Source organism: Rhamphochromis longiceps, linkage group LG16 (genome assembly GCF_057381845.1).
Source record: "Rhamphochromis longiceps isolate RC_006_pf linkage group LG16, R_longiceps_female_GT1.1, whole genome shotgun sequence".
NCBI lineage: Eukaryota > Metazoa > Chordata > Actinopteri > Cichliformes > Cichlidae > Rhamphochromis > Rhamphochromis longiceps.
The window spans coordinates 37675028-37810862 of NC_140572.1; the positions used below are offsets into that span (position 1 = coordinate 37675028).

The window sequence follows — 135835 nt, forward strand, 5'->3', positions numbered from 1 at the left end:
CCTCTCCCTCCTTTTTTTTTTACTCTTTCCGTTAAATATTCCCCATCGTTTCTCCCCCTCTGTATCTCTGTGTCACATTTCAGTCTCTATTTCCGTCCAAAAGCATCTCCATCTCCCTCCGTCTATCCTCCCACCACCTACGCAGGGCGTCGTCCTCTGTAGTAAATCTTGTTCCCCGTTCTCTGAGGCTGATGCTGCCTGCAGCCCTATGCAGAGTGATAGATGATACAATATTGAGCCACTGTAAAGCTGCGACTGAGATCTAGGGTTCTCATAAGAGAAAGGCTCGCGTAGCCTGTAGGGAGAGAAATACAGGGAGGAGGGAGAGCAGACAGATGTATGTGAGAGCAAAAGAGAAAGAGGAGCAGAAATGAGGAAGAGACGAGCAAGACTGAAATAATATATACAGAGCAAGAGAGAGTAAAAAAGCAAGGGTGACTGGCACAAATACAGCGCACTGGTAACTGTGGTCGTGAATGATTTAGGTGCCCTGGCTAATGAAAGAGGTATAGTCTATTCTACAATGCAAAATCAGTTATTACTTACATATATACAGAAACGCTTAGGGCAGAAAAATTGAAGAGCATGAAACACCTAAAGTGAACATTTCATGTGCTCCTTCTTACAGAGCAGGACTCCTCTATGATAAACACTTTTAATTTTATCAAGCTGACGGTTAAAGACGGGGTTTCACTTTGCAACATGAAGTGTCTCAATAAATATAGTTTCATGACTCTGCTCATAAGAAGTGGTTTAAATTGAGGTTTCCCACCTTTCATGCATGTCTCTCAATGCATCTTATTGAGTACAGCTCTATTTTTCCATTAGTCCTTGGAAGTCCTGTTGTACTCGTCGCTTGTGACGGGAACGGGGTCGCTGGCTGTGACTGAAAGACCAAAGAGCAGTTCAAAGTCAAAGAATCTGCAGGCTCCAAGATAAAGGTGCCACATGAGGAAAGGACAAGGTCAGGAGGATGCTTCTTCTCAGCTTTCACTCTGAAATGATCACTCAGGGTCAGATAGTAAATGCACTGCTCTACTGTAGCTTCCTGAGACATCAGAGGGAGACCTTCGTCTTCTCCTCCAGAATGAAACTCATGTTGAAGGTAGAGATGGCACGATACCACTTTTTTATGTCCGATACCGATACCGATATCATAAATTTGGATATCTGCCGATACCGATATGAATCCGATATAGTGTTTTTTAATCAACAAAACTGTTTTTTTAAAAATATCTTGCTGCATTTTGTATAAGTTCATACTCAAGTTTAAAACAACAACTACACTAAAGCTATTCTGTTATACCTATATGCAAAAAAAAAAAAATTTCATAGTTCAGCAATACTGATCAATCTAATAAACTTAAACCTGCACCATCCTCCCTATTCTGGTATTTTAAAGAGTACTTAGCGTAAATATTAAGCAACCTAACTAATAGGGTTCCAACTCCCAGCAACAACAAAAATAAATAAAAAATAGGGAACCACCCCTCACGCGCCACCTCATGATGCTTAATCAACATAATCAACCTTAATTTGATGCAGTGTGAAAAAAAAATGCACAGAAATCAATTATTTTTCAAGAAATATTAAATAGATTCAACATCTTTCTTCAACAAAATTGCAGACTGCACAGATGGTACCTTCCCAAAGGAAAAAGTACTATAGCTTACTAGGGTGTATATATTAGACTTAATAGTCACTATATACAGTAATGGACTTCTATTCATTTTACATCAAATTAAAACTTTGGGTGTAAGATTCGGATAATTATTTATTAAACGCTAGACATTTTAAATGAGAATAAGAAAGAAAAGTATGTCTTTGTGCCCCCTTTTCCCTGTTAATGCCCTATCGGCCCCCCTGGCTAAACTTTGCTAGATCCGCCCCTGCACAGTTACCAGCCGTCAGCTACGTAGAAATAGATCCTGGAGTAGAAAGTAATATTAAATACATTGTAACAACAGCTGATCAAGCTTAAACGTGCTGCTGTTGTTCAGCCGCTGGTTTCCTCTTTCTGGTGCAAAGTGGGCCAAAAGCAAACTAGAGACACGGACTCCCGACAGAAAAGCCGATCAGCTGATCGTTAAGCAGTTTCATGATTGAAGTAGCAGCAGGAGAGCGAGAGGCAGTCGCTTGTTAAGCTTAACGCAGGAATGCTTTACAAACATTCAGAGATGGACTTACACACTTGCTTTACTTCTCTCGGGGATAACTTTGTCGGAGATGAAATGCCGGGTTGCTAGCGAAGCTCCACATGCTATCCAGACCACCGACAGGTCCTGCATGCCACAGCCGCTCTATCACGTGATGCATACTGCTCCGACGTGCTAACGTTCTGAGGTGAGTTACGGCGTGTTGCAAGTTTTGTGAGGTGCTTTCGTGATATTTAATGGATCGGATTACATTTTTTATTTTTCTCCGATATCCGATCCAGTAATTTAGGTCAGTATCGGACCGATACGTAATATCGGATCGGTCCATCTCTAGTTGAAGGGTGGCCATATTGCTATGCTGGTGGAGATCAAGCACACTGCAGATGCTAGGGCAATTAATCAGAACAAGACAGGAGAAGATGCCCAAGCATCCATCTTTGTAGAGGACAAATCAGGCACGAGTACCTGCCTCATCAACATTACCTCCACCGTGCTTGATAGATGGCGTGGTGTTCTTCGGATCACGAGCTGTTTCTCTCCTCCGATCATTCTGCTGCAACTTCATGTTGGTTTCATCTGCACAAACATCTTTTTCAGACTAATGCACACATATTTAGAAGCCTTCTGCCAATCAAAGTGTAACCAGTGGTTTGTGCTTGTTGTATTTGCACTCATAAAGGCATCTTTTGTGTGGCATATTGATTGTTGGAAATCCACAGTGAGAAAACTGCAGAAGTCTTTGTCAGATAATTTAAAGACTTACCTATATGTGTTCATGCAGCACCTTGCGAGAGAGTAAAGGAAGAGTACTCTTCTTATAGAGTATTCTTATACTGTAGTATATTTTCCTAAACTATACTTGGGGAATAACGGAATACATGTACCGGTGTTGCATATTTAAGATACAAAATATAAGTAACTGTATTCCGTTACAGTTACTGCTTAAATAGGTGATAATTAGAATACAGTTACTTTGTTGAAATAAATGGATTACATGGCAGTCTTTTCCTGTTTCATATGTTAGGCTATGCTCTCTCTGTTTTTGGTAATTCCACGCATTGCTGGAAACCCAAACAAAACACGCATTAAGAGGCTCTAATGCAGGGGTGTCGAACTCCAGGCCTCGAGGGCCGGTGTCCTGCAGGTTTTAAATCTCACCCTGGGTCAACACACCTGAATCAAGTGATCAGTTCATTACCAGGCCTCTGGAGAACTTCAAGACATGTTGAGGAGGTAATTTAGACATTTAAATCAGCTGTGTTGGATCAAGGACACATCTAAAACCTGCAGGACACCGGCCCTCGAGGCCTGGAGTTCGACACCTGTGCTCTAATGTAAGCATCCTGTTAATGTTGGTGGTGTCAGTTACACAATGGACCCAGAGCCAGCACAACCGAGCCAGCAGTGCACGGGCAGCAATGCATTTCTTACCTGGAAGAAGAAGAAAGGGGCGAAATCTGATCGTGCAATGCAAACACCTGTTTGCAACCAACCAAGCTGCTCTCAGCATCAAAAGACTCCCCCCTAAAGAAACATCTGGAAATAAGTTCTTTAAAAGAAAAAAACTAACGTTAGCCTACTGCGGGTACCTTGTTTTAGTTGTAGTAGCTACCTGGGTTAGGTGTCACTTCAGTATCTTTGATGGAGTATTGCAGTGTGATTCATCACGATTACTGAAGGCTGCATTACGAATAATCATGTACAGTTGAAAGCAGAGAGAAAGAAAACATATTACTGTTACAGAAATAGTTTTCTACACGAAATCACTGCAAAAAGTGCAGCCTGACCTAATGTGCACCCTACTGTTACTCATTTTATATTAAGATTTAATAATCTAGTTGGTATTGCCTTCAGAACTGCACATGATTATTTGCAGCTAGCAGGTTGTTAATGCTATACATCAAGTCTAACAGAACTAACCTCAGCTAACGCCAGCTAATAATGTTAGCTCAGTGGCGAGTAGCCTTCAGTAATAATAATAAATCACACAGTAATACTACATTCACGTAGCTGTAAAAAGCATGACAATATATCAAGTAATCCAAAGTGTTCAGAATACGTTACAAACTACTACAGTTTGGGGCACGTATTCTGTAATCTGTAGTGGAATACATTTTAAAACTAACCTTCCCAACACTCCTTTATACTACAACACAACATTAAGGTCTAATTTTGAGATATAATGAAATTCTTATCAGAAATTATGAACAAAAACAACATAAAGAGTCAGGATCACCAAAACAAACCAAACCTGTGATTCCTCTTTTTAAAAGCCTTTTGTTCTTCAGGTGGGTGAAAGTATTCAACATATAGAGAGAATAAAACATGAAAAGAGAACAACAACAAAGGACAATAAAGGTTTGATCTGAGACAGAACAAATCAAATTAGAAAGAAATTAGTGGGATCGGTGTCTTCCCTTTGATCCGGGAGGATAAGAGAATTTTGGAGGTTTTATTGGTTCAAGGAGGAAGTGGCTTTAGCGATAAGATGTGAGGGAAACAAAAAACGTTCATCGTCTTTGAACCATCAGCAAACACCAAGTTAAAGAAACAGACGTACGTGACCTGTGTGCTCTGTGTGTGTGTGTCCGATTCTTTGCCTCTTCATTACACACACACACACACACACACACACACACACACACACACACACACACACACACACACACACACACACACACACACACACAGTGTTAGCTGCAGTGTCCAGACTACTTAGCAGAGCCACCTGTGTTTCCCTTTCACCAGTAATGACACGCACACACAGATCCCCACAGGGGTTCACGGTCATCCAAAAGCATTTAGATGAGGAACGATGTCCATTTCCTGAAAGAACGCAGCCCATGTCGTTATGCATGCTGGAGTGTAAAGATGCCGTTTTTGCATTAAGCTTCTGTCTCCTGCACACTGACTTATCTTTTGCACATCCTCTGATTTTAGTCTTTTTGTCGAGTTGGAAAGAGTTTGCTGACTTTGGTGAAAAATCAAAGCTTTCATGTAGTTTGTCAGTTTGCATTAGATGCCTAACACAAAAAATGAAACAAAGAGGAAAATCTGAGACTGCTCTGTGTTAGATGTTGGCGAGACTGGAAATGTAGAAGTGGAGCACAACACCAGTGAACAGAATATAAAGTGGAAGATGGAACGTTTCAAAAACACGAGTGTTTGGAAGGTTTATCCTGGTCCGTCTAGTTACATTTAGGTGTTAGCAGCTCTGGTAACATTCAGCAGTTTGCATGAATGTGTGCAGGTTTGCTGGTCTAAGATGCAACATAAAAGCCAACATTTCTTTTAAATCCACAGATCAGACCACCTGAGTGACATGCTGCATGTTCAGCAGCTCGGGTTGTTGCTAAACTTTGTCTGTTGTTTGGTGCTGGGCAGGTAGCACACAGTGGGCTTATCAAAGCTTCCTCACTAAAAACATATGCCTGCAGAGCATGACACAAGGTATTAGGAAGCCGCTGCTTAAATCAGGAACGAGCACTTATTTACAGCTTCACGCCGGGGTTTCTCGGGTCTGAGCGGTTGTTGCTCAAAATCACCAGCTGTCACTCACAACACGCTGAGAGGAGACCAGGGAAGGACACACAAAGGCACACAAGTGAAAGCACACAAATTGCATTATTTGTCACACATGTACTCATGCACCATGCTGTGCAGGGGTTGTTCTGGGTCTGGTAACCTTCTCTTAACTCAGCAGGAAGCAGAAGAACCTCTTCCATTCTTGCTCTCTTTCTTCACTTTAGCAAGTTGATAAATGGCTCAAACTGGTCTTATGTGGAGAACAACCTGTGCAAGGATCAATACTGTAAATGTATTAGGAGCTACCCAGATTACTGCCTCTACTCTGCTGTGTTTGATTTCTTTCTAATGGCATTTCACAATTTTTTATGTACTCGTGCAGGGTGACTTTGACTCAGGAGGTAGAGTGAATTGTGCACCAAGGTTCTGGATACTCCAGTGTCCACATGTTGAAGAGTCCTCGGGGAAGGTACTGAATCCCAAACTGCCCCAAGTGCATCCGTCAGAGTGTGAGTGTGTGCTGATTAGAAAAGTGCTTTAAGGGATAGAAAACAGTGCTGTATGATTGAGTGAATGAGGGCTGTGGCTGAGTGCTAGAAAGGAGCTGTACCATTACCATCTGTGCAACATGCTTGTGCCTTTATGGCCTTCAGTACTTCTCATTTCCAGCCACATCGGGAGCTCTCGGTTGTTTCAAATAAACAACAAATAGGTAGGGTAATTTCCAACAAACAATGTGAAAAAAGGAGGAGGAAGAAATATCTTCCACTTGCATTATGACTGAAGATTTATTTCTCTTATACAAACTAAAGCAGTAACAATGAATCCCATGTAAACATACCGTATTTTCCGCACTATAAGGCGCACTTAAAATCCTTTAATTTTCTCAAAAATCGACAGTGCGTCTTATGTATGAATTCTGGTTGTGCTTACTGACCTCGAACCGATTTTATGTGGTACACGACCCTGTCAAAAATGCTTTAGTCCGACTTTGGTAAGCTACGAAGCTGCACCGCTTGATGGATTGTCAGAGAGTTGTCAGGCCCCTTGACTACGGCAACTGTAGTCAAGGGGCCTGGCGGAGTAATCTGGGTCCTAAACTCCGTCTGATTCAGGTCCCAAAGTCAAACAAACACTGCGGCATCACTGAGAGTTAAAAACTGTCTAAAGTCTTTCATCTTTAATAAAATGATCAGTGTTGCTGCTTTACCAGGTGTAACAATTAAGTTTAACATCCAGGCATCCATGAAAACAGAATTTATTACATTTAACGGAGTTAGAAGTTAGCAGGAAGTTAGCAGGAAATTAGCTCGCTAGTTTCCACCTAAACATGATATAGCATGTTCTGACTGAGAGATTTGTTAAAAATTCAAACGTACAGCTCTGCTATCACTTCCACCATAAATGAAGACAGAAAACTAGACAGAAGTGACGTTTGTAGGGTTACTGAAGTTGGACTAGCTGGTATATGATGATGATATGATCATCATTATATACCAAAGAGTGATCGCCAGCAACACAGCTTGTTAGCATAACATAAACATAGTGAAGCTGGAGGATGAACGCTAACTTTTTTCCACTTAATAAAAGTTAACTTGAGGGTTCCTGATGGTCAGGGACAAATGCAATCGCATGGCAGGATGCTGTAAACAGACCAAACTTCAGTCAGAAGAACAACTGAGATAATCCATCCACAATATGAAGCTAGTCATTAATATACTGCAACAACATGGGAATAGAGCAGCTGTGAGAGAATTCAACAGTAATGAATCAATGGTACGGAAGTGGAGGAAGCAAGAAGAACGAGTTGAGTAAAGTTTGACCTATCTAACTGTTTTGTTTCGCTTAATGCGCCTTATAATCTGGTGCACCTTATGGTCCGAAAAATACAGTAAGCACGAACATTTCAAAATAAGACATTGTGAAGAATGGACTTGTCCCCCAACTCCCTGAATCGCAGAGGTTCTCATCCTCTCAAGCCTGATCTCACACAGTGCAGCATCATCACCTGAGGTGGTTCACCTTAACACAAATGTTAAAATTATGGAAATCTTAAACCTCTATGCATTATTAATCAGGCATGAAATTAATTTTAAACCAAAAGTGGACATCTGAAGTTTTCCGATCTCATGCACCGGCACGGTCTCGCTCCTTGCTCCATCGGATACCGATGTTTGGTCGGGATCTAGAGCCCCATGAGTGCCATTTTCAAGAAAGTAGTCTAATAAAGTTCAGCATGAGTCTCTTAACATCTGACATAGACGCTGTGGGACTGAGTGTCACAGTGCTCTGTGGTAAAAGGGTGAATTTTAACCAAAACCATGTATTTCCCGAAATTTTAGTGATTAAACCTAAACAAGTAGTTTTGTTGTCTAAGGCTAACCGTGCAGTTTTGGTGTAAAAATAATCTCATTACTCAGACTTGTCTGGTTGGCAGTCATGTGAATGTGCCATCAGGCGCTCCATCTGTCTCATAGTGCAGACTTTAGTTGGTTGTTGTGTTCACATCAGAGAAAATGCTCCTCAGCCTGTGTGACAAGGCACCCGAGAGGACCAATCATCAACAATCAGTGCTCATCGCCGGGTCAGCTCTAGGCAAAGAAAATGTTTTCAGTTAAATAAGTACTTTGATAAGGTGAGGGAGGTTTGTTGTCATGGTTACGCTAATTAACACATGGTTAAGGTTTACAAAACAATTATCGTCATGATTGAAAAAAACTTACTTACTAACTTTTATTTTCTGGAAATAAAAAGCAGACAGTTGCCTTCTTTTATAACCTGATCCTCCAACACGCCATCCTGTAAAAATCCCCAGATTTTTCTCCAAGCAAAAGAAAACGTGAGTGAAAAAGATAAAGTAACTACAGCCTCCTGGATTTAAAAAAAGACCTCACGATCAGTCGTCTGTTTAACATTTAAAAGACATCATTAAACTCCGGTGGCTGCCTCTGGCTTTGGAGAAAATGGCAGTATTTGACTCCCTGCGATGAAAAGGCACGGGTAGCACCGTGACCCCAAACACCGGTGTTTGCATCCAGGTTCTGATCTGTGGACGGGTGTGAAAATAAAGGTGCTTTGAGTAAAGACTGAGAAAAGATCAAGCTTTGATTAAAACTTTAATAAAGTCTTTGACTTTTTTTTTTTTTTAATATTTAACCAAGGTTATGATCTTCTTCTAACCTTAAACAGAAAAAGTTCATCTTGCTTCAGTTTCTAAGACCAGCCGTTAGCAGGAATACAGATAAAATAGACTGCCTATCAACATTTTCCTTATGTGGCTCACTGGATATCTTACTTATATCAACACAGATGATGTTGTTGCATTTTTATGGATTAACAGTCACATATATTAAGGCACATTTTTAGTCTCTTTTGCATTGGAGCTCCTTTCACTCAACCACAGTAACATCCTCTGTTTTTGTACCTTGTACAAATGCACACAGGCGCACAAAGGTACCACAAAATAAAATAAAACCACACATCCAAACATGTCGATACACATACATGCGCTCTTAAAGGCATTCATCTGTCACTCTCCATCAAGCAGTGAATAATACACCCATCGTTCAGCAGTCCAATAAGCACACGCTTCCCTGAGCTGCTGATAAATGCACAACACAGTGAAACACAAAAACTTTCTCAAACACACAAAGAAAACCACACAAGAACAAATAACCCTGCATCACACACATAGACAAAACCCCACATACTGTACACACACACTGTGAGTCATGATTGATGCTTCGAGGCTCTGTATACATGTGAAGCCATGGGGGCATTATTATGAAATTATTGATAGTGGACTTTCATCCCCTTGAGAGGTAAAAGGAAACACGCACACAAAGGAAGCCTGGTGAAGACAGAACTGGCCTACATCATACATCATTATTTTTCTTTCCTTTGGCATCATTATGTGACATTTTTCATTAAAAAACATCACAGAGCACCGGAAGCCTCTTTTCCCTCTAAAGAATGACATGAAATGCTGCAAAGAGAACAAAGGCAGCTATTAAATCACATTGTTGCTGGCAGGTGGTAACAGTAGTTTCAGGCCTGTATGCAAATTGATCACAATAACTTGCAGAGTCCATCAGGAACACATTTGTAGATCTTCCTGTAATATGTCTGTAATCATTCCAGCTGAACAAATTGTCCCTGACCCGACTTATATTGGTTTTATTTCCTCTTGGACAACATTCAAGCTTCCTTAATCCCTACTATCATTTACTAATAATCATACCATTCAAACTGCGTACCACAGGGATGAGTGTGTAGTAACTGGATACATTAAATGCCTTTTTTAAAAACCCTTTGTTAGAAAGTCCTTTGCAAGCAACAAACATCTAAAGCCTGAAACTGATGGATGTGAGTAAAGAATGGGTTTCCTCCTTTGGCAAGCCTCCACTGCAGCTGTGTTCAGCTGTTTGTTTTCCCCTTTAGCTTTCTCTTTAGGAAGTGAAATTTCTGTGAACAGTTGCAAAATATTTGACAAATGCCCAGGTTTCCCCTCTCACTGTGTCTCTTTGGGTTATTCTCCATCTGTACTGGAAACTGAATGAAGAGCTCTAAATCTGACAGAAAATGAAAGAATGAGTGAAAGCTCACACATAATCTCTGTGTATTTTCTTAATGGTGTTATTGAATTTAAAATCCTGCTCCTCACATACAAGGTCTTAAATAATCAGGCCCCATCTCATCTTAATGACCTTGTAGTACCATATCACCCTATTAGAGCACTTCGCTCTCGCTCTGCAGGCCTACTTGTTGTTCCTAGAGTATTTAAAAGTAGAATGGGAGGCAGAGCCTTCAGTTTTCAGGCCCCTCTTCTGTGGAACCAGCTTCCAGTTTGGATTCAGGAGACAGACACTATCTCTACTTTCAAGATTAGGCTTCAAACTTTCCTTTTTGCTAAAGCATATAGTTAGGGCTGGACCAGGTGACCCTGAATCCTCCCTTAGTTATGCTGCAATAGGTGTAGGCTGCTGGGGGACTCCCATGATGCACTGAGTCTTTCTTCTTCAGTCACTGTGTGTTAATAGACCTCTCTGCACTTAACCATTAATTATTATTAACCTCTGTCTCTCTTCCACAGCATGTCTTTATCGCATCTTCCTTCTCTCACCCCAACCGGTCGCAGCAGATGGCCCCGCCCCTCCCTGGTTCTGCTGGAGGTTTCTTCCTGTTAAAAGGGAGTTTTTCATGTGATTGTTGGGTTGGTCTCTGTATGTATTATTGTAGGGTCTACCTTACAATATAAAGCACCTTGAGGAAACTGTTGTTGTGATTTGGCGCTGTATAAATAAAATTGAATTGAATTATTATTTAGCGATAAAATTTGGTGTAATTTTGCATCTTTGTGGTGTTAACTGCAGATCAGTTTGTCAAGTGTTTAATTTTGAATAAACAATAAGTTACATTTTAAAATCCAAACACGTCATTCAGTGTAAAACGTTTTTATTGCAGTTAAAGTGAACTTACTGAACCTGAATATTAGGAACCTGATAAAAATGCTGGACTGAGGTTTTTGTATCTAAGCTCCTCATACATTCAGTCTGTTATTGACACTGATGATTGGCTGGACCTTGTTGTAATGAATTATATGTCTGCCTCATGGAGAGTGCTCTTCATGTGACTGGATGTTGTGAAGTGGTCTTCTTTATGATGCTGTGATCACATATCATCGTGTTTCAGACACGTTTGTGTTTGTGCTGCAGAACTCCCCGGTGCAGTAATTGTTTGAATATTTTTGGCCACCCTTAATGTTCCCTGTTATCTCACCAAATTATTGTTTTGTTTCTGCAGCCTAAGGATGGCCTGCCTTTCCTGTTTTTTGGTGTTTTTTGTGTGCTGGGATCTTATTTGACCACACGTTGTGACAGCAACAGCTTCCAAATGCAGATGCCAAACTTGGAATGGTTTCGAGACAGTTTAGCTGCTTTATTGATGAATAAATAGCCCACACCTGTCCATGAAGCAGCTTTTGATCACTGTCCAATTACATTTGGTGCCTTGAAAACAGGTCGCTACATTTCCTGCAAACTCTGTCTCCGGTTTATATGTCGATACTCTAGAATTAAAGCTTTGTAGGATAAGTTATGTCTAAAGGCAGAGAATGGTTTGTGTTTTTTCTGTACATCATTTTAAATCTGAGCATGAAAGCTCAATAACAGATTTAATGGATGACATACTTAAACATCCGTCTCTGCACATTACTTAAGCATAACCTCGAGAGCTTTTTGCCTCACATCAGTGAAATTATATACTGTTTCTATGCAGTTTTCCATACATAGAGCTGTGCAGACTTCCTCCAAGTGTTTATTTTAACAAACATAATCAGAGACAAACAGGTGAGTGTCCAGTGGGGGCACCCTTCCCCACGATACTGAGAGCCAGAGCTAAACCGGAGTCTAATTTTGTGCAACATTGAAGCGAACACGCAGTGCGAGGCTGCTCAGTAGGCAGATCGAGTTTGATCCAACACATATTGACAGGTATGTGTGGGTACGAGCCTTTGCAGTGAGGTAAAGTTGGTTGTGTGGGTTAGGAGAGGAAGTACAAAACACAGGCTGCTGGTGCCAACAACACCCCCTGAAACGCACACACAGAAACACAGACACACACACGTGTGCGCTCACACTTGTGCCACCTACCCAGATGAAAGAGTTGGCTCTGTGGCAGACCACTGCGCGGCCCTCTTGAGGGTTACTGCTGCTATTTCTGGGATAAGGAGTCAGCAGGCAGGCCTGTGTGCATTGTACAGCATGTTATTTCGCAGGCATTGGAGTATGTTCCATATCTGAAGAGAATGTGTGCGAGTGACTCCTGCTGCAATCATACTGAGGCTTGAGCTTCATTATTAAGTAAACACACACACAGACACACACACAGTCCTCCGAGGGGAGAAACCACAGCCTCGGATTGCTGAAGAGTCTTAATGTCAACAACTGCCTCTAAAAGCACAAGTGTTTGTGGCTGAGCAGCAGTTTAAGATAAGCCGAAGGCTACTGAACGGAAAGACTGATATCATCGCAGCAGAATGTGCTTGCTGTAATGGTGACTGATGGCACGTTCACGAATTAATCAAGAGGGGTAAAAAATGAAATATGGAAGCAGCAGGTGAAGAAGACACTTGTGATAAAATGTTTCATAAGAGAAGCGATGCAGGAACGAGGGAGGCATGTTTGAGATGATTTACAGTAAGAGAGAAGACATGTTGGGGAAAAAGCACAGGTGGTAAAGGAAGAAGAAGAATGATGCAATGAATGATGCGATCTGCAGTCACGGAGACAAGAAATTACACAAAGAGCAGAGGCTTCATTTTAACAGCGAATCATGGTGTTAGTCATGATTTGGGCTTCTAAGTATTTTAGTTTTAGTTGACTAAATATCATGAGATCATAGTAGACTAAATATAAACTCAGACTGTCGTGTTTTTACCAGTGTGGCGCTCCACACAGTCTGCAAAGTTTTCTTGAGAGCATTTATGAAATGTGTCAATGTGTCTGCTCTTTCTTTCTCCCAAGCACTGACGCTCTGTCATGCTGTCGTGAGAAACGGGGATCTAATTCATCGAATGTGCGCATCTGACTTTTCTGCACAAGGAGGCTACTTCTGATTGGACTTATCGCTCCAGAGTATTTTCATCTCATTTTCATTTGTTAATGAAAGTGTGTGCACATTTCATCATAGTTTTCTGTCCTCGTGCGTTAGTTTTTGTTTAGTTATCATCTTGTTTTGATGAAACAGTTTATTGGTCAACTGGAAGCCCTTCTAAACAAGTTCAGTCTTTTTTTTACTTGTGCTGTCTTTGACCTTTAACATGCTAACTGAGGTCTGTAGAGTCTGAGATGGAGCTCTGGGGTTTTTTCTCAGTTTCTCTGAGCAGTGCACGGTGTGACTTCCGGCTGAATTGGATGGGACGTCCAATCCTGGGATCTTTAAGTCTGACGTCATTAGCTGTTTCCGGGACCAAACTCCGCTTCAGGTCCCAAAGTCAAACAAACACTGTGGCATCACTGAGAGTTAAAAACTGTCTAAATTCTTTCATCTTTAATAAAATGATCAGCGTTGCTGCTTTACTAGGTTTAACTATTAAGTTTAACATCCATGAAAACAGAATTTATGAAGTTTAACAGAGTTAGAAGTTAGCAGGAAGTTAGCTCGCTAGCTTCCACCTAAACATGATATAGCATGTTTTGACTGAGAGATTTCTGAAAAATTCAAACGTACAGCTCTGCTATCACTTCCAACATAGATGAAGACAGAAAACTAAACAGCAGTGACGTTTGTAGGGTTACTGAGGTTGGGCTAGCTGGTATATAATTATGTGCTACGTGGTGGCTAGCTACACAGCTATGTTAGCATAGCATAAACACAGTGAAGCTGGAGGACGAATGCTAACTTTTTTCCACTTGATAAAAGTTAACGTGAGGGTTCCCAATGGTTAGGGACAAATGCAGTTGCATGGCAGGATGCTGTAAACCAGCGGTCACCAACACCCGGGCAGGTCCGTGAGTCATTTTGTGAGTGGGTTTATTTTTTTGTATTCATCCGCGACACCTTAAAGGCCGGTCTGTGAAAATATTGTCGGACATATGGCGCAAAAAAGGTTGGGGACCGCTGCTGTAAACGTACCAAACTTCAGTCAGGAGAACACTGAGATAATCCATCCACAATACAAGGTTAGTCATTAATATACTGCTGCATGGGCTGGGCTGTAGTTTCATTGTAAGGGTTTAAAAACTGAGCTTTAAAATGAACAGTGGTAATAAAAACTGAGAGAGGCCGACAGTGATCACTGACTGTTTTTAGGGGCTTGTTCAGATTAAACACAAAACATTAAAACATGTTAAAAACACAACAGCCTTGTAGTTTGGACCTAGGGTTGCCAACTCCCTGAAAAATAAATAAGGGACACCTCGTGGCCAGGGCCGGGCAACCTAGTTGTCTTCACCCTTCCCAGTGTGGTAGCTCTTTTTTGTGTGTGTGAAATTATTTTTTAACCATTTGACTTGAATTTGATTTAAGCAGATGCATATTCTTTGTGATATGACCATATAGGAAACAAATGATCATTTAGCCATTTATTTTTAGCTCAAAATGACAACATTAACACAGTAAAACAGGTCTCTTTCTTAAACAGAAGCCTGTCATGCTTAACTTTTGAGAATATAAGTAAATCTTTCTTTAAAAGAACTCTGTCCTGCTTAACTTAAAATTATATAAATTAATAGAAAGCAATAGAACGAAAAATATTCTTGTAACTGTGCACATTTAGTGCATTTAGTACAACTGGCTTCAGTTGAGGTATTATTTCAGCTTTTCTAATGCTAATCAGCTGCTCCTGTTTGTAAACCCGCTTGTTCCCATGATTATGCATCATAACTCATCATCATTATTCATCTATGTATTACTTTTATGTATTAGTCATCTATTTGTTGTAATCATCTATCCTTGCAGTTGTTTATTACACAAAATAAATGATATTATCACACTTCTGGCCACATAGCGCTGATATTCACTGCACATGCCCATATTAACCTTAACCAGAGGGTTTAAAAAACAAACCAGTGTTTACATACCATATCTGCTTCTGCCGTGGCCTGGTGGACAAGAAATTGGTTAAGGGTTCCCTGAGCTTTCACGCCCCTCATGTTCTTCATGTGCCCACCATTAGAAGCATGCCTATGGAAAAAGTGCGCCGGCACACAGTGCAGTGCGCTTTATAGGTGTTATGGTGACCTTTTCCAGCCAGGTGTTTCCCTTTTCCCAGTCCTCCCTGTGCTTTTGCAGCCTTTTTTTCTTTCTCTGAGCGAACAAACATTGCTGCTCTAATGCTGGGCTTACACTGTGCGATTTCTGGCCCATTTTGAGACGATTTTTGAGTCGTGCGACCGATTTGGTGATCGGCCCAATTTTGGCCTTCATCGTGCGTCGTGTAGTATACGTGGGGTAATGAGAAGCGATTAACACCTCGAGCAGCTCCCGATCATCAATCGCTCGTGAGCCGCTCACACTGCTCGCGCGCAAACACGTAAACGTCGGTGAAAAAGATGGAGCAGCTCGGCTGTGCAGCGTGTGATCTGGACACAAGCGATGGAGGCACTTGTAGAACTTTGGAAAGCTCATCCGAGCCTTTTCGATGTGGCATCACAAAATTATCACGACCACAACAACCGTGAAAACAGTTGGATCTACATCGCTGCTCAATCACAGCTGCCTGATCAATGTTTTTCATTAGCAATTTAGCAAAGTTGATGGTGGTGGTGTGTCTGTGTGAGTGAAAGACAGAGAGAGCGAGCGACAGATTTTCTGTTATAACCTTCATTTTATGGAGGCACAGTGTGAGCACTCAGGTCGCATCAGAGCATCGGGCGGTATAGTGTGAGACCTGCATCGTGACCTATGAACTTCTAACCCCTGTGAGTCAATCGTGCAGTTTGAGCAGGAGCTGAATAACGTGACTGAAAAAATCGCACAGTGTCTGCCCAGCTTTAGGTGTACTGTCGTCCGAGACTTGCACCGCAGTGTCGGCGTTTGTTTCCCTGTTGGCCATGCTTCTTGTTGTGGTCATCTGTTGTCTTCCGGTATTTTCTCCGCAAGCGACCTTTCCTCGACCAATGAGATGAGCGGTAATCTGAATTGTCATACTCGAATTGTCATAAGTGTGCTGTCAGCTCATTGGTCACAAAGCAGGAGAGGGGCTGGGAGTTATGCTTTCAAACAAAGCGTTAATTCCATTAACATTTATAGACTACTTTTGATTCTCACTGTATTACGGGACAAAGTGCGTCGCTTATTAGCTCAACACGGGACGTGTACTTTTGTTTCGAAATACGGGACGATTCCGTTTTTTAAGGGACGGTTGGCAACCCTATTTGGACCAGAAAGCAGAGTTCACACGTCATCACTTAAAGACCGGATTAGCAGCTGTTTTGAATGGTTTCCACTTGGCAATAATCTTTCTTACTGCACAACGATGGACTTTAACGGTTTATAAATGACCTTATAACCCTGATAAGCTTGATGAACAGCAACAGTTGCTTCTCTCAGATGTCTTTCCAAACTGCCAAAACATCTGCTTTCATCCAGGTGCCCACACTTACTGATGATGATTAATTAGTGCATGTGAATAGCATCACCTGGTTGCAGTCCAGGTGTACTTTGTTTTTGACTCGCTGCTTCTGCAATTTGGCTTAGTTTTTGTTATCAAAGAGACATAAAGACAAAAACCATTTTATTTCACACAACAATTCACTCAGGTGAGTCCCTCAGTTTACTGCAACTTTTTAATTTGGCTACTTTTTCAGGCACACTTGCCAGCACCTGGCAGGAGGCCAAACAAATAAAAAGCCAGAAATCAGAAAGCAATAAACCTTATGCTGTGATTAGATTTACAGCAATCTTATTTGGACATGTGTAGCGAGGAAAAAAAAGAAAAGCTTTTGTCTGATGAAACATAATTTGATTTAGCAGCGTGCAGCCAGTGAGTTTGGGACATTAGCAGAGCAGGGTGCTGGAAGCTGCCAAGACCGTCTCACCAGGCGCCCACCCAGGTGGGGAGGAATTGATTTTATATGGTAAAGAAAATATTTTGCACTTAACTTCCTTTCTGTCCACTACAAAATGCCAAAATCTGATTTAGCAAGAGAGACTAAAGCATGCAAATCAGATTTCTACTGCATTGTTTTAAATATCCTTTTCTGTTCTGTCCACTCCTCTAAAATATCATTGCAGCTTTATTCAGTCGATATGATAATCATATAAAGTGCAATGGAAATGATTATGTCTATAAATGAGAAGTTATTGTAGGCTATTAAGGGAACAGTTATAATACATGTTTTTATCTACACTTCCAACAAAGCTGAAAAGGATAAATGTCCTTCTGCACAGTGCACATCGCTGCTCTGCACACACATAAGAATGCAAGCTCACGGGGTGATGTGTGAGGTCGTAATACGGCCAAAAATTGAACTATTTAATGCACCTTCCTTTTACTGATATGATTTTGTTTATTGGGGTTGTTGCTGCCGTGTTGGGTTAAAGAAAAATGTTCCCAAAGCCGCTGGATTTCTGCTCGTCCATTTGATCCTTGAGTATGGATTTATGCACGTAAGCAACCCGAGCCAACAGCTGGAACAGTTTTATGCAATGCAGAGTCGGTTCACCTAGCAGCTCGGTTTTACTGTCTTCTAGTAAAAACACAGACTTACTGTATGCACAGGGCTGCCAGTTGCTGATGCACGCTATTCAGCACAGAGGAGAAAAAAGTAGAAGTTAGGTACCAGTTGTGGGGCATCTGCCTCCATGATATCTAAATGCAAACTTATCAAAGCCAGAGAAGGACATCCAGACTGAGCTTTACTCGGTAATAGCACCAAACTTTAAAAAAGCATCTATTGTAAAGGTCCAATTAGTCCAAGACAAATTGGCTTTTTCTTTATTTTTTAGAAAACAATTTCAGCACTATCAAACAATATCATATGAACATATTATTACTATTTAAAACATTCTTTGTTCCCCATTTCTTTGTCTGATTTATTGCCTTGCTATCAATCACCAGAACAGCTCCAGTTCCATCCAGAAACTTTTGGTTTTGATCAAGAGAAACAAAACGATGAAACATGGAATATGTCCTGTGTGTGTGATCAGTGATTCGTGCTTCTGAGCAGAGTTAAAATCTGTGTTAGTAGGTTACACTCTCAGCAAATGCCAACCACAAGAGACACGCCTGAAGTGTGAGTACAAAGTGTGTGTGTGTGAATCTACAGGCTTGCAGACGTTCACACTGGTACACTTGAGTTTGCATGAGCCTCTGTTCAAGAGCGTTGGCTCAGTGCTCGTGCAGAAACTTTGACTTGTGTTCATGCGTGTGCTGTTGTGTGTTTTTATGTCAGCAGAAAGCGTGAGAACCAGGTCGGTCTCCCGAGAAGAAGAAAAACAGTGAAATGATGGAGTGATGAATAAATGAGGGCAGGAGCGATGAGAAGAAAGAAGAGAAAGAAATGCTGATGCCGACAGGTCAGTGGTAACGGCTCTCTGAGCTAATTACACGAGGCTAAGAGCAAACTTCAGTCGTACTGCACAGAGTTACAGCCAATTAAAAACAGTATAAAGGGGAGCAGATGGTCAGGGATGTTGGGCAGTGCAGGAGAAATGGTTTTCCTATATTGGACCTTCTCTCACTGTGGTTTCATATAAACTGCTGGTGTGCTGCCTCCGTCTTAAATCTGGTGCTTTATGATGCACACACACACACACTCTTGTAATTGCACACAATGCATGCCGTGCCCAACTGTAAGGCAGTTATCCAAAACTGTTGTCACTTTGGGCCCATCAGTACTCTCACTGTTAAGATAAATTATTTGAGTGGGTGACAAATTTCCTGCTGTGATCTTCCAGCTAGTCTCCATCAGGCGTGTGTGCTTTGGTGTGTTTTCATGGGTGCGTGTTAATTAGGAGCAAGCTTTCACGACTCGATTAAATGAAGAGAATCTTTGATCGTTCCTTCTTTGCCCTCTCACGGGTACAAACTCCAAAACAGCCTTAGGACACAAAGTGTGAGGGTGGAGGAGCGAGTGGAGGTGAAGGAGAGAGGGAGCGTAGGAACCAGGAGAGGCAGCGCTGGTTTCTCTGTCTGCTGGCTCGTTCACGTGCTCACAGACGTCTGTGGTTCATAACACCTTCTGACCTCTGCGTCCTCTTCACTTCTCAGCAGCTCAGTTACATTTGGTGAAGCTCAGCCCTGCTTTTGTTCCACTCATCCTGCTGCAGCACATGTCCAACAAGTGGAGGTGTTCATACAGCCAGCATAGCTCTGATCTGTTCATGGAGACCCCTCAGTGATGTAATACCCAATAATAAAATGCATGTGAGCTAGTGAACGTCCTATCAGCTGCAGCTGGGCCTAATAACAATGAACAAATGTTAGCATAATATGCAAAATTAAGCTTTAATAATGTCAAAATAGAGACATTATTATTATTGTTTTTACACCAGGAGTAACTACATTTGGAGAGAAGGATGGAGAGCCAGGCCGTCAGCTGCAATGCTAATAATCTAAAAACTGAACTAGTTGAGTTCAGTTTTTGTGTAACTTGGCTTCTTGACAGCTGCCTTTCCGCTCAGATGATTTCTGATGAGGCTTCAGTGAACAGCAGATGGATCAGCTGAAGGTCCAAATGCAGATCTCAGGTCCTTGCTGGTTTTTTCCTGCTTCTTAAGGACGTGACTTTTAGGTTTTTAGGTGCCTGAAAATATGATTTCAAATTTGTTCTTTGCTAAGATTTCTGGGTTTTATGTGTAGACAAAACACCAGTTCATCCCATCTCGTAGGTGTGTTTTTTAAATCCCTGAATGATTCATAGTCCAGAGTTAATTGTCTTAACAAGCAAGTAGACATTCTTTTGAAAATGCTCAGGCAGGAGGACTAGACTAAACATGAGTGGGGGGAAAGCCAGTGCCCACAGAAAAACTTTAACAGCCCTCCAGAGAGCCTGGACCATCAAGACCAGTTTAAATGAGTCTGCATCCTTGGAAAAAGCAAAATACAGAGAATATAGAGACGCTGGCTCAAGACTTTTGCACATGTGATGGAAATTTCTTTTATGTATGTATGTATATATGAATGTATACATATGAATATAAATAAACACAAAACACCAGACTACATGTTGTTTAGCCTTTATTAAATAATAATAATAATAATCATAATAATAATAATAACATTAAAAAAAGAAATTTTTCTGTACAAAGTCTACAAACAACAGTTTGAATAATCTGGCCAGTGCCGTAGGTTTGTGTTGATGTAGTGTACATATGTGTGTCTGTCATTAGTGTGTGTGTGTGTCCATCGAGACAGAAGAGGTAATACTATGTGGACTTCCAGAAGGAATGAGTGAGTAAAGTCACGCAGGAGGAGAGACAACTTCATGAGTGTGTGTGTCTCATTGTTTCTATAGAACTGTTGCAATATATTCTCTAGTCATGTTTACAGTGTGTGTGTGTGTGTGTGAGACAGAGAGTGTAAGATATCAGTTGGGAGAGAGAAAGAGTGAGAGAGAGCAAGCAAGAGAGACATAATGAGAGAGCTCCAAGGCACTTGGAAAACAGTCCAATGAAAACACAGTTAGATGGACAGAAAACTCTCCGTCTCCCTCCATTGTTCCCTTCCTTCATCTCTCTTTCAACACCTTTTACTATTCCCTTCATCTTCTTTGTTTCCTTAATAGGCCTCCTGGCTATATCGATGCGTGCCCTTGAAAGAGGAGAGAGGAAGACAGAGAGAAAGAACGGGGGCTGCAGGCAAAGATGCACCGAGCGCGACACGTTCTCCTCCAAATTCCCCCCGTTTCCTCTGCTCTTTGAGTTTACACCGTAGAAGATAACAACGTGATATTTCACAGGTTCAAAATAAAATCAAAACCTACTTCCTAGGATTAAGGTTTCATCTGTAAAAGAAAGAGGCGGAGTTCAACGTTTAGTCCTCCAGTCTGAAGTCGTGTGTGTCTCTCATCGTCCACCTGTCCTCCTCACGCTCATCTTCTATCTTTTATTTTGTTTGCTCTTTACTTTCGCAGTCTTTGGATACGCTCACATGCACAGAATAACTGGATTGGATATTAATTTGATCAAAGTTGATTTAATGTTCCCAGTTGAAACTTTTTGGATGGATTTTCTTCTATTAAAAAATATTAATTATGCTCAGTAATTTCTTAAATAACACAAGTGAAGTTTGCATTAGAAAAATCTATATTTCCCCAAACTTTTCTCTGTCAGAACACAAGGTTTGCAGATATTTTTAACATCAGTGTTTTTTTGTTAGAGCACTTCGGGGAATATTAAAGCCGACCTCGAGTCGGCAGGACTCCAACCAAACATGGTTTCTTTTTAGAAATGTCAAACAAATTACTGGGCGTTGATTCGGTTAGATATTCATTTGCAGCACTTTCATAAATGATTAAACCTGTGATAGAAGCTGCATCTTTATCCTGCTTTTCACGTGTTGCATCACAAAGTAAAACCTGTGTTTTTTGTCAAATTTGCACGTTTACCTGCTTTTTCTTTTGCAGTCTCACTAAATGTTTTGCCACCAATAACATTTCTTTATTTTGTGACTCAATTGCGTGCATGAAATACAAACAAAATAGAAACACAACAGCAGAAACACACCTGGGATGCTATCAGCTGTCGAAGATACCTTTAAGAAAGGTAAGAAAGGCTCAGTTTAGGCTAAATGATCGATTGCTTGGTATTTTTTTTGAATAACACATTTGGCACTTGCATGTAAACACAACCATTTATTTGTCTTTGCCTCTGTCTTCCTCTCTACCTGTGTGTGTGTGTGTGTGTGTGTGTGTGTGTGTGTGTGTGTGTGTGTGCCTCCTCCTGTTTATCAGTCTCTCCAGCAGCACTGGCCCTCCTCGATGGCTGTCCTCCGATACAGCGTATACTGTAGTTAGCTTAAGGCTCGATTGTGTGTCCAAAAAAGTCGACAGTGCGATTTCCGTTCTCCTCCTGTAGTCTTTCTTTCGCCTTTCATCTTTGAGCGGCCTTTGTTTAGAAGGGTAAAGTGGTGGATAAGCGGCGTGACGACTCATCGCTCTTAATCCCCGCAGCCCTACCGTGCACATACAAGGCTCTTTGGCAATCCATAGGTTGCAATAAAACAATCACTGACATTTTCTTCACACAGTGTCTGTCCATCATTTGGGCATCGTACAGTTTGGAAAGCAAAAAAATAGAGATATATACCAAAAACAAACTCTAGAATACTGAATCTAAAGCACGACTCCATAACAGCATGTTAGATTTTGATAAACCTCTGATTTTCTGCCTTACTTTATCTTTCCTCTACTCTTTGTAAAGACTCATAATCTGTAATGGAAAATAGGCCAAAATAGCTAGTAAAGGACTGAAAGAACACGTAAGACCGTGGAGTCCAACACAATGCTAAAATAAAAGGCTAAAAAAATGGCATAAGAGCTCTACAGGGCGGCTACGAACTGAAGCTGGCTTTTCTTTACCTTTTTTTCCCAAAGAGACACAAGTCTAAAACAGAACAAAAACAGTCACCATTACTCTTCTATGCCACTGGTTTCACGAAGCGCAGACCGGGGCAGACAAAGGAGCGAGCGAGCGCCACATGGCAGGCTAATGGACGTTAAAAACTCACAGAACTCATATCCAACACTTTCAGAAACAAACCAAAAAAAAGAAAATGTCCTTTTTCATACTCCTTTCCTTCTTTGCCATTAGAAATCTAGATCATTTGAGTTGTGTGGTTCAATATCTTTTTTAACTTTTTTTGGAGGGGGGGGGGGGGTTAGGCATTCACTTGATATGTGTTGATTTCAGTCAAAAATGACCCACTGAACCCACCCACTGGTGCCCTGTGGAACATGCTTCTGCTGTTCGCGCTGAAGTTTCACGTCTGCATCAGTCACGAGGGCGGATCATCAAATTCCTTTCTTCATCAAGAATCCCAACATTTTAGCCCAGACTGTGCTGCCATTTGTAGTCCAAATGTCCAGACTGTCACAGGTGCTGTAGTCCATTCTTCTCGATGTCATCCCAGTGGCTCGTGGGTAATATTCAATGGTAGATCAATCATTAATACTCTTTTTTTTTCATTCCTTCATTCAATCACAGGCTTTTAGAATCGAGCAGGCTGTCTCCTGCAGGCAGAGGAGAAAATGGACTATAGGCGGGGGGAGACGGGGGTCACATGTTCCCCTAGTTTAGGCCTCGTAGCATGTAGGGGAGATAAAGATCACAAGTTCCCACTGGCACATAGACAATCGGGGAAACTCCGGGTTCACCCCGTTAGACATCAGAGCAAGGGGTTAGCGGGGCATTAGGTAGGGGACACGGGGGTCGAGATTACAGATAGTGCTTCGTTTTCAAATTGTCTGAGAACAAGATGACTTGCGGGGGCTCGCGTCTTCCCCCACCATCACTCTCCAGAGTTCCCCTCTGAGTTCTCATGCCTCTGAGCAGCACCTCTGCTGGTTCATCTTAACTTTATGCTTGATCCCGTCGTACAGCTCAAAGTTGTAGTTCTCCAGTGTCGTGGAGGAGCGCGAGGAGAGCCCGCTGTAGGAGCACGTGCAGTAGAGGAGGAATCCCGCGCACACCGCTCCCAGCAGGACGCCTAACGAGCTCATCACGATGATGGTGAGGAGGATCGGGTCGAGCGTGTACAGCCAGGCGTTGTCCTTGTCCTTCTCTGACACCAAGGTGACGGAGGGGGGGTCCATGTTGGAGGAGGGGGTGGAGAAGGAGGATGGCCACCCTGGGAACACATAGTCTGGAGAGAAAATAGGAAATCTTAGCAAGCTGATGTATTCAAGACCACAGTTGTTATTGATTAGCAACTTTGGAAAACGTAATGCAATTAATTACTCTAAAGGTACGATCTGGTGCATGTGGTGAGGGCTGAAGTGTGCACTCCTACTTAGTAAGGCAATCGGGCTAATCCGAATAATGAATGTGTACACATGAACGAGCCAATCCACAATTAAGTGCTGCATTTGGAGTGTTTTATGGAAGCACACACTGCAGACAAGCAGGAAAGCTGTAAACAGACAGTAAACAGACTTGTTTAGCGAGCTAAAAGCTGAGTACTCTCGTCTTGTTTCTGTCAAGGGGCTGAAAGAAACAAGGAGCAGTGGGCACACACACACATGTAATCTGTGATTGTTACAGACAGATGTTTTTCTCGGTGCCCAGAAGGAAGCTGTCTGTCTCACTTTGTCTGCCGTGGAACATGAAAGAGGAGGAGGACGAGGAAGAACGCACACCGTATGCACACGCAGACATGCGCTTTTGCCAGCTCGCTCACACTCGTCTCCTTTCTTTGCACACAGCAGAGATTGTCTGTCACCGTTGCCACGGGCTCTTTTCTGGAGGAGCCATAGGCACGCCTGTCCTTAAAGAGCAATTTCACTTGTCTTTGGGTGAGACTTGTAAAACAGCCAGTATAGCCCGAGGCTGCGAGGAGAGAGGAGGATAACCTCACCTTCGTTGATGGGGGGCTTGTGGTTGAAAACAGGATCTTTTTCAAAATCTATTGGCCTGGGATCTGTTAAAGAGACAGAAAGAATAACAGTATTAATCTAAACCGTCTGGAGCTACTCGAGAGTCCCGCCGCGATAACGTCGCTCCGTGTCTACGCTGCATTTGTAGATGGGTATCAAACAGCTCAAAGAGTTTAAACTTTCTGAAGAGATCAGGGAAGAAAGCTCCTCCAAACTGTTTTGTTCCGCGCTCGGTCTATCGGCGAAAAACAACATCCAGTCTTACTGAACTCTTCTCCCAGACTACCTGCGTAAAGCCAGCAACTTCCATTATGTGATAAGCATCAGTGCTCTTTTTTTATTTGCTTAGAAATGAAAAGAAAGACGCGAGTGGAGGCTGAATTTTAAAAAATGAAAGCACACAAAACAGTTTCATAGAAAAATATTACCTTTATTACCTTCACATTCACCACAGTTTATTTTCTTTTTATTCCAAGACCGTGAAATTCAACAAGCTAAAATACCACTTTAAATGTTCGAGGCAGGCCAGAGTGCAAGGCTTTGGAGGTTTTGAGGGCTCGATTCTTCTTCAGTTTTATTCAAGGAAATTGACGTTACAGTCCCCAGAAATAAATGGAGCAATATCTGAGCAGCTGATAATCATTTACTGCCAGAGCAGAGGAATCAAAAACACATTATGAAGTGAAACTGTAATAGATATTCAGAAGATAAAAGGTGAAAAACTCATTTAGAACATATGAAAAAAGCTTCATTTCCTCAATTAGATAAAGTTGTTCGTCTGTGAGACAGTTTTGGCATCTTGCGATTACACCTTCAATAAACTGCATTTACAAACTTTGCATATTTTCTTCAAAGCTTACAGATGAATTCCTTTAAATGACACCTGCTGCACTATTCGCTCATGAATGTCGTAGAACTGAGTTTAAATGAAAGACTGTTTTCTAAAAATTGATTTTCAAACCCAATTAGAGAACAAACTAAAGGAATTAACCAAATTTTAATTTCATTTCAAATATTAAAACGACAAACAAATCCTATGCTAATTGAGTGCATTCAATTAAGCAAACAGTGGAGCGTTTCTAAATGTAGTTATTTGACTGACATCAATATTTAATGTCCTCAAAGTGCATGACATTGAAAGACAACCATCAAATCTTGACAGAGGCAGAGAAAGTGCACAAAAGCAATATAACAGCAATGTGGCTTAGGCCGGGGATGAAGAAGTTTACAGCCTCAAGGCTGATTTTACTCAGGCGGAGCGAGTGAACTAAACTCAGCTTCATCTGAGGCCGTGTTTCAAAATCATCAAGCCTCTCTGCTTCCAACAGATTTACAGAAGAAACATTTAATTCATTAAGAAATAAAAAACAAAGCTATACACTAAAGTAAGATAAAATCTCAACGCGTGGTTGTATCTAAATTTACAATCAAGCTGAAAGCATGAAAGGTTGCAAAACTAAAAAGTGATTAAAGAGAGCGTCAGCAGCAGACTTTAATGAATTAATACTCTCGTGTAATTAGATGTAAAAACAGTGCAGTTATTCAGAAGTTAATGAACCTGGTAGCCGTGCTGTGATTATGTTTTAAAGGTTCCTACTGAAATGCAAAAGACGACACGTCTGTAAATCTGCTGCCTGACTACAGACCCTCCACGCTCTAAATTCTCCTTTTTCACTGCAAGCATTGACAAAACATTAAATCACTTAAAGAAAGATAAGAAGAAAAAATCAGGATAAAAACCAGAGGTTTGGACGCTCTTTGGATGACTGCTGAACGCTTTCTAATGATCCTGGCTGAAAGCCCTCGGGCGAGGATCCTGAGAAGAATCATCGCATGGATCTGAAAGGAGATTAAAACTCCCCGTAGCCCCATTTTATCTCCCTTCTCCAATTAGTAAAGAGAAAAATAAAAAAGGATCTTTTTTATTCAGGAAGAGACAGGGATGGCTCTTTGGCACCATTCGCTGTTCCAGAGGGGCCCGAGGACCTGTTAGAGTGCTTGTACGATAATATTTCCACAGGAGGAGGAGGAAAGAGAGAAAAAATAGAGATGGCCTCAGGGCTAGAAATGCTTACCGCAGGGCTTTATGAATGCAATCAGCTCCATTATCTAATTAGAATTATTAAAAGGCTTCAAAGTAGTCTGTGATGGAGAAGGGAGAGGGAGGGAGGGAGGCTGATTTATAAGGGCCGCATGAAAAGACGCCAGAAACTTGCAAAAGTTCGATAGAGAGTGAGAGAGAGTGCAGGGGAAAAGTGCACGGGTAGCACAACATAAATACACCCGTATATCACTCCTCTATTTGAATCCAGCCCCACATTGATTGGGTTATGGCACAAGGCTGCTAGAATGAGTCATATAATGTGTAAATCATACGCGAGTCGATTGATATGGAAGGGAGAGGGGCTCGGCACACTGAAAATGGATATGCAAGCACAAAATAACTAAAATACTTGTTGACTAAGGCACAAAACAGCATTTTATAAGATGCAGCATGATGAAATAAGCCAATATGGGGAATATCTGCAGTGTGGAAAAAATGCCTGAAACAATGATTTTGATAACGGTGTTTTGAGAGCTTGCTGCAAATCTGGGTTCTTGGCTAATAGAGGTCTGCGGTGGTTAGATGGCGTTTGCTCGTCTGTGTGTGTGTGCAGTGCAGTGAGGCTTCATCACGCTGTCTATTCTGCCAAAAGACTTCTTTCATCTGCTTTTGTGTTTGAAACAACCTGCCCTCCTCCATCTATTCTCTCTTTCCTTCAATCCAAACCACAACCTGCCTCCCTGTTAGCCTCCCTCTTAGAGTAAAAGAAAGATCTATCTTTAGAAAGTATAGAGAGCATTTTTTTCCTTTTACTTCTTTCATCTCCCTCCATCTCTGGGCACATTCATTGGAGAAAAAGGGGGCTCGCTTAATGGGCCCTTCTCCTCTGAGAGATTTTGCTCCCCTCCATTTCTGCCTCTCATTTTCTCTCCTGTGTTTTTCACTGGGAGGATTTGCAATGAAGGGAAGGAGAAGAACAGGAACAAGTGGGTTTTGATAAAAAGGCTCAGGGATTTGGGCATGAACAAAATGATGTAGGGGGTAGAGATGCTGTGAAGTCCACTCTGATACACCGTCAGCTTCACAATCTAGATAGATTTTTTCTGACATCATGTGAGCATTCTTCATAAAACACGTTAACACTTTAGATTTGCTTTATTATGAGCTCCTATCTTATTCAAACTAGAAGCTTTAAAAGAGCTTTCAAAGCTTTCAAAACACTAAATGACACCGAATAGTTTTTTTCATCCCAGTGTGCAGAATCAATATAATTTTTAGTCAGCAAGTATAAAAACAACTATAGTGTGACTAGTGTGCACCAGCAACACAGAAAGACAGAAAGAACATTAATCAATTTATGAAAAGATTCACAGTAGATGTAAGTAAATTAAGAAGAAAAGTGCTCATGTTCTCTACACTGCAAAAATATGAACCCGCTAATCAGAAATGCATCATGTTACACTTGCTGATTAAATACACAATCAAACTTATGAAAGCAGTCCTGTTAAAATGCCAAGTAAGACCAAGACGAAACATTCAATTCATTTCAATGTTGTTAGTATTCAAACAATAGTCACATCAAGGTCTTTATAGTCAAAAATAAAGACCTACAGAGAAAACCCCAACAATCAGACACCCCTTATAACCAAGCACCTGGCGACAATGGGAAGGAAAAACTCCCTTTTAACAGGAAGTTACCTCCGGCAGAACCAGGCTCGGGGAGGGGCGGGGCCATCTGCCGTGACCGGTTGGGGGGTGAGAGCTTTCTTTAATATGACTTGTAACTTGTATAGTTCAATTTAAAAACAAACTGTTAACGTTTCGGAGGGAATAAATAAATAATGAAATAATGAAATAATGTGGTTGCACGTCCTTTTATAACTGGTTTGCATAGAAAATTAACCAATGACATTCAAAATCATGCCAAACAGTAGTCAGCACACACCTGCCATCGGTTAAAGAGATTCTGACTACAATCAAATAAAGTTCAGCTGGTCTAACACGACTTTTCTGACACTTGCTTAGTTAACACTTTGTTACTGACTAAAAGAGACCGGGTGCCCCTCCAAAGTGGTCAGGGAGGTTGCCAAGAGGCTGACCGCGACGTTAACCACACGTGACAACAATTTCTGCATCCTTCACTTCTTTCATAAGCATGTGGGAAAATGTTCTACGGTCTGAATTCTGTGGCCACAGTCCAGAAAGTGCCCATCACCAAAACACCACCAGACCCACTGTGAAGCACGGTGATGGCAGCATCATGGTTTGGAGCTGTTTTTCTTCAGCTGGCACTGGGGAACTTAAATAAATAGTAGTCAAGGTGCAGGGAACAAGTCTCAAATACCAACCAACGTTGGTGCAAAACCTTCAGGTGTCTGCTAGAAAGTTCTAGATCGATATGAATTTCACCAAGTCATCAAAAATATCATCACCAGAAAAGCTGAACCCAAAAGAAAACCTGTGGGGTGACCTGAGGAGGGCTGTGCACAGGCGACACCCTCACAACCAGTTTGGAGAGGGTCACTAATGTTAATTTACGATGTGCCATGCTGACAGAGTACTACCTCCAAAATGCTGTGTAATGCAACCAGCTTACTTTAAATGTGAGATTTCCCTCCTTTTAAGGATTTTAGTTTGTTTTCCATGTGAACTGTACAGGATAAACTGTCGGTCACATTAAAGATGGAAAATGTTGGAAATGATTTATCTCGGTCTCAATAAAACCTGACATTTTAACAGGTGTGTCGACTTTTTCTATCCACTACACAGACCATCATTGCAGTGAGTGACAGATGCCGATTAGGGGTGTAACAGTTCAGAAGCAGACACTAAATTTGCGATACATCCACGGCCTCGTTCGTTAGACCTCACCGCCGCTGCGCTCTCATCTTGTTATTGATACGATATGGAGATGATGTAAAAGTTAAGTGCATCAACTCAGTGCAAGACTGTAAATACAGACAGACCATACGTGACAGCCATGGCAGACTAACTGCAGGGTCACGTCTGGTACATTAGCCAAGCTTTGCTGTAAAATCCAGTTTAAATGAGCGTCTGTTTACTGGAGCATTTTTGTGTTAGTATAAACAGCATACGTTTGCAAATATGGGATGAATATTAGCAGCTGACAGACAGATTTTGCGTCCTGTAATGATGTGCTAAATAGACATGACTTTGTATTGCTTATGATAGCTGGTCATGTGGAGCTGATTAAAGGCAGCTGTTGCCTACAGGAGAGGATTAGGGCCACTGAAGATGAAAAAGTGACGACTCAAAAATATTTTCCTCAGTGGCCCTAATCCTCCCGTCCAGTGATGTCCTGTGAAGGTAGGTAATCGTGTCAAAAACCTGTTTGCTGCTTTTTCTCGTTAATTCAAAAGAAACATGAACTGTACCGTGGATCTGGAGAATCGTTACACCCCTAACAGAAAATACATAAAGAAAAAGTTACATTGTTGCTGCTCTAGAATCAGTCGGCAGTCTTTAAGCAGATAAATGATTTTCCAAAAGGCTTCAGTTGTAAAATGCTCTTTATCAAAGCAAGTTTGGTCTCATTTATCGGACTGGATACCAGTGTTGGATGTGTTAGAAACAAAAAAGGCCTTGGCAATTATGTGCAGAAAGTAAAGACTGTTTGTAGATTGTTGTATTTGCAGAGATTTAAGAAAAACAATATTCCACATTCAAATGATGCACGATAGTACTTCTTTTCTTTTTGTTTCATTCACCCAACCTAATGTGTGCAAGACATACACGGGTGTTTAGTTTGAACATTGACAGACACAGGCATCAGATTATCCACAAGATCCAGGCAACAAACTGTAGAGTCAAACTGCATCCATTCAGACTCTTACTGGACACAGAGGCACTACCTCATATCGGAGGTTATAGGTTTAAAGCACGTTTTTTAAAAAGGCATATCCAGAATGTAATGAAAAACACTCAAAGTAACATGTGAGACTTGAAAATCTCAGAAGTGTCCGTGCATATATTGGTGCGCGTGTTTCAGCTGATGTGATGCGACGTGAGCCGTCTCAGAGCTGCAGGGTGCATGTGCAGCTGTCTATCTGTCACAGCTGGACCGGCAACACTAATTCTTCCTGTTTTTTTGTTATTAATCTGTCTCTGTCACTATCTCAGTCTCGCAAACACACGTGGGCAAATAAAATTGGGCTTCATTCAGTCCCGGAGAAGCAGCCATCACTCTTAATGCTGCACACAAACACAGCGTGTCTTTTCTACCTGTGTGTAAATCCTTCCTCTGTCTGACGGGTATCTGGAGACAGGCAATGTCCAAGCTGCAGATCAGAGCGGGGCAGACAGACAGATCCTGCTCTGACATTTACTGAAGGTGGGGGATATGCTGTTACAACCCTGACATTGTACGCTGCATGTAAATGCAGTGTGTGTCATCCACAGCCTGTTATTCATACTACCTTTACTGTGATTTACTGTGGTCATAATCCAGCTCGCTTTCAGGGTTCAGGTATAGAAGCCAGTCTACGCTCGACATAAAAAAAATTGCCCCACAGTGTCGTTATCAGGCCCTCTTCAGCCATCAGAAATACAACCGAAGCTCTGTCATCTGCTCTTCAGGGGTACAGTTTAATGTCAGGACTTCTTTCTACCAGTTTAGTGTACGCCGATCAGTTAATTAGATCAGCCGTCAGCAACGTGCACTGGAGTGCCTCTGTGCAGATCCTCATCAGTGAAGAGCAGTGATTATGCTGAATACGGCTTCTTTTCACACCCCTTGATCGCTTCATTTAAAAAACATACTATTAAATCAGATGGGCCTTTTCAACACTGGGAATCGTAGCTGTCCTCTTTCTCCAGTGATATGGTGAGCATGGGTTCCAGACTCGGCCCGGTGCTTGGGTTCAGGTTGTTTTGGTTAGGGCTATGGATCAGATTACAGCCTGGGTTTTGGCTCTGGTACCAGTTTTGGCGACCTTGCTGATATGGCAGTTGGTTGTTTCGGTACGTCACCGAATGATGATGACTACTGCTGGTCTTCTTGGTCGCCCAGTGGTACCGGTGGCAGCACAGTATCACCAGCACGGTTATACTGACCAGCACCAAGAGGGCACCGCCTCCCGCCAACACATAGTACCAGAAGGCAGGGACTGGCTGCACCACCACTGTGTCTACTGTGGGCTCCATTCCAGATATGGCACCCCCTGGAGGGCAGGAGGACACATTACTGGTTGGCTCAGTAGATGAGCAAGGCAGGCATGCAGACTGCATTAAAGAGTTCAGATTTAGAGATCTATGTTCACTTCACCCCTGTCAGAGTGTGAGTGAGCATGGCAGGTCTGTCAAACTCTGAGCATCTCCACACACTGAAGCATGCTGCTGCAGTAAAAGTGACACTTTTTCAAACATTATAACTTCAAACTGCAACACTAACATGCTTGGCTAACTTTCCTATTAATAATAATGAGTTTTATTTAAGGCAAACACACTTTGTTCTGGTAATAAACTAAATATATTAGTTTGGCTATCAGCTCACGTATGCTAATAGTCGTTTATGTTAGAAAAGCCTCCTTATCATAATTAACAATATTAAAACTAGAATGACTGTTTAGTTGGACTCTAATTTGTGGTTTCGTTCCTAATTCTACTTGGACAGAATTTTTCACCTGGAGCCTGAAAAGGCTTCTGAATGTGGCCGAAATACCTTCTTAAAAAAGATGGCAGCATTTGATATCTTCTTTATTTGCACATCTTTCACATCTATAATTAAGGTGTGAGAATCCAGACTGTTTGTAAGGGGAAATTTAGCTTATTATATCCATATTTAAAATGTGTTTTGCAGCACTTTAAAAGAATTCATTACGAAAACTAGGAGCGTTCAAAGTCTTCTGAGGACAGAAGCAGAACATTTTTGCTTATTCAGCTTTAATTAGAGCTAATTTATTATAGCGTTTGCCTAAAATCATTGTAAACTTGGAGAGAACAAAGAGCTTGACAGACCTAACAACAGAAGCAGGGGTCATTTACTCTACAGGGCAGTGTGCCGAAACTCTCGTGCTCGCCGCTATTTAAAGGTAAGAAAATAAATCAGGCAAAAACCACTTTAGCTTTAACATTTTGCTGTGTGTTAATATTTAAACAACCAATTAAAGGCTTCATTTCTTATAAAATATTTAACTTACTGTAACTCTTCTCTCTCTTTTTTTGATTTATGCAAACATCACAAGCATTAGCTGCACATTGACACGCAAAGGCCCATGCCATGCGTTCAGATTGGATCAGAGAATGCAAAGCCTTGATTATGCAGTGCTTGGGCGACTTGAACAAAGGGCGGGGAGTGTTAAGTGGGTGTATTTGCTGGGATGCGGCATTTTTATCGGGGCAAGATCAGACCGAAGTTGAGTGCGGAGAGAAAGAGATGGAGAGGGAGAGGGGGAAATTACAGGGGCAGAGAAAGGATAAGAAAGAAGGCATTATTGGAGGAAAGAATGGAGTGAAATAGAGAGGGGTGGTAGAAAGTGAAAGGAGAGAGGGTGCAAGGGTGGGGAAGAGAAGGCAGGGCGCTAATCCTGCCATGATATCTTTAATCCTGCATTAAAGGGTTTGTCTGAAAGTTCAATACTCTGTCAACTCGCAGTGAAAGAAACCCGCTGAGAGAGAGGTTATAGAAGAGAGAGAGAGAGAAAGGAAAGGGGGAGAATAAAGGAAAGACGGTGCATGAGCAAGAAAGACAGGAAGGAAAAAAGAGGAAATAGAACTGAGGCGAGCGAGGACTAGATGGGATGAGAGAGAAGGAGAAAAAAAGAGCTGAAATAAGAGATGGAGGAGAGTTGCAAAGCAGGATACAAAACCTCATGGAACCAGTAAGCTTAATTTAGTCTTTTTTTGAAGTTCAGACGCACTCTTTAAGGGTTTAAAATTGGCTGTGATTGTAAAGCTGCGCTGCACGGAGAGTCTTCCCACCGGTGGATTAACTGACAAATAATTTCCAGGGCTGAAAAAGTTGACCGTTACTTTGCTTTTTGAGGTAGCAAAGGGGAACGGCTGCTAAAGCTAAAACGTGTAGCTTTCAAGGGATGCTTGGTAACTACAGCTTCTGAATCACTTAATTAGCATCAAAGCCGGCCTCTCACTTCACAAACAAAACAGAAAACCAGAGTAAGCCCCTTTTCTCTGTGTAGACGCACGAGTGTGTGTGCAATAATCAACCGATAGCTTCCAACAGACACTTTCAAATGTTTCTGCGAGCGTCTTCTTAACATCAAACTTTTTCTAAATATATGTATGTATATTTTTACTGTACATTTTAATCCACCGGGAAGATTTTATAGTAAAAAACTTGCCGTCTGTCTGGACTATAATGTGTAGTGAACGCTCTACGAATTAAATATGAGTGCTGCCAAATCAGCGTCTGACCAAATGCGATTTGTCACCATCTCCCCTTCTGTTCCTGAGTTATGGTTGCCATGTAATGACCACAAAAGTGTTTTTGCACAACATTATGATGTCGCAGTGAAGCTGACCTTTGTCCTTTTGGATATAAAGTATCGCCACTTTGTCATTTTATCCCATTAGACCTTTGTGTGACATTTTGTAATAATTAGCGTGTGACCTCTGAAGTCATGGCCAAAAGCTTGGTTTGTAAGGTGATCTTGACCTTTGACCACCAACATATAATCAGTTAACCTTTGAGTTCAAGACACAAATTTGAGGTATCAAATCACCGGACTGGCACAGATGGACAACCTGACAGCGCCTGACAGCGCCTGACAGCGCCTGACACCGCGGCGTCGCCTTCACGGAGCTGACTGAGGCGTTTAGGAAAATGGCTGGTTGCTTATGAGTGCACTGAGTGTTTTTGCATCTGGCGACTGCTTGCAGCAGTACCCACAGGTCACCTGGCAGGGGGCAACCAATCAAACAATCACTGACTTGTAGCGACTGCAGTCACTCTGCGAATGACTGGTAAATGTTTGCTGATATTTGCTGTCTTATTTATGAGTGCAGACATATTGCCAACACATTGCAATCCAGGTCAGCCTCCACTGATGAGCACAAGTTGTCTGCAGTTTGTGTCTTTGCATTAGGGACTCGACTCCACTGGCTGCCATCTGGTTTTATTCTACTTGTATATCTTTTTAAAAGGTTGCCGATGCCGCCCTGCAGCAACTACGCCACTGCGCATGGAGGAATTTCTGTTTTTGAGTTTCTGTCTGGATGCTGTATATGTAAACAACAACAGCTTATGTCGTCACAGGTAATCACTGTGATCATCTGTATTATCACAAACAGCTTTAATGTAATTGCCGACTCAGTCTTATTATCGTTTTTTCACCATCTCCATGCACCAAAGTTTCTTTGAAGATGGCATCTGACTGCTGGTGGTCTCAGAGCTGCAACAGTTTCGAAGGTAACAAGACTGTAAGTTCATATAGTGCAATCATTTTGGTTGTGCCGGGGTTTCCTGTTTTCCTTAAAATCAATTTAGAAATTCAGATTAAGCCTTCGTCACTGCTTCCTTTTAACAGAAGCTTTCTGTGACAGCATGAATATTTCTCACGGTCAACTTTAAAACTGTCAAAAACAACTACGCTTTGTTTGTCTCACATCGAGACACTAAGAAGAATAAACAACACCTGAGGTGTAACTTTATCTGCTCACCCAGAGAGAAACCCTAAAGGGGCTGAGATCACTTCTTAAAAGGAGAAATTTAATCCTTCTTTCTGGGGGTCAGGATCAAGAAATATGGTGTTTGTCAGAACCAGCAGCGTTGTCGTGCTGGGAGTCACATGACAGTTTAAGATAAAGCGAGGATTAGGTCAAATACTCGGGGTATTAGTCAGGTGATGTGAGTTTTCTGAACTTGTCTCCTGGGTTTCACTGGTGCTTGGATGGCTTTGTGTTTTCATTCAGCTTAATGTGCTGGACAATAAGAAGTGCTTCTGAGAGTTCACACTATGTGTTCATAGTTTTCACACACGCACACGCACGCACACACAAACAGAAATATTTGAGGAAACTAGCAAAATAAAAGCAGAGTCCTCTGGTTTAAGCCTCAGCCTTCCATGAACCAAATCACCAAAAAGCCTTTATATTCTCCAAGTGGTCAAAAGTTTTGTTAGCATGAGGTAGAATCTGAAGTCCAGTTTCTATATGCAAGTCTTCAAAGAGACCAGTATGTGTATTTTGTGGGCGTCTAAACAAAAGCACAAACAGCTCGTGGTTTAGGTCCCAACCCAGACTTCGAAAACAAGAGATCCAGTAGCACAATCGCTCTAAGACTTTTTATCGTTTTTCAGACTAGCCTATTTCTGGATGAATGAGAGAGAAAAAAGGAAAGTTGGGTGTGATGTGCTCTGCATTTCATGTAAGGGGAATCAGGGACCAGAGGAGAGGGGACGGCAGGGAAAGGAGAAGGAAAGACAAAATGAGGCGTAAATGAGTGTGGACCAGGAGCAGCTGGATGTGCAGGGAAAGAGGATGCTAAGCTGTTGAAATTGAATCAGGATAAAGGAAACTATGATGGGAAAGACTGATTATAAAGACAAATATGGATGGACTGATAAAAAGCTCTGCAATTTCACTGACACCAAAGAAACAGACCAGAAGCAGCAATTTAACCCTGAGCCTGTGATTTAACCTTCATCCCTACATCATCTGAGAAATTGTTTATGGTATAAAATGAAACACAACCTGAGTAAGAATTAAAAACTGTAACAAATATGGTTCAGTGCACTGCTCATATTTGAAACACCCTCTGTTACAGCTGCACATTGTTGCTAGTCAAGTGTTACTGTTGCAGTATGTATTCATGTGCGTGTTTGTTTGTGTGAAGGCAAAAAAATCTATTTTTACTCAAAAAAAACTACAAAATCAAGTGTTTCAGCCCAGCATGCAAGGAGTCGTGCCAGAAAAATGCAGTGGATCCATCCTGCAAACCTGTCCCCTCACAAAGCCCACTCCACTCTGGTTTTGTACATGTGCTACTACAAGAAGTACTGCACATGTGCAGTGATGCACAGTAATACCTTTACCCCCTATCTAGTTAACAGTGTGTGTTGTGGAAGCCTGTATGGTAATAAGGCACTAACAGGGTTTGCAGTGCTGCAAGCTGAGCTAAGCAACAAAGCAGGAAGCACAGACATGTTGGCACAGGAAGTACAAATGCACGTGAAGTAGAACTTACTTTTCAGGCCAGGAAGTAAAGCATGCAAAGGCTCTGGAAAAGAAAGGAAAAACAAATGTTAGTGAAGCTAAGTTAGACGAGGAGCAAGAGTAAATGTGAAAGGATATGTGTCGCCCATGGCGTTGGAAGCTTCCTTCACAATATGAAATGCAATAAAATAACAACAGATGTCCTCAGCTTATGTTATAGATGATTACATTTATATGGTGCTGATAGTTTTAATGAATGTCAACACAAATGTTTTTTAATAGAGTTGCAAAATTGCACCGCAGTCCTGGTTAAGGCGTTTGTAACTCAATAAAGCTTTGTCGAGTTCAGAGGTAGTTTAAGACTCCAAAGGCCCATATATCCTCCAGGATGACAGTTATTTTTACAAAATGGAAAGAAAATAAAGAGAGCCAGACAAGAGGGAGGGAAGAGGGAAAGTGGCTCTTGTTATGTCTGTCATTTCTCACCTTCTCTTTGCTTTGTCATTCTCCCTCTCTCCCCGATTGCGCTTTTTTTAAAAGTTTTTTTCTACAGCGTTTTCATCCTCTTTCTTTCCTTTGGGATTTTAACGGCAGAAGAAAAAGACAGACGGAAAACAGGGTGAAAAGGGTGAGGGGCAGAGTGACGAGAAGGGAAATTGAGGAATGAAGAGGAAGGGTGGAGGTAAGTTAAGGGGTCGTGGGAAGACGGACTGAATTTTACTACTGTTTATTATTTGCTGGAGGACGTGGCATCTTTTATGGAAGTGAGAAAGAGTGACAGAACAGAAAAAAGAAGGGAAAACTAGTTACAGCACAGATAAAGAAGCGGTAGTGAGAAAACTAGCGTCTTTGACTCACAGAAACATTTGACTTAAAGGTGTACTAATGCACTACAGCACTAAAGGCAAATATATTCTGACTGGTCCTAAAGTCCATAATACGACTCATTTCTGCCTTTAAATCTTTTTACAATAAAAACAAAGTTGTTTCTGAACCAAGACTCACATACATTTTTGTGAAATCAGGAAATATGAAGGACTTCAAACTTAACCCAGCGTGTGGAGTGCATGGAAATTTGCCCTTTTTTCTCTGCAAAGCAAATTGTTACAAGTGAGCCGACAGCAGTCGCTGATAGCAGCCTCATTGGTTAACTACTGTCTCTCTGCTCCAGAGTAGAGAGTCTCTCCAGTAATCAAGCACAAGCACGCACGTTATTTTCAGTGCTCGACTGCAGAGACTGAATGGAAGATAATGCTGGAGATGGATAAACGAGAGCAAATAAGGAAACAGCAGGATGGGGTGGTACAGGGAAAGACTAGGAGATAGTGGGAGATATAATAAAAGATAGTGAAGGATCCATGCCCAAAGGGCAGTTGTGACCTACTTTCTTTTTTTTGCGCTTCACTTTTTTGATGTGTGTGTGTGTAAATGAGAAATATTATGATTTTTTTTTCTCCCCCATCACTCTCGCTCTCTGGCGAAAACACAGAATAAATGTTCCGGTGTGAAGCAGGGAGAGAGTGATAGCTGACAGACGGAAACACTGACCAGCATATTAATGAAGGTGCCAACAGGTGAATGGGACTTACGTGCACACTGCTCCAGGTCAGCGCTGCTGCTCATGTGGATGTTGTCTATTCTGATATGTCCTCTTGTCGGGTGTTCAAAAAACCCCTCAAACACCACCTACACCAGAGAAAGTGACATACAGGTGATTACAGCTCAGCTTATGTGTTAGCTTCTTAATTCAGGGATTCATAAACACGCTAACACTCAGCGGTTATCTACCTGATATTCTCTGGGGCTTCGAGGAAGGATGGTGCGCCCCTCTTTCCAGTGACTGCCTTGGTCACCTTTTAATGCCCATAACAGGGTCTCTCCCTGGTCGCTGTCCCTCAGCAGGACCCTCAGGCTGCCCTGTGCCTCTCCCTGGAGCTGGTAGTAGAACTGGAGGCAGAGCGGGCCTTGCTCTGGCCCCACTTCGGGGCTCAGCAGCCGGGCTTTCTTGCGCAGGGTGTGGCTTCCGGCATCGAGATGAAGGTAGTTCCCTGAAAAATCTGAAAGAGGCCAAAAAGTTGTGCTGGTTATGATACCGATGTAAACTCTGTGATTCATTTCACACTAATGGGTTGTAATAAAAGATAAATTAGCAGCCTTTAAACTGACACATCATTACTCTTCTTACCACAACATGACACCACATGTATGGCTTTCTGCGTGCTATTTGCATTTTATTCATTAACTGGATCCCAGTTTAATGTATTTTATGATTTGTGACAGTGCTGTGTAGTAATGCAGCAGGATGTGGTTGTTTACAGTTTAAGGCATTACTGCCATCATTCTGTGGTATGGGGCTTAACTGCAAATGAGACTGCCATTTCATCATGGCTGCTAATGGCTATGGATACAAATGAACACACACACACATGCACACAGCTCTAGACTAAACAGCCCTAATCATTCTGAATGCTGACACCTCATTCTGCTGCTCTCCATGTTTTTGCTACACTTAGTCAGCACAGCCATCGTACCGACGCCGTCACGATGCCTGTGTGACTGCTTCCTCTACACACAATCACTCACTCAGGGTTTGTTTTTTTTCAAATTCACCTTCTTTCTCTGCACTCGACCCAAAGACGGGATAGAAAGACGAGGAGAAAGCAAAGAGGCTGAAGGGAAGAGAGAATAAGAAAATAACAAAGAGTGAGAGAAAAAAGGCTGCACTACAGTGTTTTCCTCCCATTCTGAACACAAGCATAATCATTAGCTTGCTGCTGTGTTTGGCTGTTTGTCTACTATGGCTGGAGAGTAAAAGCTTCGGTGGAGCTGCAAATAGCCTTTTTATCGACAGCCCGACACTGTGTGTGACACTTCTCGAGGAGAGACGGAGAAGAAAAAAGGGTAAAACCCCTAAAATAATATCTATCTATCTGCCCATCTATCCATCCATCTGTCCATCCATCTGTCCATCCATCTGTCCATCTGTCCATCCATCCATCATCCATCTATCTGTCCATCTATCCATCCATCTATCCGTCCATCTGTCCATCTATCCATCCATCATCCATCTATCTGTCCATCTATCCATCCATCTAGCCATCCATCTGTCCATCCATCCATCCATCCATCATCCATCTATCTGTCCATCTATCCATCCATCTAGCCGTCCATCTGTCCATCTATCCATCCATCTATCCATCCATCTGTCCATCTGTCCATCTATCCATCTGTCCATCCATCCATCCGTCCGTCCGTCCATCCATCCGTCCATCCGTCCATCCATCGTTGGCTAAGACAGGAAGAAAAACATTTGACAGCTTTTGCCGTTCATCGTAATGAATAATGGATTTGTAACTCAGTTCCTCACTTGGAGGCAATGCAAAAAAAGAGCTAAATTACCGTTGCTCATTAAGTACAGTTAGAGAAAAGTTGAAGTGTTTTTCTGTCGTTCTGCGTTTGATCTTGGCGAACGTACAAGGGGAGGGAATTAATTAACAACTCTCCATGGGAGGGATAGACAGGGATGTAGAATTGGCTCTGAGGGAGGGAGGGAAGTGTGTGTGTGTGTGCGTGTGTGTGTGTGTGTGTGTGTGTGTGTGTGTGTGTGTGTGCGTGTGTGTGTGTGTGTGTTGCAGTCTGTTTACAAGAGTGTTTGTTCACTTTTAGGTATCTTTGTTTATATCTGTGTGTTGAGTCTTTGTGCTCGTGTGTGCATGAGTTCTTGTGGTGGTGTTTCTTCATGTGCCATCCTCACACTTGTACAATAGGCCTGTATGTGTGTGATTAGGTTTCACGGGACACAGACAGCTGATCAATATATTTCCCATCACATTTAAACACCAAGATAATTGGATGCAGCGCTATGAAGAGAACGAAAGCGAGACAGCGCTTGTCAGTTATCTCTTTTTGTCTCCATTCAGCCCTTCCTTATCAATAACTGTTCCATCTCCAACAACAACTCTTTCGATGAAAATCTCCAGGGTGAAGAATTTCAGTCGTGTCATATCTGAGATCAAAAGAATAACTTATGAGCTCTGTTCTGGTTGGATTTTCCTCTCTTAAAAAAACCTTAATGGGCTCTTAATGACAAGGGCTGGGGATTTGATTTGCATATCGAGACAGCTTCCAGACAGGGTGCCACGCTAATGTTGCTGTAGAACAAGACTTAATGTCATGTTGCTGTCAAACATGGAGACAGGGACGCTGCTAAGTCAATTACATACACTCACAGGCGCACACCCATAAGGGTGCATACATATACGTGCGCACATTCACGAGATCCTAGTGAGCTGTAGAGTTTTGCCTTATGTCACGGCCCTGTCTGTTTATAAAGCTGCTGCTCGTTCAACCATGAACTGGATGGTTTCAGCAGATTCAAAGAAAGCGTTGGTGGATGGCAAGGTCATATATATATGTGTGTGTGTATGTGTGTGTGTATGTGTGTGTGTATGTGTGTGTTGGGGGGGGCTTATGCCTTGGGTGTTTAATATACAGACAGTTCCACCTTGAGTTGTGGGTGTAAGTGTGTGTGTGGAGCCCCGGGGAGAGCTGAAGAGCTAAGGCAGCACTTCTGTCAAAGCCATCATCTGACTTATCTGACCGCTCTGGGCCGTGTGTGTGCACCTTATGGGTGTGTAGGTACAGTAAGTGTGTGTGCGATTGATAAAACAGTCCTCCTGCTCTCTTGTTAAAAATGGACGGAAAATTGCAAGTACCACTGAGGGAAACGGAGGTGAAGCCAGCGAGAATATATGATATATCAGTATGAATCAACCTCAAAAGGAAATGAATGACTTTTAATAAAAGAATAATTCAGCTGTATGTTGAAGACGAAAACACGAGATAATAAGGATTGAGAACAAAAAGACATTTGTAAAGAAAGATTAAAGGAAAAGAAATTAGAAAAAGAAGAAACACGAAGCCCGAAGTCAGATAATTACAGCATTCAAAGACGCTTCAAGCACAAAATAAAAGAGATAAGCGAAGAAGAACTGTCGTGGATTAGATCTGAAAACGAGAAAAAATAGAAAAGACCCGACAAACAGGATGAGAAAGTAACAAACTAGGGTAAGGAAAGTGAAACTGTTAAACCTAACGGTTTTTTTAAAACTCCAATTAAGACGTTGTGCACACTTTTTACAGATAAGAGTGAAATCCTTGCATCATGGTTGCTGTCAGTGGTTCCTCCCAACACTGGGATGCATCATATTCCACCACAGGACGACCGCTTTGCTCTTAATTAGCTCAAGAAGTCTTTGTGCTGAGGAAGGTCAGACATTTCAGCGTGACGATGCTTTCTTTTATGTCTTTAAAAAAACAGAGATATTGTGAAATGAGAAATGCCCAGATAATAAGTAATGTTTTTCTGCTGGGCCTGTGGAGTTTTCAGAAAGTTTGAGTGTTTAATTAGAGGAGGAGGCCCACCCATAAATCCTTTTAATGGGTTCTAACCCTGTGGAGATTTCAGAAGATGGAAGGTCTGCTTGGTGAATTTCTACAGTGTGTGCTTGAGAAAGCCAGCAGAGCTGTAGCTATTAATTATTATTCTCCACTTGTAAGCAGTTTTATTTTGAAAATCTTAAGATCAGATTTTTTCGCGTGAAGATTGTTAAGTGATTACGGATATATGACATTATCACAATAAGAGTACAGAACACAGAAGGCATCAGTGACAACACACAGGTGGGTTGCAAAGTGGCTTGCAGAGGAGCATGTAGGCCTCAGTCACACAGGCCTGAACGTGTATTCCTCGATCGGTTGGTGAGGGGTTTCTGGGTGAAATTAGTCGTAAAGACGGCGCTCCACCAAAAAACTGATTGCGACTTGTTTGGTTGCCAGGAGACTGCTGTGGTTGCCTGTAGCTTTCATGGAAGACGTGTAAGCTCCATGCTAACCTTGCATGTTTCTAAAGGGAAACTCAGAAGGAGCACTTCTGAGAGAAGGGCATGTGTGTACATGGGGTATATCTTATTTTACTAGGTTTGAATTTGGATTTTGCTAGCGCTTAGCGAGTAGTTGGCGTCTCCTATGCAAACTATGATCGACCACGACAGTCTCGTACCAACCAAAGCAACTTCCTGCCATCACCTTCCAACTGGATGAGGAATCTCGGTTTTTCCCTTATCAACCGGTGGCTCCCGCCGGTCTCCACACCTGTGTGACTGGGGTTTAAAGCAGCTTACATAATGCTCAGGTTAACCCGACCAGATTCAAGATTTATTCAAAATTCTGTCTAAAAATGAGCATTTGTTCTTTGATTTAGACATTTGTGTGTCTGCAGAACCAAATGTCCTCTACAGATTGTGCCTCTTAGTTTAGAGGAAGGCATTATGGGTTGTTTGTAGCTAAATGGGCTAGCGAGGTTATTCTCACATGATGTGAAATTTGCTTTGTCTCACTGAGGAAATGTCAGAATTTTTTTTTTGTGGCAAAAGACAAAATCTTTGTCAAGCAGCCAAGAAATACAGTGAGAGGACATCGTGGTGAGAAACTTTAAGAGACGGGCTCATGTTAGAATTAAAGCAACACATTCCAAAAATCACACATTTTATCCCCTCCAGTCTCCAAAGTACGTGCGTACTCACTTTCTGATCCCAGTGCCAGGTCCTGCCTTGTTCCATGAGCGCCATGCACAGTGGAGCTGCTGCTGGCTGTGTGCAGGGTCCAGCTCACACCTGACTGGGGATCAGCCGACCACCCGCACAGGCTCTGCTCAAAGCCACACACGGCCGACAGGGGCGGAGTGGTGGCTGTGAATCGAGAAAGAAAAACAGATTACAAATAAAGGTTTTAAAAGTGTCTGTTTGGGCTAAAATACTACTGATTACCACCCGACAGCTTCTTCTGAGTGCTTTTAGTATTGTGTTGGATTTAAACAAATTCTTTTTTTCTCAGTTTTCTTTTGTGAGACTCAGTCCTGTAATGGCAGGGTCTTTATTTTGATAGTGCCGTGAGCGACATTCGCATTGTGTTGAGACGTTTTGCAATAGCGCTCAATGCAATATGACATCTTGAAAATCATACTGAATACAAATATTAGAGTAACGGAGAATAAAAGCCAGACTGAAAGAAAGAGTAATTGCAGCAGAGATAACAGAAAGCAAACACAGACAGAAAATGGACAGAAAGAAAACAGCGGAGCAAAAGGTGAATGATACAAAACTCAAGGGGTGACATGAAAGTAATAAGATGAGCACAAATGAGAAGCAAAAATGATGCTGTAATTAGACTGCAATAAGCTGCTACCTTCAGTTGTGCTGAAACAAAAAAGCAAAGGCGCTTCCTTAAACTACATCACAATACGCTCTGCATAAACTCCAGTGAGGCAGTCGGTGACCTATAGCTGTGAAATCATATTCCCAATATGTGAGCCTGTGTTTGTATGAAGATCCTCTGGCTGTGCGAGCTTATTTTCACTCAAACAGAGCTTCCTGTGAGACTATTGAATCTAACAGACTTCAAAGCCCAGAGGCCCCACGGTGCACACTGACATCATGAGTTTGACCTTAAGAGCTCGAGTGTGTGCACAAGTGTGTGTGTGTGCGGATGAGAGACGAGCAGAAATAAATGCATGCGTGCATGCAAGAAATCTGCATATGTGAGAGCGCAGATAGCATGCACTTGAATGAAGAAAGCTTGAGCGTGTGTGTGTGTTACAGCAAAATGTGAAATAGTCATGAAAAATAACCGGTTTGTTTGCATATGTTGATTTAAAACTTTTTTCCTGACAGTCAGCAGAACTTTGAAACTGACGTATTTCAGCAGGAACTTTAGTTAGCACGTGTGGCGCATATTCTGTCCAGAGTGAGGACACTTCACCCCGGCAACCAAGAAAACAGAGCTGAAAAGAAGTGGCGACCGCTGCATTTTAAGTCACAGCATGGTCTTTTTATAAACCGAGCTGTTTTGTGTGGGTACATCTTCTTAATTTGCCTTTAATGATACATTATGAATGTGTTTTAAAATAGACCCTCTACATCAGGGGTGGGCAACTCCAGGCCTCGAGGGCCGGTGTCCCTGCAGGTTTTAGATGTGTCCTTGAACCAACACAGCTGATTTAAATGGCTAAATTAGCTCCTCAACATGTCCTGAAGTTCTCCAGAGGCCTGGTAACGAACTAATCATGTGATTCAGGTGTGTTGATCCAAGGTGAGATTTAAAACCTGCAGGACACCAGCCCTCGAGGCCTGGAATTGCCCACCCCTGCTCTACATCTTGCCCTATGACAGCAGGGATAGACTCCACCCACCCTGCGACCCTGAACCTGTGCCGATATGATGTGAACTCGGTCACACCACCAATGCCTCCAACGTGGATTTTGTTAGGATGCCTGGGTCGTTGAGTTTTGAGTTTATTATATTATTTATCATTTCTAGTCTTTGGTTTCTTGGTTAGAGTTCTGCCTTATGGTTTACTGTTCCCTCTGTTGCAGTGCCTGCCTGTGAGTCTGTGTCTTTAAGTTCAGTCTGTTTTACTTTGAAGGTCCATGTCTTATGTTAATGTATCTGGTTTTGCTTCCCCTGTTTCTTTACGCCTGATTTGCCCCAACTGTGTTTCCCTCCTGTTACCGTTCCCTGATTGCCCCCTCTGTGTATTTAAGCCCTGTGTTTCTCTGTGTCGCGATCTACCCTCATCTACCCTTATCTTGCTGTGTAAGCGTATTTTGTGTTCTCAGTTTTGTTACCCATTTGAGTTCAGCATTAAAGCTGTTTAAGTTCACGTTTGTGTCCGGAGTCTGCACTTTGGGTCCTTTTCCTGCCTGCACACAGCCGTTTCATAACAGATTTTTCATACTTTATATGTGAAAAACATCAGTTTTGTGTGCCTGGCACAAATGAGTGGACGTGACACCGGACAGATGAAAACACGCTTTTAAGAAAATAAGAGGTGAGAAATTCACGTCGAGGAGGCGAAAAAGGTGAAAATTTGTGTCTAGAAACACAAACCAATAGATCAGGTTGTGACGGTTTCACAAACTGTGTGTGTGTGTGTGTGTGTGTGTGTGTGTGTGTGTGTGTGTGTGTGTGTGTGTGTGTGTGTGTGTGTGTGTGTGTGTGTGTGTGTGTGTGTGTGTTTACCAGATCTCATCACAGAGGTTGTCTGTTCCACTCTAGGTGTGGTGGGGGTCACAGTGTCAGGTACAGTGGTGGTTTCTATCAACACAAAAAAATAAACACAACAGGTTAGAATAGAATAGAATAGAATAGAATAGGCAATAGATAATTTGTTTTATTGTTTTCTCTCCAAGACAGTCAAACGCTTTGGGGTCCTTAGGGAGTAGTAAAGCGCTATACAAATACAGGCCATAATAAGCAGAGACAACGCTGGGCTTGGAATAACTAAATCTGAGCTCGTCTTGTTAAATATTCACAGTTTGCTCTGCGACTGCTTCGCTGCACAGTGGAAAAGAGTAATATTTTAACAGTGCAGCTGTGATGTTTGAGCAAAGCCAGGCTTTAGACACGGCGCTAACTGACGATGCTTTAAATTCTCTTCGCCGTTTTCGGGGGTTGATGTTTGTCGGGATCCAGGCAGGGACAGAGCGAGCTGATGCAGTGAGCTGGCACTCAGCTCAGGACTGTGCCACACCGCTCTGTTTATCCACTGCAAGCTGGCATGCACGCTCACACAATGCTATGATGATAGATGCTGCACTCACACTGACCTTGGAGCACAGCAGCGTGCATCGAGTGTATGATAGATCAAACACACACACACTCACAGACCTGCAGAGCAAAGACGTCAGCATTCGGGTATGACAGTGTAACCCCGAAACCTTCTGGTCTTAATAAGCAGTTTTTCTACTGCTGGTTAAGATTCCTTAAATGGCAATGAATGCTTTCCCATCTCTCTCCCTCACACGCACACACACACACACACTGGTGAAAGTAAGTGTGTGTCTGCGTGTTGACGTAAGGGAACAGAAGATTGGCTTGCGTGGCACAAGCCAGACACCACAAACCTCTCACCAAATTATTCTCAGAAGCTACTTTTTTCTTCTGTTCGTTTCGTGGCTTTTCTTTCTTTCCTCCCTTCATATTTCTTTCCTTCTTTCCATCTTCTGTCTCTCGTTTGTCACAATAAATCGGACCAGAATCGGCTCTGCTTCGCAAAACCACTATTGCCACCACAAAAAGCTCTAAACACACATAAACACACATGCTCCCTCTCTCTCTCGACTCTCCTGCACAGAAGTGAAATCGTACCCAGTCTTGTTTCTGTTTTACCACAACCGCAATTTTCGTCTCCATAACTCTTTCCCTCGCTCTCTCTCTCTGTCGTCTCTCCCTGAGGTATATTTCGATTTCTCTTTGCAGCTCTTTCTTCGTCTCTTCCTGTTGCTCTTTCTCACTCTCCTCCACCTTTCAGCACTTTTCTCTGTGCTGTAACTCTGTCCACTGTTATTTGATGTAGATTCTAATCATTCAGTTGAATCTCAGACTGCTGCAGATTTGCTTCGAGTGTAATTGTTGTAGATATTTCCATGACTCACGCGGTGATCTTTCTCTGTGTGTGTGTCTTGTTTAGTGTTAACTGGTAACCTTTGCAAGCCTCTGCTAATAGCTTTGAGTGCACTGCAGTGTTGGGGTTCATCCACTCTAATGTGTGTGTGTGTGCGTTACTTTGAGTTGTTTACACAGTCCACTCACAGTCAAAGTATGCACGATTATTATGTAAGCCCAAACACTCATATTGCTCTTTCAGCACAGACACACGCGCACGCTCAAAATTAGATATTAACATTTAATAAGCAGCTCCCAGCTGCTGACATTAAGCTGTTTTAATTTGGTGCCCTTTACCACTGTAATTAGCCCCCCATGTTGAGGGGAGAGAGGGAGGAATAGGAGATGAGAGGGAGACACCGAAAAGGGAACATAACCCTTTCCACCTCGCACCACCAATTTCCTAATTAGTGACCACACACAGCTCCAGTCAGCCTCCTATTTCGATCTCCATCTCCTCTCCACCTGCCTAATTCAATTTGGCTCTCCTTTCCTCCCCTCTTCTTAACTCCTCCTACTCCTCATCCTCTTTTTCAATCCACCAGGTTCCTCTCTGGATCAGCTGTAAAGATCAGAAATAATTTAAACAACTTAATTTAATAATATTTTTAAAAATGTTGTTGCAGGAACTTGAACTCTTACTTGCTGAATGGAAATAAATGGCAGGACAAATACAAGGTGGCAGAGTTCAGTCACTCGTGGGAAGATTGAAACTGACGTGCATGAGAAAAACCAATCCTGACGTACATATTCTGCAGATGGGTCCACCAGAGCTGACTTACAGAAACCTGCAGAGACCCTCCGACTCGATCTTTTCCACACACAGACGCACACTTTCTAAACTGAAGAACAGAAGGTGTCACAGGCCCAAGGGCTCATTGTAAAGCTGCTGACTGAGCAAGGCAAAGCGGAAACACAGAGACGAAAACTGTTCAATTATGGAAAGAGCTCTGGGTATAAATCTACCTCTGTCAGCCTAAATAATGACTACTGACACTGTGTGTGTGTGTGTGTGTGTGTGTGTGTGTGTGTGTGTGTGTGTGTGTGTGTGTGTCTAAGAGACAGAGAAAGCTGTTGCTACTCAATTATTGGTGACATGGTGCACGTGTGTAAGTATGGAGGGGATTTCCTCCACTTAATGACTGAAAGACTGAAAGGCATGCCTTCCTTACAGACGGAACTTGCTAACCTGTGTGTGTGTGTTTGTGTGTGTGTGTGCATGTTTGTGAGGACAGAAAATTGGCGTGCTACTATACTTGTGGGGCCCATCAGCCACTTATGAGTATGGTGATCGCTTTGGGGAAGAAGCTGTGTGGAGAGCAATGGCGTCTTCGGTGGATCTGTTAATAATAATAATAATGGATTGCATTTATATAGTGCTTTTCGGGGCCCTCAAAGCACTTTACAATACCACTATTCATTCACTCTCACATTCATACACTGGTGGAGGCAGCTACAGTTGTAGCCACAGCTGCCCTGGGGCCGACTGACAGAAGTAGGTGGCAAGTGAAGTGTCTTGCAACGACCGAGACTGTCCGAGCCGGGGCTCGAACCGGCAACCTTCCGGTTACACGACAAACTGCCAACTCTTTGAGCCACGACCGCCCTATGCTGTTAGTCCGATATGCAAATTGGTGTGGGTCCAGAGCCGGGGGGAAACAGGTTCTGATTAGAGATGGCACGATACCACTTTTTTATGTCCGATACCGATATCATGAATTTGGATAGCTGCTGATACCGATATGAATCCGATATAGTGTGTTTTTTAATCAATAAAACGTTTTTTTAATATCTTGCTGCATTTTGTATAAGTTTATACTCAAGTTTAAATAAATAACAACACTAAAGCTATTCTGTTATACCTGTATGTAAAAAATACACTGCGCCCAAAATATTTCATAGTTCAGCAACACTGGTCAATCTAATAAACTTAAACCTGCACCATCCTCCCTATTCTGGTATTTTAAAGAGTAGTTAGCAGAAATATTAAGCAACCTAACTAATAGGGTTGCAAACTCCCAGCAAAAGAAAATAGGGAACCACCCCCCACCTCATGATGCTTAATCGATGTAATCAAATTTAATTTGATGCAGGGGGGAAAATGCACAGAAATAAATTATTTTTCAAGAATAATTAAATAGATTCAACATCTTTCTTCAACAGAACTGCAGAATTCACAGATGGTACCTTCCCAAAGGAAAAAGTACTATAGCTTAGTAGGGTATATTAGACTTAACAGTTATATATACAGTAATGGCCTTCTATATATTTTACATCAGATTAAAACTTTGGGTGTAAGAGTCAGATAATTATTTATTAAACGCTAGACATTTTAAATGAGAATAAGAAAGAAAAGTATGTCTTTGTGCCCCCTTTTCCCTGTTCATGCCCTATCGGCCCCCCTGGCTAAACTTTGCTAGATCCGCCCCTGCACAGTTACCAGCCGTCAGCTGCGTAGAAAAAGATCCTCGAGTAGAAAGTAATATTAAATAAATTCTAACAACAGCTTATCAAGCTTAAACGTGCTGCTGTTGTTCAGCCGCTGGTTTCCTCTTTCTGGTGCAAAGTGGGCCAAAAACAAAGAAGAGAGCCGATCAGCTGATCATTGATCAGTTTCATGATTGAAGTAGCAGCAGGAGGGAGAGAGAGAGGCAGTCGCTCCATATATCTGTTGTTAAGCTTTACGTGGGAATGCTTTACAAACATTCAGAGATGAACTTACACACTTGCTTTACTTCTCTCTGGGATAACTTCCTCGGAGATGAAATGCTGGGAGGCTACAAATACACACAGCCGCTCCATCACGTGATGCATACTGCTGCGACGTGCTACGGTTATGAGCCGAGTTACGCCGTGTAGCAAGTTTTGTGAGGTGCTTTTTTGATATTTAATGGATCGGATTACATTTTTTATTTCTCGCCGATATCCGATCCAGTAATTTGGGTCAGTATCGGACCGATACCCATACGTAATATCGGATCGGTCCATCTCTAGTTCTGATGCGCTCCAGAACCAGTTTCTCAAAGCACTTGGTGATGACAGCATTATACTTGGAAGCAGATAAAAGTAGAAAATCTGATCCTAGTGCTGTGCAATGAGTCTAAAGCAGGGGGCTGTTAAATGCTAAAATATGACATCACATCTCAGGTGATGTTGGAAAACATCTGAAGGCCAAATCAGACAACTGTTCTTAAACCCAGAGCTGTGGCTTGTTTGTACTGTATGTGACTTAAGCTCATTATGACTCCATCTGTAAATGAGTGGTTTGGAAAATGAGGTCTTTACAGCAGCGTATGATTTCCAGACTAAATTGTACAGAAAGCTACCAATTATATAATATTTTTAAATTATTTTTTAATGATAAGTGCTACAGTGGACCACAAGGTTTCACATTAGTAGACAGGGAAGGGGAGTTTCTGCAAAAACTGAGCACATGACTGTGGTTAAAGAGCTGCCAACAATCAAACTTCTGGTTAAAAGGCAGAGCCATGAGCTGTGCAGCTGAGAAGCAAAAGCACTCTTCATGTCAGGAAACTACAGACAGTAAATTGCTCATTAGCCCATTGTGCAACAAAGCACCACAAGGTATACGACTGTAATTGTTGCCTTAAGTGTCAAGACAAGTACGACAACAACTGAGATGATAAAAAGAAGCTGCTGGCAGTGAATGTGTAACTACATCAGTGAAACATGGTGAGCTACAGAGAAAATGAATTTAAGTGCGGAAAGAAACATTAAGCTAAGTAGGCCATTAGGATCTATGGAGAAGAGAAGGACAGCTTTCTCGCTCACCAAGCACTAATAAGCTGTTGTCTCCTTCCAAGACTCGGGCGTGGTCGGATTAAGCCTCAGGTGAGGCACATGATAGGCTGGACGTACGGTTTGGGACAAGGGCAACATGTTGTCTTACGTGAGCACAGAGGTTTATGGCTAAAAAGAAATGAAATCATTTTTAAGCATAGCGATTGAGAGCGAGGGCAGTATTCGTGTAGCCCTCCAGTTGGGCTTTTGCATAGTTTGATGGATGGAAGGATGAGGAAACAGAGGGGAAAAAGAGAAAGGCATATTTGAGGAACACTGAAAGGCATGCTGAGCCAAACTTAAATATTTATATTGGAAAAAGACGAGCTTTCATTGCACACTGAGCCCTACCTGCATATACACACAGGCATCCGCAACCAACCTGGACCGCATCCTAAGTGTTTCCATGTGTGATATCTCAGAGAGAAGGGAAGGAACAGATAAACTGAGCTGTCCTGAAGTAAACAAATCCCTGTTGTGTGGTTAAAATAGTTTAGATTGCTCAACACTTAACAGTAGAACATCACTGTGAGCTGCAAACTTGGCCTTTTGTCTCTGCTAAAGCATAACCCCGAACCGAGAGCACAGCTGCAGGGCATTCGGCTTCTCCGCCGTGGTGGACAATTGATTTTTTGTCGCTCAGCCTGGTGCATTGTGTTATCAGACACTCTGGAACATGGTGTGGTGCAAACATTTAGAACAGCTATCCCTGCAGGATCTTAAAACTGATTGCTGTTTATTTTTACATCCCGGTTCTTCTGTAGACGTTGTGCACTACCTGAGTCTGTTGTGCACTGATTAGATGGACACAAGTTTGAGTTTTTAAAGATGAGAGAGGAAGAAATCACAAGTATAAAAACAGAGAAGAGAAGGTGGGGACTCTGGAGAGATGGAGTGTGTCTGTGTCTTGTTGCAGGAGCCTTGGCAGGACACAGTGAAACCTGCAGAAGCCACAAACATGAACAAAACCTCTCGCAAACCTTTTTTCCATTTCTGCTTTTCCATAAAAAAAAAAAAGACTTTGGACAACCTGGTTAGAAAAACAAAAATCACAGTGACGTGTGCAGCTCTTTCCCAGTATCTGAATACTATTAAAACATAAAATTACCCAATCTGCATACTAGTTATTGTTACTGGAAGCGGCATTGCATTCATAACCACTTTCATTTCTTCAGTGAAATGAGAAAAGGCAAGAGGAGCAGGGAGAGAGAACAGTGGGTGTAACTGAGGACACATCCTGCAGATCACATGAAAGTGTCTGGACTCAGGCCATGGCCCACATGTGAATGCAATCAGCAAAGCTGGACCTAGCACACACACACACACACACACACACACACACACACACACACACACACACACACACACACACACACACACACACACACACACACACACTTGGCTAAATCTGAATGACTTGCTGGAAAACACCTCCAGAATGTCTTTAACAAGGACGATCAGCAGCGTTCCCCTCCAGGGTGCCACTGTAACGACTGACGTATGTTTTCCTGGTCCAACTTCTCCGCGTGTCAGTGACTGACAAAGGAAAAGTTCTTGGCCATTAGTCGCCTGTGCATATTGCAACACTCGTCATAAAGTCACAGCCAGAGTTAAAGCTTCCTACATGGAAATTTAATGCTGTACGCTTTGCCAACATTCAATCCACATTTGCACCGGGATTTCTCACTCAGGACGACGTGCTCTGTTCTTTGGACAGTCCGTCAAACCCTCCCTGCTCGACGTACTTCCCCACATCCTGCAGAATTTCACACAGCACTCTTTTAGAGTCCATATTTTTAATAAAAAGACATAAACCGTACATAAAAGATACATGAGGCCAATGTAACATTATTCTGTGAAGCCGCGAGCAGAGCCATTTATGCCGTCGTCGTCTTGGTGACATGATAGGCAGGCGGTGGCGATCAGGCCAAGAAACTGCAGGAGAAGTTCACGGTCACAGCAAATCAGCCACACGCTGCTCTTTCCTCCTTTTTTAATCGAATGGGGATCATAATTTGCAAAATGAACACTGTGCAGACACTCATCGAGATCTGAGCCCATTGACTTCTGATGAGTCGCCCCCTGCTGACCATGAGAAAGAGTGCATGTTTGTGGCTCTTCTTGCAGAGCTGCAAGCCATGCTTATCCTTCATTTACAGTCTGCGGTGAAAAGCAGCATTCATCAGCCACGAGTGAGGCTCCTATCGTGCTAATCATTGCCGTTTTGTTGGAACATAATAATAAGGAAGCATAATTTGTGTCGCAATCTGGTTGGCGGTATTTTAAGACTTCCGTGATCAGCAGCAGCAGCAGCAGCTGAATAAAAATAACGCTGTTATTAAGCACTCGGAGGCTCCGGACAAAGGCCGCTTTCACTCTGTGTCTGTGTTTGTCATTGTCTCCATTATTTTCCTCAAGCACCCCGCCCATAACAATGTAGTTATCAAATGTGATGAGAAACTAAGCATGTATTTACACAACTAAAACCAAACTCACATCTTTGTGCCAAACAGGTGGTGTGTGTGTGTGTGTGTGTGTGTGTGTGTGTGTGTGTGTGTGTGTGTGTGTGTGTGTGTGTGTGTGTGTGTGTGTGTACATACGTGCCTGCCAACAGCTAGGTGTGGAGTGAAAGAGATGAGAGTGTAGCAGATGTTCTGATAGCTCACTCATTTAAAACATGAACAAAACTGGCAGCGTGCGAGCTCAGAGTTCAGATCCAACAGTCGGGGTTACGAGACCTAAATTACACGTTGCCTCCGTAGCTAGCGTGAATGATTAGAACGAGTCCCGCAATAATATTCTGGCTTTTGTTTCTGTTTTTGCACCGAAAGTTTGGCACAATAATGAGATGGTAAACGACATGATTGCGTTCCCCCTAAGAGCCTCGGATGTGTAATTTTGGATTTCTTCATTGCAATTGTGCGCTGAGATTGTCTCTCTCATGTGAGGAAATTGTTTTACAGCCCTGTGGCCAGGTCAGCGTGCTTCACTGTAAAAGGAAAACAACGCAGGGGCAGTAATGGAAAAGCAGTTTCCTTTTAAATTCGTTAAAGCTGCTGCTATGACTGACAGTGTGTTACACTGTCTTTGTCTTATAGTAATTGTGAGTACACTGTATGCACTGTTGTGAAGCATCTCAGTGAGGACGAAGGCTGAAAAGTTTCTATTTATATCAAAAACTACCAGGAAGCAAACTCGATTCACTCAATAAAAAACTGTGAGCTGAGCTTGAACAGGCTCAGTATAGACGAAGTTCAGTCCCCAGAAAAAGAGAACAGTGTTAGCTGCATGTTAAACTGGCTGCTTGGATCGATGCGTTCCCGGGAATAAGTGTAAATGTTTGCGACTGTGTTGGAGAGCGTATGACGGCGATACGCTGCTTATTTATTAATGAATTCATTAATGCAAGCCCACTATTTCCTGAGCGGCGAGACAGGCGGGATGCGATTCGACTATTTGTGCTAAAGTGTGAAGAAAAAAGGGGGAATCCTAATTATAGGTGCAGCTGTCTCTGTTTATATTTGCTGAATCTAGAGTTTTGCTGATGTGGAAATGTTCCTGAAAAGGTCACAACAATGCAAAGCTTTGGAGTGTGAGGATGTCAGTGTGCATCTCCGTGTTTCGCTAAACAAAAGAAGATTAAGGATCCTTTTTTAAAACGTGTAACTGTGTGCACGTCAGCTCGGTGAGAAGGACGAACGTGAATGTCTGCGACTCTCTGACTTAGGTGTAAACAGCTGTGTTCACTGGACTGAAACTGATGGACTTCCGGAGGTGCAGAGAAGTACACACCCCCATCACCATCAACGGCGCTGCTGTGGAGAGAGTGAGCAGCTTCCGGTTCCTTGGCGTACACCTGGCTGAGGATCTTACGTGGTCAGTACACACAAACAAAACAGTGAAGAAGGCGCAGCAGCGCCTCTTCTTTCTCAGGAGACTGAAAAGATTCGGCATGAGCCCCCGCATCCTCAGGACCTTCTATCACTGTGCCATTGAGAGCATCCTCACTGGATGCATCACCACCTGGTATGGCAACAGCACCGCCTACAACTGCAAAGCTCTCCAGCGAGTAGTGCGGTGCTCTGAACGGATAATTGGAGGTGAGCTTCCCTCCCTCCAAGACATCTACAGGAAGCGGTGCCTGAGGAAAGCGGGGAGGATCATCAAGGACTCCAGTCACCCCAGCCATAAACTGTTCAGACTGCTTCCATCAGGAAGGAGGTTCTGCAGCATCCGGTCCCGTACCAGCAGACTGAGAGACAGCTTTTTCCATCAGGCCATCAGACTGCTGAACACGTCATAGACACCTCAGCTTCACTACTGGAACTTCAACATTATGCACTCCACACTGTATATAAATGCCACTTGTTTTGCACATATTCAACTCTGTATATTTTATATATTTTATTATTATTATTATTATTATTATTATTTTATTTTATTTTTTTACTATTTAATTTGTAAAAATGTGTATACACACACACACACACACACACACACACACACACACACACACACACACACACACACGTAGGAAAATATTTAGTATACACATCCAGAAATGCATACACTATTATATATTGTACATATATTTATTAGTTTCAGGTTGGCCATTCTTGTATTTTGCTCGTTTGTGTTGTTGTGTTTGCACATCTCTGTTGCTTGTGGGGCTCGCACACAAGAATTTCACTCGCATGTGCTGTGCCAGTGTGCCTGCACATGTGATGTGACAATAAAAAGTGATTTGATTTGATTTGATGCACCGTTGAATATTTAATATTTAATCTTCTTTTACAACAACCGGTAGAACAAAAACACACAGGAGCAAGGAGGAAACAGGTTGGAATGACTGGATCGTTTTTGGATCGTTATCCTCACATCAGTTAGGATGGAGGCCGTTTAAGACGCGCACAAAGTGAAATTTAATAATGCTCACTTTCTCTAAGCCACTAAAGACGTACAATTATCTTAGTGTGTGGTTGTGTGTTGTAGTTTGGATGGTTACTGTGCTGCACACGTGAAGTGGAAGTGAACTGTTATCGTGTGTAATGCACGGATTACAACCAGAAGGCAAACATCTGGCGCGCACACATCGAAAGCCAGACCAGCAGACAACCAGGGCAAGCACAACCGCAGTGATGTGCATCTGCACTACAGTCATGGAGATGGTGGTGCAGATATGGAGTGCACGATTATCACACGCGTAGTTTATGAACAGGATAACCAGTGCGCTCGTGTCAGACGTTACTTCTGTTTATGCATATTTTACTTTTTCTTATGGCCAGAAAAAGCAGCTCTCCCCGGGTCCTCCCCGGGTCCTCGTTGTTAGGTTTGTGTTACGCTTGAACCAAAAGGTTTAACTGGAAAAACTGTTAAATATAAGCAGATGGAGTTTAATGGCTTTGACTGCATATTTAATGTAGTATAGGTGAGTCAAACATAAGGCCCGGGAGCCAAAATCGGCCCACCAAGGCCATAAATTTTAGACTTTTAATTGTATTGTCACAGCTTTCCCTGCTGATAAAGAGTCAGTAAAGTCCCCCATGGCCTTTCATACTACACAAAGGTAATTAACTAACAGATAACCAATAAACGCCAGAAAAAATCCTAGTTTTCACCATCTACTATAGAAATGCACTTGCTTTGTTGTTTTTTACACAGAGAAAAAACATTTTCTGTGCATTTAAAAAACTTTGTGCTTTATAATCACAGGACTGTCTGGGTAACGAGCTCCCAGAACTTTTTCTGTAGTTTCACACTTCAGCTGAAACAGTCGTGCTGACTGGTTTCTTTCATTTCCTACAGCAGCGTTTCTTTATCATGCAGAATAACTGAGACTGTTGAACTTGCACTTTGTTGTATTATGTCAGAGATTAACTGTGTCGTTAAACTTTTTACACTTATGTGGCCCACGATGTCCAGTGACATCTCTGTTCTTGTTTCATTGAAGGAGAGACTAAAAGTTTAAAGAGGCTTCATGAAGAGTTTGAAAATATCGAGTGCAAAGACGTAAATCACCACATGCTACAGCACATCGATGGTGTCATGTCAGGACTCAACACCTCCTGAAACGCCATGATTTTCCTGTATAATCTGCATTATTCTCCGTCCACGGTCACTTGTTAGAAGCTGTATTAAGAACAGAAGAGGCTGCCCTTCTGTCCCCATCATCACCGGCCTCCTGGTTAGGCCTGACACATCTGGGATATAACGTTCCCCTCGGGTTCCCCCCTCTCTCTCTGTTGGAAACCCAAATGGACACACACGTGCTCAGAGACACAGAGTTGGAGCCATCGGTCGCAGCAACAACCCCCTTCGTGTCCACTGGGAACAGGTACGTGTCATTTCCTGTTCTCGTCTTCACCTGTCACAACCTGACTGAAGCAGTAAAATCTGAAAACGCTGGAAGCAGAGAGCACGGGGAAGGAGAGGACTGGTCGTAACAGCAGCAGGTATAGAGGTCTGGTTATGAAAACACAACTCAACTGCTGTTACTGTGTATTACTGTGTAATAACTGGCTATCTAAAGGACACGATCATATTATCATGCATTCAAACATCCCAGCTTTAATAACATTGGATCCATTGTCTCTGCTTCATCTAGTGGAAATTTAAACAGCTCATTATTACTGCTCAAGTTAAGCAGAAGAAAAAAAGTGTCAGGTTTGTACAATGGATTGCTTTAATGCTTAAATTATTGTCGAGCTGAAAAAAAAATGCTTGCCACAGCTAACAAGGTCCATGCAACGCTAGCATATTATAATAAATTGTAGTTACACAGCTCGGTAAAGTGGCACACAGAGTAATGGTCCACATTCATCACTTTACACACACTGCACACTAAGAAGCACTCCTGATAAACAACGGCTTCCGCTAAAATATTAAAAAACACAACAGGAAAAGGAAAACACCAAAGTTCACATAATCCTTCATGACACACTAGCAACATGCTGCTAACATAATGGGCTGGGAACACAATATAGTCCACAGCTGGCCACTATTAGTAAAAGTCCCATGACCTAGACATGTTAATCCCTGTCCAGACATGTGGAAAACCCTCCCGCAGAGCAAGATGATTAACTTTAACCGATATGTTGGAGAATCCATGACAGAAGCACAAATACTACAGTTATTCATATATATGTACGTTTGTTTGGACACACACACAGGTTTGTTATCTTAGTTGCTCTGAAAATCACAGAGCTCTTCACAAGCAAACAGAGGGAAGAACCAAAGATCACAGTGCAGCTATTATTAAGTTTAAGAGTTTCAGAGCCTAAGAGCTGCTTTGGGAAACATAAAGGGTTCAATAGTCATTTCAGCTACATGTAAAGCTCAGCAAATGATCTCAGGATAGATAAAGAAACACTGCCGGGTAAAGAGTACTCTCCTGGAGGTCAGCGTGTTATTATCCAAGTGCATCATGCAGAGAGGACTTGAAGAGGGAAATGCAGAAGGTTCAGCACAAGGTGCAAACCAGTGTTCAGTATCAAAAGCAAGACAAACCCCATCTGGAAGCACCCTTCATAATGATGGGCCACCAGTCTTTACTGATGATGCATAAGAAGAAAGAACCACTGGGATGAATTCTCAAGTGTAGGGACAAACTTCCTGCTCATATTCCACCAAATACAGCAAAGTTGCCTGGACAGGCAGTACAGATGGATGATAACCCACAAATACAGTGAAAGCAACTGACACATTTTTGCAGGTCCACAGGTTCTGGACAAAGAATGTGCCATCAAGTATTTAAAATGTAACATCTGGTTTCATATGACACGCTTGAATCCTTGAATTAAAGCTGAGATTCTGGCATTGTAGTGAAAAAATCCAAGTCCAGCACCAGGAAAACTGTGTCGCTGTAGCGTGCGTACATATCAGAGCACAAAGCCACACACAGGGCAGATAAAAAGACGACGAGGACAAAGACAAAAATCTCTGATTTAAAGAGCACGCGTTTGGTTTTGAAATATGATCGTTTAATTTATCGTATATGTGCAGATGTATTCCACTTTCATTCCTGCATTATCCACGCATGCAACTTTATTTCATCTGTGTGTAGTTTGTCCTATCATCCACGTGTGTGCGCTCCTACCGGGCAGGTCACAGCCGAGAACCTCCATCCTCATGCCGATCCCGGCGGGCGACCATCTCTCTGGAAAGACTCGGATGTGCTGAGTCACTATCTCGTCAAACCTCCGCACCTCGGGAGTATCGTAGTGGCCGTTGCCCTCAAAGATCTGAGGAAGAATGTGAAAGGTGAGCACGAAACAGTTTCACTGCATTTGATGCTAAATTCTTTGACATCGTTTCAAAGGCAGTCAGCAATACATTTTTGCCTGGTGCCCAAATCTGTTTGACCATTTTAAAAAATTCCTAAAACAACAGAAAATCCAGTGGAGGCAGTCAAGTGTTGGTATTTCACTATCCCGCCTGATGAGAAACCAATAAAAAAATGGAAGTCTTGATAAATAAGACACTAACTAGCATTGTTTCCCCGCCCAGAGCGACATGTGTCAAAAAAACAACAGACAGAAGATGTTTCCTTTGATTTCCAAATCGTCTTTGAGGCAGAAGAAGCCTCTGGCAAAAGCACAAGATTTATTACAAGCTTCATACAGACAAGACTACAGCGATCCTTTCAAAAAACGTGGGCCGTGAAAGTTGTACTATTGGTTTCATTAATTGAACTGTATCCTCTGTGTTCCCCATTTCTGAAATTTTAAAAACCGTAAGATGAATTTCCCAGGACGCTCATTTAAAAAGACAGGCAAATGAGAGAAAACAGGATTTTAGCATCAGGAGAAAATCCAGGCACTCAGTAGTACTATTAAAGCGTTTTAAGACATAGACTCAGAAAGCAGAACAAAGTTTAAAGTGCCCGTCTCGCAGTGCGTTAGACGCCAGCAGTGCTGAGTGGTGATGCAGGAAAGACATTTTTAATTAACACCCATGAGAGACAAATAGAGGATGAGAGACGAAGAGAGGGAGAGCGCAGGACTCGGGGAGAGGAAGACACAGAAGCACGAAGAATGACGAGCGAGGTGATTAAATTGAATTATTATCGGAGCCGAGGCTGTAATAAAGTGGCGTTTTCGCGAAAAATGACAAGAATGAAAAAGACAAAGACGAGGAGAAAGAGAGGGAGACGGGGGGAAAGGCTCGGCTGAGAGACGGCTATAAATAACTGCAAATGAGTGAGAAGTGACGGCGGACCAGAGGACAGAGGGGGGGGGGAGAGTGTGTGTTCTCCTCTACCTTAGCAAACCCAGTCTTGCTGTCAGTGATGTAGGTCCAGTCTTTGCCATTCGAGCTGTGAGCCAGTTTGTACTTCCTGACAAATGCTCTGTTCTCCGCACTGCCCTCCAGGCCTCGTGCACCTTGGGTAATAATGCCACGCACCATCTTGGGCACACCGAGGTCCACCTGCAGCACACAAAACAAAGTTAAACAAAGTTATTATTGCTCGCTCGCCCTCTGCGCCATGGAACCGATCAATTTCCAGATCCCCTGCCCATTGTGGCAACTGTGACTTTCCCGAGCATATAATCAATCAAACGTTGGTTTTCCATTGGGGAACTTTTAATAAGATTCAGCCTTTGGAAATGGGTTCTTCTTTCTATTCAATAGCAGTTCATGACCAAGGTCAGTTCACAAATGCAATCTAAACGATGGCTGAAAACTCCATCAGTGTTTAGAGACCCTGCTGTTGTCACGTGTGTCATTTTACAGTAATTTTGTGGGTTCGGTGGATGTTGTGATCGCCAGTGCAGGTGTGGAAAAGCCCGGCCTGCAGTATTTGATTGACCAAACCGTAGATTACATTATAAAAAAAAGATGTGGATGCTTTTTTATGGCTCCTTTAGTTGCAAAAACAAGTCTCTGGGAAACTGACCCCACCCCCGCTTGATTTATCACTTCAGACGACCTTTTCTGATGTTCTGACGTTTATGGTCTCAGTGTCTGGTTTCAAGTGTTCTCCGTTATAAACTGAAGTGCGTTCCTATACTGTGCTGCCATTAAGAGTAAAATTTATGACAAAGCAGGTTTTGGTCAACGTCGTGGCTTCCTTGACAGCTCACCCCTCGCCGCTCACACACACAGTTTAAAAAAATCAAAAGACAGAGCAGATGAATGATGCTAGGCTATAGCGACATACCTGCAGCCACTCTTCTCCAACTATGGGTTGCGTTGGGTTGGGAAACCAGCCTGATCGACTGGCCACCAGCCTGGCGGCCCCCATGGAGCCGTGGATGTCCCTCATGGAGGACGCAGTGATTTGCGAGTCAGGAAGCAACCCAGACAACATGCCCTGCAGCTCTGAGCAGGGGGCATCTGATAGATCAGAACACAGAGAGGAAGGAGTGCTTAATGCTACCGCTGAGGATTTTTTATCAAGTTTAAGGCAGGAAAGATGATTTCTATTTATTCTGCCAGCTTATTACAATCAGTGCACAAAACAAACATTGATACCCCTCATTTCTTTTCGTTTTGTTAATAAAAGAAAAGCAGTTTGGGAACGTTTTGGAAAACATTCCCGTCCTCTGACTCAGTGCCTCAAACATCAGTCAGCAGCTAAAAACATTAAAGCAGCAACAACACTGGTGCTAAATGGTTGATTTTATGAATTTAAAGTTTGATGCAGTGATGTGCTCTCCTGTCCTCTGCTGTTACAGCTCACTGTATGTTTACCGCTGGGAATTTCATGCTGCATATGAAACTAGTTATGTAATATTAGAGGCTGCCCGGAAGCTAAAAATCTGAAATCCTCTGGAGTAATATACAGCACTCGGTTCTTTATATGTCGCTCGTAAGAAACAACTGCAGCAACTTATTGAACGATATGCAAACATACATGGAAATAGAGTCTATAGGGCAACAACGGAGTTTGCACAACGCTTGAAAATCAATATTTGGTATGTCGCAAAATCGATCAATGCAGAGCAGTGTCACAAACCACGGAGGCCCCAGAAAAGTGCAATCAAACGTTGAGTTTATTAACAGCCCGGAGAAAACATCAACATATGTCTTCTGACCAAAATACATGTTGTGGTACACGCCCCCCCCATGGCGTCAATGACAGATTAAAATAGGTTCCTGACATTAGTCACAGTTAATCGTACATCTTGTACATCTTTAATAGCTATAAACAGACATAGAACTTCTCATTTTGATAACACCTTCCATACAAGGTGAAAATCTTAAGCCCTCAGGGTCTCTGAGGCTAATTCTTGACTCTGCTCATCTGTTACCAAGTAGAATAAAATGCAACAGGTTTGCAACAAGAAGCTGGAAACATTTGGGCCTCTGCTCAGGCCTATTCCTAGATTATATGTATTATATGTACTGTAAGCATGCAGTTATCCTTCTATGTTCTAGTTTCCCTCAGCATGGATCACCTGGACAGTCACGGCAGTGAAGCTTAAGACCCTTAATGAACCGAACATCAACTCAAAATAGGCACAGATATGCAATGTGCATAAAATACTTCTAACCGTACTTGTAATAAAAGTTAACATAATGGAAGGATCCTCAAATGGACATCTTCAATAAACAACTGTAATGCAGTATCTGTAAGAAATATTATTAAATGGAATGATGCTGTAAAGAATGTTATTAATGCAGTTATAATGATGCAGATTATATGGCAGCAATAAAAGAATTTCTGTATCTCCACATCCCTCTTTTGACATTCCAAAAGGACACCACACCTCGTGTTGTATCACTCCTCGGCCCACTCTATGGCATCTAAGTTCCTCAGGTAGATTGAATCCACCCGTCCAAACACGGATGCCACCCAGGACTCCACTGGGTTTCTGATACCTGAGTGCTCATGCATCGTTTTAGACAAATTTTCCGGCCCTCCAGAGCTCGGGTTACTGAGCCATCTGGAGCAGTATTGTTGGGGATAAAGGTACAGCACATGTCGACCACCTTCCTCGTTAAAAAGGCTTTCTTCTAATTTCCCTGAGGATCTTCAGGAACGGTTCTCCAGGCTTCCTGAAGGACATTTAAAGCTCTTTTTGGATGTTTCTGTCTTTGTGTCCTCTGTCAGGATGATCCTACACTGCTTCAGTAATGCTGAGGTCCGAGTCCTGGGGAGACCCATCCATGACTGAAGCTCCACTGTGTGTTTTTTCAGCTAGGATATGCCTTCACTGCACTGGCACTCACTGTTGGACCGCTCTCCTGACCTCCTGCGTACATACTGACAACGACTTGAACTGGAAATGTCCAATTTGCATTCATCGCTCCATCAGACCTGTAGCCACAGTCAGTCCAGTCCAGGACACACCACTTCTTCTTCAGTCCGCCACTTTGGTCCAGTTTTCTTAAATTTTTAAGGACACACTGCACACCAGGCTGAGATATGCCAAGTTTCCAGCTAATCGCACTTTGGGAATCACCTTGTTGGTGCAAAAATCCAATTTCATGTCTGTCAAACTTTGTTATTTTTTATTGAGCCAACTAAAGACATTTCTTTAGTTGAATTTTGGGACAGGCTGCTAGTAACAAAGTAACAAAGACAGAAAATACAAAGACACATTTGCACAGGACTGTATCTGGTAAGTAATTTGGACATAACGGGCCATAATCTGATATTTTCATGATTCTTCAAACGATGCTGGACTGTCCAAACTGTTCTCCGTCTGCAGGCTCCTGCTACACCAAAGCATCTGTCTTTTAACAATCCTTCATAAATGAACGTCGCTTTCAGGTCTGGAATATTTTGGCGACACTGTTTGATCTAATCTGGGAGCAAAATCTTGTGTTTGTGACACAAACAACAACTTGTGTGTTACGCGGCGCGGTGCCTTTGAGCTGCTTTCCATCAGCCCATTTCATTATTTTGCCTTCCTGCTGCTGCAAAGTTGATGCATAATTTTAACCTGCCTACCAAAGGGGGATTCTTCATGGGGAATTGAGCCAGAGAACTCTCAAATGGGAGCACTTAATGAAAGCATGTTGGAGATCAAAGGGATACTGTTTATTACACTGACAAATGGTTTTTAGTCCGACAAGCATCAAAATATGGTACTGCCATGAATAATGACGAAACACAAAAGGAACCAAAAAAACCAAAGTGACCAGTTCTGATCTGGGACGAAGACAAGAGCGATGGAGGAAAGGAAGACAAAGGTGAGGAGGAGGAGTTAGAGGACAAAGGGACGATAAAGAGATAGACAAAAGGTCAAACGGGGAGATGGACTGAAAAGGCAGCAAGTGAATAGGAAAGGGTGAGAAAGAGGGAGCGAGGGAGATGCAAGTGGGAAAGAGAGAGAGCCGGCTGACAGTGAAGGTTGACGGTGATTGATGGTGACATTCTTCAGGTCTTCACGGAGATGAATGTTTAATGCCGTGACGTTTGTGCCTCAGAATGGTAAATAATGAATCAACAATAAACAACAACAGCTCCAGCCAGGCTGGATGGCTCCTTCGAGCTCTACAGCAGACATGAAAACAGATTAGCTAGAAGGAAACGCTGTTCCCGTGTCATTTATTTTGTGTTTCTTATTTCCTGCATCAGTGTATTTTAGCAGCTCCTTTAACGTAGGAGTGCAGCATATCACCTCTACAGATAGCATAGCAGAAATAGTTTCAGCTCTCAAATGCACGCACATGCACACAGCAGTCGGACAGTAAAGGTCTCTCAGAAGCCCACTTCCTCTCACGTATGCTCTGATGTTTCGCCCACACACAGGTGAACACAAACTCCCACTGGGCCGTTTCTGATAACGGGGTCTCACAAGTACGGCGCCGAGGCGCTACTTAGCTGATGCATACGCACAGCTGGACGCACACGTGTGTAGTTTCTACAAATACACACGCTACACAAGCCCTGCTGGGAAAAATAGTAAAAGGTGCTAAAAATAAATGATTGATAAGTGCTGCGGTGCTAAAATAAAATGAGATTAAGGGAGAAGCGATGGAGGGAGGAAGAGCAGGGACGGGAAGATTTAAAGAAGGGATGCTGGAAGAAGGAATGGTGGCTGTCAGCAAAGGTAAAAGAAGGACAGAGGAAGAAAAACATACTGACGAGAGAGAGACGGAGGAAAAAGTAGAGCAGAAGACATAAAAGTGTGATTTAAGTTAATGACATGTCAGTGACTGACTGCTTTATGTCTGCCTTTATAGGCTTGTGTAGGGCATTATCACATTCCCCCTGGCAGTGTGTTTGACTGTGTGTTTGCCTGCATGTCTGTGTGCTCAGAAAAGATACTGCATGGCCATTAGCAGGTATGTTTGGGCTTTTTCAGCAGGTTATGGACATTTTCCCTGAAACTGCAGCAGAACAGTTTCTGCTTCTCGCCACGAGCCTCGGAAATATCAAACTCTGACATCCCTCGTTACAAAAACCAGCCTTGAAAGTGTCAAGACTTTGCATATAAACTCAATGTTTTTCTCATGATGGATGACAGGAATCGCAAGGTGGCAGGGATGAGCAAAAGGCAGGGCGATGCCCCAAAAAACGGGGGTTATATATGCTCTCACTCCTGAAAGCAGTGAAAAAGGCAGAGTGATATATAATGCAATTTCAGGTGTTAAAATAGAGTAAAAAAATAAAAACACAGGCAAGATACCTGATATATTCCACATCCCTGTCTATCTATCACACACACACACTCAGTATCATATTGTTTCGGTGTGATTGTGATTTGTGTGGGTGCTGAAATAGCCCTCCTGGATAAGAGCATATCTGTCCCTCTCAATGGCCGCTACGATGGCAGCAGAGAGAGGCCCTAACCTAATAATGATACAGTGGAGCGGGACACACATGCACACAGATATGCTCAAATGGATTGAAACTCTCTGTCTTTTACCATATACGCACAGACGCACACACAAACACAGACAGTCTAATTAAGTTTTATCTATTTATAGTATTGAGCTGATTATGCTGGTTGAAATCGTGTTTGTTTGCCAGGGCTGCAGATGAAAGCTGAGAGCCTGTTGCTCTCTGATGTTATCACCCACACATCACACTCTAGTATTATTCTATTAGGGCTGAGTGTGTGTGTGTGTGTGTGTGTGTGGGGGGGAGACAGAGAAGGGGTGTATGTATATGAAAGGGCAAGAGTGCACACGAGGGTGGGTGTGTTGCACACATGTGAAAAGGAGAAAAAGACAAGAAGGCGGCATGAACAGAATTATGAATAGGAGTTAATGGATGGACAAATTACAAACCTGTTTATTATTAGATTATACAAATAAAGAAAAACCTTCCACATATTCCTGCACTTGACAAACTGACTTCTGTGTTTTCGCTGGAATCCCAGGAGGAGGTTGACCCCTGTCCCGAGAAAGTCTGAGAAACTCCGCAGGAAAAAAAAGCACCATCTGTCTTACCCGTGATCTGACAGCCGTAGAGCTCGAACCGCAGCGCAATGCCGTTCTTCCACGTCTGAGGTTTAATCCGCACGAAGCGGGCCAGGACCGGCTGTGGGATTCGATTGAGGACCACCTCCGTGGCGTCAGCGTTGGCATGGAAAACCTGCAGACAGAAAGGAACATTTAGAAGTGCGACGTTTGGAGTCCGTCTGCAGAACTGGAGCTCAGTAAGGATAATGGGAGACAGCCCGATATTGCTGAGTCACACTTCTATGAGCTGCATACAGCGATGTGCAAAAGTCATCTCTCTTTTATTTCCTTCCAATGAGCCAGACTTTGTCTTTTTTTTTAAATGCTCTTGAGCCAAAGTTCTCCGGCTTCCTGAAGGACATTGGCTGCTTTTCACTCATTTTCAGTCTCGTCCTTTTGCCTGATCCAATTTCAGAGAAATGCTTTTTTGCTTGTTTTTTAAGCTGCTTAATCCTGACCTATGAATCATTGACACATGAAAAAGTCGTCTATTTCAGGGAATGAACAAGAAGAGGCAATGTAGCAAAGAACTAGTTTTAAGTCGTATCTTTCGGCACGCTACGAGAGCCATCTCTCGAGCGCGGTGGAGGCTCTTTTGTGATTTGCTGCTGCATTTTAGCCACCGGTGTTGGAGATCTTGATAAAACTGATTTTGATCCAACATGCAAAACCATGTAAAGAGTGTCTGAATGCCAACAGCTTCCTTTTTTAGCACAACAATGATCCCAATACTCTGGCAGTGCTGTGAAAACAAACACAGTGGAACATGATCAGTCATGGACTGGTCTCTGCAGAGCTCGGACATCAACATCATTGAAGCAGTGTTGAATCAGAGAAAGGTACAAAAGGCAGAAACAACCAAAGAAGAGCTCTGAATGACCTCCGAGAAGCCTGGAGAACGACTCCTGAAGACTATTTAGAATTGCACAAACTCAGTTGTTGCTGTATTTCCATGTATGTTTGCAAAATATACAGAAAATGAGGGCGGCTTAATATTCGTGCACAGTACTGCATACACATGATAATAATAAAGGTTATCTTATCTTATCTTAAATCCCAGCTATTCTGTACAGCAGGATTAACCTTCAAATGTTTTAAACTGTTAATTTAATTTTACACATTGGCCAAATAAACTGAAATTATTGTCCTTTTATCAGCTCACAGATATTTGAGTTGAGTTTTTTCTCTTCTTTGGTTAATTTCTGTTAAATAAATAATGACACAATCTAATATTGTTGATATTAATCCAATGCTGTATGCACTTGACCTGCTGAGGACCACGTGATCATTTGTGTCCTGATATGTAAACTCTTAGAAGTGAAAGTGTGAGACCATGGAAGACCAACAGAGGGGCCTCTGGATGTCTGGAGTTTTGATCTCCTCCATACCCGCTTCACACCCCGGAGGACGGGGCTGTGGCCCCCCCACACACTCCCTAGCAGATCATTACATGGAGAAACCTTTGGAATGCAAGCGCGCTGATCCACACAGATGTACACACGGGTGTTCACTGCTCGTAGACCCAAATTACACCCTTCTTGGCTGCTACTTCGAAGCACATCTGTCCTGCGTGCTGCACAACAACATTGAATATTTAGTATTTACTGCTGTTTACACTTAGCTAGATTAATGCGATGGTGTTGTGTTTAGTATGTTGCTTTGTTTTTTTTCTGCTTGTTTTCTATTCTTCTCTCAACAGGTGATCCAGGAGATTTTTATTTTTTTTCTCCCCCCCTTTCTCACTGTCCCTCTCCCCTTCTGTTTTTCCTTTCCTTCCTCTTTCTTTCTCCCTTTCCTATCCCTCACTCATGTCTGTCCCGTCTGTAACATCTGAAAATAAAATATAATAAATAATAAAAACAAAGATCGACCAAATGGACCAATACGGCAATGCCACGATGATCCATTTGGCAAAGTAAATCCATTGGGTATCCTTGTTGGTCTTCAGACAACAATTCTGATGGCTAAAGAACCAAATGGGACAGGCGGAAAAAAAAAAAAAGAAGTGAAAGTGTGAGCACTTTCTTTTCCCCTGACTGTAAGTGGTAGAAAGATGACACATATGATACAACCATCTAGTTTCTTTAAACCGTGGCATGATGAAAAACAATAATCTTTTGCTTTGTAGTTAAGTTTACGCCTCTGTCCACAGCTGTGATTCAAGACAACACTTAATGAAACTTAATGTGAGGTGAAAAGGCAGCAGATTAATGTTTCTCCTCTACGTGATTACATAAAGCCACAAAATTAATAAAGTGACTGTTCACCGAGGAGGGAAGGGGTGCAAAGGTTCACTCACACACTCACACACACTCTGAGGGCATGCAGTGTGCAATAAATCACGGGCGTAAGTATGTGGGAGAGCATCCTCTTCTCACGTCCTCTCGACTCAACCACACACACACACATGCAGGAAAACAGCATGAAGAAAAACACATCGTAACCCCCCGATGCACAAACACACACACGGCATGCGCTAACACACTGCGTGCAGACACCACTGTCCCCCCACATGCATGTAATGTGTCTCTGCTCTCACACGGTGCCCTCTGAGCTCTGAGCACACAAGTTCAGATAAAAGGAAACTGAATGCAAGCTAGAAGGACCCTTTTTGTCTTTGACATCAAGGCTTTATATCTCTGTCTATCTGACAGTCTCTCTCGCCAACAGCCATCTCCGCTGGTCTCCCAGCAGGACAGAACAGCTGGGGTTCTGCTCTCTCATTTCCTTTTCTCCCTTCGTTTCTGTCTTTTTCTCCGATGTCTCTATCTCGTCTCTCGCTGATGATAAACGGCTGTAAATTCAAGGAAGATAATCCATGCTGTTGTTTCATTACAGGAGCAAATAAGCCTCTTTTTCCTTAACACTCTTTCTATTATGTTACATTAATGCTGAAAACATCATAGCGTGTTTATTACACAGAGCGGTGAGCCTTGTTCAACAGAGCCAAAGGCATTGCAATTACTTGCTTGGCTACGCATTTATAGATGTTTGCCTTGTTTTAGGTGTGTGTGTGTGTGTGTGTGTGTGTGTGTGTGTGTGTGTGTGTGTGTGTGTGTGTGTGTGTGTGTGTGTGTGTGTGTGTGTGTGAAAGATAAAAATCACTTTTTTCTTCCTGTCTACAATCCATTGAACAGCAGGACTCGTCAGGGGTGACAAAATATGGATGAAAGGAGTTTGTGACTTGGAACAGAACAGAAGCAGGCCACCAGGCCAGCTGGGAATTGAACCCGTGACCCAGTGGGTGTACAGCACAAAGTCGGCCTCTGTGAACTCACGCCCTTACAAAAGCATTCATACTAGAAACTGTGACCTGTTAAATGATGGAAAAATGCCTACAGGCCCCAAAGACTTAATGGGATTGTGGTAGCAGACTGTAATTACAAGTGTGTGTGTGTGTGTGTGTGTGTGTGTCAGGGTGTGTGTGTCACTGTGTAAAAGTGTAATTATGAAGTCTCACTCTGAGGAGTTGGGGGCTGGCGGGTGCTTTCTGATTTCCCAGGGTGCCCACTGAAACATTTTCAGTGGGCACATATACAATCACACACACTTTTACGTGTGTGTGGATACTTCTGCACACGTGTATGTTTGCGTGAAAGTCTAACCTGCAGCTTTTTTTGCAGCTTAACGTTTGCACAAACAGTGTTTGGCTCCGCGGAGCTGTGAGCAAGAACTTTGACACGAACTTGGTTCTGTTACTGTTTCAGTTACCAGCTTCGTTCAGGGTCATCAGGGATGCATCGCGTGCTGCAGCTTGTACCTGCGCGTGCTGCAGCTGAGCTACTGCTGTCACTGTCTTCATCAGGACTGTGAACTTATATCTTTACCACTTGCAGGGTCACGGGGCAGCTGGAGGCTATCCTGGCTGATATTGGGAAAAATATGGGATACAGCTGCCCGTCCTTCACAGGGTTAAGACACAAACCATGCACACTGCAGAATCAGTTCAGAATCATGCGGGAGATGATTCAGGAGAAAGCCAGAACACCTGGATTTAACCTGCTCGGACACAGGGAGACCTTAGAGGCCAGCCATTCTAGCTGTCAGGCGCCTCTCCTGGTAAGAAATAGCCCCATAAATATTTATAACCTGACCGGCTTGTTAAAAATTTAATATGTTTTTCTACACGTAGGCCATATTTTATGCTGCCACGTTTGTTAAAAGTCAAAGTATGTGAACTTTTGATTGTGTGGACGGGTGCCTGCCCGCACATCAGTCTCATAATAAAGTGAATTTAAGAGCAGGGACACTTCAGAATGAAACATCTCAAAGATGACACACACACGTGAGTTTGCGCACACATGCAAACAAAAATATCGCATTCCCGTAACGGCTCCCAGGTCGTGGCTCCGCAGCGAGACTCCACAGAGAGGTGTAAGGGGATACGCAGCGTCCCTGAGGTCTTAAACCAAACTAAATACACTGTTAACAGTCTCAGTCTAAAAGGCTTCAATAACAATCAGCTAATGGACTACACCTGCAGCCCAGCTCAGGTTATTAAGCCTGTGTTTGTGTGTGTGAGAGAGTCTGTCTGCATTTGTAAATGGGCTGATGTTTCCACCAAGGTAAGAAGACAAGGGAAGCTGATACTGGCAAAGAGTAGGGTGAACAGATGCTCCTCCCCCCTTTGTCTGTCTCCAACACACACACACACACACACACACACACACACACACACACACACACACACACACACACACACACACACACACACAAAAGCAAACAGAAATACTCTTAACAAAATAACATAATGAGAAACTTCAAATAGTACTTTTATTTCTCAGTGAAGCTCAAAGGTGGCCGACATGAAGTGAATACCATTTTTCCTTCATTTACACACACCTGCTCCGCTGAATAACAATAGAGTTCTGGGTAGCAGATTCTGGTTTGCAGGCAAAAGGCAGCGAATCAGATCTAGCGAGTAACTACAGGAAAGGCGACTGACAAACGAGTGCGCTCACCTCACGGGAAAGTAAAGAACACGCAAGGCCACAGTCAGTCAGCCAGAGAGGGCCGGCACAGACGCGCTGAATTATTCAAATGTCTGTGCCGAGTGTGCGTCGTGTGCATGTGCATGCGTTGAGTTATAAAATAATAAAACACCCCCCATCTCCTCTCGTTCCATCAAAGAAGGCCAAACACAGGCACATGCTGGCGCACACGGAGACTTCGGGGAGGTAACCTGTCTTTGACAGCTGAATCTGAGCACGTGTGTGTGTGTGTGTGTGTGTGTGTGTGTGTGTGTGTGTGTGTGTGTGTGTGTGTGTGTGTGTGTGGCAGAACAATGCACAAATCTCACAGACCAAACGACACACGGCACCTTCGTAATATCCCCTGTTGTCCCTTTTCTCGCTTTTTCTCCGAGCTTTTCTTTCTTCATTTGTCACAAACTCTTTTCTCCTGCTCTGCGCTGACCCGGCCCTCCCTTCTGCTTTTCCCTCACCTCCCTCTACTCTGTCGCTTTATTTTCCTTCTCTCTCCTGACATCTTTCCAGGCTGTGTTGCTGAGACCTCTGAACTATCCAGAGGGATTTGTGGTCAACACCCCTGTCTGCTATTCTCATTATTCCCCCTCTCCTGCTTCATCCATCTATCCCTGTTTCTTTTGCTCCATGATTCCCCTATGAACACTTCTTTCCCCCCGCCTGCCTCTTTCCTTCACTCACTTGTTCCCCTATGAACCTGCATTGCTCCCACCTCTCTTCCTCCTCCTGCTCGGTCTCTCCTCTCTCTATCAGCCTAACCTTTTGCTTTTTTCCTGATTTTTTTTTCAACTTTTCTACACTTTCCTCCCATCACGATCCCTCTCTCTCCTGCTCATTCTACCCACGTCTCCATCCTCCATCCCTCTCTCTCCATCCATCCTCCCTCCCACAGATTAAAGTGGGAATAGGAGGTTTTGGTCTTGGCCGAGGTCCAGTTCTGTAATGGCCACAGACAGGTCTGCCTGCAGCAATTCTGTGGGGCTACGTAATGACACTTGTCCCACGTCAAGCTCAAATCTAGATATATAGAGAAGTTCTCAAGCTCCTAAAGATAAAAACTGCAACTGAGACGACATAATTTCTCACGCCGAGGCCTCGTGCTGCAGAAAACTGCTGCCTTACTTGTCGTGCGCACAACGCGCCACACAGAAAGTTACAGGTACAAATCTCTTTGTGGCTAATGCAAATTCAACGACCTCTCGATTAAACCTTGGCAAATCGCTGCTTCACAATAAGAATAACAAATACATTTTCCCATCTGTCTGTCATTCCCCTTTTCCTCTGGTAGTGTCTGTAAGTACAAATAGGAACAAATTAAGTCTGGATATTACTCCATGCTTGCGCCTGAAAAGTTTCTCCAAGTTAACATGTATTCCATATGCCCCATCTGGTTCACGACAGGCCTTTAATGACATTATCAAATACATTACAGATCACACAAATCATCACGATGCTGTGTGACAGCAGCACCGCCCTTGCAGGCAGGCTCCCAGATGTTTAAAGCCACAGTGTGTGCGCATACCTGTGTGTGTATGTGTGCACAAGAAGTGTCTGATTAGTTAATATGCAAAAAGATAGAGGATGTAAATGCATCTAGTCACATGTCTGCGTGTGCTGTTTGGTGTGTTTGTGCTCCACTATATATGTTTAATTATTTCATGCATGGTGGTTTTGCAAGAACAAACTATCCATGTGGCTTCCATTATTTTTTTGTCCTGCTTTAATGCCTCTTGCCCATAAAACACTAACTCAATAATTCTTCCAAATTAACGCACACAAACCGAAGCATCGCTGCTGCCAAGCACAAAAGGCATTTGTTTAAGCGGCGCAAACGTGCCGGCGTATTTCCTGATGACTTTCTCAGAGACAGGAGGAGGAGGGAGAGCGAATGATGGAGAGCTGTGAGAGCGGAGAGAGTGTAAGGAGAGGCCGAAGGAAGATGTGAAGTGAGTGAACGAGGAGACGTGGAGGGAGCAATTGATGGATGAAGAGCTTCTGAGAGAACTAGTGAAGAGGCAAGTGAATGAAAATGTCAAGAAGGGGAGATGGATGGATAGGTGTACAGTCGGGGCACTTCTGTTTATTTCCTGGATGGCTAAAACAGCTACGACTTCTCAAAATTAATAACTTAGCCGTGTTGATTTAAGGCTTCCGCGAGACAAAAGGAAAACTGTGATCTATCGCATAAACTGATCCAGGATCTGCTTTCAATTATGAAATACAATTTCCTTGAATTATCCTGTTAATGCAGACGCAGCGTTTTACAAACTGCAGAATAAAACACACTGCCAAAAAGGTCTTGGCCACTGCTGTGGAGTGATTTATATCTTTCTAGCTTAAAACACAGACACACACAAACTCACGACAACAACCCCTGAAAGACGATAGAGAAAGTCAGCAGGGCAAGGCCAGTGCTGAGTGGCCGTCTGAGGCGTGTCAACCGAGAAAGGACAAGATGTTGACATCATCGTTCCATCATCAGATAAATGACCATCATCCACTCGGCCGTTTTGTTCTGATCTAACATAATGCTGCCACAACACATTCACAATATTTGTACGTATCTGCACAATATCCTTATTATGGCACTGAGACAGTGGTGTGTAGATGTGGATTAAAAGGGGTGCTGGACAACACTGAGCCGAAGCCTCAGATTACGGCACAGACTGGCACACCAGGGAGCCAAACAGCTAGAAAGACCCTGCCTGTGTGTGTGTGTGTGTGTGTGTGTGTGTGTGTGTGTGTGTGTGTGTGTGTGTGTGTGTGTGTGTGTGTGACGAGGAGGGGATTGCCATAAATCAGCAGCACACAGAGAAACTCACACACACACACACACACACACACACACACACACACACACACACACACACACACACACACACACACGTGCAACTCAATGTCTCCCTTGGTATTCAGCTCCAAACAGCTTTCCAGGGTTGTGGCTGAAACAAGCAGGATTATGCGCGGTGACACCAGCAACTAGCCTCGACACATTACTCTGTTTTGCATATTGGATGTTTTTATTGTCTCGTTGCCCGATGTCACTGTGAAACTGGGCTGTAGCTGCTGCGTGTCTGCATGGACAGTATCATGGCTCATTATTCGGTGGATTTACTTTAGCGCCACTAAAAATGAAGATCTGCAGTTGAGTTATACCTTTGTAGTTGAGAATGATGCATGCATAAAACATGCAAAAGCATTAGAAATGCGCTCCAATACAAACTTGAAATAATGAAGCATTATATTAAAAATTAGAATAGCTAAAAAGTGCACAGTTGTGCGGCGTCCCTGTGTCTCCCAGCTCTTTGCACTAGCATGCTTGCTTCTGCAGTCCCAGGGAGACATTCACTGCTGAAAATGACACTATTTTCCAGCTTTGGTAGGAGAAAGAGTGAACTGCATTTTTGGTAAGCCATGTTGCAGGTCCTCAAAAAACCCATGCATATGTTCACCAATGATTGCAGAACACTATTAACCCTCTCGCTCCCACAGCTTCAGCCTCACCCTTCCCAGGAATATCACAAACCTGTCATCTCTTGATTTATCCAAGTTCCTAGATAAACTGCTGTGTGCTGTGAGCATTTAGGCCAGTGCCTGTAACTTATGATGGAGATATTAATCTAAAATATGATCGGTTACACTTACACATGCCTGGGAAAAATCAAATATATATATAAAGAAGTTTTCTAAAAGCTATAAACTTTTATTTTTGCCTAGATTTTTGTGGACAGTTAATGAGCTCCTATTATTGTAGTCCAAATTTCCACAGGAAATGTAAAAGATTATTCCTTCCATTTACTGTAAAACAGATGCCGTTTATTACCACATAACACAAATGACCAAAGATATTAGCTTTTTTCCTTAAAAATAAAAGTTAACTAAGCTTAATATGTTGTAAATATAACTGAAGAAATTCCCTCATTTCCTCAATCATCCATCATCATTTATTGTGTGCTGTTTTATCCCACCATCACTTCTGTGGGAGTTAACATTTGCTGTAAGTCTTGTGGGATCTCCACTAAGGAATTCCACATGGTTAGACTGGAGCTCCTGTTTCCCTCTCATAGCAAAGCGCATGCATATGTGACTGCGTGCATGCATTAGCATTCATGAAGAAATAAAGGTTTACAGCACAAAGTCAGACGTGGCGTTAGACCGCAGGACAAACATGTGTGACCACGGGCAGGGGGAGAACGCCTCTGATGGAAAAACCAGCCAAAACCACTGGAATGTTCTTTTACTTTAATTGCAGTCTCAACCATTAAGACTCTTAATGCCGTCTGCTTTATTTCTACCTGGCTGGCCAGACTGCAGCGTGCACACTGATGACACATCATGCCTTAACACCTCAGAGAAAAACAGCTTGGAACCCGGCCCCAATCAGGTCAACGTTAGGCAGAGCTCAGACCAGAAACTAAAAGAAACCAGATGGGATGGGAAAGCAGAATGTGCAGTGTAAATGCAGTTGCATACAATGATGTCAGATATCACCGAGAGCCTGGAGACTCGTGCTGGTTCTGGCTCAGTCATAAAGCCTTAAATGAGGCCAACTGAATGGCAGTGGAAAGGCTGTAATTGCAGACACCAGTTAAATTTTGGGCTTGAGGTCAACTCTTGCTGCATATAATCCATCTCATATTTCCGTCCACCTCTCCCATCAAGATGCCAGCGGAGCGACGCCGGTTAGCAGCTCCCGCCTCGTGTGTTTGAACCTACCTTATGGTTTTTGCCGTGTCTGTAGATCATCCAGTCTTCTCCGTTCGTGCTGACCTCTAGCTTGAAGGAGGTAACAAAGTAATTCTTCTGCGTTTCCTTTGAAATGGCGCCCTGTGTGGCAATGCCGGTAAGCACCTTCAGAGTATGGAGGTCCACCTGTTTGGGGAGAGAAAGGTTTTAAACTTTTACTTAATAAGAAAATGATGACAAAGTAAAAGAAAACACAGAAATCCTCAGACTCAAATGTACTGAAGATGTAAGATTTCATTCTAAAGCTATCGTTGATCAAAGAAATGTCTGAAGACCTTTTAAGTGCAACAGCAGTTGAAGACACACAAAAATAATCCCACAAATATACACCTGGAGTTATCTGCATCCATCTCCCCCGTTCGGCACTCTCTCCTCCCCTCCTCATCTACTCCTCTCGGTTTCTTTCCACTCTGCGGCTCTCTCCTGGCAGATCGATAGTAATGACCCGGGGCTCATTTTAATTTCCTCCCATACAATAGCTATAATCACCTCCCCGTCCTGATTGTGGATGCTACGCTACGTGGCTGGCATGCTGCTCGCTGCGTTGCATTATACATGGGGAGCACTGTGTAGGATGCGAAGCTTCAAACTCCGGGATTTCAAGGTCCCTGAAGTAGACTCGAATTTATTTGCTCCATAGTGCCCAAAACAAGTAAACACAGCAGAGCGATGAAGGTATTTAAATAACAACGGAAGACGTTGTTATAAATTCTCTCAATATGGAAGGAGTCTAACGAAACAATAAGTGATGGTGTTTGGGAAGACACTGAACACTGCTAATGAACGGCTGCATATTTATAACAAACACTGCTGGTCTGAAAATACCTGAAGTAAAATGTATTAATATAAATCACTGAAGCTTTAGTGGAGTTACCTGCCAGGATCAGAGCACACCTGTGATTCTTTAACCCGAGTATTTCATATTTTTAAAGACACACACACAGAGGAGCAGATGAGAAAAGTTCGAGTGTAGATTACAACATTTGCTCTCCTCGACTGGAGCTGCAGAAACCTGCAGATTAATCAGAACTTGTTGTGTGTGTTTGCTGTGCAAGTGTGTGCTGTATGTCCCACTGAGGTATCGTACAAAACACCAGGGGAGGTAAAATGCTGCGTTTGTTATCTGTCAGAGAGACAGGTGTTCCAGATTACTTCCACCAAACACACACACAGGCGTGCACCGGCAGGGCCAGACAGAGATCCACCAAGACAACTAATCGATAACACGAAACCGAGGAGAGGAACAGATGAGAGGAGAAGGCGGGGTGAGTATGGGAGGAAGAGGGAGAAAAGAGAATGAAATCCAGGGGGGTTGAGGGCTAAGTGAGACTTCCCAAAGAAGGAAGGAAGGTCCCTCATCAATCACAGAGCTGTTAGAATAACAGAGCCACCAGCACTCGCATCATCAATCTGCACCACACCTCAGTGAGCCAGGCCAGAATAGAATAGAATAGAATAGAATAGAGGAGCTATCCTAAATTTATTAAAGCACGCCTGATCTGAAAACTCAGCCCTGCACTCACAAGCACTAAGCTGTAAGACTCCACAGGGTGCAAGATACAAGAAGGAGAGGCACGTTGGCATTTATGACAGCTGCTCATCAAGGCAGACACACACACACACACGCATGCATGCATGCATGCAGAGGCATTGCTCTGTGCTAGGTGTTAATGCAGAGGAACAGCTGAGAGCCTCTGTGGAACACGATGCCCCGACCACAGAGACACAAACCCAACGCAAACCGGGAGAGATCACATCGTCTGTCTGAGCGTCCGAGGAAAAACAGGAAAAACATGGAAATGAAATAATGTGTTTTATACAAATTGTTTTCTGTCAGCTACTTTTGAGAGTGGCCCTGAGGGTGTGAGGTTTCAGCTGTGAGAGGCGTTGTGCACTTCCTCTTGGCCACAATCTCTTCCTGTGTTTTTATGAGGTCTGAAGTGCTGCTTCTAATCCACGTCTGTGACTACTGTGTTTGTGACACTGGTCCAGCTAACATAAAGGAGACGTTTGTCTGTCATAGACAATATGTGCTTAATAATGTTTAATCTCTGCAGCCCGCCACTAAAGATACATAAATTTTTTCCTCTAAAAACATTTAATGCATAAATATCTGAGTTACTGACACTGCTAACAAACAAATGGATGCTAGGCTCTCATAGCAAGCCACGCTCGTATTGCACTCTGACTGTGTAGTAAATTTAGGAAACCTGGGAATAAACTGAGCCTTGCAGCTGGCATCCAGGCAAGTCAGAAAACTGTAGGAGAAGTTAAGGTCAGCAGTTTGCAATCTGGCGTGCAGCATCTTGCAAAAAAGGTTCCAAGATAAAGATAAAATAAATAAGGAAAGTGTGAATGTCATACGTCTGAAACAGGAAGTTGTATCACTTAAAGGACTAAAATTAACACAGAAGGTATGCAGCGGTTAGTCAATCCATGCTTGAGCTGATCCTAACTAGTTAACAAATGCAACCTGTAAAGAACGTTCAATAGGCAATGCTTTAGGGGTCGTAGGTCAAACAGGTTTAAGTGATAATCAATCTCGAAAGTCACTCGTCTGCTGAAACAGCCATATCAGGGTCGAGGCTCACTGTTCGGCCTGCTCTTTGATCGATAGAAGTCCTGAAAGCTTCCTTATGGGGGGATAAGGAAGCTTTCAGGACTTCTATGAGGATATGTATGTGGAAACATGTGTAAATGAGTCCAGTAAATGGCTTTAAAAACAGAGTCGCTTTAAACATACTGGTGAGTTATAAATGCTTTCTCCTTTTAAAGAACTGGAAGAAACCCCAGTAAAGATCCCATGTTTACTACTTAGTTACATTAAAGGTTAAAGCCTCTTCTACAAAACACACCTGTAGCAAAACCAATCCCCCCTAAAGGTATTTGTCCCTTTGCAAAGCGCAACGCTAAATCTGCGTGCTGGCTTTGTGAGGCTACCCCTACGTGACAACCAAAAAGGTAATCTGTTGTTTACAAAAGGTGTCTGGCTGAAAAGCAGCCCTCTGACCCGCCTGAGTCTTCCCCGTCTTAGGGGGTGAGTCGGCCTCGCCTTCCCTTCCCATCTCACCCAGACAGCCTCATAACTCAAGCTCAGGGATGGCACAAAGTTGGCACAGAGCTGGAACACAGGAAACAATGCCTTACCCGGGCATCGAGCTGCTAAACCTTGATAGCGCCACACCTCCCACTCGCTCTCTCTCTCTCACTTGCTCTCCCACATACGCTGACAAATATATCTGCGGTAGAGTTATTATGTGTGATATGTCAACACGAGGAAAAATATGGTGTTAAGATGGGAGCGCAGTCTGTTTTTAGTTTAGGCAGAGTAAACTTCTGCATTTAAGGATTAGGGTCTGGAAATAAAACAATGAAACGTCCGTGAAATAATCTTTCCAGAGGTCGAGGTGTTCGAGGAGCGGCTTTTTGAACCGTGTGAGGTTTCTGGATGGACACACTCATACCTGTATGTACTCCTTGTTGCTGTCGTCCGAGGGCGTCCACGCATTATCGTTGTAATTGAGTCGGGCCTGTCGCGGCAGCCAGCGTTCGTCGGCGAAGGTCGACGACGCCGCGATCTGGTCGTCGGTGATCTTTCCTGACTCCATGCCGAACGCGTTACTGCAGTGGAAGGCTGTAAGAGGAGGGGGGAGCAGATCTTGACAAATATCCGTGTTTCGTTTGCGTTATTTTGAGAGAAAACACGCTACAAACTCCGGCTTACTCTCGCTGACTTCCTTGTGCGTCATGTTATAGCGAGCCGAGAAGCCATCTTTAGCCACGGCCATGTCCGTGTGGAAGGACAGAGAGAGGATCCCAGTGGATGACTGGATCTCGGGAGGCACCCTGGTCCCACAGTATCGACCGATCAGAGGGCCCACTGTCAATCAAACAGCAGTTAGTCATCATTTATTTGTTTGTGTGTTACTGAACCTCGCACTCGTCCAGCGGTCGAGATTATAATCTTATGTTTTTCATCTTTTAACCTCACGCTTGTTTATTTGTATCCTTCATGACTTGCACTGATTTTCCTGCATCTGCTCATCACTCCACCCCCTCATGTCCTCACCTCCCTCCTTTCATCCATCTGGACACGGTTTGAGAAAGTGCACTAATATATACAAATACACACATACTGTACATCTGTGTGTGTGTGTGTGTGTGTGTGTGTGTGTGTGTGTGTGTGTGTGTGTGTGTGTGTGTGTGTGTGTGTGTGTGTGTGTGTGTGTGTGTGCGTGTGCAGATCTAAGTGATTCCTCTACTGTCTTCTTCTCTAATACCACAACTTGTATATGTCAACATAAACAGATGAGTGTGATTTAAAGCCCAAGGGTCTGTGTGTGTGTGTGTGTGTGAGTGTTACACAAATAGTTGACTCATCCTGCTACTCCTTCTTCTTTTACACACACACATATACACATGAGAAGGTTTGTGGAGGAGGAGAGAAAATAGCCGGCGATCGATCAGTGCTATTGATTTTCTCCCCTTCCCTTTTGGAATGGGTGGATATTTGAAATAGAGAGAAAAGGAAAGCAGGAAAAGAAGACGAGAAGACGAGAGGAGGAAAACACTGAATATTTTTAAAGATTATACATATTTGCCGTTCCATTTTTGGCTTCCCATTTTGGATGGATGGGTTTAGATTTTAGGAGATAAAAACTAACTCAACAGAAATGACTCGTGCATATGTGTACACAGAGGAAAAACTGAAAACAACCGTTTGGTGTCTCTGCCGCTAATCGAGTGAGCGCTGTTTTATTATCAGGCTCTCGTTCCCTTTACATTTTGAATAAATCGATTTTTAGGTCAGCTGGCTGTCTCGCAGCGTCTCCTCCCTCTTCCCACTCCTTTCACCTTTTGCTGTTAAAAAAAACAGACTCTTTCCGCTTGCCTTTTCACTCTTCCTGTCGAGGATTTTTTATTCCTGACACTAAAAGTCCTTCACCTCTGACTCTCACCCAGTAAATTTCCTTCCCTTTCCAACCCTCTTCATCTCACTGTATTTCCCGTTGCCTCCCTCCATCACTCAAAGCAGAAGTCTTCTCTTCTCTCTGACCCCTGAAGAAAGGGATTTTTTTAGTATCCCTTCAAGCTGCTTCCTCCGTAATGTGCATCGTGTCTCTGTTTTTCCATTGTGCCTAAGGCGAAATTCATGTTTACAGAAAGGAAAGCGCTGTGTTATTCCAGTCAGTCTTTGCTTGATGTTTTTAATGGTTTTATAATACTTGTTTAATATCCTCTGTGTCTATACTCTGACAGTTTTTAAAGCAAAGTTTTAAAAGTTAAAATAAAATTGGCAAAGTTTTCCAAATATTTAAATGCTTCTTTCTGGACGTCTTTCCAGCCCAGCTTTGTTCTCCCACTCCTCCTGTCGAAGGTAGACCAGAGGTCATTCCTTTGCTCCAGCGTTCCCAGCAGTCGATGACTTCTCTTTCTCCTTCTGTTTCTTTCTACCTCTTCCATTGCTTGAAACTCAGTCCAAGGGTTGCGCGCCTCAGAGTTGGAGTCCTTCTAAACTTCCAGTTCTTGTAGCAGTTAGACCAGAAATATCCCACCCTCCACTGTTCCTCCTCTCACTCCCTTTCTTTTCTCCCTTTGCTCAACAGTTGCTATTTTTTTCCCTTGAAAAGTTGCATTGTTTCTCCACAGTGGGTGCCAGCATCCTGCCTGTAAGCTTAGCTTTCATCTACCAACGCATAGCTTCTAAAATAGCTGCTACTCCACCTCGGTCAATAATGATGTAGGCAGGGCAGAGCACATATATTACTCACTTTGCTCTCTGCACTGACTCATGACAAGGCTGAGAAATAGTTTGACATCTCCATCAGCATCATCGCAGCAGCCGTGACAATAACGCAGTGATCACTCGATCCGACAGATCCGAAGCATAAATGTCGTACCTCCCGGGAGCCCGTCCCAAACTTCCAGCCAGTCGTACTTGCAGTCTCCATCTCCACCTGGCAGGGGATCGTTCTCCAGGTCAAAGGTGAGGAAGGTGAGGGTGACATCCATTCTGGGCGGGACAATGATGATGAAGGCGCACTCGAGGTTGTGGGGGTATTTGTCGGGAAATCCCGGGGACTCGACGAGGCCCGAGGGACTGGTAAAGTTACGGGAACAGTCTGAACCTGGGATGAAGACAGAGAAACAAAACGTTGTGTACATTAATCAAAACTTCATGTTAATAGCGGTTAAATGTTGATTTAAATCATTAACTGGAAAAATCTTGGAACAAGATTTGTTTAGAGAAGAATGTCAACGCTCATTACACTTCAAACTAATGACATTACTCCGGGCAGGCACCCAGAGGTGCTGTTTTTAGAGGCGAGCACTTTAAACTCAAATCAGTTTCTCTGTTTCATAACTCCCAGCTCTGCTATCTCAGTTTTATTTAGATACTAAAACATCCACTTCACATAATATATGTCTATGATTGGGGCTACAGAGTGTCAATGAGTGTGCTTAAGTAGCTCGAGTTCACATAAAGGCCGATCTCATGGACAGACACAGGCTGATGGTTTCACAGAGGACAAAGCTGTAAGATAACAGACGGCTAATTTCTTTGTTTGTTTTTCCAGCTCAAAAAAACAAACACAAAAAGTCAACTCATATTAAATATTGCCTTTCTAAGGTGGTAAATCCCCAACTTTTCCACGTTGTGCAAGACCACAAAAAAAGCACTAATATTCTGCACCGAATGCCAAGTTTCAGTATGCAGAAAGAAAAGGATCGGCCCACGTTTTAAGTGCACTTAAGCCAGACTTTCTATTGCTGACAATTCCTGGGAAAAAGCACAGAGAGTTTCAAACCCGCTGCAATCTTTAAGAAAAATTAGCAACACTGGAGATGTTACGAGACAAACAGAATAAGAGGAGTGAGAGAGACAGACGGTCTGCTGACGGTGTCATGGACGGGTGGTCCAGCAGTTAAGAGGAGCTTTAGACATCATAATACATGCACACAGTCACGCACACATAAACATGCTGTGACAGGGCAGTGTTACCCTCTCTATTAATGCACGCACACTGGACCATTATTCCAGGCCACCCAGCCATAAGACCAAACACTGTCTAAGCCTCTTAGGGTAACTCATGTCTCTCATGAGTTAATGAAGAGAAGTTAGCAGACACTAAAACACTGTGAGCTCTGTGGCACTGTAAAAATGAACCTAAACTACGTGTGTTTGCAACAACCTGTACAATAGACACGTTTCAGCTGAATTCTTTAGTGCTAACAGCTTGTGTTTTATGCTTTTCACAGCAACCCAACGGGTTTTTGGAGCTTTAAGTCTGTTTCATTCTGACTTACATGCATAACTAAACAGATGGCGTGCACTCAAAAAAAATTCACCCTAAATAAACATGAAGCAACATTTTTGAGTAAAATCCAAAATATATAAATATATAAAATCAAAGGTTTATGTGATTAAATGCTTAATCTTTAAGGAAAATGTGTTTGGTATAAACTGAATGTATATTTTATCTGATCAAATGACATTAAAGGTGACATTTTACTTTGTACTTGTGTTACAAAATTACATGGAAGCTGCAAAAATGTTTCTAAATGTATCAAAGTACTGTGGATAAACAGACCCGCTGTAATGGATCACTGCAGCTAATAGTGAGCGTAAGTCAGCGTGTAAAGGAAATTTGAATGACTAAAGACGAGTAGACATTTTAACCAAATGTTTCTGCTGATCATAGTCGACACTCGGCCCTGATGACACGCACACGAACACTTCAGACACCACAGATGCTTAGTTGTTCTTACAGCATCGTCCACATGGTCACAACGATCGCTCATCGTAGCTTTCTATATTTGCGAATGAACAAAATACAACACATGTCTCTGTCTCCTCCCTGCTTTTTTTCAGTCTGTGGAATTTCACTCAGCAAATGCATAAATCTGCCGGGACATGTGACTGATTTATGCCAGCTCCGATAAACCAAAGCATCGTCTGTGGACTTTTCTCACATTCTGCTTTGTTTACCGATTGTCTCCTTTATTTCTGGCATCATTAATTTTCCACAACGTCATCTATCTTTAGTTTGATAAAGATGGCCTGCATGCATATATCCCAGTTCTTCCTCTTCCTCCCTGGTCTATTTTTCTTGTTATTGTGACCTTTTCCCTCGTGCGGTGACCTCAGATGCGAGCAAACACACGCTCACCCAGAGACAAACACTGTCGCTCGTTGCGTCTGGCCCCCCTGCAGAGTCCATCACTGAATAGCGCGAGCCCGTGTGACTATTAGTGCGAGTGCCCGCGCATGTGTAGAGTAAACGCCTGACCAGTTTTCTGCCCGCAGTGATTTTTTCCCCTTTCATTACTTCACGTTAGTGGACTCTGCAAAAACACTTGTGCCCTCCTTTCTCCCATCTTCCTCCAGTCTGTCCCGTCTCGCTCTCTACCTCCACCTTCTCCGATTTCCTTTTGTGTTCACCTTCCTTCCCATCTGTTTGAAGCGGGTAGGTGTGAAAGAAACACGTGTTTAACTTGTAAGGGTTGGGGAACTGCGGTTAGCGTGCCGTGTGTGTGTCTGCATGAGGGTGTGTGTGTGTTGCTGGGTAGATTTGTTGATGGTGCTTAAGGCTCGCAAGGCACTGAGAGATAGGACCAACTTTCTCAGTGTGTGTTTTAAAATTATAAGCTTGTGAGTGCATGTAAACACTTTTATCTAAAATGTGAACATAAAATATAATTCCCATAAAAATCTGCAGGTTTGTTTATGTGAAGCTCTACTTTTATTCAAGCTCCTTTCCAAGCCTTCACCAGGCTCTCGGGCTCTCCTTTCATCAATCTCTAACAAACACACACACGTCCACATGCAGAGCAGATTTACTGTAACATACACACACTGAAAGGCGACCACACACAGTTTAACAGCTCCAGCGCACCCGCAGCCTTGCTTTCCATATGTGTTTGGATTCCACTGCAGCGTTGTTTAAGTTGGAGGCTGGTGGCGCTGAAACTCTGACATTACATTTGAGCCTCTGTCACTGCATCACTGAGGATTTCTCTTTATAAACTCACTCTGACATGAAAACTAACTGCCATCCCTGTAGTCCTCCCACTCCAGTTTACTAAAAGTTCAAAACACTGTGATTCTTCAGTGATGTGTAACGGAGTGAAACATTGGAAATTTGATATTTGCATCTGTTTTGGAGCTGAAACTCTGCAGATAAGTGAAAGATTCCTAATTAACTGTAAATTTATTGAATATTTTAAAGACAATTCTGCTCTTTGTTGCACTCCTTTAAGCTCGGGGCACCTTTTGCTTGTTGCTAGGTCAGATCTGGATCCACTTTCTTCAATAAAATTCAGCGACGGCAGGAGGGAGCAACGTGATTGGTTTAACAGTCTAATGAACTGACTCGATGGGTAGCTGGACAGAGGCAGAGAGGAAGTGCCTGAAGCCATTAGGCAGAAAGGAAACAACAGCGGTAATCGGAAGGATCGTCACGACAGCTTCCACATTACACGCCTAGTGCATGTATAGAGAGAGGTGGCTGAGTGTGCGCATGTGTGGGAAGGTGTGCGTGGGTGTGCTTGTATTACTCACAGAAATTGTTTTGCTCAGTTTCAATCACTTCACATTTAGGTCAGAAACTGTTGCCCACGAGGTCGCGTTTTTAACTCAGTGTGAGCGTTCGGTTTTGGGTTAGTGTTAAAGGTTTAAGGTTAGGCTCGGCTGAAGTTCAGGCCAGGGTGCGTCTACACTATTAATTAGTGAAATGTCCACTAATGCAAAGATAAGCAGTGTGTGTGTGTGTGTGTGTGTGTATTAACATCTCCATGCAGACACGCAAGCTGCCCTGCATTTGTGAGTAACCCTTCAGCCTGCATCACTGAATTCGTGTGTGTGTGGTGAGTTCTGGGTCACAATAACAGCTGGGGGCACACTGCCTAGACAGTGAAATTTGATTGGTCGGCTGTGTTTCCATTGGCTGGAATTTTACTACAATCTCCATAGCAACAGGGCTGTAAACAATAACAACAGTAGCACATCATTTTGTTTTGACATTTCCGTTGTTTATATTTTATGTCTGTTTATGTGCTTCGACTTTAATGGCGGCTACTGGCGTGCACGCGTGAGCCTTCCATGTTCGTGTACATGTATGTGTGAATGCATTACATGTGCCTGTGTTCTCCATGCAAACCTACTCCTCACTCCATAACACACCCCAGTAACAGGAAGGGTTTGCAGCCAAGGCGTCCTCTAAATGTTCAGCCAAGCGAGTTAAGGCATTGAAATGCTAACAATCCAACAACACAGGGCACTGAAACTGAGCGAATCACTGAACTTTCTTATAACAAAGACTTCAGTGTGAGCTTCAGATTCACAAAGAATTTTTTTTTGAATTGGAAAGATTCAGTTTAATTTAATTTTAAACTTTATGCTCCTGAGAAATCAAGCCTTCCTCTTCCAAGAAACAGCAGGGCTCTCACCCCAGTAAACAGTGTCTCGGTGCAACGATGTTTACTGCTACTGGAGGAAAAACAGGACAGAAGAAATCAAATAAAATGAGAGAAAGGTCAACGAAGTGAACGGATGAATTACATCAAAGCAAAAAATAGTCATAAATTCAAATTTTGGAACAATTTAAAAGAAGAAGAGCTGTGGTGAATATTTTTTTTTAAAAAGAGGACAATGCATAAACTTAAAGCTCTTCTCAAGAAGTTTCTGTCTTGTTTTGTTCCACATATTTTTGTGCCAAGCAGTGAGACTATATTTACCCGTAAGTGGAGGCCGTGAAAATGCAGGAAAAGAGGAGAAGAGAAGCTTTTTCATCTTTCTTTTTCATTGAACAGAACTGAATGTGCAGGTGCCAAAAACAGATATAAATTTAGATGGTTCTCCATGAGGGTATACAGATTGTCTAGCATACACTCACACACAAAATCGAGTCATCCACACAACCAGACGCTCAGTTGCACCTTCCAGGATAACAAGATCTTGTTAGCCGTATGACAACAGCTTGAATTTTCCAAATGGCTCCATCATTACTGCCAGAAAAGGCTGGACACACACACACACACACAAACTAAGAAAAGTCCTGCAGAGGATTCATAGGAGTTGGATTTAAGTGGTTACATATTAAAATTTGATAAGTAGAATGAGTTAAAAGTATTTCTCATATCTCAAATAAAACGTTTGACCATTTAAACACAATAAATGTGTGATTGTAGTTATGGCTAAATACCCAAACAAGGTATTTGTAATGTTTTAATGTCAGCCTAACTGCACACATCATCAGCATTTCCAAACCACAAATGGCAGAAACTGAGAAATGCGATGAACAAAAAATGCTTTTCTTGCTCATTAAGCTGCACATTACATACATTTTACTGAATGAACTACAGTAATGTGTTGGAATTATGGAGTTAAGATTAAAAAGAGACACAAACGAGTGTTTACACGCAAAGAAAAAGAGAAATGACTTGATGATAAATTCAAAACAAAGTAACTGATTCACAAATCTGCCTTTCTCTTTTTTTTTGTCGCTCTCTATTTCTCCCTCGGGTGCTTGAGTGTGAACGCTGACACTCATGTTCATCAGGTGGACTCTGTCTTGTGTAACAGTCACACACACACACACACACACACACACACACACACACACACACACACACATGCACGCACGCACGGAGGGAAAGACAAGAAATCCCAAAACGCTGGTGCCAGCAAGTGAGAAACACCAACAAGCACACGTGTTGTGTTAGTAACCTCAGCCCTCTGTGTGTGTGCATGTGTGTGTTTGTGTGTCTCAGGGGAGCAGGGCTCAGGACTCAATTAAGCAGGCATGTGTGGAATGCTTTCAGGGGGAACGGGACAAGATGGCCATGGGGCCGACGCTACGCGCCTCTCTGTCTCGCATGCCCTTGATCTCAATTGGTCTCGCTTTGGCTGACCCGTAGCAGCGTGAAGGGGAGCCGTGTCGGATACACACACTTCTACACACACACAAAGTGCCATGAAGGGAAGAGATGTCTTGCCTGGACAGACTAAAGAGCTCTCGAGGGTCCTCGGCTGCGTCTCTTGTGGTTTTCGCTCTGTCTCCATTGACACCAGGGAGATAAACGAGTCTTGGTCGCCTAATGAAGCATGTTCGATCCTCTGCTAGCTTGTAATACAGTTACTAATAGCCTATTCATGGGTGCAGTTCTTATAAAATCCTGTTCACTCACTGTTAAGGCTGCCCGCGTGTGCGGGTCATTTACAGTGATAATGTCCTTTTTGGGAGTGCTGGATAGACTTTATGGGTGCCGATGAAGAGGGCTTTGTCAGCCGTACAACAGTGTCGTACTGGGGTTGTCCTGGCAGTTTAAATTCTAATTTAATAAATGTCATTACAGGTTATTAAGCTTGAGTCTGCAATCCGTGTCACCTGGGCTGGAGCCTATCGCAGCCAACACAGGGGGAGAGGCTGGAGGATGACAAAGGCAGGCATCCACACAAGTCAGAAAAAAGTATGTTGAGTGACTGTGGCTCAGGTGATAGAGCGGGTCACCCACCAATCAGAAGGTCAGTGGCCCCCTGTCTCCTCCACTCTGCTGGTTAAAATACTGAACCCCACGTTGCCCCGATGCATTGTGGGATGGGGTGTACTTGCAGGGACTCCATCAGTACCAGTCCGTGTCATCATGTCTTTGGGCTGCTGGACGAAACTGGAGCAGCCTGGCTTAGGTAGAGCATGCAAACTCCACACAGAAGCACAAATGTGCTAACCACATCCGCCCATGATTCAACCACTGAATACAAACTGTTCAGTATCAAAGGATCTTTATTCTCTTTATATATATATATATATTAAAAAAAAAGAGCAGCGTAAGTGAAAACTTACCAGTTTTGAAGATTTCATAGCGGAGCGAGAACCCCGCCCCCTGGTGGGCGTAGTCTGACACAAACTTGATGTGGAGCGCAGGCCCTGAGGATATGATCGGCGGGGGGGCGATGTTGCTGCAGTGCTTCCCCAGTAGGTCAGCTGACTCTGAGTTCCCGTCATGGATCTCTACATAGTCATACCTGCGACACACAAACACACCTCACTAAACACCTGGGCAGAATTTCCAGTGGCGATTCAGAGCTCGGTCGCAGGCAGAAACACACATTCACCAATCACGTTCAGCCTAAAATACACGAGTATATTCGAGAACATCTGAAAGCATTACATTAGTAGACTGATGAGGTGTTTAGAGGAGGAAAGGAAATGATGGTTCAATTACAGGAAGAGAAAACTGTTAAATTCCCCACAAGCTGCTTTTACTCTGATCTTATTAGTTTCTTCTCCTTTCTTTTTTATTTGGCAGGCATCACATTGGATTTGACTGTAAAAAGGAAGCAAAGAGCAGATTGTTTGCATCTATAAGGGGCTAGAGGGACTTCTGAAAGCACAGTTACTATCAGCGGCGGCATGGGTGTCATCGCGATTCAAATAAATACAGCAGAAGAAGCTGGCAGTTCACATATGGTGCGAGATGAAAAGCACCACCTGCGTGAAGCAAAATAGAAAAAGAAACCTTCTGGTTCCAACCTTTTTACTTATATTCTGCAAACCACGAAGCTCAGCTGTTGGAGTCTGTAACCGACTGATCACAGACTCCAACAGCTGAGCTTCGTGGTTTGCAGAATATAAGTACAAACAAAAGGAACGTGTGAGTAATATGGCGAGCACTCTTTTATTCTGCATGATGTCACACACAATGCAGTTTAGAAATCCCCACAAACAGATTCCCACTTTCACACAATATATTTACAAGTTTGATGGCTTTCAAAGCACAAAACAACGCAGCACTTAAACAGCGATCGATCTGTTTCCCATAAATCACAAGATTTCTGGTTAAAGGGTCAAAGTCACAAACGTACACAAAAGCCAAACTGTTTGAACCGCGAACGGACACGAGGCCCTTTGATGGTACAAACTGACTAATGTGGACCGAATGACTCTGGTTTACGTCTCGCAGAAATGTGAGTGGATCGTGTTTGTTGCTCGGCTTGTTTTCAAAGACAAATCCACATTTTCAAAAGGATTTAGGTCATGTCTGTGCTGTTCCCTCCGGCTGTGTTTATGTTTAAATAAGACAGGAAGCACTGCGATACACAATTAACTACAAATAATCAAGATGATCAACAACTAAATGAAAGTTTCCTTGTTTTTTTCATATCTGGTACTTTTTAATAGCGCTGTCTCCGAATTTCACGGTTATTTTCAATATTACACATTTATTTGCTACAGATCAGCAGATGGGTGCGAGCAAATGTTTTTTCCTCTGTAAAACGCTAGTACTGACTGCACATCTATTTTTATTCTTTTTTCTTTCATGTTTTCTGAGCACAAATGTTACGGCCCATCTCCGGAGCGGCAGCAGGAGCGTTGCCTCTGTGTCTGAATACCAGAGACACACCTGCCTGGCTCTAAAATAGCTTCCTCAATAGAATTTCCTCCAGCAGCTAATTTTCTTACAGCAAAACAAAACTCTGGCTGACCTCCCCCTGTAGATGTTTGTCCATCACATCGCCTACTTCTGACCACATGAGTCACATGAATTGCTTCAACACTGAGCTTTCAACATTTTTCTAAAGTAATCAAATGGACACGCTTCCATTTACCCTGGAGTCTAAAAGGTTTATACATTTAAATACTTTACAGTGGAAACAGAAAACCTCCCAGTGAGACAGTGGATTAATGGATCATTTACCACTGCATATTAAACATGCAGTACAGACATATTAAAGTTAAAAACATATATAAGGCCAGTTGGTCTTTTCAGTATTTGTCAGCATGCATTAGTAATGCGCATTAAAGTTACACTCATGTTGTTACTTTGTTACAAACGTTCCTCAGCGCTCTGCAGGATGCGCACACATCTGCACTAGCGCTATGATCAGCTGATTTCAGTTCCCGTGCAGGGAGGAGTGAAAACTACAGCGTGGTCTACAACTTTTAAGGGGTCATGACGTGAGAATTATTTTTATTTTTATTGTATGAAAGGACAAGAGTGTGATGGTAAAGTGCAAACTGCATCCAAAGAACCCAGACTGGTGTTAAAGCAGAGTGTATGCAGACCCCAGCATAGCAGCCAGAGCCTGTAATTAAACAGGTAACGACGGCAGTGCTGAGCCGCCACACTCAGCGCTGAAGCCTCCATTACAGCCTGTAAATGCTTCTGCAATAGAAATGCAACGACCCTAAAAGAAAACACTAGAAGAAAATTCATGTCCTCAGAAGGATAGGGATTCGTGTTGGTGTGTCGGACTGTAGCCTAAGGTTTATATTGTTAACTTCATATGCTATAGTGCATTACAGGCCATGGTATGGAGTAATGTCACGTAATGTAACAGAGTACTTTTTCCAGGAATAAAAATCCATAAGCTTTATTAAGAAAAACTCCGATGCTGGCCATGAATGCTGCTGTTTGTGGACAAAGAGGCCAAAACACATTCACAGATAGATGTTTTTTGTCATTTAGAAGGATAGTGATAACTCTACAAAAACTATTCAGCCCAGACTCTAAACCTCATAATGAGGTGCCAGGATTTAAGAGAGACACGACCTCTGTGGTCGAAAAATGTGTGACAACGTGACAAAAACTCCAGTTCGCCAAATGGGCACTCGGGGCCGGCTCCATGCACTCCCATGTTAAAATACTCCACTTTAGAGGAGAAAGGCCTACAGACTGATACAAAAACATGACTGTGTCTGAGGTTAAGTGTACTCACAGCATGTCCAAACAGTCTCTGCAATCCCATCCATCCATTTTCTTCCACTCATCTCTTAAACTGCAATTCCAGTGATTTAATACTATGTTACTTAGCCCTAATTAACAACTACAATGTTAATTAGGGCTAGCACTCATACAATGTATAAATGTGATAAATGAACCTGATAAATAAGCACTTCCCTCATCCGAATATGATTACTTCTGGTTCCAAATTGAAAACAAATACTAAAATAAATGCTAAAAGCTTCCAAACAGGGGTTTGCTAGCCCACAGGTGAAGTCAAGGTGGCGGTGTCCATCTTTTAAGTACAGTTTATGCCTTTAACTCTAGTCAGCGCCTTCTAGTTTGTGCTCCTTCTCATTACTTGACACATCCTGCCATAGTAATAGGTGGTACATTTTTTTACAGAGTAACATTTTCAGCATGTTATACTCTCAGCGAGCATTTTCCAACATGTTCATTCGCCATAACATTTGCCTTGTACAATAAACCCCACGAACAATAGCGATGAAGAGCAGTGTGTGAGCGTGCAGTCTGACAGGTGAGCCACCTCCCAACATAATGAGGGTCACACACCTCCCACTCTCCCATCATGCTTTGTGAGGAACTAACACAGTTATGACGCGAGCTGTCAGCGCACTGCGAGCATGTGTGCGCGCATCTGTGTGTGTGGATGCGCGCGCACGTGTACGTGTCAGAGTTCCTGTCATATTTCCCCAAGAGAACGCCTCATTGTGGTGACAGTTTCCTCCTCCCCTCTCTAGCACTGACAACTTTGTCTAACAGTTACTCACACCAGCACAAGATCTCCTTTTCTCTCTTTGTTCTGGCCTGCGCTGTTTCTAGTGATTTCTATTCTTTTCTTTCTACTGTCATTCTTTCCTCTCTTCCTCTGCGTGGCTTGTTTTAATGTTGTCAGGCACATAACCAGTGGCTAAGAGCCAGTGTGTGGGTAAGAGAGAAGAAGCAGAGATGGTGAAGAAGGATTAGGAGAGCTTTTACATGTTTTAATGTTTAACTCCGCTTCATTAATTGTACTTATAGGGGAAAAACATGAGATTACGAGCGAGATACATAGGCAGGTGGCAAAAAAACAAAACAAAAAAAACAAGATGATAATTTTTCCGAGGCCCAGCTGTCCTCGAGCCGGCATTATCCACTTTTGGAAAGCATTTTGGAAAAAGCTCAGTTTTCAGGTGTAGAAGCAGGGTCAAAACGAAGAGGAGAAGATTTGAGATTTAGCCGGTGCAGCGTGGATGTAGTCTGGGAGGGAACATGACACTGCATTCACTCTGCCAGCTCCACACCTAAGACAGACAGAGACAGGTGTGCTTCGTGCCAGCCGTCCTCCCTCCAGCTCTGTACTTACACGACTACTACACGCTCGCATGAGACCTGCTTCCATGCACATGTAAACACATGTACACACACAGAGCCTGTGGCCATGCACACTGATCTATAGAAGGGTTCCCAATCTGTCTGTGTGTAGGAGGTTCACAGCTTCTAACAAACTGTTTAATCTTACCCCATCACCCCAATACATTTCACTGCAGGCCAATCAGTGATGTACTGAGACTTGCCACGGGGAATAACACGAACCCCAAATGTGCTTCTCCCACACTTCTCCCTAAAATGTATTTGTTAACGAGCTGTTTGCATAACATGGGAGGGAACACTGGAAACCAGGACAAGTGAGGATTGTGAGCACAAATTGAGCTGTGAAAGAAGGCCTTAAACCACCTCTAACATTTGACATTCTGAGAGATTTGTGTGCCTGCGCTTGTTTGTGTTTTGGGGATGTTTCAGAAACGAGAGAAGCCAAGGCTTTTCCAAAGCCTGCCTGCCGGGAAGCAAGCGAAAGATTTGGATACAGATGAACTTCCACCCCTGATTCTTTTAATTGCCTTCCACACATTCCCTCTTTTTGGGTTGGGAGTTGTCTTCTTACACCTGCACGTTTCTTTCAAACATCAGGGGCGCCCTTACAGGCAGATGGAGCGTCTGTGCAGCACACACGGCCGGTGACAACAAAGAGAGCTGAAGCCGGGCCAGGTGGGCGTTTAAGTGTGACAGGATTTTCGCGGAGAGGGAACAGAGAGGACAAACGCCTGTTAAAGCGTTGGTGCAAATTCAATCTATTAAATGTTTTTTGGGGGGATGATATGTTAGCTTGATAGGCTTCTGAGAAAGTTTTTAAGGGAAATGACATTAACTTCATATTCAAGCAATTCACACGTGCATGCATGCAGACACACTTTGCAGCTTTAGTCATGTGAACATTGCAACGGACTTTAAGCTAAGCTAAACATATCGGTGATATTTTAAAGTGGTTCAAAAGGAAGTGAATAAAACTATCGACTCACTGTCAAGACAAGAAATAATTATAGGTTTGGTGGTTTTAGCAAGCCCCTGGGAATCACAAGTGCTTCTTGCAACAGCGCATGTCCACAGCCTGGTACGCTTAGAGTGTTTTGCTCTCTATAGCCACTTTACCCCTTCATAATAGCTCTCCATGGGCTGTACTTTTATCATAAACTTTATTGTGTAAAGTTAAGAGCATGGCTGCTTTGGCTGGCTGCTGGATGCTGACACAGTAGCTGTCTGCTGTGCTTTACCCTCGCTGACCTGCACCTTCCAGCCACGTTTGTGGTTTATTATCTTTTTAAAGCATTTTCAACACAAATCTTAAATAATGCAGTTTGTTGTGTGTTTCATTGTACTAACGGACTTTCAATAAAACCTGTGCCATGCTTTCATTTCCATGATACTCAGCAGGAATTAGCAGCTGTGTAACGCACTCATACAGTGTATGGATGTTCCTTTTTAACCAAGCATGCTAATAAGTTAATGCTCCACCATTTCCAATAAATATGTTTACTCCGGAATAAAAAGATGAGATTGAAGGACAGTGAACGGGCCCAGGATCAGATCCCAGCGTGCCGAGGAAGGTCCGGTTCGTTGGAACCAGCTGCCCGCTGACCTGAGATCAGTTACATCTGTGCCAACATTCAAAAACAAACTCAAACCCTGTTTGTTCACACAGGTCTGCACTCAGTAGCTGTGTGTGTGTGCGCTTGTGGTTTTCACCACTGTAAGGTATTGTAACACCTACACACCCGAAGTCAAGGCTTCAAAATGTGAATGCAAAAACCAAAAGGTGGTGCTGCAGCTGCTCCGCCCATCTTTTTTATACAGTCTGAGGCTAAATGTCGAAACGAAGTATTTGTAAAGCGTTCACAGAACGAAGGAAAAGATCATGTAGCGCTCCCACTTATTTCTTATTCGAAATATTCACAGCTGATTGTTGTGGCTCCCTGCTGTGTGCATACCTGTGTGCATACCTGTGTGCATACCTGTGTGCATACCTGTGTGTATACCTCTGTGTATACCTCTGTGCATACCTGTGTGTATACCTGTGGAAACGTAAAGCAGCAGTGAGTTTGTCACCAAAGCCGTTACCAGAGAGTAAGGAGGATGACTGACTTCACTGATATCATGTAATAGTACTGTTACTGCAGACAGCTGGACAGTGTGAGTTTGTGTGTATATATATAAGTGCGGATGTGTATGTGTCCACCAGTAGTCTCCACGACAACCAATCGATTCCTCATTATGGCTTTAACACACATTGATCAGGCTCAGTCCTTCACTACTGCACGCACACACACACACACACACACACACACACACACACACACACACACACACACACACACACACACACACACACACACACAACCACACACAAGATTAGCAGGGACACCTTCAGGGCACCGGGGAGTGTCTGTAAATCAGAGCACTGATATTATCATTATTACCTACCCTACCTTGAGGCGTGTGTATGTGTGTGTGCGTGCTTGTGTGTGCATGTGTTCATGTGCGTTTCCTAAAATCACTCAACAAATCTTCTAATTTCTCTTTCTGTAACATCAGGTCACTCAAGCAGTGGAGGATAACTTAATCCCACCTTCCACTGGGGTTGAAGTGTCTGCTTATTAGTTCTGCACTGGTTATGTACTCGAGGCATTTTCTCTAGTTTGGAGAAGAATAACCTGAGAAAGCAACACTTTGACACTTTAAATCGTTGTTGTTTCTGGTTTCTTACTTTTATAGAATCTGAGGTTTGAGAATCGAGAAAAGATCACATGGAAACATTTGAAGAGACAAAACTAAACAGAGGAAGTCTCATTAGTTTGTGACTGTGAGGCTTCACGCTGCACACACTCTGTGTGGACTGAGCTCGTGACAAAACATTTATGTAGGTCTCGTCAACTGGCTGCGTTGCTCACCATCCAGATGTGCTGCCCTGCATCGAGTCAGCACGTGAACGTCATTTTAGCACAAATAGGGCCCTATACAGGAGCTGTAAGTAACTGCAGATGTTGTTTATTGCTTCAGCATATAGAAGCTGTTGTTATTTGGTTGAGTGGCAGATGAGGGATGAACAAACTACTATGCAGCAACAACAACGAGACCCCTCTCTCTACAAATAAATTGGCAGCATGGCCGTGATCCAACCTGCAGGGGAGGAAGGCATCCGCCTGAAGGTAGTTTTCCCGTCTCAAAAGCAGGTAAATAAACTCAAACTATGTGTCGTGGCACAGATTCAGGCTCGGAGAAGAACCGTCAGCTCGTCCGTGTTGGGATACTTGTCTGGACGTTGACTCTCCTGCTTGTAGTGACTGTGATGTTAATTCAAACTTGCAGGCAGCTGCTAAATGCCCACAGCTGGTAATTGAACAGCCACTGTCACTCCATATGTTCTTCCTCCCTCTGTCATATAGGCTTTTCATCCCTCTTCCCACCTTTCTCTTTCTGCCATCCTGCCCTCAGGCTAGTGTCACATCACATCACTCTCCCTTTACTTCGTCTCTTGGTCGCGTCGCTGGGACTTTTGCTCACCAGACAGGTGTGTGTGTGACAAAATAACAGTATCACAATACTACTGATTTAGCAATGTTTGTATTTGATACACCTCAGATTGAAGAGAAGAGAAGAGAAGAGAAGAGAAGAGAAGAGAAGAGAAGAGAAGAGAAGAGAAGAGAAGAGAAGAGAAGAGAAGAGAAGAGAAGAGAAGAGAAGAGAAGAGAAGAGAAAAGCTAGCGTGAAGTGAAATGATTGATTGAGGCAGAGTACAAAGACAAGGTCTAAATCATTAGTGAAAGCATTAATGTCGGCTGGTGCTTCTCTGTCATATAAATCACTTTTTAACTCACTGCTTTACTTCGTGCTTATTGTTTAAGCCATGCAGCCGTGAAAACGGTGATGTGACTGTCTGCCTTTTACACGCTATAAGGGTTTATTCTAGAGACAGAATCCACTCCCAGCATCTGCTTCTGCTCCTTATGCAGGTTTATGGAAGCCTCATGCTGCATGTCATTTCAATATTAGCAGATAGCATCTTAACAGGGTGTGGTCCCGCTGAATAAGAGGAGGCTGACTTAGAAAAGGAATTGAAGTGATGTATAGGCACGAATCATGAATAAGAGAGAGCAGATGCATTTAAAGCATTTAAAGGAAGTGTATGTTTTCTGATATGCGATGCTCAATAATGATTTGGTTTAGGAGGGACAAAAAGAGGAGAAATTAGCTGGAAACAGAGAGAGGAGACTGGAGAAGATGAACCCAAAAGGAGAGAAGAGGATAGGTAAATGGAGGTGGATAAAAGATGATAGATGGGGTCTACTGGACGGCAGTGTGAGGGTGGGAGGGGCAAGGAAGGGTGAGATAAATAGTGCGAAGGGAACGGGAAAAGGGCCAGACGGGAAGAGGAGAGGAGGGAGCTGTCAGGATGATTTGAGTTTGCCCCCAATGGACCCTGACGCTGCACTTTTCAGTATGTGTGTGTGTGTCTGTGTGTGTGTGTGTTCATTCCAAAATAGAGATCTTGCTTTCAGCGACAGAGCAGTGCAGTGAGCTTACAGGAAGCTCTGAAGCAGTGAACCAGCTGTTGTCTCATACGGTAAACTTCAGGAAGCATCTCTTTGAAACTCTACCTGACAATCCCAGAAGTTTCACATCAATCCAGAGAAGCGCTTTACCTGGATTTCACAAATACTGTGAACACTCACACAGAATATATTTAGGTTACAATCAGGTTGAAGAACTAGAGCCAAAAACCTGGGAGAGAGCTGGACTTCTGTACCATCGTTTGCCTGGTGCTCAACACTTTTTCATAAATCTGTTAGGCTTTAAAAAACTTCCCTCTAAATTTTCTAACATTCAGCTGAAGGAAAAACCTAGTGTGGTGATTTCTGATGGTCACGCTCATCTTCATGCTATATTCTGAGGCTGGGTTTGAACTCCCTCCTAGATATTTTCCATTCATTACAAAACTATTTTTGTGTCCGACCAAGCACAACGCTCAGAATGTCTTCCAGGAGAGACACATATCCAAGCAGCATTGTTTCCCATCGCCCTCTGGGACAGCTGGCATTTCAGTTTTGAGCAATTATAAACCTATTTGATTTCCTGAGTGCTTCATACTGCACTGTTGGGTGTGCTGAATAACAGCGACACCAAGCATGCGTGCCTCTAAGGTGAAATAAAGCAGAACATTTTCATCTCAGGGCAGCGAGTGCTGTTGTTCTATGAGAGGTCGATGGCAACGCAGATGAAGACCGCAGTCGTTTGAAATGCCTCTGAGGCCATCCGTCATCAGTGATGGTGACGGAGCAAATCGTGGGTTTGTCACCTGGGAGACTACGGTTTGGTAAAAAGCTGTGATTTTGGTTAAACATACCACAAACGTTTAAAAGTGTCTTATATGTTCCCTTGAGTATCCTTTTATCTTTTTCAAATATTCCTAATTGCTTTTTTATGCGAAGGTAAGAGAGAAACTATCTCCTGTATGCTTAGACTTGACAATAAAGTCTCGAATTGCTATAAATGAGTAAATGTAACAAACTGGAAATGACTTTCTTAAATAATTGAATATGAAATATCTTTCATCATCTATACAAGCTACATAAAGAGACACAAATAGCTACAGTTTCAGTCAGATTATCGAGTTCAGACTGACTTAAAAATACACACAGGTATAACAAATACAGCAGACTTACATGGACATACATGTTACCACGGTGATGGTCATGTGATGCAAAAAGGGAAGCCATGTTGATTCACGGAGTTCCCGATGTTCCTGTCGTTCCTTTTCATCTCCCCGAGTCCCCTCAGCTGTTTCCCTGCACTTAAATTACTGCTGTACATGAATCTTAATGAAAACATCTCTCTTTGTTCTGGCTTCCACTCCATCGATTTTCTCTGCAGAGCCACCGGAGTGCTTGACAAAATGTGATGCATTATAGATTACAGATTCCCATCTTAAATTGCAATCAGGCCCATAATAGATGAGATTGCTTCATCGTAGTGACATAATAAAAGAAGTCCTGCCTGGCCGGGCATGCAGATTCATAACCGTGCTGTTGTCGCAGCTCAGTGTTGGTGGAGAGACAGATGCTACTGTACGGCGAGGGGGTTGTTTTAATGATAAAAAGTATGGGAGGAAGCATATGCTTGTTCATAATGTACTCTTTGTCTGTTAACACAGATGACTCCTTTGTCCCAATAACGTGAATGTGTGTGTTTTCGTCCCCACAAACTAAAGATTAATGGCAGTTTTCACTTGCTCATAGCTGAAAATCTGCACGTCCAAGAAAAGAAACACATTTATAACGTCCTTATGACCAAACAGTGTTAAATGACAGAGACATCAGGGGGCTGTGCTGGTGTTTGTGTGTACACTCCCCCCACAAACACCAGCACACCGGCAGCCTCTTCTCCTCGGCCTCTTTGCCCTCTGAACCTAACAGCTAAATTTCAGCCTACCGTTACACAAACACACACACACACACACACACACATGCACGTACTCAGTGCCTGCAGACTTAAATAGCCCTGAGTTGTAGGGCACTTGTAAGCTTGAGATGTTACCACCAACAGTGTCTCCCTCTTAATGGCATAATCTGCACGGTGACTTTGCAAAAAAGGTGCTTGTCATCACTGGGAACAACCTGGAGTTATTTAAAGGCAGTGTACAAACACACATGTACACAATCAGAATGCATGCACCACAATAAATAAATCAGCTGCTGGTGTTTCTTGCAGATTTCCTCCTCCTGGGAAACGGCCGGGGTTTAAATGGATGCGAGAAACTCAGAGAGGAAGGGGAAAGGAAGTGCAGATGTAGCAAAGAAGGGAGGATAGATATGTCAGAGAGACAAAACTGAGAGAGAAAGAGCATCTAATGTATCAAAGTGAATGCAGAGTAAAAGTGGAAAAAAAATGTTGGGGGCAGGGAGACAAGAGAGAGAAGTATGCTTTTCATTTCCACAGCACAGCGCGAAAGAAGCAAAACTGAGCAAAGCACAGCGGGCTTTTCAACCTTTCAGCCTCTCAACAAACAGGCAGCCGGTTGAAATATTGATGCTTCAATTCCAACAAAGGAATGTCTGAATGATTTTGGTACATCTGAGTGGGGAAATTCACCTATCTATAATTGATACGGCTGAAATGTTAATAACTGGATGGGAATGCACGGGAACGGAGGCGTAGGCTGAAAAGCGTGCACGTGTGTGCGTGCGCGCTCACAGTGGCGGTAACGCCCCAAAGGGTCTCCTCTGCTGTTTGCAGGATGCATTCACTCATGATGTGACAGTAAGCAGTTTCTTTTAAGTCAAAGCGTTGGACAGTTAATACATTCATAACTTGAAGTGAGAACTTTCTATATGACTTTGGCAAATCATTCCCTCTGTACTCAGCTGTTTGCAGCCAAAGTGGAGGTAACAGTAGACTCAAACCCTGGTGGAAGCCTGTTACTCAGCCTGCCTTTATCACTGCTTGCTGTATTTTTATTTCAGACTGTCAAAATGTCCTCGTTCTGTGAGCCTCGGTGTGCAACCGAAGCCAAACAGCCAAAAAACAATGATGGACACCAAATCCTCTAATCTGTGTTAATTCTTCCAAAGTGTGAAAACCATGCTGGAACAGTAAATGTGTTGTAATTAGACCCTGATAATTAGAGACAGGGGACCCAGGGAGGTCCCAGAGTGATTATTATGGGATAGCTAAAGCCAGAGAAACAGGAGGAGAGTGGGCTGAAGTTCACCGAAAACACTCTGCAACTCTCACACAGAGAAAGGCTGGCTCACACAAAAAGCCGTCTGCAAAACTTCTCGTCTTTCCTTAGCTGCAACTTAGCGAGCAGCTTTAAATCTCTTAATCTGCTAGTTTTTACTCCTTTTTTTGGCAAGATATATCAAGTCCTTTGTGCATTTTTCGCTTACCTGCAGTCCAGTTTCTCTATTTCAAAGTGCGGGTTAAAGTTCAGGACGATGCGCTGCGAAGACTCAGGGGCCGTGATGACCCAGCGGCAGTTCTGGTGAGGTGGATACTCCAGAGGGTAGCCAGGGGTGGTGATGTAGCCCGCATCGCTTGCATCTAAATTGCCGCCGCATGGTTCAGATGCTGGATGGAAACAGAGAGAGATAAGGAGAAATCATGTTTTACACAAGTCTGGAAACTCGAGTGGATAATATGATTACTTATAGGCTTTGGTCACCAAAATCATCCTGCGTGTTTGAAACGTTAACACAGGTCAATACACGAGTTCACAGTTAGATTAAGTTCACCGATTAACTTCTCGGATGAGAGGTGAAACGTCTTCAAGTAACATAAAGAAGTCCAGACGCTTTTCTTTGCAAGCTCCTTTAACTACGATGACCTGGATGACTGAGAACCTTCACAGACACATTTCACCGATTAACGTTTTCAGGGAAATTCAGGAGCAAGAGGGCAGAGGCTACGTGACCCAGAAGACTAAAGGTGAAAAAATAAAATACAACTGAAAGACAAATAATAAAACAATGACGAGAGATAAACTTCCATATTAATTTTTATCTGTAATAACCTTCACAGCAGCAGGCGGGGCTACAGTTCTGTCTGCTTATCGATACTGACCAGGAGTACGAGTGAACTTCCAGTTATTTCAGAGCATATTTGTTCATTGTGCATGAATTCTCACAATAAATGAAGCAAAACAGATAAAATGCAGATAAGAGCAGTGTGTGCAGAGACAGGATATGAGTGTGTCTCTGTGTGTGCGGTGTTAAAGGTCAACACAGCATCGTGAAGCACAAAGACTTCATTCTGGCCTGGAAGGACTGCCATGCACGCACACAGACACACAAACACACACGCAGACACACACTTCCAGATGCAGCAGTTACTGTCACAGAGCGGACCCACTTGTCAGCACTCATACGTCTGTGTCACATCATAAACAATACTCCTCGTTCACTGCCGCAGATGTACCCTGACATAGATGGGTAACTCATACATATCTGTGACACCCAGCGGCACAACACACACAACTCCACTGTATGAAATCTTTGGCACTTATTGTGCACAATGCTGGCTCTCCTGTTTGATGGACTGCACAGGCTAAATATGCCGAGCTTCTTCATTGTTTAAGATCTGCAAAACACAAGTTAAACCATCGTGGCGAGTACGTGCTGAATGCGAGCTTTGTTGAGTCCGATATAATGGCGCAGTCTGAGCCAGCGACAGACAGAGAACAGTCAACCGCCACGTTTTTTAGTCTGCTCCAAAATAACATCCACCCAAGTGATCCAGGTTAGGGTTAAAGTATATAACACGAGTAACTTGTTCTTCTGCACTGGCAGAAAATTAATAGTAAGTGCTTTTTGTTTAAAAAAAAGAGACTATTATTTCAAATATCCAGGGAAGAATTTCAGCAACCAAAAATGTGATCAATCAGAGCATCTCCAACAAAGCAGATGGATTTTCTGCAAATATTTTGGAGGAAGAAAAGATGGCTACAATAGGCCAGGTTATTCTAGTGAAAACAGCATCTGTGAGCGCCGGCTGCTTGATGGGAAATATTTGGCCGGTGAGCAGCCCCTAAAAATAATTTCCTGTTTTCAAAAGAAGGAAAAACAAACTCACAATCAAGCTCTTGATAGTCAGCAGCTTATTGCTCTCTCAGCCGTGACTAAATATGCATCAAGAAACTCGCCTCAAAAGAAAAAAAGCAGAGGAAGAGCAGCAGGAGGAGGTTAGGTGAGCTGTCTTTGCTACGATCTCACCCGCTGGGCCGTGACGTTTTATTTATCGCCACTGTGCTGAGAGGGATGACATAGCCAAGTCAAACTGCTCGGCAGAATGCAGCATGTTTTAAAGCCATAGCTATTAATAGTGTGGCTACTGTAAACTTACTCTGAGTGGAGTCAACATATGCAAACATTAATACACGCACGCATAAACACTTTATCGGGCACCATCTTCGAAACTAATTAAAAGAAAAGGTCAAACAAAAACGCACGTCGAAAATATCACTTTGTTGCCACGCTCACATGGCTGACTGCGTATCAGACAGTCAGTAAGAGAGGATTAAAGAGCCGGTAAGACTTCAGCGCTCAGCGCACACCGTGAGTGACACTTTGGCATCTGTATCTGGTGTCTACCTCACTCTGTCTGCAAACAATTAGTGATAACCGCTCCGTATCTCAACATTTCTGCCTGCCTCTCTTTGGTCTCTGGCGCTGAGAACCAACGAGTCCTGTTTATGTCCTCCTGACATACAGTGGTACAGGAGTAGGGTTACGTGGGCGATGTAACCCAGCCAGATGGATTTCATCTCAGCACCACCTGGATTAGTGTTTAACCACTCTGGAATCTCACAACGACATCAGCCAAACACCACTTTTAGCACACGCTGCTTTGCTAAACGTAGCTAATGAAAACTCTTGGAGAGGTGATGCAAGGGGTGTAAAATCAATGACTGCGGATTCAAATCTGACTGATAAATGAACTCCTGCTTGGATGTTATCTGAAGGATAAGGAAATCGACTCTGGCACATCCAGAGGTTGTTTTTTTAAATTTTCGTTTTTAATAGCTGACCAAATTGTTCTTTCCACAGACGTTGACTCAGCTACACATAAATCATTTGTGGTTAAAGTTGGCTGGATGCTTTAAACAAATACCTGTGCAACTATACACTTCAGCATTTACCTCAGGAGCTGCGCTCCGTCATTGTAATAGTATCCTTTAGGACCACTTTGATTAAAATAAGGTTATTCCTATTTGAAATCCATAGTTTTCTGTTTTCCACATGTGGGATCTTAAGGTGGGCGGGGGGGCTAAACTCTTGGTACAGAGCAGGCATCTAAAAGACATAAGACACTGACAAAAATGGCATGAAAAGGAGAAACTGGAGTAGAGGTGGGTTGCAAAGTGGCTTGCAGAGGTAGCAGCAGTTGTAGCATAACATTCTCTATATGAGGTTTTCCAATAGGATGTGCATAAAGGCATCAGCTGATTTTGAGCTGTCAGCTGATACAGGCTAGCTCTGGTATCAGGTGTTAGCCGCTAAAGCTAAATGCTAAATATACATATATATATATTCTGGCTGAGTCTCGCTACCTCTCCTCTCCCTGTTTCACCTCTGGCATACGGCCGATAAAGACAGCACCTCCAAGTGTCTGATGAATAAGGCCGGTGTGATATTTAGGCAGGTGCCGTGTGTGCATGAAGTATAGTGTCTGCTTTACTTTAAGGGTCTATTAATCTCCGGACGTGCACACATACACAAAGTCATTCAACAAACACTGCATCCAAACAGAGCAGAGAGTGACACAAATTGAGGCGATGAGGGCACGGATGACATCAGATCCTTTAGAATGAAGTGCCATTCATGATGAATTTCATATTGCACACGAAACATGTAAATATACAGCCGGTGAAACGTCAGGCCCCTGCAGCGACAGGCCAGCGTGCAAAGGGAGGGACACGGCTCCGGGTTTATGTCTGTAAAACAGGGAGGTGCATAAATACAGCTTCCAAAAGCAAACCTGCTATAATCCTAATTTGTATTCCCCACCCAGACGTGCACGCTGTGAAAAAAGTGCAATGTGTGTCAGAACAGAGAAGATGCTGAGTGGGGGAAATGCCTGACTTCACGTCAAGAATTACCAAATAGGTTAAAGACAGAATCATCCTTTAATCGTCACAGAGCAGCCTGCTGCGAGCAGCTGCAAAGGTGACGGTCCATCCTGGTGAAGTGGGGCTGGGCAAACAGGATGAGTGCAGCAGCTGCCGGCGACAGGAGACGGGAGACAGCAATGCTTGCTTTACTCGTTTTTCTTTTATTACACTAACACAGAGAGTAGAGTTTATAACAGCAGAGGTTCTCTTCATAGGTTTAAGCTTATTTTCCACTAGATTTGATTCAACTGTAATGGTTGGTTTCCATTACAGTTGAGGGGCACTTATTGAAAGTCCAGTGATGTCATTTCTATGCGACACAACACAAGATTGGAGGACATCGAGGCGATGGTGCGCCTGCTGCTCGGCCTGCAGCTTTCTGTCGGACTCCAGGTTTGGGTGTGGCCATGTGCGTCGTTGCCGTTTGATTCCTGTGAAGGAGTGCTACCACCTAATGGAAAACTAGGGAAAAGCTAGCTAGTGGAAAAGAGGCTACAGTGACTGTAGTACCGTGGAAACCTGAATCAGCGTTAAGTCCTGTCTGACTTGGTTTTTTATCATTTGGTCTAATCCTACAGCGTAGCATCAAACTAGGCTCTGGCCGATACTACAGCGCCGAGCGGGTACTTTCACAAGGCGCCATATCAAAACATCGGCGTATTCTTTGGCGCAGTGTGTCCTTGCCTTATCCAAACACTTTCCTCCTCTTGACCCTCGTTTTCACACAGTAAAGCTTTTCTCTCAACCGCATCAGCATGTGTGATCTTCAGGGAGAGGCTGTATTTGCACCACACATTCACAACAAATGCAACCACTGAACATCCCCATTCTGAATACAGACCACACACACACACACACACACACACACACACGATAAGCAGCAGTAAATGGTGCTAAGCAGTCGAGCACAGATATAAGACAGGTCATTGCATTATTTATGGCTCTCTGCCGTTTAGTATTGCATCCTTGATAACACCTATTCAGCAACTTTTCCCCACATTCCCACCTCAGCACACACATACACTCAGATGTACCCACAGAGGAATCTATGACAGTTCCCACAGACCCAAACTCGTGCACACTCTTCTCCATGAAGCTGGTTCGCACAGTTGAACCAGATCCTTGTTTGTTGGCCCCAAATGCAAATTTTCTGACCTTGTTTTTAAGCTCTTACTGATTCGTTTTCCCTCTGAGGGAGTCTGATTTGACTCTAAACAGACACTTTTCAGCTCGCAGCATTCGATTTGCTTGTCTGCGAGAACTTTGCCAATCTGTCAGAGTCCACATTTCTTCATGCCGGTCCGACCCCGTCATGAAAGCATTAGTGGTTTAGTGAGTGTTTGTTATGAAAGCAAGAAAATGTGTCAGCTAACCAGAAAGCTTGTTCAGAAACTATCAACCTGTTATCCACCAACAGCAGCGTGAGACTTGCGACCTCGTTACGGTGACCTTTAAAGAGTCGGGTCCTTAAATTTATCAGTATGTTCTGGCCATCTGCATCTGCAGTTTTCCAATCTTTCTCTGCATTTCATTCACTATTTACAAACATTGTGAAACGCCTACAAAAGCTGCAGACACTGAATCCTTAAACGTTAGAGATACAAACACAATTAAAAACCTTTGGTGTGACTCTGGGAATATGACAGACACTGAAAATAACAAAGTGAAATGTGTTGTTTGGATCATACCCAGGTGCTTTTAGTCCCCCAAACCTGGGAAACCTCAGGAATGGACAGAGAAAGAGAAAAGAGAGCAAAGGAGAAAAAGCCAGAGCTGGATGAAAGTGAGAAAGGGAGAGTAATGCAAGAACATCTGTCTCTCATCAGCTGAAAGGAGAAAGTCAGCAGCTCAGAAAAAGCTCACCGGACCAAAAAAATTATAACCTACACACACATACTGTACTCACACAGACACACAAACAGGTGGGGCTGTTTTCTCCAGGTGCCCTGCATTAAGACTCAGTGGAAAACCACAGAGTGAGCGTGTGTTTATATCTGTGTAAAGCAGAGGGAGGGATGAGTGGAAGACTACAAAGGATCTGAAAGAAAGGAAAGCGCGATCGGAGAATGAGGAGAAGGGAGAAAGTGACTCATAAAAAAAGCTGAGCGTGTGATACAGAAAAAGCACCGACATCAGATCAAGTTTCTCTGCTCAGGAGCAAAGGCACACCCTGATCTACGGGGCTTTAGACAGTAGACACAGAATCTAACAATAGACAAAATAAGACACAGAGAAAGACTTCAGATCAATACCAGAGCAGCAGCGGCTAATTGGAAAAACTCTCAGAGGCAGAGCAGCGTGAGGGAAGGAGACCGTTAAAGGTGCAGTCAGTAGAATTCCTCGAGTCGTTGTTTTTATTGGTGCTGCTTTGGTCTGACCCGACTGTCCTTAAGTTCTCTAAGCAAACAAACATCAGTGTGAGTGTGCCAGCTATCACTGAAGAAGCTAAAGATCTGAGTTTGGAGCTGGGAGTGTCAGCTGATGCTGATGGATGGCTGTGGGAGACGTTCTAAGTGCAGGTGAGGCGGTACAAGGTGAAAAATAAACCCTGGCTCTCTAATGGCTGCAAATGCAAATCCATCCATGTGTTTACCGACCTGACGATGACTGTGCAAAAAGAAAAATGGTTGTTGTTAGTAACTAAAACAAAATAATGAACAAGAATTAAACTCAAATGTGGAGAAAATATAATTTGTTTGCCTGATGAGGTGATGATGGCTGTGATTAGTGAGACTCTGGAGTCACTGCTTTCAAAAAGTTGTGTTTTTATTGTAATACGTGCACTCGTTTCCCTAAATCTCACCTCTGACATATACTTTTAATACAATAACAACTAAAAAAGACCAAAACTAACACTGAAAGCAATAAAAACGAGTGCTGTCAGCGTTAATCTCCTTAAAATGCCATAACCGCATTAACACGCCAAATCTCCGTTAGCGAGTTAACACGGATCGCCCCACGCGTGGGGCTGCACGGCATCAACACGTTAGCGTGGTTAGCTCATCAACGCGTTAGCGCCGTGCAGCCCCACGTACGGGGGGATCCGCGTTAACTCGCTAACGGAGATTTGGCGTTAACGAGAGTAACGCTGACGGCATTAATAAAAACTACACTGAATTAAAAAACAAAAGGTCAAACTAAAGACTGATTAGAAAATACAAAACTGGTCTTTGGCCTGCACCACATTTCATTTTTGTGTGCTGGACTGAAGTCTGCAATGATTTGAGCTGTCGCTGCATTACATCGCATGCACGTCACATAACTGGTCATTCTTTACATTTTTATCAGAAATTTAGTGTTTCCAAGCCAGTGATCTGACGTATTGCACATTTAACACAGACTTTTCATATATTTCGACATTTTTTAGTCAATATCTTCTTTAATCTCTTTAGCTACATCTAAGCCCTGCTGTGTGGCTGAATAAAATTGCTAACTTTGATATTATGATTGTAGTGAAGGCTGCTATCAATCATCCTGTATCTTGTATATAAAAAAATTGATTATGTAAGGAATGTTTTTGCTGATCGGTGGGCCGTAAATGTGACGTATTCCTTTAAGTCACTGAAAAGAGCTCCTTTTAAGCAGCGTATGAATGAGCGTCTCTAGCGAGTCGTGTGAATGGATCTCCAAAGTACGAGAAAACACAGACTGACAGAGTTCCAGGGACCAGACAGAAAGTGAGTGGCTGAAACAGTAAAGAGATTTTCCACCGTGGCAAAGTGGGGCTAAAAGAAGGTGAGGGAGGTTTCTTAATCGGGGTGAGGGAAAACACTGACAGAGGGAGGTGTGGAGAAAGACACAGAGCGCACTATTAAAGAAGAGCTGGAGTGCCAGCAACAGGATGATTCGGTGTGACGAGGAGAGAAAAAGGAAAACAACCTGTGGCTTCGTTCCACAGCGCTCCGGAGGGACTGCTGCAGACACAGAAGGCCTGGCTTACTCTCTCACAAACACACACACACACACACACAGGTTTTTCTTTGTGTGCGAGGATTTTAAAAGAAGTGGGAACAGGCAAATATCCTCATTTGAAAGATTTCCATGATCTCCCTTTCCCTCTGAGGACAAATGTTCTTCACAAGGCTGCAAACACAAGAACACCCACTCGCTCCCAGCATCCTCTCTAATTACTCCAGTCATTACCAGTGGCCAATGAAGACACTAGAATACTAACAGTTTACTAATGGCATGATAACTGTAATTAGAACATCCTGCTGGACCCACTAATTGTCCTTTCCCTTTTACAGATGAGAGGAGAGAAAGAGAAGGGGCGACTGTGCCAAAGGTTAATTGGGTTAATGTTTATTCGCTCATTGCAGCTAGGTTGTTGATGTCGATGGAAAAACCACTCTGTTTTTAGGCTATCATTATTCTAATGACTGAGAGACTAATGTCATCGTGCTTGATGCATGTGATTTTTGTTTCTCTTCTAGCTGCACGGCTCAGTGGCATGTAATGCATTTGTTTTTGTTTGTTTGTTTCTTTTAAAAAACTGGAAAAAAAGCCGCCGTGGTGATCTGAGTCCCTGATGAATACGTGTAACGCTTAATCCTGAGGCCTGGTGGAAAACACCTGCTGCCTGCAAGATGATTAAAATGAAATCAGCTCTAAGGTGTCACCTGCACCAGCTCGGCAAACTCAGCTATCTGATAAAATGTTTTAATAAACCTGACCATCACAGGCCAACGCAACGCTTAGTCCGATCTGTTCCCTGACATCTGTAAAGCAACATTTCATATTCAGTGTCAAACATCTCTTTATTATAATGTCATTTTATACTTATCAAGATCACATGAAGAAAATTAAATCCTTCACCTTCAGTGTATCATAATAGGAGTACATATTTATTAATAAAATGTGCAGTACGTTGCCCAGAAACTCTCTTGTGCGTTTCAGAGAAGAATAAATCTGGGTTAGTTTACTGCAGGTGGCTCCACTCAACTACTGCTTCACACTCTGCTGCCTTCCTCTTATTTCACTAATGCCCCGTAATACTTTCTCCCTTTCATTTTCTCTCTTGCACACGTCCAAACTCTCCTGATTTCTTGCTCAATGCATCTCTTTCATTTTTTTTATTGCTCCATTTATTGCGTGTACTTTATGGGGAGAAAAGTTTCCAATTCATGTTGGGGAAAGCTCGCACGTTACACATAATCTTCTGTTTTCCTTCCCTCAGAATCAGTGGATCAGTCGACAAATATGACAGAAAAGAATAACTCAAAACAAACAGATTATGGAGAATGCACACAAATTCACCAGGAAGCTGATTTAAGGATCGTTAATTGCTCTTAATGATAAGCAGGCTGTTTGAGTTTTTCCACAGCTCTATAAAGGCCTGTGCAATTATAGAAAATACTGTTGAATTCATATTTGCGTACTCTAATATCTGCAGTGTTTCAGGTTAAAACCTGGATTTGTAATTACGTGGAATGACTGTTTGTGGCAGCGAGTCAGTTCATTAGGTTCTGAGCTATAACCCCATTATGTGAATGACATGAATGATTTGTTTTATTGGTGGCCAACTGACGCTTACAAAGCATTATGACCCAAATTGATGTAACATTTAATTACTACGAGCTGACCCCACCGGGAAACACAGACCCACTCACACTCACAGCACACGGTGCACGTACAGGAGAAGCTGTTTCATGTTCAGCGACCAAACTAAAACATCTTCACGTGGATGGTGAAGCACCTGCTAGACGGTAAGCCTTTAAGTCTGCCAGACGTTCTTATTTATCCCCCTGCATGTAAATGGAGCTGTTAACTTCACCTCCGGAAATTCTTCCCACTGCTCAGACTTTTAAAATCACACCAGGCTGGTTGGAGCCATCAAAAACAATCACATAAACCAAACCTTAATGCGTACCTGTGGGCAATTCACCACCACCGCTAGCACACTTCTTACACTTAGTATCATGGTGATCCTGTTTCATCATCCACCATATTTCAGCAGAGACACTATGGAGGCAGACAGCTGGTCTTGAGTGGCCAATTATGTCCGTTTATCTCCCTTCCAGGCACAGCTGTGATCAAACGGAATGAAGAAACAGGATCAAACAGCGAGGCTAAAAATCATTCTTCCGTTTCGTTCACTGCTTTTTGCTGCTTCCCTCTGCCTGTTTCTGTCTCTGCTGTCTCTGTTACTTCCTCCCTCTGTACTTCCATCCCTCCCGCGTCTCTCTATATATACACTTCTTAGTCTCACTATGCTTTCCTTGCTCATCTCTCCAGAGAGAACAAAGTAGAGGCATCTATAAAAGTTAACTGCTGAGAAAGCTCCATTCTGCATATCCTACTGCTCAAAATGTGTGTGTTTGTTCCAGAGATGCTCAGTGTACCTGCAGGGAAACCTCGAGGGGAGCTCGAGGGTAGTCCCCAGGAAAATCAGGCTTCACCTGCTGTCAGCAAACATAAAGTAAGAGGTCAAAAAAGAACAGAATATCAACATGTTCTCATATTTAACCCCACTGTCAGCATCATTTAGCTGGAAAAAGAACAAACTCCAGTCAGTGGCATTGAAGTTAAACACCTCATTCATCTTCCTTGAATGCCACAGAGTTTCCATCTGAATGTTTCCTGTGCTGGACTGCAGCACATACTTCCTGCTTTGGTGTTGAATATAAATGTGACTAATTTTAAGACAAACAACTGCTGATCAAATGACCCGCTGTTCTTTCTTCTGGACAGGAAAGCCTCAGAACCGTTGCATGCTTTGCACAAAGTCAGCAGTTTTTAATTATTTATAGCATTAATAATCTGAACATTCACATCACCTCACACAGGCCTTAAATTACTAGTTCAGATTTAACCTAATGTAAAAATGCCCACAGATAGCAGGATGCTCCACCGTACAGTTTCTCACATCAGAAGTGAATTGTATGTAAAGAATGTCCTCCCTGTGCCTTCTGTACTTCTGTGGTTCTCCAAAACAACATTTGGCAATCAGGGCCACTCAATCCAAGTCATGAGATCTGCAAAAGCCCTCCGGAATAAGGCAGTAAAACCTCGAATGCCACCAACCTCCCTGCAACCACCCCCTTTCGGTTCTCTCTCTCTCTCTCTCTCTCTCTCTAGATTTACACATATGCATTCACCACAAAGCAGAAAGTGAAACTCGAGGAGAGACTAGAAGTATATCTCCAAGTATTCAGGTCTTTGCACAGGCAGCAATGAGAAACCAGTGCTAACAATCAGTGTGTGCAGCGAAAACAAAAGTCATCAGTCTCCTGGTAAAGGCCGCAGTAGCTAAGCTCTTAAATTTACGTAAACTGAGTCAGACCACTCGGAGTCCTGAGTGTCCATCAGCTGAGTCGAACTCCCCATACACCCCTGCCTGTGACGATGTAACAGAAACTTTGGGTAACGAGTGTTTTATGTGGTGACAAGTAGGTTCGTTGTAACCAAAGAGACTTAAAACGTCGTCTGTGCATCAAGTTCTCATATGGAAAAAGATTTTTGTGGCTATCCTCCTCGTGCGTAAAGGTTGTCTGGAGACGAAAACGCACACAGCGATAGATTCTGCCTCTCCACATTTAACAGAGAGTAAAAAGCAAATGCGTGTTCCCTTCTCACATCATATTCCCGCTTATGCACTCGAAGGTGAACTCGTGGTCGGGTTACACAGCCGCAAATCCCGTCGCTCACACGGGCTCGGGAGCGAACGCGAGCCTCCGTGGAGCGCCGGGCCGGACCTGACCTCCGGTACACGGAGGCAGCAGTCCCGTCACACCGGCCGCCACCTCTCCGCGCTCCCGGAATGACAGGAAGTCACCGTAAAGAAATGCGTTCAGCTTTTTTCCTTTTAGTAAAAACAGTTTCGAGGAATTTTAGAAGAGCGCAAGAGATGGAAACGTGCTGGAAGAAGAACTGCTGACAACAAAATTACTCCCGACAGGAATTTACAGAACATTTCGATCTGTCATCTTTTTATTACTGAACGTCGTTACTGATGTTTTTAAGACGATAAAATCAACGCTGATTAAACCAGCATCCCTTCGAAATCAGCCCTGGATTAAATTTTTTTTTAAAAAAACACGGCTGGTGACGAAGGTACTTCATCTGTAAAGTCATCGTGACAAAATAATTTCTGTTGCCCGTTCGTACTTCCTAACGTTTGTCCCTGCACCGGACCGAGAGAGCTGGCTCACAGGCCGTCCAGCAGCGCGGGTCTGTCTCCTAAATGTGATGAAAGTAATCAACGTCCCTCAGCAGTGCGCCGTTTCAGCGCATTACTTGGAACGGAGCGGAGATTTGGCTCGAGCCCGTAGTCACCAATTGCGCAATGATGCTTTCCCTGAATTTACTTTCACTGCACTGAAAGAAAACAACTTTTATTCGTTTTGTGATGTGTAACTGCTCTTATTTTCTCTTTTTACACCTTGTGTGACGCTTGGATTTAGGCGGACAGCAACAGCATCAAACTTACCTCCTTCCCCGGCTTTTACCGCTGAAGGTAACAGAAGAGCCAAAATACATCCACAGAGCCAAACGAATAAATCCATCTTTCTCCCTCAGAATAAAACACGTCTTCTCCTCCTGTGTGGTTTTATTTGCTTTATCTGACACACGGCTCCAAGTCGCACTTCCCTGACCGTTTCCACAGTTATCTGTTTTTCTAACGTGCAACACGGTTGTGTCCAAAATCCAAAAGCCGGACAACGTTCACCCGACTCTCTAAGAATAACACGCCGGAGAAAATAAACAGTTCATGCAGTGTGAGTGCGTGCCGCCACTTCTCCTCAACCAGAGCAACTTGTCTAGAAACGCAATTTGAACTCTAAACACGGTTTACAATCCATTGCTGTGCGCACAGTCGGCAGCGCAGGGAAACAGATCAGCAGAGTAAATAAAGAAAATTGTGCGTTTTAAATTAACTAGAAACCAAAAAGATCATCAGAGAGCGCTAACTGCGACGGAAACGGGGAAAAGTAACTCGCGTCTTTCCTCCTTGGATTAAAAATATTTCCAATTGTTTTATGCAAATATCTTCAGGCGCATTTTCTTGGTAAGGAAATTAAATGTGTTCCGATCTAGTTTCCCGGTAATGGTCCGTTCATGCGCAAAAGACAACGCAGGATCTCCGAGCAGCTCGATCTGCGTGCGTAAAGCTGGTAGGCAGAAAGAAACGTGGTGCCTCTCCGCTGTCCTCCCACAACTGTGCGTGTCTGCGCTCAGACGCTCTGCCCTGTTCCCTCTCTCTCTCTCCCGGTAGCACGCGCTCCTTTCCCTCCACTCTCCGCCGGGTTTGTGGCAGCGAGCAGGACCGCTCACTCAGTCCCCTGCCTTGGTGCGCGTGCACGCAGTGCGCGTGCGCGTGTATCGGATTACAGTAGGCACCTCGGCCCGCCTCCATATAGCCCCTCACTGATTAAAGAGCAATTTCATCTCCTCTCTCTCTGACCATCTCTTACCTCCAACATATCTTTCCCACTCTCACCATTTCTTTCATTTTACCAAATTTCTTTCTGCCTTCTCCCCAAAATGTTCCACTTCATTCTCTTTCTGTGGCTTCATACTTTCGCCTTTCTGCTCACATGTCTTCCTCCAGTCCTCCTGGTATTAAAGGGAATCGAGTTTGAAAGAAGAGAGGCAGAAAACTGGGAGAGAAGATGCCCACAGCACAGCTTTATGAGCTTTGTAGTATAGCACCAGGAGATTTAAGGTACCTGGTGCTGGTTTACAGCATTACAGGGGAAACATTGATCCATGTATGGTTTGCATGTATAGACCAATCAGAACGAAGGGGAATCTTCCGGTAAACTTTGACTCGGGATTACTATGAGAGAGGTTTACTTGTCATGCAGAGCGGCCGTTGTGGTTTAAAGGCTGAATTCCGGGATGCAAAAATTCATACACACCTTTATGCAAACACATAAGCCCTTGTCTACAAGCCAGGGCAAAAAGCTGTTTACCAAGGGCACATGGGTCAGTGCTGAACAGAATCTAAACGAGGGGCGGAGGACAGACAGGAAAGCTATACAGACGCATGCAAACAAACGCTTTCACCACACAAGCATGGACATGTGCTGACACACACTTGCAGTGGTAATGAAGTTGAATGGAAAGGTGACTGGATTTCTGTCTACTTACTGAACACGCACTAAGACTTAAAACCACTTCACTCTCTTTCCACGTGCACGCTCTCTCTCCCTCCCTCGCTCATTTGCTCACTCCCTGCAGTATAATAGATGTCAGTGGGAGGTGTTGGTTTTAGCAACACCAAAGCCTGTGGTCTAAAAAACCAATCCAATCTTAGCTCTTTGCATTGCCTTCCCAGGACACACCCTACACAAATTCGCACACGGATCCACGCAGCTGAGCTCACCACTGACCACTCAGTGAAAAAACTCATGTGGGAAGTAAACCCCATCAAAACTCCTTTATTACAGAGACGATAATCACACGGCTGCCGATGCGTTTTACATCATGTGCCAAATATTTATATTTCTTCTGACACAAGAGTTTCTGAGAACAAGCAGCCTGAAAATGGGATGTGGGTATTTTGTTTTCCCAAATCAAAGTCGCGTAGGGAAGCAGGTAAATGTTCAGTCTATATTTATGTTTCCTGTCCTCCAATCAGCAAAATAAAGGTAAATCAGTGATCTCAGCTCAGAGCAGCGACACACCACACGCATACAGTCACTCAGATGTTTTCTAACATCTCCGGAGGCCTAAAGGTATTGAGTTCTTTTTCCATGACAGATTTCAGTGTGTGTGTGAGAGAGGGTGAGGGAAAGAGTGAGTAACTGTCACCCTTCTCATTGCTCGGGTCCCTCTAGTGTACGACCTCTGTAACCTGCCACTCACCCGTCTTGCCTTTTTCGTGCTGTGTCTTTCCACTGAAACCGAAACCGGTCCGGTCCCCTGGAATCTGTCAGGTGATGAAAGCGCACTGCAGTCACGTGGTAATGTCGCTGTATCGTCTGTCCCAGCGCTCAGAGTCACGGTTTGCAAACATGATTTACTCTGAGCAGTCAGGCAGCAGCTAAGATGTTCAGCAGCAGTTTTTAACTCTAAGTCTTGATTCCTAAACATTTTTCAGCTTTTGCATATGACTGAAAAATGTCTTTTTTTTAGTGGATTTTAGTTTAGTTCTTTTTTAAAGGACGGGAGCAGAGGATGCTAAAGGAAAATCTTTGGAAGTCTGAGAATCCTTCGGGAAAAATAACTTCAGCTTATCCACAGCACCGCGCCACACGAGCTCAAACCTTCTGGACTTCCCCTCCGCTCGTTCTTCTTTATGACTGACACAGTGTTGTGAAACTAGGCTCTGCTGATCCATGACACCTTTGCCGCCTGCCAAACAGTCGACTGGGTTTCCAAGAAGTTACCAATGACATCATCGAGACTCAGTTTTGGGGAAACTGACAGACTTGTTGCTGGTTTGTTCACAGCACCAACCGTGCCAGTGTTTCCACCTCAGAGAACCACCTGCCTGTGATGAAGGTACATTTGATTGCACAACACAACTTGGAGTCACGATAAAGTGACATTTGGGGGGTACAAATATATCTAAGACACTTACCATTGTTTATTATTTAGTTTACAAAGAGTCATTACCATGCACTGATGCTTTGGCATTTCTCTCATTGATGCATTTGCCATAAATATTTGTTTCCTTACAGCTGCCAGCTGTGGAGCAGGTGTTAAAGTGTCTGGACTGTATGAACTCCTGAGCTCCTAAATCCAGATGTTCAGCCATTAGTTTGTGTGTTTAATGAATGAATTAAATAGACTGTAAAATGTTTTGAAGAAAAGATTTTAAAAATGTTTTATCTTAACTTATTTAACTTTAAAACAGTTAAATAAATTAAGATAAAAATGAAATAAGAAAAAGTTCAAAGATGCTAGAATAGGTCAGACCGTTTGCACCAAAGACTCGATGGAAAGAAATATCATCTTGGATCGGATATCTTGGATTTTTGGAGGGAATAGCAATCATGTTCAGAACATTGTTTGAGTGATCGGTAAACTAGAAATGTCATCAGAAAAATATAGTCCAGATTCTTTGATCGTGTGCTGTTACAAATAACGCAGCAAGACATAATATTTGTCAGTAAACTGCAAATATTACAGCGGCTCCAAACGCCACCAACACCTCAAACGCAGATGAGAAGTTTACTTCAGTGTGTAAAGCCACAACAAAGGCCTGCGCCTTGAAGAGAGCAGCACTGAAAGTTAACACATTTTCACCAGCTCACAGTTTTCCCCACATCGGCTTTGATTTCCAGACCTGAAGTTTACTGTTCAGCCTGATCCTTCATGGAGACGGAAAATCAGTGTGACAGACAGTCTGTGTCTTTACAGGATTTCAGCGTTTGATTGTAAATGTGGGGAAAGAAACCAAGTGTGTGCTCAGTGTGTTCAGCAAAGAGATCGCGTGGACTGAACGTTTGTCTTTGAAAACATCTTTTAAAGACATGAAATTATTAAAGTGCAGCAGAACAGTGAGCACACGTTTCCCTCCTTCTGATTTATAATAAATAAATTGTGTAACTTTTATCACAACAGAGGAAACACTGTAACGCAACACTGAGCTATGACGTTAGCATGTTTGCATTTCTCTCTCTACGTTTCCTGAGTCAGTTAGTCCTGCAGGTAACAACACAGATGTCTTAAGTATAAGAAGTCACTGATGCTACATTTCAACAGTGTGGCCATGATGAATCATTTACTGCTATTTAGTAACTGTTACACGTTCCATAGTCCTGATCTTTTTACCCGACCTGCTGGGTAAAACATCACCGCATCCTTATAAACAGTGTTTCTGCAGAGCTGTGAAGCCAGCCGAGGGTAAGGCGATCCCTGCTCTGCGTCGAGGGAAGAACTTGTCGGCGGTCTTGTCGACAAGCAATGTCCACACCTCGCCAACACGCTGCACCTCTGCTATTCTCTCTTTCTAGTTCACTTATTCTGACGAATGATTTCATGAATTCATGTCTTTCACTCCATTGCTTTCTCAATTTGTGTTTTCGTCAGCACCATCGCTCTGCAGCGTCACGTCTCTTATTTTGCCACCTCTTTATTTTTAGGCTTTTCTTTTCCATTCACGTCTGCTCTGTACTTTTTTCCTTTCGCACATTAATTGTGTCCTTCTCTTTCTTGTTCGTTGTACTTTATAAATATTATTCTTTCAATATTTATTTCTAATTTTCACTCCTGGTTTTTCATCAAAACAGCACATCTCCCCAATCTGTTTTCCCAGGACCTGGAGTGGAAGGCATATTTTCCTGGGAGGTGAATGATGTAGATCAGCTCCTTGGCTTTTTCCTCTTTCTAATATCAGCAATATCCATGTTTTTTCAAAGCCCTCCTCCAAAGAAATTAGATCCCAGGAATCAAGTTCAGCTCTGCCAGGTCTGCTGGGAACAAATGAAAATCACACAAACTGTTCACACACTCAGCTAGTCCTGCCTGCAAGGGCCCAGGGCAGCGCTCTCCCCAGATTTTTTGATCCCCTCTGATTAACGCTCTGAAACTGCTTTTCTAAAAGCCACCAAAGAGGGATCAGCAGCACTGTGTCCATCAACCTCTCCTCATTTGTGCCTGTGAGCGTGCCAGGGAGTAAATGTTTGGGCAAGTGTCTGTATGTCAACGACTTTAAAGATTTCTGAGTGCATATTTGGAAGCTGTCAGAGTGCTAGATATTTTTTATCTCTGAGTAAGTGTGTGTAGTGTCAACCTGTTGACGTCTGAAGGCTCCGGGGACTCTGCAGGGCTGCACTTCGTCCAGGTTTTCACCGCAGTCCAAAATGAAATTTCCTGTCTAAGATCTCTCCCACATCGTGAATCAGGTTACCTCTCATCTCTTCTTTTATTTTCTCTCCTAAAATCAACAGTCATAAATATGGTCCAAGCACAAAGCCAGAAAAACTGAATAACAGGAAAAAGGGACTCTGTAACAACAATGTGGCACACACGAAGTGATGATACCTCACCCACATCTGTCAGCGAGTCTCATAAACACACAGAGTCAAATCAGTTTTATTTATACAAATCATCACCTCAAGGCACTTTATATTGTACAATAATACACACAGAGAAAACCCCAACAATGATACGACCCCCTATGAGCAAGCACTGTGGCGACAGTGGGAAGGGAAAACTCCCTTTTAACAGGAAGAAACCTCCAGCAGAACCAGGCTCAGGGAGGGGCGGGGCCATCTGCTGTGATTGGGGGTCGCACACAGCAACTGAATCCAGGTGTAATAAACCCTGACACAATCGTGGCACGCTGCTCTCCCCTACATAAGCTGCCCTTATAAGCTGAAAGTTATCTTTTGTTGAAAGTATGACGCTATCAGCGTTACTAGCTCAGTATGTATTTGGTATCAGATTAATATCAAAATTTGCAGTAACACACGCCACTAATACCCATTTAGCCCCATGCTGAAAATTCTCAGTAATGGAAACACACACACTCCCCGCGGCCTCATCAATAAGCCATATTACTGAGCAGATCTTATGGGAGGCCACCGTAAATTAGTGTGTCAACAGTTAACACGCGCTACACTGACATACTCGTTTAGAGCTGGAGCTGTGTCGGCATGCGTGTGTGTTTCTGTGTGGGTGCGCAGCTAAGCAGCGATAATCACAGTACAGCCTGTGGAGACTGCAGGGAGTCCACTCAGCTATTAGCAAGGACACAAAGACGATAGAGAGACACTAATATACGCACAACCCCACACACAGACATTCATTGATCACAGTCGGCCGTCAGAGCTGCGGGGAGTTTGTGAATGATGCCTGCACTCTTTCTAAAAATTGTATTGTCCGGCTTTCTTTACAAGCGTCTCATGTCTTCCATCTTTCTCCCTTTTATCTTCTTTCTCTCCATCGTGCAACTTTTGCCCTCTCGTTCTTCTTTATTTCCACTCTTTTACAATTTCTTTGCTTTCCTTGTAGAACTTTTTCTGTCTGCAGGCCTCTTTCATCCTATACCATTTTCTTCCACTCTGCCTGACTTTCTCATTTACTCCTCTCTCTTGCTATATATATATATTTATTTACCCACTGCCCTCCCTCCATTTCTTTTCTCTCTTTCTCTCTGTGTGGTTTGGAGATAAGTGTCCTCTCTGGATGTTTGACTCAGCTGGTAGCACGGCAGCAGCAGCAGTTAGTAGCTTAGCGTTCCACAGTGGGGAAAAAGCAGGTGCTGCTAAGATGTCAAACTGACTCTGTAAGTACTCGTCGGCATGTGGAGTGGGTATCAAACTGATATTCATATTGTTTAAGAAGAATAAATTGTACGGCAAGCAAGAAATCCTAGCTCACAGCTTTAGAGTTTTTATTTTAATAACTTGTTTTACGCTCGTCGACTCTACAGGTGAGTCTCTAAATGACTTTTATCTGCTGAGTTGTTGAAAATGAAAACACATTTTTATTTTTTCTTGGTTGTCATGCAGATTTCAACCCTTTAAAGGGTGAAGCATCAAAGAACTGAGAGAAAATAAAATGTTAAAAAAAAGGTTTTTATTGAACATTCTGACAAATGTGAAAAAATAAATCCAATATAAATTGGCACATATGAGTTTAGTTTGTGTCATTTTTGCTACAGAAGGCATTTTTGTTACTTTTTTTCTTTTTTCAGGGCAAAAAAATCACACTGATGACTCACAGAAACTCATATCAGATATGATACGTTTGGCATTAAAGTCTGTTTCCTCTTGATTGCTTTGATGAATTATGTCTAAGTAATCACAGAACCGTCGCAAACAACCAAAATTTTTTCATAAACATGCTGCAGCCTTAAATATTCGAATTTTATCCAATGGTAGAGAAAAATACCGCACTTCCAAATAAAGGCACTAATTCGGGACATCAGTCTGAACACAGCCTCCTTCCTGTGAAGCTGAAGTTTTACAGTCACGTGGTTTCCGTGTGAGAGCTGAGGCGCTGTGTTTAGCAGCATCAGTCACTGTCTGACGAGACAGCTTACAGTGAGGGGGGAAGAAAAAAGCCCTTTACGCTCTTTACACCCCTTTTCATCACCCTCCATTGTTCCCCTCACTCTATTATTATTCTAACTTTAGATCACTTCATTGGTCGCCCCATTCCTCTCTGTTTAAGCCACTGCCGACACAGTTTCTGTAATTAGAACTAACTCTGCTTTTACTTATGGGGAAGAGATGCACGCATGCACCGTTTGCACGATCCACCACCTTCCATCTGCAGACAGAGCACTCATATGTATGGTGGTATTGTTAAAGGGAAACAAAGGGCGGACCTGTTTATGGGCAAGCTGCTCAACTGTAACCCTGGAATTAAAGAGAAGAACGGGTCACTGCTCACAAGTATGTAGAACGAACACACACATGACAGGATGCTGAGATCCCAGCATCCTTCTCTGTCTAATGACATCATCAGTAACAACAGCCTTAGGGGATTTGTTAGTGAGTCTGTCTGTGTTTGACGAGTGGAGCCTTCTGGCTGTGTGAAGCACAATAGCAGTGGTTTTCTTGGTGGGGTGACTCTTGTCTGTCTTAGATGACACACACTGATAGGATTATGGTTAATAGCTTAATCATGAACTCACAAAAGCACACATGCACGCACACAAATGTGGAGAGAGAGCAGCCTGATAATGATAAATGATGGGTCAGGAAACCTAACGCTGATTAAGTGGCCTCTAACCCCTCAGAGGCTCATTACACAAACTGTATCAGTGTGTGTTTGTTTGTGCGTTACAGTATTTGTGGCACCTCTCTGTGCTTCCTGTCCTCTCTACCCTCTGTGTGCTAATCCTGACTGTTAACACCCTGAACTCATCAAGCTGTTGTCCACACTCACAAACAGATAAAAGGTTCACAGCACAATAGGGCCTCTTTTTTCTTACCTGGGGACTTGTTCTTAGAAAGAGCATGTTTGAACAACATGCACTAAGTCTGCTGTAACCAGCTCATATACAGTACATGTGACATTTCCATCTCCTATAGGTGATTTAAAAAACATATATATATACTTTTTTGACCTTCATGCAGCCACTCCTGTAGGATTGGGGGAATATGATGGGGAAGGCTGGAACAACCGAGGGATAGAGAAATGTCACGACTATCATATCTGATACAGAAATATAAGAAGCTAAAAGCAGACGGAGCAGGGCGAGGAGAGATGGAGAAGGATATTGGACAAAAGCAGTGTTAAGACTGAAAATAACAGTGTTAAAAAATGCGAGGGACTCTCTTTAGTCATACGTCTGTGAGCTTAATGGTTCATAAAGTGCCAAAAACACGGCACAGAACCCAAAACACTGTGGTAAACATAACGCTCAGGTTTGAACAGTCGCGCCGATTAAACCCTTCATCAAGTCAGCAGTGATGTCGGTCGAATTACGCCGTTTTCTTCGAGGAATGTGCACAAAATGTTGCATTGCAGGAAAAATCTGAGCCAGATTAGAATTTTGCGCCACCAGATTTCCACAGTGCCAAATTCAGTGGTCACGGCACATTTGCATGAATTTAAGTAATCAGGTTATAGAGGGGAAACAAGATTATTCAGTGTGGTTTTTTCAGGGGGGTGCACGCCAATTCCAGAAACAGGATTCTCATTTACATAATTTTCAAGGAATCACTTTAACAAGCGTTCATGTAAAGGCAGAAGTCAGGCTTTTTAATCCAGTGAAGTACTCCTGGGTTACAGTTCTTATCCAGTCATTGTTTAAACAACTAAAACCTCAACTCCTCTTATCAAAACTATATATTTGGCATGAAAATAATTCATTCCTGCCAAAAAAAGCGCATCTGTAGCGCTACACCTTAACAGGAGGAGAAAATACAGAGAGGGTGCTGAGAAAAGGTCACAGGGTGCTTTAAGAATCCCACAATACCTGCAGTACAATGGAGAACAAAGCATTTACTCAGATTAACACTTCTTAACATCGACAGCAATGGAATGACCTGGTGTCAGCTTGAGCAATGCAGTCTTACCTTCACCTGTCTCTGCTTTAGAGGACAGACAGCAGGGCAGCAAAACAGCAACAGACACTTGTGAGTCCAAATGAAATGCATACACACCATGGTGCTGTCACGGCTGCTTGCTCTGCTCCAGCATATCAAAAAACAGACAAACACAAGCATGCTAACAAGGTCAAAACTTTTTATTTCATAATAGGGTGCCTTTAATGCACTACAGTATAATAACACGATGATTCACTCTGGCAGGCAGCAAGTTAGCAGCTATTTCTTTGGAACAAACATGAAAAAAAGTGGGAGGATGACATATGCTCGCAATCACAGATTTAAAATAACTCCACCTCCAGAAACACTAAATTAAAATGTAAAAAATAAAATAACTTAAATATCAAGACTGTGATGATGTCAATTAGAGAGGGAGTTACCAGCGAACAAATGCAGTTTTGTAGCTGGGTATCTATTTATAGGACAGAGGGAGGGAGAGCAGCGAGGACTAGAAGGGGGAGGAGGTGATATAATAATTGGAGTTACTTCCAGGGAAAATCCTATTTTCGCAATCTGGCAGAGATAGACAGTGAATGGAAGGAGGATTGGGGGAAAAGGAGGAATGCAAAGTTGGTTCCTGGAGAAGATCCCATTTTTTCTGTCTGCTTTAGAGGAGAGGATAGACAGATGGCTGGCTAGCTGACTAGCTGGACGCATGGGTGGATGGATGAATTTGTGGTGGTGGGACAGCTGATGAGACCTGATAAAAACAAAACAAAAAAAAAAACGGACGGATGGATGGAATGTGATGCTTCTTGTAAAATCCTATTTCTTGCAGCTGGTAGATTTAACACCTGGAATTGTCAGATTACAATAATAATCTGCTGTGCAGAAAAAAACCAGTTTGTGTGGATCTGGATGTGTGTGTGTGTGTGTGTGTGTGTGTGTGTGTGTGTGTGTGTGTGTGTGTGTGTGTGTGTGTGTGTGTGTGTGTGTGTGTGTACTGAGCAAGAATAGATGAGAAGGGGAAATGAAGGGTTGCTATACTGGCCCACAAATGTCATTTGGGGCCACTTCACTGACATGGTTGACTGCATCCTCTGTTACCCCCGTGCAACAAACACACACACACACACACACACACACACACACACACACACACACACACACACACACACACACACACACAGATATTAGTGGACACTAATTGATTGAGGAGTTTGGCTGATGGACAGCATCTGAGATCAGTGCAGGAGATGGGTGGTGGTGGTGGTGGTGGTGGTGGTGGTGGTGGGTCAACAGCTGTTTCATTTCCCAGACCTACTAAAGTGTGTTAACAGACACCAAACACGCACAATGACACACTGAATGGCTTGATGACACAGATTGAAGACAGATACACACGCGCACTCCTATAATGCTATCATACAAGCTTGACTGAGCACGTGTGCTGTTTCTGAGTGGACACAAAAGGCAACACACACACGCACACACACACACACACACACACACACACACACACACACACACACACACACACACACACACACACTCGACCATGGGACCGTAACATGTGCTGTGTCAGGTCACCTTTAGATTGATAACAGAGATCTGGAGTGATCGTGTGTGATCATTAAACCGTCACGCTGAATTCTGGGTCAGAAGCTCAGAGGTCATTAAACTGCTGACCAGCAGCAGGCCAGACAATAAAAGTCGCACGTGAACGACAACTCGATTGTCTCAAAATCACACGACTTCAAAGATTTATGAGCTGTCTAAGCTCGTTGGAAATAACAGTCACACATTAAGTGGAATCTGAAAAATGTGCATAAATTGGCCACAAAGTTGCTTTTATTCATAAAGAAGATGTCCTGATGCATTTGTGTAAGAAATGAGCTGCAGTGTAATTTACCACACGCACATTTCTCATGTCACAGAAATCTGTTACTAATTAAAATTCTTCTCTCCAGTTTTCTCATTATTTTTCTGTTTCTCTCTTTTTTTGTTGTTTCAACAGTTTCCACTCTGTACATTCGTGCTCTGTGCAGTGTCGTCAGCTCGATTTTCTCCCTCATGCTAAAGAAACGCTGCCCAACTGTCTAATTCACCTATCACGAAAAGCCCAGTCAGCATTAAAAGACTACTAGAAGGAAACTGTGTGTGCATGAACTCTTTGTGTGAGACTGCAAAAACTTTGTGCACTAAACCATCTTGAATTTATGTCGGATGTCGTATTGTGACTCCTGTTTCTGTGGGACGTGGCCACGTGCTGCTCCTGTTTTAAAGGCAGGGGAGTTAATCCGACAGAAAAACTGCCAAACCAGTTTTTCCCTGACCATCGTGTTCTCACTCTTTTTCAGATATGCTTATCTGCAAACGCTCTCTCCCTGTCCTCCTAAATTCTCTCTACCGCTTTCAAGCAATGCATCCTTTCCAAGATAAGAGTACATTTAGCAGATTTATTGATAGAGGAAGAGTGTAGACGTAAAGGAGAAGATAGAGGGATGAAGAAGACCACTGTAACTCAGTCTTTTATGTTTTCTTCTTTTCCATTTGCTTCTCTCTTCCTCGTCTTTATGGCTCTGGATGGTGTTAGCATAAGGCACAGGATGAAATACAAAGGATTTAATGAAGCATCTCTCTCACACACACAGACACACACAGACAGCTTCTCCTTTTACAGCCCTATCTTTTTAGGGTTCGTCTCTCACTGCAGAGTTTTACGGTGGCGTAATAAAACAGAGGAAAGACAAATGGTCAGTGAAGAATTGCTTCTGCGAGGGACGTTTACCGTTCACTTGGTCACTCAGCTGGTCAGTTAGCACAGAGTCAGACAGCCAGGGCCCAAACCAGGTGGCCAGGCGGCCACATTTGTATTTTAACTTACCTTTTTGCTTAGCAGCAAAATAAAATAAGAAATATAATGAAATTCAAATGTTCTGTTAAATGCAGTGAAGAGTTCCCACAAAATCACAGTTTTAAGAGCTTTTTTGAAGAGTTTGGCTGCTCAACAAGGGTTAAATCACTGTGAAACTCAAGTCCTCATAATCACAGTTAACCTCTAAGTGTGACCCCCTGCTGCTGCTCCTGTCCGTCAAGACTGGGACTAATGGGCTAAAACACAAACAAAACAAACAAGCATCCAGTCTCAGTGAGAAAGCGCTAAAACACAAGGTCTGTCTATCTGCATCAGCAATCTCTGTGTCCCCATCACCCTTACAGTCCTCCAGATACACACATGCCAAGTCGAAGCTGTGGAACTCAGATTCAAAAGTTAAATTACAGCTGAAAAATGGAGGATCCTGTGGAACCCATCCAGGCATGCTGGGAGATGTAGGCCATCAACTGTGCCTTGAATGTTTTTATCAGAAGTCCAAAATAAAGAAGTTCTGTGTAAAAATATCCATCTGCTCGTGTTTCTGCAATCCCACTTTTTAGTGACAGTGCTGTACTCTAAAACAGGCCAAACATAAGGCCCGGGGGCCAACATCAGCCGGGCAAATACTCCAATCAGGCCTACAGGACGGCTTTTGGAAGGAGGGCTTAGATTTTGGGCTTTTAACTGTATTTAAGTTTTACAGCTTTTCCTACTGATGAAGTGATAAAGACCTCTCCCATGGATGTTCATACTATGCTAAACTAAATAAATAATAAATAAGCGACTCACTGAGAGAGAAGTTCCTGTTTTTCACCGTCTACCACAGATATTTGTTTTTTAAGCTGATCTTTAAAACCAGTTAAAAACATTTAAAACACTTTCTTTCTGTAATTTTACAGAATTATTTATTACAATTTAACCTTAAAGAGTTGTGCTGATAGATTTCTTTCATTTACTGTAGCAGCATTTCTTCATCATATAGAAAAACTGAGACATGCTGCTGAAACTACACTTCTTTTTCTTACATTAACATATTTGGGGGACTCAATGTGTAGTTAAACTTCTTCCCACAGACAGGTTTCAGTGGTCTGGCCCACTTAAGATCAAAGTGGCTGTCTGCGGCCCACCATGAAAAATGAGTTTGACATTCCTGCCGTAAAGTAAGAAATAAACTGAATATATCCCAGCTGGAAAGTTGGATCATGGAAAATGAATAACGAATTAAAAAGAAAAATGATAAAGAAGACAGAAAATCATAAAAACAGCCACTGGAGTAAATGTGGGAGTAGATCACAGTTGTTGTGTTTAACACTGATTAATTTTACCAAAACACCTGGTTTTAATTAAATATTTTAATTTGGATTTGAATCTTCTGCCACCTCCTGCTGGACGTGCACTGTGTGATGGCATACTTACCTGCGTGTGCGCTCTGGTTACAGTGGTTTCCAACGTAGCCGGAGGTAGGGAACGGTCGTTTTGCTCTCTGTCAATAAAAGATTATTGAAGCCGTTAACTGTCATTTGAATATGACCAAACAACTGTACCTTGTTGTATTTCATATATGAGTCGACCAGTGTAACTCCCACACAGGTTGAAGTTTGCTAACAAGTTTTATCTCAATGTTATTAGGCGAACGCTAGCATGCTAAGTTAGTCACTAGAAGTGAGTAAAAGAAATCTCTGCCGCTCTTTCATCAGAAGACAGACACACAAACACACTCAGCTTGTGTTTTTCTGTGTTTCAGGTATGGAGATGTTTGTGTTTTAGAGATGTTTTGAAAATGTGGCTTTCAATATTTGTTTTTTATGCATTAAGTTGAGTTGCTATGTTTAGCAGAGGTTGTTAAATATAATCACAGAAGTCTGTTAGTATGACTTTAGTCAGTTTAGTTAGTTTAAAGGTGGAACTTGTGTTTTAGAATACTGAAATCTGCGATTATGTTACTAATTAGGAAATTGATTGTCTCATTAATTATTTCCTTTTAAGTCATATTTTAGTGTTATATTATTTTTATGCTTTTTGTTAACTTTAAAGAGCTCGCACTTTGAGGGCTTAGGGAGGGGCGGGGCCATCTGCTGTGACTGGTTGGGGTGAGTGGATGAAGACGGGACAAACATGTGTTAGGGAAGACAGCCAGAGATTATTAATAACAAATAATTAAATGCAGAGAGGTCTATTAACACATAGTGAGTGAGAAAGGTGACCGAAGAAGAAATACTGGGCCTGTGTTACTGAGTCTTTAGAAGAATGCCAAACTAGTTTCAATTCAATTCAGTTTTATTTACATAGCATGAAATCACAACAACAGTGGCTTCAAGGCACTTTGCATTGTAAGGTAAAGACCCTACAATAATACAGAGAAAACCCCAACAATCAGACAACTCCATATGAGTAAGTGCTTTGGCGACAGTGAGAAGGAAAAACTCCCTTTTAACAGGAGGAAACCTCTAGCAGAACCAGGCTCAGGGAGGTGACTGAAGCAGAAAAACTCAATCCATCATGGGAGTCCCCAGCAGCCTACAACTATTGCAGCATAACTAAGGGAGGATTCAGGGTCACCTGGTCCAGCCCTAACTATATGCTTTAGCAAAAAGGAAAGTTTGAAGCCTAATCTTAAAAGTAGAGATAGTGTCTGTCTCCTGAATCCAAACTGGAAGCTGGTTCCACAGAAGAGGGGCCTGAAAACTGAAGGCTCTGCCTCCCATTCTACTTTAAATACTCTAGGAACAACAAGTAGGCCTGCAGAGTGAGAGCGAAGTGCTCTAACAGGGTGATATGGTACTACAAGGTCATTAAGATAAGATGGGGCCTGATTATTTAAGACCTTGTATGTGAGGAGCAGGATTTTGAATTCTGGATTTAACAGGAAGCCAAAACAGGAGAAATCTGCTCTCTTTCTAGTCCCTGTCAGGACTCTTGCTGCAGCATTTTGGATTAGCTGAAGGCTTTTCAGCGAGTTCTTTGGACATCCTGATAATAATGAATTACAGTCGTCCAGCCTGGAAGTAATAAATGCATGAACTAGTTTTTCAGCGTCACTCTGAGACAGGATATTTCTAATTTTAGAGATGTTGCACAAATGGAAGAAAGCAGTCTTACATATTTGTTTAATATGTGCGTTGAAGGACATGTCCTGGTCAAAAATGACTCCAAGGTTCCTCACAGCGTTACTGGAGGCCAAGGTAATGCCATCCAGAGTAAGAATCTGGTTAGATACCATATTTCTAAGATTTTCAGGGCCGAGTACAATAACCTCAGTTTGATCTGAATTAAGAAGCAGAAAGTTAGCGGCCATCCAGGTCTTTATGTCTTTAAGACATTCCTGCAGTTTAACTAATTGGTGTGTGTTATCTGGCTTCATGGACAGATAGAGCTGGGTGTCATCTGCATAGCAGTGTAAATGTATGCTATGTCTTCTAATGATACTGCCTAAGGGAAGCATGTATAATGTAAACAGAATTGGTCCTAGCACTGAACCCTGTGGAACTCCATAATTAACCTCAGTGTGTGAAGAGGACTCTCCATTGACATGCACAAACTGGAGTCTATTAGATAGATATGATACAAACCACTGCAGCACAGTACCTGTAATACCTACAGCATGTTCTAATCGCTCTAATCGTCATCGTTGTATTTTTACTCAGTTGTATATAGTATTTGTATTTGTATTCTATTTTTATCTTATTGTATATTTATTTTATTTTATTCTACTGTATATAGTATTTTATTTTATTCTATTCTGTACAGTTGTGTACTGTATTTATTCTTATTGTATTCTAATTTTTGCCTCATAACTTTTGCACTGTCCACTTCCTGCTGTGACAAAACAAATTTCCCACGTGTGGGACTAATAAAGGTTATCTTATCTTATCTTATCTTAATAGGATATTATGGTCGACAGTATCGAACGCTGCACTGAGGTCTAAGGGACAAGCACAGAGATGAGTCCACTGTCAGAGGCCATGAAAGTACTTCTGATTTGAGGCTTTCTTTTTTAGAGGAGCTGTAGTATCCAGAGTCATTTGCAATAAAATTATTAACAAGATAATCGACCTCTGTTGGAGCAGCGTTCAGGTAGCTAAGATGATAACAGTGGATGAAAAATATTCTTAAACTTACAGCACTGTCAAAAAGTGCTTCGAGGTTTCTGGTAGTTAGAATGACTCGGGGATGCTGATTCATTTAAACTAACATAATCATCCTGCTGCAACCAGGTTTCTGTAAGGCAGAGTAAATCGATTTGTTGATCAATTATTAAGTCATGTACTAACAGAGACTTGGAAGAGAGAGACCTGATATTTAATAATCCACATTTCACTGTTTTACTCTTTGGTTCAGATGTGGATACTGTATTGTTCTTTCTTTGTGATTTTTTGTGTTTGAATCATTTTTTGTTGGTTTTTGGTTCGTTTTTTTGTTTGTGGAGCAGACACATCTATGAATGCATCCGTACTGAAATCCAACTAGCAGTGTTTAAAAAGAGGCATTGTGATTGATACACGAATATATGATTGAAATAACATCAAATTAGACTGTAAGTTTTTTAAATTAGGACGACCCGGTGGGGAGGGGATTGTGGGTTTGTAACAATGTACTCCATAGCAAGTTTCACATAATCTCCACTCTTCTTCTTCCAAGAAACGTAGAGATTGGTGCCCCCTTTCAACCATGCAACTGTTTTCATTTATCTGATGACAGTTTAACGTGTCAGTCTTGAGTAAGTGCAGCCAAGCTGACAGATAGGCACGCACAAGATTACAAAGTATTGGCTTAGGATGTTTTTATGGACGCTGTGCCTGCCAAGCGTGACAGCTAATTCCAGAATTTACTAAATTTTTGGAGGTATTGTTTCTCTGTGGATGACATAAGCAGGCAGCTTAACAGGACCACAAGAATGTTCGTCCATGATACACAACAACATGTGCTGCCTAGTTTGTGAGTTAGATGGTAAATAACGTGCACTGTTGCTCCTTTTTCAAAGCGTTAATGTCTGAATGACATAAAGAGTTTCACTTTGGCGGATAAACGGATAAAAACTGTTGCCATGTAATACCAAACAAACATTTAAAGATTTAAAGGCTCCCAATCAGAATACAGGAGCAGCACAATGGACACCAGATCATCATCATGACCAACTTTGACCTACACTGGACTACACAAGCTGCTACTACATAAACAAAAGGTAATAATTAGTTTATCACATTCAGTGTTTTAGAGAAAAAAAGATAAATACGTAACTATATCTCTCCTGTGGGATTTCTTGACTAAAAATTGTAAGTGTGGCTCCAACAAACGGGTTAATAAAGCGTTTCATCTCTCAAAAAGATCTATGTTACATAAGCTAACCAATCAGTGTCAGTGTTGACCATCAAGCCTATAAAACATGTGTACTGTGTGTGACGTCAGTAAGAGCAGACGACCCTGATGAGGTCACACGAGGCTATAAGTACTCGTGTGAGTCAAAACCTTTCTAATCCTTCCAACATGTTTTACCCCTCAGTCGGCTGATGTCATCATCCCAGTGGGCGTGCCGGCGGTGTGGACATCCAACTTTGTGAAGGTGATCATTCGAGATTGAGGTGACATAGGATTTTAAAGTTGATATGTTTTCTACTCAAAATCTCAGATCTCAGTGACCTTGACCTCAAAGTCAAGGTCAGAGGTCAAGTTCTTGGAAAATCTTGTTAATGTGATACTTCAAGAAGTCACCAAGGATGTTCAAACTTTTACCACGAGTGCATCAAGCAGAAGGCCGATGGGTAGTACTGGTGACTGACAGTATTTTTTTACTTTCAGGTCTCTGTGATGTCATTGAGAGTGGACGCTTTTATATGATGATCTCAGCCACTGTGAGCTCAGAAACCCCACCCACCGGCACTTCAAGCTTTCTATTTGTGAGGGCAGCAAATCAGAATTGCTTGTTTTAGATCAAAGATGAAGTGACAGGTTGAGTCAAGGCTATACAAGTACATAAGAAATATTCTGTAAGCCCATGAATTAAAGCAGGAAGTAAGTATTTAAGATTAGGTTAAAATCCTCTGTAGAAAACCCCAGAGCAAATTAAGTAACCTTTAAAACATTATTTTCTTCAGTAAAATTTACTAACAGCTCACTTAATAGAGGTAAACTTAAAAGTATTTAACACAATAGATCTGAACAAAAGTGAATTTAATTTAAATGAAATGAGCGAAATGGGAGGGGGAGGGAAATAAGTCTTCCACAGGTGATGAAAAGGCAGCGTGCGAGCGTGTCATTTAATGTATTGTTAGGCTAATTTCTCGACAGCCTCCTGCAGAGACACATTGTTTCATTTCAATATCAAACGCCTGTGAGGAAAAGCTTTTTAAAAGGCGCACTAATTGTTGTAATGGTCTGTTCTTCTGCACCTCTCCCGCAACCTCTCTCTCCTCCTTTCACACTGTATTATAATGACCCGCTCCCGTCTTCCTCTCTCTCTCGGTCCACGCACACACCAGCACACATTTTTGAGTGACAGTTTAATGAGAAGTGCTTTTCCATTAAACAGACAAAAGGAGAGAACGCATCAATTAACACCCACTTACAAACAACACACACACACGCACATACACATTTCTAGATGCGTGAGATTTTGAGCTTCTTCACATCACATCACATCACTTTTTATTGTCACATCACATGTGCAGGCACACTGGCACAGCACATGCGAGTGAAATATATGTACAATATATAATAGTGTATGCATTTCTGGATGTGTATACTAAATGTTTTCCTACGTGTGTGTGTGTGTGTGTGTGTGTGTGTGTGTGTGTGTGTGTGTGTGTGTGTGTGTGTGTGTGTGTGTGTGTGTGTGTATACACATTTTTACAAATTAAATAGTAAAAAAATAAAATAAAATAATAATAATAATAATAATAATAATAAAATATATAAAATATACAGAGTTGAATATGTGCAAAACAAGTGGCATTTATATACAGTGTGGAGTGCATAATGTTGAAGTTCCAGTAGTGAAGCTGAGGTGTCTATGACGTGTTCAGCAGTCTGATGGCCTGATGGAAAAAGCTGTCTCTCAGTCTGCTGGTACGGGACCGGATGCTGCAGAACCTCCTTCCTGATGGAAGCAGTCTGAACAGTTTATGGCTGGGGTGACTGGAGTCCTTGATGATCCTCCCCGCTTTCCTCAGGCAGCGCTTCCTGTAGATGTCTTGGAGGGAGGGAAGCTCACCTCCAATTATCCGTTCAGAGCACCGCACTACTCGCTGGAGAGCTTTGCAGTTGTAGGCGGTGCTGTTGCCATACCAGGTGGTGATGCATCCAGTGAGGATGCTCTCAATGGCACAGTGATAGAAGGTCCTGAGGATGCGGGGGCTCATGCCGAATCTTTTCAGTCTCCTGAGAAAGAAGAGGCGCTGCTGCGCCTTCTTCACTGTTTTGTTTGTGTGTACTGACCACATAAGATCCTCAGCCAGGTGTACGCCAAGGAACCGGAAGCTGCTCACTCTCTCCACAGCAGCGCCGTTGATGGTGATGGGGGTGTGTACTTCTCTGCACCTCCGGAAGTCCACTATCAACTCCTTTGTCTTTGCAACGTTGAGGGTGAGATGGTTGTCTTGACACCAGTGGGTCAGGGCGCTGACCTCCTCCCTGTAAGCCGTCTCATCACCGTTGGTGATAAGACCCACCACTGTAGTGTCGTCCGCAAACTTCACAATGATGTTGGAGCTGTTAGTGGCTGTGCAGTCGTAGGTGTAGAGTGAGTACAGGAGAGGGCTCAGTACACACCCCTGTGGAGCACCAGTGTTCAGTGTGATGGGGGATGAGGTGATGCTGCCCAGTCTGACCACCTGGCGTCTGTCAGACAGGAAGCTAAGGATCCAGCTGCAGAGGGAGCTGCTCAGTCCTAGATCCTGCAGTTTCCTGTCCAGCTTCGAGGGAACGATGGTATTGAATGCTGAGCTGTAATCTACAAACAGCATCCTCACATACGTGTCTCTCTTCTCCAGGTGTGACAGGGCAGTGTGTAGTGTCAGGGCTATGGCATCATCAGTGGACCTGTTGTGGCGGTATGCAAACTGTAGAGGGTCCAGTGAGTCGGGTAGTGCAGAGCAGATGAAGTCCCTGACCAGCTTCTCGAAGCATTTGCTTACGATGGGGGTCAGGGCTACAGGTCGCCAGTCGTTCAATGAGGAGATGGTGGAGGATTTGGGTACAGGGACGATGGTGGCCATTTTGAAGCAGGCTGGGACTACAGACAGAGAGAGGGAAAGGTTGAAGATGTGCGTGAACACTCCAGCCAGCTGAGCCGCGCATGACCTGAGGACGCGGCCGGGAATCCCGTCCAGACCAGTAGCTTTGCGTGCGTTCACCTTCCTGAAGCACTTCCGCACATCCTCCTCAGACACAGTGTGCGCACTGACGTCATCCGCGGTGCGCACACTGTCCGGTCTCATGGTGTTCGCTTCTTTCTCTATCACACACACACACACACACACACACACACACACACACACACACACACACACACACACACACACACACACAGATTACAGATGAATTAATGAAACAACTCACAAGTAAACCAGTGCATTGATCCCAGTCACATTTTATGAACGCTGTTACATATACACTAATATATATTTATTTTAAAACCAAATTTCAGTTGAAAACGATCTATGTGCAGATCTTTATCCAGTGTACACCTGGCATGTGAGTGCTGCATTAAACAGCAGGCAGACAGAAGACTGGCTGTAAAAACTGAGACTGGTGGATTCTTCCAAGGACCAGTGATGAGATGGAACTGAAGGTAGCACATGGGGTAAGGCGGCTATGGAGGTGGAAAACAGATTGGAAGTTGCTGCAAAGCAAATATGACAAAAGAGCAGTGCCAGCAGGAAGCCGTGGCGAGGAGGACCCACACAAGAAAGACGGAAATAATACATGTCAGTCTAGCTACCATGTGTTGGCTTAATTATTGTGATTGGGAAGATCCAATCAGAAAGCAAACATCTGTGTCTGTAAATGCAAATTTTCTTCTTTCGTTTTAAAACTTTTTACACTTAAACTTGGGACTACGTTTACTAAATGATCTCAATCCTCACAGGTGTGGTTAGTTTTCATTTTTGCTGGGTTTTTTTTTTTTAATATAGTGCAAAACATATTTTTTGTGTGTGTTTTGAGAAAAGAACTCCCAGACATACATATGCAGCACGGTCGGTCACAAAAAATCAACGGGTTCCCGTCCAGTGTTGGTCAAGTTACTTGAAAAAAGTAATTAGTAACTAATTACTGATTACTCCCCCAAAAAAGTAATCCTGTTACTTTACTGATTACTTATTTTCAAAAGTAATTAATTACTTAGTTATGTCAGGGTCCTGGGTCTCCTGACCAGCGTTTTAGTTCATTGTGATTTTTGTATTATTGTACTTGGTGTGAGTTTCTAGTTTCGATCCCTTGCCCTTCATGTTTCTCTATGTCCCCTCTGTTCTGTGTAAGTCTGTGTCTGCAGGTTTGAGTTCCCCTCTGTGCCTCTCGGTTCTTAGACCTCTGCCTTATGGTTTATGTCTCTGTGTTTCCTAGTTGCTGTCTCCACTGTGTCAAGTTCGCGTCTCTGTGTGATCCTTCCTGTTTTACTTTGTAGGTCCATGTCTTATGTGAATGTGTCCTGCTTTGCTTGTCTCATCAGTTCTAATTTCCCCCAGCTGTGCTCTCCTTCTGTGTCTCATTCTCCTCGTTACTTCCCAGTGTATTTAGTCCCTGTGTTTCTCTGAGTCAGTGTTGCGTCGTACCCTCAACAAGCTGTGTGTGTGTTTTGCCTCCGTGTTACCAGTGTTTTGTTTCCAGCTCTAGCTCCAGTTCAGTATTTCTGCTTCAGTGTTTTAGTCCACCAGCGTTTTTGTTGTCCTTTGGTGAGTGTAGTTTAGTAAGAGGTTTTCCCAGCAATAAAGCTGCGCTTTAAGTTGAACTTCTGTGTCTGAGTCCTGCATTTTGGATCCACCACTCCTGCTTGCCTGCCTGCCACACAGCCAACCATGACAAGTTACTTTTTAAAAACACGATTTACAACCT

At 42.9% G+C, this 135835-nt stretch overlaps 1 protein-coding gene across 4 annotated transcripts; it reads right to left on the reverse strand.

Annotated features, from left to right (window-relative positions):
- Positions 1 to 20347: 20347 nt before the first annotated feature.
- On the reverse strand, positions 20348 to 114296 carry LOC146651636 (neuropilin-2-like). 4 transcript variants are annotated; one of them, XM_085384160.1, is made up of 18 exons: positions 113442 to 114283; positions 101295 to 101475; positions 89133 to 89314; positions 82188 to 82415; positions 80012 to 80167; positions 79752 to 79921; positions 76258 to 76413; positions 66545 to 66689; positions 61356 to 61531; positions 60455 to 60622; positions 59292 to 59436; positions 45971 to 46045; positions 43478 to 43642; positions 38682 to 38950; positions 38483 to 38579; positions 36925 to 36957; positions 24700 to 24762; positions 20348 to 23988 (listed from the first exon to the last, which is right to left on the reverse strand). In XM_085384160.1, exons 1-18 carry the CDS (start codon positions 113515 to 113517, stop codon positions 23663 to 23665), a joined length of 2811 nt encoding a protein of 936 aa, XP_085240286.1. In that variant the 5' UTR covers positions 113518 to 114283; the 3' UTR covers positions 20348 to 23662. The 4 variants fall into 4 exon arrangements, with proteins under 4 accessions (XP_085240286.1, XP_085240288.1, XP_085240289.1 ...); XM_085384162.1 differs by lacking the exon at positions 36925 to 36957; XM_085384161.1 differs by lacking the exons at positions 20348 to 23988; positions 24700 to 24762 and adding an exon at positions 24785 to 31942 and having other exon boundaries at positions 113442 to 114296.
- Between the last annotated feature and the right edge of the window lie 21539 nt (positions 114297 to 135835).

Bases quoted from the DNA above. Each gene is read 5' to 3' on its own strand.
- LOC146651636 (XM_085384160.1), bottom strand. From the start codon at position 113,517: ATGGATTTATTCGTTTGGCTCTGTGGATGTATTTTGGCTCTTCTGTTA. The intron at 76,414-79,751 runs GTATGAGTGTGT...CTCCCCAAACAG, and splicing joins GCAACAAGGAGTACATACAG to GTGGACCTCCATACTCTGAA. The intron at 61,532-66,544 runs GTAAGACAGATG...CTGATCTATCAG, and splicing joins CTACGGCTGTCAGATCACGG to ATGCCCCCTGCTCAGAGCTG.